This window comes from Neovison vison, chromosome 1 (genome assembly GCF_020171115.1).
Source record: "Neovison vison isolate M4711 chromosome 1, ASM_NN_V1, whole genome shotgun sequence".
In the NCBI taxonomy this organism is placed as follows: Eukaryota; Metazoa; Chordata; class Mammalia; order Carnivora; family Mustelidae; genus Neogale; species Neogale vison.
In genome coordinates, this window is record NC_058091.1 from 27,300,557 (window position 1) to 27,444,735 (window position 144,179).

The following is a 144,179-nucleotide window of genomic DNA, read 5'->3' on the forward strand; positions in this document are numbered from 1 at the left end:
TTAGGTGTGCCTTCCATTTCTTTTTTATATGGGGAAATTATATACATTTTTACTAAGTCATCCATTCCTGCTTGAAATTCTACCCTCAGTTTCATGCATGCATGGCTTTATAAAAGTGGGATGAGCTTTATATGCTTCAGGGACTGTGCAGTGAAAGCAGGATCCTGCAGAGATTTGGCCGTATCCAACAAGTGCCTGCTGTCAGATTTTCCCTTCTCCTCTGTTTGACATGATGGAATCCCTTACAAACATGCCGATTCAGACCAGCACACTGCATACTAAATTATGAAAGCAGTATTCACATATAGCATCAAAAAAAGTGGACTCATCATGTGGCATTGTTCTGAAGTGAAACCTTGGTGATAAGAGGAGGAAAGAAGACTACCCATCAATTATCTTAATATGAGGGCTGTAGCATAGGGTGGATGTTTGACTCTTGCTGGGGAATGGCAGGTTAGCTGTGATTTATGGGCATCTAGCTATATGATTTTGGTTTTAATGACAGATGGTTACAGGAAAAAAATTGAACTTTGTGATGTATTCTAATATCCTTGGGATAAAATGAATCTATATAGAATTGAAGGATATTGTAGTTATATTTTTTTAATTGAAGCTGCTATGCTTTGTACTTTGTTTCAGAGCATCATGCCTGAACAGACATAGAAGAATAGCAATTATTTTTAGCAAATGTGAGACTGGCTTGCAGTATTTCTAGCATGTGGTGAGCCTCTAGACATGCAGAGAAAGGAAAGCAGGAGGTCGCAGGCTCAGTTTTCATTTGTAGGGTACACTTGTCATTTCTGGAAATCAGTAATGTTGTACATGTGTTTTGTTCCAACCCTTTATGCATAATAAGATGGGTTTAAATATGATGGATTTAAGTAAAGTGGACATGTATGTGATAATTACAAGATCTACAGTCACTCTCTCATTTTGTATGATTCAATAATTCAGTTATTTTAAATTCTTATCATAAACAGAATTGAAGATTCTATTCTCCTGTTCTATATTCAGGCTGGAAATCATTAGAATAAAAAAACCTTTAATATATACCCAATGGAAGGGGTCACAGTGACACATAACAATACAGGGAGAGTCCATGGGGAGTGAATACTTGGGATTAAATGTCTGACTGAAACAACCACACCGCTCTCTTTTTAATCACCAGTAGGAATAATTAAACAAGCATTCTTATGTCCAGACCATCCTGCATACCACTTTAAGATTAACTCTTAAATAGATTTTAATCATGTCATTATATTGTTAAAATAACATAAATGGCCTTCCATTTCCTAAAGGACAATGGCCACGTGTCACGTTGATATTCAAGGTTTTTCTCAAATAAGCTGATGAGTCTAATTTTCTATAGGTAGACTCTCTTTGTCTTAGCTTTGGGTTTCTACTAAAAAGCATGTGCAATTATCACTTCTAGCCTATCGGAGAGATTCCTACCCACAGTTAATCATAATTGCTAACATTTTTTAACATTTATTATGTCCCAGCTATTGCACTGAGTGCTTTACATGTACGATCTCTTTTATCTCATTTATCTTTTATTGCAACAACACTGTGCAGTAGGTCATATAATTTTACCTAGGATGAGTTAAGACCTGCAGATGTATGGAACTTCTCCGAGGTTGTGGAGCTCAACTCTAAGGCACCCTATCTGACTCTAGAGCTGAGTGATTAAACCATTAAACTGTATTGCTTCCACTTTGCTTCCATTTTTCTATAAAATATGTCTTTCGATTCTGTGTTAGACTAACCTCTTGGGCTGCTGCCTTTGCTGATCTGTCTGTAAGGCTTTTTGTTTTTGCACCTGAGCCCTGTTTCACATGAAACTTGGCTTCACATTTTCTCACACTTAAACCACCCCACTTGCTCCAAATCCAGTCTGACCTTTGCTTCTTTCACTGCCAGAATCCCGAAGAGGCAATATATGCAGTCTCCTCTGACTCATTATATTCATCAACTTTTTCTTTCACTGGAGCAGAAGTCTTGGAGGTATCTCCTTAACTTTCAGTTAAATCAGTTTTCCTTTCTATGGCTTTCTGAAAGCAGAATCATCTTGGTTCTCCTTCCTTTCGAACTGCTCTCTTTACCTGTCTGCAGGCTCCTCCATTTTTGTCCCCTAAACTTGGGCACTGAAAGGTTCTGACTTTTCATTTTATCACTTTGCTTTCCATTCTCTCTCTAGAAATCGCTAGCTTGCTATAGTTGTAGGGGGATGATTCTGAAATGTGGGTCTTCTGTCAGACCTATCATGTAGAAGGTACCTTGCTTCTATTTGTCCACTATTTGTTTCTACCTTAACTGCCCCCCCTTCTGCAGCTAGTCTTATAGTCTGCACATCTGTATCCCTCCCCTTTGCCCTAAGCCTCCTCTTCCTTTTGACTTCTCCAAGTTTTTTAATGTGCTTACGAGTATGTCAGGTAACTGGTCTCTAATTTTACTGGGATTTGATTTCCCTAGCTTTCTTATATTGAATAACAACAATAATTAAAGCTTATTATACTATTTATTAAATACTAGACAGTATTCTAACTTTTTACATTGATTATCTCATTTAGATACTTAAACTGTAAAGTAGCTACTCATTGCTATTTCCACTTCATGGACAGAGAACTTATCGATCAGTCAGTCATACATATGTCCAGCTGATTTTTTGGTCACAAGCCCTCCTTTATCCTTCCCTTCTATCAGTGGTATTAACAGCAATAGTTTATATTGGTTTTGCCCCAATCTTGAACTGGTTTTTTCCCCCTCTGGATCATCTTCCTTTCAAGAGTGCACTCTGCATACTTGCTGAGGGTTATTCTTTCTAAAATACTGCCTTGATTGTGCCACTTACTGACCACAAGATCTTTCGTGACTTCTTTTCTTTCACATGTTACAGTCCAAAATTTCCCCCTCGTATTCAAAACTACCGTCCATATATTCAAACTTATCATCTACTGCCATACCACAAAAGCTATAGTCAAACTAATTTCTTCCAACATCCTTCCGGATTCTCAGAGTTATTTCTTTCCAGCCTCCCTGCTTTGATTATTTCATTCTTAGAGTGTGAATGCCCCTGCCTTCCCCCATCTCTGTCTTACCCTTCCTGTCTCTCTGTCTGTAGAAATCTTATGGTATGTTAAGGCCAAGTTTAAATGCCACTTGCATTTGAAATACCCAAACAAAGGGATGTCCTTTTTATGAAATTTCATGGGGCATTTCATCACTTATATAAAACCCATTTGTTGTCTTGTTTGTGATCATTTTTGTGGGTTCTTTTTCTTCCTACTAGAATGCAAACCTCTGGGGAAGTTGTAGCTGTCATATTCACCATGTAGTCCCCATGACAGAAAGGGACTTTTTAAAGAGATTTTATTTATTTAGTTGATAGAGTCAGAGAGAGAGCACAAGTGGCAAGGAGAAGCAGAGGGAGAGGGCGAAGAAGCTTCCTGAGGATCAGGGAGCCTGATGCAGGGCTCCATCCCAGGACTCTGGGGTCATGACCTAAGCTGGAGGCAGAAGCTTAATCAACTGAGCCACCGAGAAGCCCCATAAAAGATATTTTAATGGCAGGAATCCTTAGTAAACATTTGACTGTAGGAATGAGTGATGCACTCCTTTATGATATGCTTCTTCTCTTGGCTCTAAATTTTTTTTTTTCTGTAGTTCTTTTTCAGATCTGATAAAATTGAGAATTTTTTAGCTAGAAAAAAAGATTACACATGGGGGCAAGATTTTGTATAAACTTTAGTGCATTCCTGGATCTGCTGAAACAATCCACGTTAAGAAACTTTAAATTCCTTCCATCCATGTATTTTATGGTCTGCAATTGGGCAGTGTAACAATGGGGTCGCCAAGCTGGGAGGGGTTCTTTTACCTCTCTGTGCCAAAGTTTCCAAACTATAAACAATAGTTCTGTGTCTGCATCAGTAGAGTATGAGATAATAATAGATGAGTATGTCTGGGAGTGTTTATTGGCACAGGTATTCAGGGCTCAGGATATATAGCAGCGAGGGTACTGTATTAGGGATATGGGAAATTACAAAAGCCTCCCAAAATTAATTATACTTTATGACCCTATAACTTTTATATTCTGATCAGGTAGAAAATGAAGAACTTTAGCCATGTATGTAGGGCACATTTGTATACTTAATTATAAATAAAATTCAGTCAACAATCCTTTCTTCTAGGATCCTTTATGAAAAGAGGCAACAAAGCCACTAACCTTGTCAGTGGCTATATCAAAATCATATGTGCATGTTCCTTCCCCCTTTACCAGTATTCCTTACCTGTGTTCTCTAGAAAAAATCTGGAGTGATTTTGAAATATAGATGTAACCATCAGCTCCACTGTTCCATCAATGTTTGGGGATCAGATGATGGACCAAAGTTCAAGAAAAGGAAAACAGAAGGTAGAGGAATAATGTTCCTGACCATATATGTCTCTGTAGGTGCCATTAGTGGATGGCTGTAGAGCTTACATCTGATGGGTGGCTTTTCAAAAATCATGTGCTGGCTTCCTTGTTATAGTCACAGAGTAAGTACCTTGATGGTAATCCAAGGACTTTTCTCCTTCCATTGCTGCCTTTAACTACTCCTGACCTTGCAAGAGAACCATGTGTCAAGTTTTATTTCTAACACAGAGGATGATTCACAAAACTCAAGCATCTATGTGAACTCATCTTAACTTCTCTTATTAAAGGCCAAGGCTAGATGGGTATTATGGGAGGAACATCATGGGAGGGGCAGATGGCATCAACAACCAATTAAACCAACATACGTTAAGTACAAATAACGGACTACACACTAGGTGTTGAAGATCTTCAAATAAGTAAGACATAATTTGTGTCTTCAAGGTGGTCAAAATCCAGAAAGAGAGGCAGACACATCAGTAAATAAGACTTTTATAGGCGGACTGACTGATATTCACTGGGCATTGTGGGAGGACAGAGAAGGGACATCTCAACTAAACTGAGTTAAGAAAGGTTTTCTTTAAAAAGTCAACATCACTATCACCATCAAAATTCATTTGCTAAATACTTAAAATTTGTGATGTTATGTTGAAGCTTTATAAATAAGAATATATAGAAGAGATTCCAGTCCTCTAAGACTTTATAAATTAGCGTAAACATACTGACTTAAAATAAGATATAAGACAACAAAAGAGCAGGCATATTTATGGCAGTAGCACTTTGCTCAGGGAATTGTTTCAATAAAATGCAGATAATTGTGGATATGTGTGTGTGTTTATTCCATAGGTTCTTGGATCAGTCTACAAATAAAAGTCCTAATTAATGCAAATCTTTATGGTATGTTGGAAACCATTGGAAATGGGCTAACCTATTAATTCATTACACAAAGGTCTCTGCAGCTGTTTTTGGATAGGAATACCTTTTCTCTCCGATGAACTGATATGCATGTGAGAGACTTAATGTCACCTTCTAAGCCTCTGGAGTAATCTATTCCGCTGTCACCTTTCTTTTGAACCATGACATTCTAAAAAAGCGATTGTAATTCTTTCTTCTATCATTTCACAAAGGTTGTACTGTCAAGCACTCTCCAGGATGTATATTTTTAAGATTTGGCTTCCTCCTTGGAATCATGAACTCTTCAGATGCTATGATAATGGACTTGAAAGTCATCTATGAGCTGGTGATTCTATTAATATGAATAATGGGTGTTCTAATTTTTCATTATAATGTTTTAGTGATTGTATCTTTTCACACTTCTGGCAGAAGAAACATTCTAGTTAGGGAATGGACCTCTGGCTCATTCCCCAAGGAAATCACAAGTATCTTTAGAAACTTTTAATTACAGATAGAAAAGTTGGGATCATAGAGTGGGAACATATGTAATAACATCACTTAGTTTCAGTTAGACTTTAGAAAAAGCACACAAATCAGCGACGAATTTGATTTTGTTTTAGAAGAAAATGTGTAAACTTACGCATCTGCATAGATACTTGGCCTGCTGACTTGATCTCGGTTCCATCATATGCAGTTAAGTTACAGGCATTTTGCCTTGAAAAGCCTAGTTTGTCTGTTTCTCTCTCTCATCTATCTCATCTGTCTATCCTATATATTATAGGTAATTTCGAATATTTGCATGTATCTATGACATCTTATTATATTAAAATTAATACTAAAAGGACTTAGAAGGACACTATTCAAATGCATTTCTGTTAGAAAAAATTATTATAATTTTAACCATCTTACAGAAGGCAAAAAGTACATATGTTAGTTATTCCGGTTGCCCTGGCTTTCCTTATAATTCTGGGATTTCCATTTGTACTGAAGCTGCTTAGAAATGAATGAGTTTATTCATTCAATCCCCCAACTTGAAAGATATGATGGTAAAAGGTTTATTTCAAACAATATGTCCCTTGATATAAACATGTGCTAGGTCAGTTTCCTTGCTTTATTTTGAAATAGATCTAATTCAAAAGCTTTTTGGAGGAGAACATTGTGCATTTGACAGTAATTGTGACTGATTTTCATAATGCACTGATGTAGCATGTCAAATCTTAGGCAGTTAGTTAAATTCTGGGAAGGAAATTAAATTTGGCAATAGTTAGATTTTTTTTCTCCTCGCAATTAAAGAAAGCTCTTTTTCTTGTTATGCTTCATGTGCAATATACACATTGCTTTCTTTAGCATCACTTAAGGGGACTCTAATTTTTCTGTCAAATTTCAACCAACTTATTTTATCATTTTGTCAGTTTCCATTTTCAACCCTCATTCTGCCCTTGAAATACTTGTGCAAATTCAATTTGGAATTAAGCACAGGAAAGAAATTATCTCAACTTTCTGTCCTTTCTTTTTTTAAGGAAGTTTTTTCTCCATTCATGAGGATTGTCTCCTGCCAAAAGCCTATTTTATAGAGCAGTGAATGGCAGGAAATAGGCATTGCATCTCCCTTAGAGAAGGTAAATATTTGATATTTCCCAGAGGTTGTTTTTAAGTAAATCATAAAAGGAAGTACACAAATTTTCTTGGTCTTCTAAAAGCCAGTTATATAATGAATATGCTTAAATAAACTAAGGTGTTTAGAAGATTGGGGTATTAGTATTTAAACCAAACCTAGAAAACCAAATTTATATATGTGCATATTAACCAATAAAATATGATTCCTGAAAACATTCTCTTTTATACCTTTTCACCCCATCTTATGCATATTTGAGAGGTTATAAACGTGGTCACAGCTCAGGCAGCAGTAGGGCAGGGAGAGTTCGTGCAACAGAGCTACGTGACAGGACTCTATTACAGTAAGTAATACAATTCCAGAAATAACTTGTGGAGAACATATTGCCTCTGCTACACATGTCAAAAAATGGACTTTGATCGATGGTGTCACAACAGAAAACCACATACTAAAACTTTGTAATTACGATGACAGCATAAAAGTATACACACCATTGCCAGTAGTGTTAGTGACTTTTATAATTAACAAATGGGCAAAACACATATATTCTGTATGGTGCTCCTGCCTTAACAAATGTCTGTGGTTGTGTCCATCAGCATATATGTAAGCAGGAGGGCATGACAGGTCTGGCAATCATCACCTCTGAGGGGTAAAGCCATGCTCTGAGGGACTATTATCTACAGCTAACCATACCACCTGGAGTTGCCATATTGGTACTTTAAAAAGTCATTAATGTAGGAGAAAAACTTGTCATGTTATACTGAAAGAGAAAGTTAGGAGTTTAGGATACTAAATAGTGATCTCTCTGCTGTGGTTTATACACACTAAACCCTGTAGAGCACTCACCCATAAATTAAAATACTGTGTCATTTGAACAACTTCATAAACTTAAGAAAAAAAATAGGCCCAATAAACACTGACAATATTTCTGTAGAAACATTTGCTGACAGTGAAAGTGGCAAAATTTCTAAGTTTTAGATTATCTAGAGAAGTGGTTTGCTTTGAAAGATGAGTGATCTGATTTAGAAAAGTTGGCCATAAATTCTCTTTTTGTCAAAAAGTGAATTTGTAAATTGAAATTAAAACACATGAGGCATTTTTATTTGGTCACTTTATTTATTGCAAAGCTGCTGTGTAAAGGAAATTAAGGAAAAGAGGGAAAACCATATGGACCATCACCAGATCTGTACAGTTTCCATATTTCTTTGCTGCCTTAGCCTACATCGAGTTTTTAAAAAATTGAATATAATTTTGAAAAGAAAACAATTATGATGGCAAATATTTACAAGATTATTATTATGAAAAATATTTATTTATTTCAAATAAGGCTTTAAGGATCTATTTTGCCAGTGAATATACCAGAATTGCTAATCACTTCAACATCTTATAGAAACAAACCCAGTCAGAGTCCTCTATATATTCGTGTGTATGTGTGTGTGTGTTTGTGGCTAAAGTTTTCTGTTCATTACAAGAATTTTATACTTAAAAGTTTTTACAGGATTAAAAGGTTAGCAGTATTATTCTTTGCATATTAACCAATATGACTTTTGACGATTGACTTTTTCTCCCTGGATTAAATTCAGAGATTGTTAAAGGTTTGGATCATTTTTTTTAACTGGAAGTTAATTTAGAGATTAGAAAATGATACTGAATATTTTTCTTTTCTTTTTAATTAAATTTTAAGCCACCTGCTTCAGTTTTATTATTTTCTTTGTATTCCTTTTGGGTTTAAATATAAAGTAAATAATAATTCTACATTTGGTTTAACCTTGAATTTCCAAGTTAAAATAAATGGCACAAACACTTAAGGTTTTTGAGGCCTAAGACTGTGCCTATCTTGTTCACAACTGGTTTTTTATAATTATGGTTAATATTTATTGAGAGATTACTTTGGGCCAGATGTTGTTCATACCATACCATGTAATACCTTGTTTGGTTTTCTTGATCATTGTTTTTTTCTGCCTCAACACAGCAGGGTTAAATGCTTTAGAGACTCTCAGCACTGAGAAAGATGATTTTTCTTAAAAAATAAACCAAACACAGAGGCACAAAAAACTTTCACAAATACTTTCAAAATTAAATATTTCCTTTTTTTTCATTTATATTTATTCATTGTATTTTTAATTTTTTAATTTTTTTTCCAATTTATTTATTTTCAGAAAAACAGTATTCATTATTTTTTCACCACACCCAGTGCTCCATGCAAGCCGTGCCCTCTATAATACCCACCACCTGGTACCCTGACCTCCCACCCCTTCCCCTTCAAAACCCTCAGATTGTTTTTCAGAGTCCATAGTTTCTCATGGTTCACCTCCCCGTCCAATTTATTCCCTGCACATTCTCAGATCACAATGCTTTGAAACTGGAGCTCAATCACAAGGAAAAGTTCAGAAGGAACTCAAACACCTGGAAGCTAAAGACCACCTTGCTTAAGAATGTTTGGATCAACCAGGAGATCAAAGAAGAACTGAAACAATTCATGGAAACCAGTGAGAATGAAGACACTTCAGTCCAAAACCTATGGGATACAGCAAAGGCGGTCCTAAGGGGGAAATACATAGCCATCCAAGCATCCCTCAAAAAAATTGAAAAATCCAGAACACACCAGCTGTCTCTACACCTTAAAGAACTGGAGAATCAACAACAAATCAAACCAACTCCACACATAAGAAGGGAAATCATCAAGATTAGAGCTGAGATCAATGAGGTAGAAACCAGAGATACAGTAGAATGTATCAATGAAACTAGAAGCTGGTTTTTTGAAAGAATCAATAAGATCGATAAACCATTGGCCACACTAATCCAAAAGAAAAGAGAGAAAGCTCAAATTATTAAAATTATGAATGAAAAGGGAGAGATCACAACGAACACCAAGGAAGTAGAAACAATCATCAGAAGTTATTATCAGGGACGCCTGGGTGGCTCAGTGGATTAAGCCGCTGCCTTCGGCTCAGGTCATGATCTCAGGGTCCTGGGATCGAGTCCCGTGTCGGGCTCTCTGCTCAGCAGGAAGCCTGCTTCCCTCTTTCTCTCTGCCTGCCTCTCCATCTACTTGTGATTTCTCTCTGTCAAATAAATAAATAAAATCTTTAAAAAAAAAAAAAGTTATTATCAACAGTTATATGCCAATAAGCTAAACAACCTAGATGAAATGGATGCATTCCTGGAAAACTATAAACTCTCAAAATTGAACCAGGAAGAAATTGACAACCTGAATAGACCAATATCTAGTAATGAGATTGAAGTAGTGATCAAAAACCTCCCAAAAAATAAGAGCCCAGGACCTGATGGATTCCCTGGGGAATTCTACCAAACTTTCAAAGAAGAAATAACACCTATTCTCCTGAAGCTGTTTCAAAAAATTGAAGCAGAAGGAAAACTTCCAGACTCTTTCTGTGAAGCCAGCATTACCTTGATCCCCAAACCAGGCAAAGACCCTACCAAAAATTTCAGACCAATATCACTGATGAATATGGATGCTAAGATTCTCAACAAGATCCTAGCAAACAGGATCCAATAGCACATTAAAAAGATTATCCACCATGACCAGGTGGGATTCATTTCTGGGCCACAAGGATGGTTCAACATTTGCAAATCAATCAATGTGATAGAACAAATTAATAAGAGAAGAGAGAAAAACCACATGGTCCTCTCAATTGATGCAGAAAAAGCATTTGACAAAATCCAGCATCCATTCCTGATTAAAATGCTTCAAAGTATAGGGATAGAGGGAACATTCCTGAACTTCATAAAATCTATCTATGAAAGACCCACAGCAAATATCATCCTCAATGGGAAAAAGCTTGCAGCCTTCCCGTTGAGATCAGGAACACGACAAGGATGCCCACTCTCACCACTCTTGTTCAACATAGTATTAGAAGTCCTAGCAACAGCAATCAGACAACAAAGAGAAATAAAACGTATCCAAATTGGCACTAAATATTTTCATTTTTAAGATTTTTAGATTTTTCTGATGGCCAAATTGTAGGTAATTTCCTTAGAGTTGAGCTTTACTCATTTTTAATTCTTGCCCTAACTAATGTATTCAATATATGCTTAAATTGCCTGCTCTTACATTTTCATTTATGACCCTCAGTGCCTAAAACAGTCCTGGAGACATACTTCAGTGTTAGCTGATACCGTGATAGAAACAAGTATATGACATTGGTCTCATTTTCCACTACTTGGTGAGATAAGGCATACACATTCTTACAGAAAGCTTAAAAATCAAAGAATGTTTTAAAGGAATACCGAGAAGAACTTACAGGACAGCATTCATTTCCATGTCATTCATTTGTTCATTCTTTTCTTCTCTCTTTTAAAAAAAAATATTTCTAGTGTATGTATTTTCTATGTAAGGAGTTTGGGAAAAGGGCATATAGAACCCATACAAGGAATCAAATGTGGGTGGCAAGTAAAGACACAAAATAAACAAAAGAAAATACTCTGAGTCCTGATAAGATTTACATTTTCAACATCAGCAAAGTAGAGTGGAAAGTGCTCCAACATAACCATTAGCTCCTAGGTTTCAGCTCTGATGCTGCCATCAAGTGGCTTGGGACCAGCTACTTACTTAATCTGAACTTCAGTTGATTTCTATGTAACACAATATTGCTGGATCGCAGGTATTAATGATACCTGTAGCAGGTCCTTGCTCTAGTGTTTTCTTTAGTCTGTTCCTTTTTCTCTTTCAGGTTATTTACCTCTTCCAGAGACTGCTTTCAGAAGAATTGGGAATATTAACTTCGGGAAAATGGAAATTGAAGCAAATATAAATGAGTGAGGGCTATGGTTATTTGTTCAGTGATTTCATTCTGTCTGTATCTACTGAGTCTGCACCTATGGTGTATAAAATATTACAGTAACGCAAAGATGAGACAGGTAGAAACTTTGTCTAGGACAGAGTTCTAGAACATAACCAATGGGAGAAGCAAGGACTGTGCTATAGAATCTTTGAAGTGAGGAAGGTGGAACAAAGCAGGACTTCATGGCCAAATTGACCTCTGAACTGGACTTTTTAATCAATCTTCATTATATCTGCATGGAATATTTATTACATACAGCACATCATATGCTAGTCACTTTAGGAAACAGACAAGAAAATTAAAAACCCAGACTTCATTTGCACCACATGGATTTTCCAGAAAAGTGAAATTTATTTTTAAAATAAATTGCCTCTGATTTTCTTAGCATCTGATATTCATATAAAGACACTAATAACTTTGTGGAATTTTTAATAATTCATATTTTATTGGGAAAGTATAAAGTCATTTCTATTTTCTTTATTTAATAAAATTTTTTCCTTGGATTATTATTCAATAATATAGTCTATAATTTCATATCAGAAGAAACATTACTTCATTCAGTGGAGTGCAGTTACTATTCTCTGTCCTTTCCAAAATCATGTTCTGCTTGAAACTTTTGGTTTATGGGCTTTTCCCCTCATGAGGGTACTAACTTGAATGTGTTCTGTGAAATGTCACATTGTATAAAAACTGTTTTTTCCAGCTTTTGTGAGGAAGATTATATAGTCCATGGGTTCCAACTACTAAGTTTTCCCTCACTGTACATCTTTGCACATGGTGAGCATCACAGACTGTGAACAGCTCTGCCGTTAATGGATGTTACTACAATTCCTCAGTGACCGATTTTTATTAGTTTCAAAAGATAACAGCATATGCATGCACACACTCTAATGTTTCTGAAGGGCATTGTGAGGAAAGATTAGAATGCTTTTGCCTTCTTCCTGATCAAGCAGTGTGTCTTAGAGAGCATGGATGCATTTAGTTTTGTGTCACCAAAAAGAATAAATCTATTGAGATTGTTACTTATCACTCTGCCTCATTCATTCTTCATGCCAGAGTTTGCCTGTTTGGTCAGTAAGGGTTGAGATCATGGGGTTAGATATTACATAAAATTCAGAATATTCAGAATGCAATGCTAATCCAGAAATTATTTCAAAGAGAAGAGGCAAGAAGCTCATGATTTAAGCACAGGTGTTTAATGGTCAACCAAGGAATTAGGTTCACCTCATAACACTGAAAAATTCCACCTTGGGAATTGAAAATTAATGCAAAGCGTAGGTCTTCATTATAATGAATACCAATGAGAGAAAAGAACGAATCTGAGATTTTAACAAAATTAACTGAGCTACACCTGGCAAGCTGGGTATCATAGAATATGTTAGCACACATACTGGCAGCGATGTAATAGAGCAAAAGGAAATCACCAGGCCTGGCAAGGTTGGAAAATTGCAACTCCATTACATCCATCATGCATAGTAACACAATTTTTCGTAAAAAAATTTCCCCTTCTTTCCAAGCAAGATGCATTACAGTTTCAACTTAGACATTGAGATATGAGGGATGTTTTAAGTCCTTAATTCTAGATTCTATAATGGCTTATTTATGCAGTTATGTCAAACAATATAAGTGTAATGTATGAAAATGTTGGTATCAGTCACATCCATGTGAAGCATTAGGAGGTCTGTCTTGAAAAGTATCAGGGCTTTTCTTTGGAGCCTGGAAATTTTGTCTTAAAAGGATGATGTGTACAGCACATAAGGAACAACTTCTGACATCATCTTCCTTGTATAAACATTTGTGGTACTTCTTCAATGTGCTGAACAATGTCAATAATATACTCAGTCAGTACTAACATGAGTAAAATGCTTAAACTGTGGGCCCTTTTCTTGAACTGTTCATGGTCTGATAGCGTCTTCAACATTCTCTAGCTAGATGGGCCATGATCCTTGTAGGGAAAAAAAATGGTACCCAAGTAGTTCTCGCATAGACAGTTTAAGATGGCCTTACAGTGGTCAGAAAACCTGGAATCCACAACCTGAAAGGTCACTGAAGAGTTGCTTAGTAATGATAATGGAAATTTATCTGACAGAAATTCTTATCCTTCTCTTTTCATTGGTTTTATCATTTGACACTTTCAACATCTTGGTGAGAAAGTGTCAGGATCAATATATTAAAAAAAAAAAATCTCAATACAGTTTGCTTAGATAAAAACCCGGAAGTTAATGGTTTACATACTTGAAGGGTTAGGTCTGGATCTCTTCATATCCTTGGTCTGCTTTCCAGGCATTATTCTCAGGCCCAGATTCCACGTGGTGGCCTTTCATCCAAACAGTGGAAAAAAGCATCTCTTCCCAGCAGCTCTGACAAGCCCTGGAATTCCCTCAATTAAATTGGTCCCTGGCACATCCTACTACTCATTCTGTCTCCTCTCCTGTCCCTCCTCTCATCTCACTCTATAGCTGTCCCTTGGTGATTATATCTGCATCTATAGCTTCAACCACCACCTGCCTACTCATGACTCCCACATCTAGCTTTGGAGCTCATGTAGTGTTCCTGAACCACAGACCTATATGTCAAAAGGCCTACTAAAATATTTATGGCATTTTCCAAAGGTACCTAGATATGGTGAAGGGCTTGTTGTATAGACAGTCATTTGTTCCATTCCAAGAGTAGATGTGGAACTGCTCAGGGTTTGAGGGGAGGATTGTGTGTGTGTGCGTGTGTGCATGTGTGTGTGTAAACTATAGAGATTGCGACACTTGGGGTGATTATCTTGCTTCTATACTTACTACACTAATCATAAGTTTCCTCACTTATAAAATGAACACGAGAGTATTCATGAACTGTATTGCAAAGATTAATAAAGGTTATATACCTAAAGTTTTATTTGAGTGTTGGAAATATAATGGGACTAAGGCATGTTGAGTCTGGTTGATAGTGATTATTGGAGTTCCTGTCTAGGAAGGATTATTAAGCAATGTCCAAACTCATCAGGAAAGGGATTTGTGATTGGTCATTGGTGGCTAATCTGGGCATGAGAAGATAAAGAGGCAGTCCTCAGGCCTCATACTTGCTTCTGTAATCCTCAAAGAACAGAAGCCAATATTCATATGTTCAGTTATTTCTTACTGTGTAATACTGTAAACTGAGGCTTTTAGTAATAGCATTTTCTTTTATTTCCTAATTCTTTATAGTCAACTTGTGATAAAATGCTGTCATTTTGCCTTGTTTTGTCTCAAGACCCCTCCTCCTTTTTTCTATTCATACTGCTAATACTTTAAATCCTTCCCTATTTATTTCTTACCCAGTTCAACGCAGTTATTGGCTGTTCTTTCTCCAGTTTTATCTCTCATTTTAGACACTCCTGCCAAGAGAACTTTTCTAGATTGCAAAATTTGTAAAAATCTCAACTCCTTGTCATGACACATAAGATCTTTTCTTATTGAAACTTTGTCCTTTCAACTGCACTATTGCTGACTTTACCACACAGCCCATTCCTTATTCGCATAAATTGATTTCTCTGCAACCACCAATCAAGCCAAATCTCTCCCCAGATGGCTCCCTCTTCCTCAAAGTTGCCTGTTTGTCTTGTTGTCTAGTCAATGGTTACGTATCATTTACTTTGAGCCCAGAAACATCTCTCTAAAGCAGATTTCACTGTCCCACTGGGTATCTTTCCTATGAGATGACAGAAGCTCTATCATAATAACAACTCAGTTATTCATTCATTCATTCCATCTTGTGTCACCCTTGTGAGGTGGGGATCCTGGTGATTGGAGCCAAAATGATGGAGGGACTACCGACTGATGATCAGTAGATGATTTTTTTTTTTTTCTTACAATCACCTCTTTTATACTTTACACAAGATCTGGTTACAAACAGTGTATAGATTTATATGCAGGACATGAATTGCATGTGAGATGTGAGCTACGTGCAGGACATGGGCCACGCGCGGGTTGTGGGCTACATGCAGACAATCAAGTGTGACAAGTGAACAACAACTATTATCTCTTAGCTTTAAATGACAAGAGAAAGTTCAGGATTCTCCACACTTATCAGATCCATCTAAAGGAGGACATGAAAGTACTCCAGGGATCCTTCTATGTTTATTCTGGGCGTTGGTCCAGGAAGACTCTTTTTTTTTTTTTTTTTTCCAGGAAGACTCTTGATCTCCATATTCTGGAGTTTTCTCACAGGATCCAACATGTCCCCAGTCACATCGGCGAAGATCCGGGTTGTGTTCCAACAATCTTGGACACATAAATTCACTCATTTGTTCAAAAATTTATTTAGTATTAAGAACTTTTCTAGGCACTAGAAATATACCTGTGAATAAGATAGTGTCTCTTTTTATGAACTTTACATTGTACTGATGGTGGCGACGGGAGTTGCATACTTTAAATGATCGCTTTAGAAAAGTCATTGTTTCCATGGAAGGTTGGGTAAATTCCAGGAGATATGGAAATTAATAACTGGGGCTTAGGAGAGAAATGTTCAATTTACATTTTTATCTTATGCCTTTTAAATTCCTCTTTTGTATATATTTTATGACACAGTTCCCATATTATTAAAAATCTGTAAATAATTTAGTATTTATGTAATGTATTACTACTTCCTAATGCATATTCTTATTATCAGTTGAGTTTGGGCTAAAAATAGGATAGGTAACATTAAATGGGTTTCTGTTCTGGCAGAATTTTTTTATAACTTATGACTTTCCAAGAGATAACATAATACTCTATTTGCCCCAGCTACGGAATGCCACATTTTGAAGGGTGTCTTAGGATATTAGGGGTTGAGACATGCTCTTCTGAATTGCAGTTGTATCCAGAGTTCACTTAACTGTTTCCGTGTGGGATTGAATTGACTTTTCTCATTAAGTGCTTTCTTTTGCACTCTGGGAGCTGCATTTTCCAGAATCTTTTTTTAAGAACTACATTTCCCAGAATTTTTTTAAGAACTACATTTCCCTTAATTTGCAGGGATGTAGACTATATTCTGTCTTCATTGTGTTGTTTTGTACAGGGCATTCTCTGTACTAATTTGTTGTGAGTATAAAACAATTAGCAAAACCACTTACATTTGTACTTACTTGCTATTTTGTACTTCTCTGCTCCATGTTTTTTCTCCTCAAAATCCATTCCTTTCCAAACTAAAATAAATCTTTGGAGAAATGAAAAAAAAGAGGAAAAAACCGTAAGCCATTATTTCCTCCTTCCTTCTTTCCTTCCCTCCTCCCACCCTTTCTTTCTCCTTTCCTTTCCTTTCTTTCTTTTTTCCTAAGTAGGCTCCATGCTCAGTGTGGAGCCCAATGTGGGCTTGAACTTAAACAAGAGATCAAGAGTTGAAGGCTCAACTAACTGAGGCACCCAGGCACCCCTATAAACCACTGTTCTTGAATGTCAACCATAATGATAGAATCCTGTGTTATAAACGTTAATTACTAATAATTATAAATATATAATAAAATGTCAAGGTGTAAACAAAAAAATAAATGAGGTTATAAGCATTAACATTTGTGGGTCTCTTCATATTATTATCATGGTGATCTCCAAAATTAGAAGTCTAAATTTGCATTCCCTGTGGAAGTAAATTTTTAAAACTTCCTTATTTTAATTAATCCTATTCAGTAGTTTCAGGTCTTAAAATATCTGCAGTTTTGATATGTCAGGAAATGAAATATTTTAAAATATTTTTGTTGCATTACTTTACCATTCTTTGATATTGAAGGCTTTTCAAATGTTGATTAGTGTATTGGTAAAGAATGTCTTTGGTCAAAATAACAGAAAACTCAGTAATTGTGGGTTTAAACAAATGTGAATATTATTTTTCTCACATAATATGTATCACATAAAATGATTCAACTGCACGGAAATAACCTTAGAAACACAAGATCTTTTTATGTTTCGCTCTGCCTTGCTAAGCTTCCTTGCTTTTGCTCTCATTCTTGTTGCTTCATGATCACAAGGTGGCAACTGTGCTACCAACTCAGTTTTTCTTGTTCCAGTTAGAAAGAAGCCAGAAAGGTAGGAAAAAGAAGAAAAGAGACAAGTATATTCCTTATGAAAGTTGTGTCTTGTGGCCACCAGCATCTGCAGGATGGCTTAGGATAGTGTCCTAGGATTTGGAATGCAGAAGACAGATGAGTTGGAAAAGAGTATAGGTTAGCCACATTTGCTTAAGTGCATTTTCTCCTGCTTAAGTGCATTTCTCCACAAATTATTTATGAGTTTTAGCTGTCTATTGGATTTAAATGCTTTTCTTACTTTTATGTTAAGTCTGTAAATATTATTCTAACCATTCATCATGTTTGCTTGAAATATTTTTCTTTCAATTATATTTATGTAATTATTTTAAAGAGGCACTTTTTTATATTTATGTACTATGTCAGTCTTTTCCTTTATGACTTTATTCTGTTGGTTTTATACAGACTATAAAAAACTTAACGACATCATTTTGTAGTAGTAAAATTTACATACAGTAAAATGACAAACTTTTGGGTCTTTTTTTTTTTTTTGCTTAACATAATGTTTATGTTAGTTGTTACATTGTTGAATATGTTAAAAGTTAATTATTTTTTATTGACAAATAGGCTTCCACTATAAAAATACATAATGCTTTTATTAAATATAACCTGCTGATGAGCATTTGAATTGCTTCCAGGTTTTTATTATTGTGAGTTGCACTAATATAAACAACCTTGTACAAATCCGAGTGTGTGTGTATGTGTATTTTAATTTCTTTTGGATAAATAACTGATAGTGAAATTGTTGGGTCACAGTGCATACATAATGTAATAAGAAACTTCCAAGTCATTTTCCAGTGTGGTTGAACCATTTTATACTCTCATCAACAATGTATGAGAATTCCAGTTCTTCTTTATTTTCACACACATCTGTTTTCAGTTATGTCCCTCATTTAGCCAGCTCAGTGTAGGAAAATCATTTCCTACTATAGTTTTAATTTGCATTTTCATAATGCATAATAGCATTAAATACCTTTTCATGTGTTATTCACCATTTATCTTTTTTTCAATCAAGTGTATGTTTAAATATCCTGCACACTTCTAATTGGGTTATTACTAATTGTAGTAATCCTTAAAATATTCTGAACTCAAGTCATTTGTCAGATATATGTTTTATGAACATTTTCTCTTAGTCTCTGGTTTGCCTTTTCATTTTCCTAATTGTGACTTTTGATGAGTAATTTTTAAAATAAAGTTTAATTAATTATTTTTCCTTTATATATATATATATATATATATATATATATATATATATATATTTCTGTCTCTGTCTTTGTCTTCCATAAAGTAATTAAGAAGTTTTTCTTTTATTTCCTTCTATAAGAGTTTTTTGCCCTCCCTTTGACACTTAGATCTATGATCCATCTTGAATTAGTTTTGTGGAAGATATGAAGCAGAGGTGTTTCATTATCATTCATGGGTTTATCCAGGTGGCCCATCACCATTTGTTGGAAGCTTTTTTCCCTCCATTGAATTTCCATTGTGTCTTTGCCAAAAGTCAGTTTTTGGTGTATGTGTGAGTCTGTTTCTCTAATCTGCTCCATTGATATATTTTCTACTTTTATATAAATACCATACTATCTTGATTACTGTAGTTTCATAGTCCTGATATCAGGTAATATATCATCTAATTTCACTGTTTTTAAGCATGATTGGTTTTGGAGAATTGCATTTCTGAGAAAATGGTATATAGTTTGCCATAATCTTCCCATTAAATACAACTAACAACCCTGGGCATTTTATAAACAAACAAACAAATATAAGAAGTCTATGAAAGGAGGAGAGTAGAAGGTAGACTGACCAGGAAGCTCAAATCCAGGCAACAACATTGTGATGAGTTTCTTAGGGGTTTTATTCTTGCCTTCTTGGCTCCTATATCCAATGCTTGGAGCTAAAGAAGCCTACAACCCAAACAGTTGTATGGGCACAGACAATGGAAGCCTTAACAAAAGCTCACTGTCCAGCTAGAGGACTAGGAAAAGGGCAGCTTATCAAGATAGAAAAATTTTAAACAATAACAGCTCCAATACAGGAAAACACCACAAAAAAAATCTTTGGCCCTCACTCCTACCCATTCCAACAAAGGCTTAGTAAGGAGCCTTAATTCTGAATTCCAACTTCATCAGAGGGTGCAGTGTGGCGTTCTAATCTACCTTCTCTATCCCTACTGGGGTTGTGTCATAAAAGACTAGTAAGGGGGCAAAATTTTCACTCCCTACTGGTGGAAAGTAGTCATCCTCTTCCCACTTCCTTTGTTACATCAATGGAGACCACTTGGAGAACCCCACCTAGTGGAAATAAGGTATCCCTTCCCCGTAATTACTGGGTAGGTTGTCTGAGGAATCCGGCCAGAGAGTCAAGATTTACATCACTTCTCAGCATTAATGAGACTGTCTCCCTCCCTGTGTTGTCAGTGAAGGCCATATTGGGAGCCAGAAATCCCACCCTGCCCAGCAGGAATAAAGAAGACTTTGGATGTCAAGAGATGCCAGTCCGGTTCTCTAGACCTCTTACCTCACCTGGCAGTGATGAGGAGGCAAACCTCTTTCCCACCTCGGATGGTAAAAGAGGAAGCTATCTAAGATAAAGGATTTAGATAAAATCCAGAGTCTCATAATACCCACAATATCAAGATTTTAATAGAAAACCACTCATTATACTAAGAACCAGATCTCAAACAGAATGAGAAATGGTATCCAATAGATGCCAACACTGACAGTAGACATGCTAGAGTTGGCGTATAAGTAGTTTAAGCAGATATCACAAAAATGCTTCAATGAGCAACTGTGAAAAAGCTTTGCACAAATAAATAGAGATCCTCAATAAGGAAATAGGATACATAAAAAAGAGCCAAATAGAATTTTTAGAACTTAAAAGTACAATAAGATAAATTAAGAACCCTCAATATATGGGTTAAAGATCAGAATGGAAGAAACAGAGGAAAGAATTAGAAAGCTGGAAAATAGGAACAATAGAAATTACATAATCTGAAACACAGGGACTTGTTGAACTATTACAAAAGACTCAATATTCATGTTACTAGAGTCCTGGAAGAAAAGGTGAAAGAGAATAGGGTTGAAAAAGTATTCTAAATATTGTAAGAAATAAGAGCTGATGATTTTGCAAATGTGGTAAAAGGCATAGACCTGCATGTTCAAGAAGCTGAGTAAACCTCAAATAATAAATACAAAAACACATCATGAGCAAACTTCTTTCCAATTTTAGTATATGTGCTGCCGAAGCAAGCACATGAGCAAACCTCTGAAAACTAATGAAGGACAAAAAAATCTTGGAACCAGAAAGAGAAAACTGACACCTTACCTATTGGGGTAAATAATTGGAATGATGTTGGACATCTCATCAGAAAATACAGAGGCCATAAAGAAGTGGCATGACATATTTCAATTGATGAAAGAAAAAAAAGAACTATTAATGCACAGTTCTATACTTGATGAGAATATCCTTCAGAAATGAAGGGAAATAATCAAGATATTCTTGGGTAATGGAAAACTTAAAGGATTTGATGCCAGTAGACACATCCTAAAATAATGACTAAAGGAGGTTCTCTGAACATAAAGGAAACAATAATAGAGAATCTTGGAACATCAGAAAGGGAGAATAAACATGGTAAGCAAACATATGGATAAATGAAACAGATTCCCCCTTACTCTTGAATTCCCTAAATTATGTTAAATGTCTGAAGTACAAATAAAAACACTGTCTGATGTGATTTTAAGAGTAAGTAGATAAAATACTTAAGGCAATTTTATTATAAATGGAGGAGATAAGATTTCTGTACTTTACTCAAATGGTATAATGATGATACCTGATAAGTTATATATGTGTATGTCTATATATATTTATTTATTTTATCATACATATTTATGTATGATAAATATACATAAATATATACATATAAATTTATAAATATATAGTTATGTAAATATTTATAAATATAAATGTATTATAATATATTAATGTTATATTAAATATATAACATACTACATATTATATATAATAATATTTTTGTATATATATAAAATGGAACACCATAGCAACCACTAAAAAAGCTATACAAAGAGATGCACATACAAACACTATAGATAACATAAATTAAAATTTGAAAATGTTTAGGTAGTCTACAGGAAGGCAGGAGAAAGACAATAAGGGGTTAAGAAATAGAGCCGCAGAAATCTAAATATAAAATAGCAGATATAAGGTCTCACATATCGATTATTAGATTAGTTATAAATAGTGTAACTATATAAAGTAAGACACATGTGAGCATGTTGAATTAAAAATCCTAATCCAGGTATATGCTATTTCAAATATAATAATATAGGGAGGCTATAAGTAATAAGATAAAAAAGATATGTCATGCAAACATTAACCAAGGAAAGTTGTATTGATTATATTAATATCAGATAAAGTGCATTTCAGAATAAAAAGTAAAATTACTAGAGATGGGGAGATATTACACAATAATAGAAGGACCAATTCATCAAGAAAACAGCAATCCCAATGTTTATACACCAAATAGAGCCACATGATACATGAAGCAAAAAAGATGGAACTGAAAAATGAATAGATAAATTCACAATTACAGTTGGAGACTTCAGTATTCCTCTCTTAAAATAATAGAACTAGACAAAAATTCAGCAAAGATACAGAAAAATTCAATAAAAACATCAACCAACAAGACCTAATTATCCATCAACAACAAAATACACATTTTTTTCAAGTGCCCATGTTTAGAAAATATACATGATAGACAATATCTTAGGACACTAAGTAAACCTCAGCAAATGTGAAGGAATTGAAATCATAAAGTGTTTTCTCAATTCACAGTGGAATCAAACTAGAATTCAATAACAGAAAAATAATAGGGAAGTCTCCAAACGTGTAGAAACTAAAAAACACATAATACACATAATGTACCTACATGAATAATCCTTGGCTCAAGGAACAGCCTTAAGGACTTTAAGAAGAAAGTCTTAGGGAAATTAAAAATACATTGAACTGAGGAAAATGAAAATACAACATATTAAAAAATACAACATATCAAAATTTGAGAGGCATGACTTAAAGTTGTACTGAGAAGGAAATCTACAGCACTAGATGTATCTATTAGAAAGGAAAATTGTCTCAAATTAGTAATCTATACTTCATACCTAAACATCCTAGGAAAATAAGAGCAAAATAAACTGAAAGCAAGCAGAAAGAAGGAAATAATATATATAAGAGCAGAAATTAATAAAATTTTTATTAAGACAGGAAAAATAGAAAATGTCAGCAAGGGATGCCTGGGTGGCTCAGTGGGTTAAGCCTCTGCCTTCGGCTCAGGTCATGATCCCAGGGTTTTGGGATCAAGCCCCACATCAGACTCTCTGCTCAGTGGGGAGCCTGCTTCCTCCTCTGTCTCTTCCTGCCTCTCTGCCTACTTTTGATCTCTGTCTGTCAAATAAATAAATAAAATCTTTAAAAAAAAAAAAAAAGAAAATATCAACAAAATGAAGAGTTGGTCCTCTGAAAAAATGGCTAAAATTGATGAAACTCTATCAAGATTTTCAAAGGAGGGGAAGCAAGATGGCAGAGGAGTAGGAGACCTAAGTTTTGTCTGGTCCCAGGAATTCAGCTAGATAGTTTTCAAACTATTCTGAATACCTACAAACTCAATAGGAGATTGAAGAAAAGAATAGTTGCAATTCTATGAACAGAAAAGTGACTACTTTCTGGAAGGTAGGAAGTGCGGAGAAGTGAATCTGAGGCAATATTTGGGAATATAGAGCATGGGGGTGGGATGGGTGGGTAGAGTGCCTCAATGAGCTGGCAAGTGAGAGAGCAGCAAAGCACAAAATCAGAACTTTTAGTCTGATTCACTGAGGGAAATCTTTGCTCCAGTGACTAAGCAGGGGGTGGAACACCTGGTGGGATAGCATGGTTTCAAGACCCTTGGAGTCACAGAAAGACCGGTGGTGCCTGAGTGTGGCAGAGCTCCCAAGTATTGGAGCAGAGAAACTGGCTGCAAAGATGGAGCTGAAGAGTGGGCTCTCAGCTCAGAGTTGCGATAAACTGTGGTCCTCTGCAGAATCAGACCACTACTCTTCAAGCAGGGACCCCACAAGTGGTAGATCTGGGGAGACCCCCCCCTTTACTCCACCAGGAGGAGTAGAGTGGGAGTGTGCTGCAGGAATCTGCTGGGTTTGGAGACTCCAAACAGGTCCGTGTGCCAGAGATAGAAATGCTCAGTCACAGGCTGGGTGGCATGGCGCATAGCCAAAGACCAGGGAAAGAGGAGTGATTGCTTTCCTCTGAAGGCTCATTGAGGAGTGGGGCCCCGAGTTCTGGCTCCTCCAGGACCAGAGATTGGGAGGACACCATTTTCATTCTCATCCTCCAAAACTGTACAGAAAGCTTCCTGGGAAAATACTACAGAGAGCAAACCTATTATTAATTAGTCTGGCCCCTGGCAAAGGCTGTGCAATTCTGCTTTGGGCAAAGACATTTGAAAATCACTGAAAAAGGCCCCTCCCCCAGAAGATTAGCAAGAACATCCAGCCAACACCAAGTTTACCCATCAATGAGAACTGCAAAACTCCAGCACTAGGGTAATACAGCACATAGAATTCATGGCTTTTTACCCCATGATCCTTTAGTCTTTCAAAGTTATTTTTTCTGATTTTCTTTATTTTTTCTTTTTCTATTTTTTTGAACTTTTTTCCTTTCCTTTTTCAACAAATATCAATTCCATTTAAAAAATCTTTTGTAATTTTCATCTTTATAGTCATATTTCATCCTTTCATTGTATTTACCCTTATTTTTATATGTATATAAATTTTTTTTCTTTGAAATGTTGGGAGGCAGTTTCTTCTAACAGAGCAAAATCCACTCAAAATCTAGTGTATGGCTCTGTTCTATTCACCAGCCTGACCATATTCTTTCTTTTCTTTTCTTTCTTTATTCTTCCCTTTCCCTCCAGTTTCAGGTCTTTTCTGATGATTTGTTTAGTGTATATTTTGGGGGGTCGTTGTTACCCTATTAACATTTTGTTCTCTCATTCATCTATTCTTCTCTGGACAAAATGACAAAACAGAAAAACTTACCTAAAAACAAAAAACAAAAACAAACAAAAAAACAAGAGGCAGTACTGACCTCCAGGGACCTAATTAATATGGACATTAGTAAGATGTCAGAACTAAAGTTCTGAATAATGATTATAAAGATACTAGCTGGGCTTGAAAAAAGCATAGAGGATACTAGAGAATCCTTTTCTGGAGAAATAAAAGACCTAAAATCTAACCAAGTCAAAATCAAAAAAGCTACTAATGAGGTACAATAAGAAATGGAGTCTAGAATAACAAGAATAACAATAAGAAATGGAGGCTAGAATAATAGCTAGAATAAACAAGACAGAGAAGAGAGAATTAATGATATAGAAGAGCAAATGATGGAGAATGAGGAAGCTGAGCAGAAGAGAGACAAACTACTAGACCATGAGGGGAGAATTTGAGAGATAAGTGATACCATAAGATGAAACAATATTAGAATAATTGGGATCCCAGAAGAAGAAAGAGAGAGGGACAGAAGGTATATTGGAGCAAATTACAGTGGAGAGCTTTCCTAATTGGGGAAAGAAACAGGTAGCAAAATCCAGGAGGCACAGAGAACCCCACTCAAAATCAATAAAAATAGGTCAATACCCTGTCAGCTAACAATAAAACTTTCCAGTCTCAGAGACAAGGAGAAAATCCTGAGAGAAGCTTGGGACAAGAAGCCTGTAACCTACAACAGTAGAAACATTAGATTAGCAGCAGACCTATCCACAGAGACCTGGCAGGTCAAAAGGACTGGCATGATATATTTGGAGAAATAATGAGAAAAATATGCAGCCAAGAATACTATATCCAGCTAGGCTGTCAGTGAAAATTGAAAGAGCAATAAAAATCTTCCAGGAAAAACAAAAACTAAAAGAATTTGCAAACACCAAACCTGCTCTACAAGAATATTGAAAACGGTTCTTTAAGCAAAGAGAGAGCTGAAAAATAACATAGACTAGAAAGGAACAGAGACAATATACAGTAACAGTACAGGCATTACATTGACACTAAATTCATATCTTTCAACAGTTACCCTGAATGTAAAGGGGCTAAATGCCCCAATCAAAAGACACACGGTATCAGATTGGAAAAGCAAACAAACAAACAACATGAAAACAAAACCCAACCCATTGATGTGCTGTCTGCAAGAGACTTATTTTAGACCCAAAGCACTTCCACATTTAAAGTGAGGGGGTGGAAAACAATTTCTATGCTAATGGACATCAAAAGAAAGCTGGCATGGCAATCCTTATATTAGACAAATTATATTTTAAACCAAAGATGATAATAAGAGATGTGGAACGATGCTGTATCATACTTAAAGGGTCTATCCAACAAGAAGATCTAACAGTTTTATTTTATTTTATTTTATTTTTTAAAAGATTTTATTATTTATTTGACAGAGAGATCAGAATAGGCAGAGAGGCAGGCAGAAAGAGGAGGAAGCAGGCTCCCCAATGAGTAGAGATCCTGATGCAGGGCTCAATCCCAGGACCCTGGGATCATGACCTGAGCCAAAGGCAGAGGCCCTAACCTACTGAGCCACCCAGGCACCCCAACCTAACTAAGAGTTTTAAATATCTATGCCCCTAACATGGGAGCAGCCAATTATATAAGCCAATTAATAACAAAATCAAAGAAACACATCAACAATAATACAATGATAGTAGGGGACTTTAACACCCCTTCACTGAAATGGACAGATCATCTAAGCAAAAGATTAAATGACACACTGGACCAGATGGACTTCACAGATATATTTAGAACATTCCATTCCAAAGCAACAGAATACACATTCTTCTCAAATGCACGTGGAACATTCTTCAGAATAGATCAATTCCTGTGTCACAAATCAGGTCTCAACCAGTACCAAAAGACTGCGATCACTCCCTGCACAATGCATTGAAACTAGAACTCATTTGCAAGGGGAAAGGTGGGATGAACTCAAATACATGAAGGCTAAAGAGCATCCTACTAAAAAATGAATGGATCAGCCAGGAAACTAAAGAATTATTTTTAAAAACCATGGAAACAAATGAAAACGAAAACACAACTGTTCAAAATCTTTGGAATGCGGCAAAGGCAGTCCTGAAGGAAAGTATGTAGCAATACAAGTCTTTCTCAAGAAACAAGAAAGGTCTCAAATATACAACCCTACCCTACACCTGAAGGAGCTGGAGAAAGAACAGCAAAGAAAGTTTAAACTCAGCAGGAGAAGAGAAATCATAAAGATTAGAGCAGAAATCAATGAAATAGAAACGGAAAGAACAGTAGAACAGATCAACAAAAATAGGAGCTGGTTCTTTGAAAGAATTAATAAGATTGATAAACCACTGGCCAGACTTATCAAAAAGAAAAGAGAAATGACCCAAATTAAATTCATGAATGAAAGAGGAGAGATCACAACCAACACCAAATAAATACAAATAGTTATAAGAACATATTATGAGCAAGTATATGCCAGCAAATTTGACAATCTGGAAGAAACAGATGCATTTCTAGAGATGTATAAACTACCAAAACTGAATCAGGAACAAATAGAAAACTGGAACAGACCAATAACCAGTAAGGAGATTGAAGCAGTCATCAAAAATCTCCCAACAAACAAGAGCCCAGGGTCAGATGACTTTCCAGGGGAATTCTACCAAATATTTAAAGAAGAATTAATACCTATTCTCCTGAAACTGTTCCAAAAAATAGAAGTGGAACTCATTTTATGAGGCCAGGTTTACCTTGATCCCCAAACCAGACAAAGAACCCATCAAAAAGATTTACAGACCAATATCCCTGATGAACATGGATGCAAAAATTATCACCAAAATACTAGTCAATAGGATCCAACAGTACATTAATCCACTGAGCCACCCAGGTGGCCCAGGATCCAACAGTACATTAAAAGGATTATTCGTCATGACCAAGTGGATTTATTCCAGGGCTACAAAGTTGGTTCAACATCTGCAAACCAACCAGTGTGATACAATACATTAATAAAAAGAAGAAGAACAAGAACCATATGATACTCTCAATAGATGCAGAAAAGACATTTGATAAAGTAGAACCATTTTATCTTGGATCAAAACCCTTCACAGTGTAGGGATAGAGGGCACACACCTTAATATCATAAAAGCCATCTGTGAAAAACACACAGTGACTATCATTCTCAATGGGGAAAAACTGAGAGTTTTCCCCTTAGGGTCAGGGACACAGCAGGGATGTCCACTATCATCACTGCTATTCAACATAGTACTAGAAGGCCTAGCCTTAGCAATCAGACAACAAAAAAAATAAATAAAAGGCATTTGAATTGGCAAAGAAGTCAAACTCTCAGACTTTTCAGATGATATGATTCTTTATGTGGAAAATCAAGAAGAATCCACCCTATAACTGCTAGAACTCATCCAGGAATAAAGTGTCAGGATATAAAATTAATGCATAGAAATCTGTAGCATTTCTATACACCAACAAGACAGAAGAAAGAAAAATTACGGAATTGCTCCCATTTACAATTGCACCCTAAATCTTAAACTACCTAGGAATAAACCTAACCGAAGAGACAAAGAATCTGTACCCAGAAAACTATAAAGTACTCGTGAATGAAATTGAGGAAGACACAAAGAAATGGAAAAATGTTCCGTGCTCATGGATTGGAAGAACAAATAGTGTGAAAATGTCTATGCTACCTAGAGTAACCTACACATTTAATGCAATCCCTATCAAAATACCATCAACTTTTTTTTCAATGAAATGGAACAAATAATCCTAAAGTTTGTATGGAATGAGAAAAGACCCCAAATAGCCAGAGGAATGTTGAAAAAGAAAACCAAAGCTGGTGCATCACAATTCTGAACTTCAAGCTCTATTACAAAGTTGTTATCATCAAGACAGTATGGTACTGGCACAAAAACAGACAGATCAATGGAACCGAATAGAGAGCCCAGAAATGGACCCTCCCCTCTATGGTCAACTAATCTTTGACAAAGCAGGAAAGAATCTCGAATGGAAAAAAGACAGTTTCTTCAACAAATGGTATTGGGAAAATTGGACAGCCACATGCAGAAGAATGAAACCGGACCATTTCCTTACACCACACACAAAAGTTGATTCAAAATGGATGAAGGACCTCAATGTGAGAAAGGAATCCATCAAAATCCTTGAGGAGGACACAGGTAGCAACCCCTTTGACCTCAGCCATAGCAATTTTTTCCTAGAAGCATTGCCAGAAGCAAGGGAAGCAAAAAATGAAAAAATGAACTATTGGGACTTATCAAGATCAAAAGCTTTTGCAAAGCAAAGGAACAGTCAACAAAACCAAAAGAAAACCAACAGAATGGGATAAGATATTTGCAAATGACATATCAGATAAAGGGCTAGCATCAAAATCATAAAGGACTTACCAACTCAACACCCAAGAACAAATAATCCAGTTAAGAAATGGGTAGAAGACATGAACAGACACTTCTGCAAAGAAGACATGCAAATAGCCAACCGATACATGAAGAAGTGCTCAACATCTCTTGGCATCAGAGAAATACAAATGAGATACCACCTCACACAAGTCAGAATGGGTAAAATTAACAAGTCAGAAAATGACAGATGCTGGTGAGGATGCGGAGAAAGGGGAATCCTCCTACACTGTTGGTGGGAATGCAAGCTGGTGCAACCATTCTGGAAAACAGTATGGAGGTTCCTCAAAAAAGTTAAAAATAGAGCTACCCTATGACCCAGCAATTAGACTACTGGGCATTTACCCCAAAGATACAAATGTATTGCTCTGAAGTTGCATGTTTACCTGAATGTTTATAGCAGCAATGTCCACAATAGCCAAACTATGGAAAAAAACCTAGATGTTCATCAACAGCTGAATGGTTAAGAATATGTGAGATATATATATATATATATATATATATATATATATATATATAACATACATATAATACATATATAATTGTCTTTCTTGGGTTGATTTATTTCACTTACCATAATACCCTCTAGTTCCATCCATGTCATTGCAAATGGCAAGATTTCATTTTTTGAGGGCTGCATAATATTCAATTTTATACACACATACACATATATAACATATATACACACATACATACACATATATAACATATATATAAATGTTATATATATGATATATATGTTATATATCTACCGGTGATCTCTCTCTCTGTCAAATAAATAAATAAATACAATCTTTAAAAAAAGAGAAAATATTAGCAAGTAGAGTTCACCAATATATAAAGGAATTATACAGCAAGACCAAATGGAGTTATTCTAGGGCTACAAAACAGGATCAATTTGAAAATGAAATGATGTAATTTACCGCATGAACACATGGCTTGTATCATTGATTCTGGAAAAACAATCAATAAAATGAAACACCCATTCATGACTAAAAACTCTCAAAGAAAGAAAGAAAGAAAGAAAGAGAAGAGAAGAAAAAGAAAAGAAGAAAAGACCAGAGGTTTTTTCCTCAATAAAAAACATCTATATAGGACCTATAGCTAACATTATACTTACTGATGAAAGATTGAATGCTTCCTTCCTAAGGTCAAGAACAAGACCAGGACTTCCACTATCACCAGTTTTATTTACTGTATGGTAGAAATTCCAGCCAGTCTAATAAGACAAGAAAAGGAAATATAAGGCATACATATTGAAAAGAAGAAATAAAACTCTTCTTATTTGTAGATAATATGTATGTCTACACAGAGAATTCTGAGGAATTAAAAATGACTTAGTAAAGGCAAAGGATACAAAATAAATGTACACATTAATTGTATGTCTATATGCTAGCTATGAACATGTGTATCTCATAATTAAAAATACAATATCACTTACAAAAAATATAATACCACTTACAATTGCTCAAGGAAAATTAAATAGGTGCAAATGTAATAAAATGTGTACAGGACAGGGGCACCTGCGTGGCTCAGTGGGTTAAGCCTCTGCCTTTGGCTCAGGTCATGATCCCAGCCAGGGTCCTGGGATCGAGCCCCATATCAGGCTCTCTGTTCCTCAGAGAGCCTGCTTTCTCCTCTCTCTCTGCCTGCCTCTGCCTACTTGTGATCTCTGTCTGTCAAATAAATAAATAAAACCTTTAAAAAAATGTGTACAGGACATAGATGCTAAACTATAAACCCTGATAGAAGAAATCAAAGACCTAAATAAATGGAAAGAAAACTGCGTGTTCATGGATTTATTGGAAGACTCAGTATAGTTAAGCGGTCACCTCTTCCCAAATTGGCATACAGGTTCAATGCTTTTCTTGCCAGAATCCCAGCAATTTGTTTTGGTAGATACAGGCAAGATTATTCTAAAATTAATATGGAAAGGCAAAGGGACTAAAATAGCTAAAACAATTTTGAAAATGAATTAAGTTAAAGAAATCAGCAAGCTTGACTTTAACACTCATTATATTGCTGTAGTAATCAAGACTGTGTGATATTGGTGAGGGATAGGTCAAGAGAGGACTCAGAAATTGACCTTCAAGAAATACCCATTAGTATTTGGCAAATGTGTATAACCAAGACAAAGAAGGAAAGATAGCGTTTAAACAGTTGGTGCTGGGGTGATTGGAGATCTGTAGACCAAAAAGTGAAACTTTACTTAAGTCTCACATCTTATACAATTATTAACTCAAATGGATCATGAACTTAAATGTACAATGTAAAGTAATAAAACTTTTTGAGACAGAAAATCTTCAGTATTTAGGGGTAAGCAAAGAGTTCTTAAACTTGACATAAAAGCATAGTTTATGAAAGGAAAATTTGATAAATGGGGCTTTATCATAATCAAATATATTTTGCTCTGCAAAAAATCCTAGTAAAAGGATTTTAAAAAGTGCATAATATGAGAAAGTGTTTGCAAATCACATATCTATATCTATCGAGCATCTATATATAATATATCAAGAACTGTCAATAATCAACAGTAAAACACCAATCTAAATAGAAACCAGGGCAATGACATGAAGGGACATCTGTTGAAAGATGACATACAGATCACAAGCACATGAAAAGATTTCAACATCATCAGCCATTAGAGAAATGCAAATTAAAACCATGAAGGTCATCATATTCCTATCAAAATTGCATACATAAATTAAGATGCATAATCAATAAGTCGATTATGCTCTGTATTTCTTTTGCTATTTTTTTCTTCATTTTTAGATTGAATAATTTCTGTTGATCTTTCTTTGTGTTCACTAACCCTTTATTGTGTAGTCTACAATCTAATTTTTGGCTCATCCACTGCATTTTTCATTTCACACATTGCATTTTGTAGCTCTAGAATTTTCTTTTAGTTCTTTTTAAAATTTCTTTTTTAGACTATTTATTCAATCTTTATGTTTTTGAACATAATAATAGTTGTTTTAATATCTTTGTTGCTAATTCTAACATCTGAGTATTCTCGAATGTGGGTAATCTTGCCTATTTCCATTTCTATTGACTGTTTCTGTTTTCCTTGATTAGGGATCACATTTTCCTGCTTCTTTGCAGATCTAATCATTTTGGACAATTACCTCATATGTTTTGCCAAGTTTTAAGCTATTTATGGTAGAAGAGCATGTCTAAGACTAATTATGCTGTCATAGCCAGGAGTGGAAGTTGGCATAAAAAGCTTCACTTACATCTTCTTTTTAACTTTTTTTTACTAGCTTGATTTTATATGTTTAAACTTTAAAGTCATGTGAAATTTTTTTGGTGTCTGTGGTGAGGTGAATATGTAAACATTTTTTTCTTTAATTTATCAAAGTGAAAGAATCAATATTTTTCCTGATATTGCTGTTAAAATTACTGTTTACCTTTTTGTATATTACAATATGTTTTGAGGTTATATAATATGTTGTTTATAATATGTTACCTTTCCTTTGGTCTTATATCTCCTGGTTTTAATTACTGTGACTTTATAAGAGATTTAATATCTGTTAAGCAAAGTGTGCCACTAATACTTAAATTTATGTTTAAATTAGTTATATTTATGACCTATTTATTTTCCCAAATGAACTCTAGAATTATTTTTTAACATTAAAGAAAAATCCACCTGGATATTCAGAGAATATTCTTCAGTCTTTAATACAGGAAAAATTGTTTTCAATGTTTCGTGGACAGAATCAATTAGCGGGAAAGAAAAAAACTGTTGGCTTACTTCCAGATAGTTTTCTTCTAGCCTACAAAGAGAGTCTCTTTAACAGTTATTTCTGGGGGCGCCCGTGGGGCTCAGTGGGTTAAGCCTCTGCTTTCAGCTCAGGTCATGATCTCAGGTTCCTGGGATAGAGCCCCGCATCGGGCTCTCTGCTCAGCAGGGAGCCTGCTTCCCCCCCCCCCACCTCTCTGCCTACTTGTGATCTTTCTCTCTCTCTCTCTCTCTCTGTCTGTCAAATAAAATCTTTTAAAAAAAAAACAGTTATTTCTGGAGAGTGTTAGAGATATGTCTACTGTTTTCTTTGAGGAGATAGCAATGACAAAGAAAGAATGAACAAATAAAGGTGATGTAACTAACCAATCTATTTTCAAAATGTCTGAACATGGAGGTATTAAGTTTTATATAATGTTATTTTTTATTTGTTTTCTAAAGACTTTCTTATAATTAGAATAGAATGAGCTTCCTATGATTATAGTCCAGCAAAATTTACCAGGCAATGATGAAGGAATTCCTCAAATATATATTGTTACAGAGTTTGATTTTATTAGAGGTGTAATATGCATGTATTTAAAATAACTCTTTGAAGCCAACTCTCACAAAGTATTCATAGTAATTAGTGGAAACTGATGCCATGGGAATGTTCTTACACTGAGAACATAAATTTTTCCAATTTACTTAAAATTTTTGTACTTTAAGTGGAAAAATCAGCTTGGATGATGTGATCTCCAAATGAATGTGTATCATTGAAGACCAACATGAGTTTAAAGTGTTGAAATCCTAATAAAACCTTCAGCTTGAAATCAGATCTTTTTCAGAGTCAGGATTGATAGGATATTTATTTCCATGTGTGTGTTTTGAAGATTTAGTGTACTTTCTACAGAACTGTTAAATATACATATCCTTTAGTTCAATTCAATTCAGAGAAAACATGCTTTCCTTTTCTGTATGTTTGTATACGTGCTATAGCTCATACTGACCATATTGAGACTTGAAAATATTCATCATCCTTTCTACTTATCAGGAGGAAATGCAAAGCTGTGCTGCCTATAGCACTGGGTTAAAGATCAGTCTAGAAAATGCTTTAAATGTCAAGACCTTGGAGAAGTTGCACTGATGAGAAATGAGAGAGGAAACTTGGCTTTCTGAATTACTTTGCCTTTTTTATACTTGATGTCTGTATCTATTTTATGTATTTTTCTTTCTTCATTCAATATTTGTTGGGTGTTGGTGGTCTTAATGTAATGGAAAGCATCTGGTTAGCATGAGAGTGCACTGCCAAAATCTAACATTATAGGATATATGATTCGCTATTGTCTTACCTTTGAAGCAAACATGCTGCATTTCTTTACTGAAAGAAAAGGGCAATGCTATACTTTATTAAAGTTAGACATATGGAGAGTGGATTTGGGGGATTTAAATGAAGAAAGCAACCATATAGGGATAAGAAAAAATACATATGTAATTGATGAGAAACCAGATCAAATTAAATACTGTTATACCATAGGCACAGCAAGGATGAGAGTGAGAAGAATGAGGGGACTCAGAATAAAACAACATTAATAGTGATAATACTAATTTATTGAGTGCTTATATGCCGGATGTTGTGCTAAGCACTAAACATCTTTTCTCATATGTAATTCTCAGCTAAATGCTTTGATCCAGATTCTACTTTTACTAACATTTTTGAGTCTCAGAAAGTGACTTGCTCAAAGTTATAGTAACTTTATTTATTTATTTATCTATTTATTTATTTTAAAGATGCATTTATTTATTTTAGAGAGAGAGCACACATATATGCACATGTAAGTGGGGGAAGGGGCAGGCGGAGAAAGAGAATTTGAAGTAGACTCCCTGCTGAGTGCAGAGCCTGACACAGGGCTCAATGTTAGGACCCTGAGATCATGACCTGACCCGAAATCAAGAGTCAGATGCTTAACTGCGTGAGTTACCCTGGTGCCCCCTAAAGTAACTTTAATATTAATAGAAATCTGTAGACTATCAGAAGGGGAATAGACCTGGTAGACCATTTGGTGAAATAATACAAACAATATTGACAACAATATCATTAATTATAATTGCCAGTATTTAATATGTGTCAACTGTATGCCTTTTATTTACTCTAAAGGTATTATCTCATTTGTAGTTAGAGTAAGTCTATGAAATGAGTTTTGTTATTCTCATATTTGAGATAGGAAAAATAAGACACTGAAAGATTGTGTAACTATAGAGAATATCCTCTAAATTATCATTATTTCTTTTTTCAAATTTCTGAACCAGTTGGGAAGGAAGCCAAGATGTGAGCTAGTGGAACATCAGAATACCATGTTTATAGCAGACATATTAGAATGTGGCTCCTTTCTGTGGGCATTTGGACTTGCAAAGAAGAAACCTCAGGCAAAGTGTGGCTGGCTCAGGTCTGCTTCTCCAAATGGAGGTCATGTTTTCTAAGAGTTAGAGCATGACAGAGCAGAGAAGAAGATGGGCTTTCTGTTGGTGAGTTCATTCCTGAGAGCAAATAAGGGCAGGCATTTGGCCTTGAATTCTCATTTTTCCCAACTAAATTCACCATCCAGATATGCCATCCTTCCCCAGGGTTAAATGAGGCAATAGAGAAAGGCCTGGAGGACAAAGCTAATGAAATCCCTCCAGGTGGAAAGAAACAGCAAGAGTGCAGACAAATGTTTTCCCCAACAAGCTGCTAAGTGGTGAAGCAGCTCTACTCATTGGTATACACTGGCAGTGTTTCTAGTATGTCAGTAAGATAATGAATATAAAGCACTTAGTACAATGTCTGGAACTTGGAAGCACACAATAAATGGTAGCTATTAATATTATTACCAATAGAGAGCTGATGCCCAGTTTTAGAGTCAGATTTTTCTACCTCCTGAGCTCACACACTTACTTAATCCCAATTGCTTCCCAGGGCATGCTCATGAGAAAGGATTGCGTTTTCATTGTATTGGCTGCTGATCTTTCCACAAAGTAGCTTTGTCTTTACTCAACTGCATAGAACAGGACAAATGATGGGCAGAGATCTATAGTGTGCATCGATACCCTTCAGCAGCCGCATGGGGAGCCTTTGGCCGTCACTCAGTAGGGAGGAGTCTATCTTGCAGTGGCCCAACAGTGGTTTTGGAAACTCAGGCTTTGTTCTTTCCAAATCAGGCTTAACTAGGTCTCAAGTAAAACAAAAATCATGGTTTTTTAGCCAACTACTGCTTTCTCCGTGAACACCTTGTAACTTCAAAGTCTCACTTCTGTGGAAGCTAAACAGCTTGAGCAGAATGCTGCCAATTTACAGAAAGTTTGAAGATTCCTAGAGATTCTTTGATGACAGCAACTGCTTTTTCATTAGTGTGGAAGGCTATTTTATCAATAACCCACAGTTTGAGGGAAAAATAAAATAAAAGCAAAGCTACTTCAACAAATGTTTATTTTTTTCTTGTAAATTTTTGGGTAAAGGAGTGCGATACTAAAAATTTTTAGGCATGTGTGTGCCATATATATATATATATATGGGAAAGCATGACAGAGAAGGAGACGGGCATGGACCTCTCTACCATTCTGTCACTTATTGAGAACTTATTATGTGCTAGGTATTGTTCTGTTTGTCTGCATGATCTCATTTAAGACTATATCTTACTCACTTCCTTATCGCTAGTGTCTGGTTCAGTGCCTTACACATAGAAGGCACTTGTAAATATTTATTGATTGCTGAATCCTTGAAATACAAATCATGAAACAATTAGTATGAAGGAATGAAATGTGATGTACATATTTCTAATACTCATAGTTTTCAATTCCTGCTCCTGGTTAATTCAGCAATAAACAGTTATTGACCTATTATGTGACAGAAGGTGTACAAAACCATGAGAATATAAATAAACAGTCCACAAACCCTTGATTTAGTGAACTCAACATTGCCCAGTATATACCATTTTAACCAGTGAATCTTGAAGCTTATTAAATCTTAAAATTTATTTCAGTCTTTGTTAATTAAACAGATTTGGAGGGGTGGCACCTGTGTGTTTGAAGCTGATAAATGCTGATTTTTAATGGCTCTGAATTGATGATGTGGTGATGACAACGTTCCAAACATCACTTTGTTCTAAGAATTAATAAAAGCAACATCCGTCTGTCTAATTTTGCATTTAATCAACCAAATCAAGCAATTGGAATTTGGCTTTAACTTTTATACAGCACAATCTTAAAAGAAGATGATGATCAAAACTATTCTTTATTATCCTGTAAGAGTCTACCTTAGTGCCAGGCATTTTGTTGGCCACCTGGCATGTTATCTCTAAACATTAAAACATCCTACAAAATAGGAATTATTATTTCAGTTTTGTAGGAAAAACAGTCTCAGAAAAGAGCTCTGACTTGGTCATGCCACACATGACCAAGTAGTGGTGCACCGGGAACTCAAACCAGGTCTGACTTCAAAAGCTTTGCCTTTCATCAGGCAGTGCTGCCCTTCTTTATGATCTATAATCACATTGTCAAAGAATGTCTAACATAATTGAAACTCCTTTTTATTTCATTCATTTACTAGAAGTCCCAAGATTATTTATTAAAGTCTTAACCTTATTTACTTGAAATGTGATAGCTAGGCCAGAGAATCAGCAAAAATTTAGATTATATCAAAGAAGTATCTAATTTTCACTGATTCTAAGTAACTAAATGTGTGGAAATTAAATTCATATTTAAAAATGTATGGTGCAAAATAAAACACATGTGTATTTCAAGCAAAGAATAAATAGGTACCTTTCTCTCTTTTTTGATTCAGCTTATTCAACTCACATATTTTTAAATAATTTATCTCCAACTTCTAAAAATATGGCCTTTATTCTTTGATCTTAATCCTGTTTTTCATTCATAGGAAAGTGATATTTTTATGGGCCAGTGAAGCTTATATACCATTGAGTGACATTTAGATACTATAGTTATTTCCATGTGAGGAGAATTAATCTCTTCAAGGAGGGCACTCAGTCCTTCTTCCCACTGTTGGTTCCATCACTGACTATCTCCTGTTATATTTGCTGCCTGAAAGAGCACAGCCTTCAATGGTGTATTAGATCTTAAATACAGAACGGTTTTTATTAAGGCTCAATGTAACACTTTGTTTATTAAGTCACCATTGTGTCCTATTTTGTGATGATAATTAATAAATATATTTTTTATGTCTTGATTGTCCATTTTTGTTGGAAGTTAATCTTATTGCTTCCTAGGATTATGAAAAGTTGAATGTGATAGCAAGTGAAAAAGTGACCTAAAATTTTTGCAGTTGTAAACAAAAGAAAAACGTACTAGGATATATTTACAGAATTGGAATTGTACCTTTTCTATTGAATTCAAGTATTTTTAAAGAATCAAATAATTCAGGTTGATTCTCTTTAAATATTGATTTTTTTATGGTTTAGTTTTATTTTCAGTCTTGTCTCAGGGAATTTATTTTTTTAAAGTATATCTCACTGATTTCTTTCTTCAGGCAGCTGTTTAAAAGGGCAATTTTTTTCCCCTTTCACTGCCATTCTTCCTTCTTCCCTCTTCCCTTCTTGAAGCCTTATTTCTTGGTTCCCCTGCAACAGTACATCCATTACTGATGGCTAAACAGACCTGAATTTAAACATTGGGGATGTTGTCAGTTTTTTGGGGTCTTTTTTAGTCTGGCCTTTGGCAAAGGTCCATGACAGACAGTAAATTGCTCTACAAAAAAATGTTAGTTCAGTCACTAGTTGGTAATTGGGAGTGGATTTGACCCGGCGGACTTGTTTCAGTTTTCCATAGTGGGGCCACTGTTCCAACTGGAGTTAAATTAGCATCGATTTTAGGGGTCCTCTGACAGCCTCTTGGGAATGCTTTGTTTGCCTATTTATCTTTTGGTATCATTTTCTTAACTGTGATCACTAAGCTCTGCTGGAAAATATAATATAACTGAGGTGGTAAGATTAAAAAAAAGGGAGAGAGAAGGAGAGAGGAGAAAGATTCCGTTTAGGTGGTGAGAATCACAAAGGGAGCTCAAGTGCAGCAGGAACCACATTTTCTTGTTAGTGTTCAGCTTTTAGATAAATGACAGCAGTAGCATGTTTGAAGCAGAGTGAAAAGAGATGATGGAAAGAGTGCTAATCATTAAAGCAGGAGACAAAAACAGTGGAATAGGCGAGTGTTCCTCTGTGTCAGGAGCAGGTGAGGCTAACATATCTGTTCCTGACAGTCAGATACATCCAGTTGCACAAATTACAGGCTTTTACCAAAAGAATTTTGGAGGAAGATTAAGGTTCTAATATGAATTCCTTCTGGTGACAATTATCAGTTTGAAGAAACTGTATTATACCTTGCAGAAAGAGAACACCCATCTCTGGTCACTGAACACTCAGTCTTTTAGTTGTGCTTCTGCCATCCTGTGTAGCAAAATGCATGCCTGACTTAAGTGGCTACAGCGGAGGTAGGTGTTTTTGGAGAAGGAAGGTGGAGGTGTGCAGGAGCTCTTAAGACTTTAATTCTGCATATATATTGTGAGGAAAAAATAGCCTGAAGAAACAAACAACACATCCTATTACGTCTGTGTCCTTTAAAACATAATTGCTTTATCTTCCATTATTCTTGAAGGAGAATTTTCACATTGAGAAATCCTCTCACCTCCAAAAAAAGATGTCAGCCCTTTTCCTCAGTTTTAGTGATTAAGTATGTGGAAATCTTTGATGTATAAAATTTTAATTTCTTTGTTGTGATTATTTTATGGCTTTGAAGTTACTTTGAAACATTTTATATCTTATTTCCTAATAGTTTGGTAGGTGTCTGTAACTTAAAGGAGACTAATGAAGTGAAAGGTGTTATTTGAATGGGAAAAGAGAGAGGATGGAAAATAGAAAAAAAAATAGGAAAATAGGAAAAAGCCATAGCTGGTTATCATTGAAAATGATATCAAAAATACCAAGAAAAAAAGAAAGAAAAAAGAAAGAAATAGATACCAGGCATGCTTAGAAACAGTGTTGGATGAGGGGCGCCTGGGTGGCTCAGTGGGTTAAAGCCTCTGCCTTCGGCTCGGGTCATGATCCCGGGGTCCTGGAATCGAGCCCCGCATCAGGCTCTCTGCTCAGCGGGGAGCCTGCTTCCTCCTCTCTCTCTGCCTGCCTCTCTGCCTACTTGCGATCTCTGTCAAATAAATAAGTAAAATCTTAAAAAAAAAAAAATAGTGTTGGATGAATGTCACCAGATATGTGTGTGTGTGTGAAAGAGAGAGAGGAAGAGAGAGAAGAGAGGTAGAGGAAAGATTATGAGGATATTGTTGGTTTAAACACGCTTGTTTACAAGGAGCTCAGGATTCCATTGTTCCTGCACTGAGACTTTGTTCTTCACTTTTCCTTTGGTTTAGTGGGGTTTCTTCTTCTTCTTCCTCTTTCTCTTCTCCCTCTCTTCCTTCTTCTCTTCCCTTTCCTTCTTCATTTCTTATGAGTCCTTCAGTTTTTGTTAGTGTTTTTCTACACATGTACAGCAAAGGATATATTTCTAAAATTTAAAAATAGTGAATTTAAGGTAGAGCAGGGAGTATTTGCTTCAGGTCTTGTGGAAAAAGCCTAAGCTATGTTTCCCACAGGGTTTCAGACGTGGTGTTCTGGCCAGAAACCACTAGGAATGGACTTGCATTTATCCCATTGCAGATAAGGGAACTTCATGGGAAAAAATTGATTTCTCAATGGAGAATCAGTGTCTCAAAGTTTGCTCTAATAATAATGCTCAGGGCTTGGTGGTGAGATGTAATAAGATGTCAGTCAGTTATGTGCCTTCCCTACCACTTCTTGAAATAGGAAATGATTCCATTTTGGTGTAGACATAACAGTACCACATGTGAGGGAGAGGGGATCATTATACCTGTGGGCAAAACCCAGCATGGTTCTGTGTGTTCAGGCACTCCAGAGAACATAGCAAAGCTGCTGTGTAGTGTTGGTCTGTCCTCCCAGAAATGATATAGTCTTTATGTGGCAAGAACAGGCCATAGTAGCAGCCAGTTTCCACGCCCAGAAGAACAGGCATTGGAGGTACTTCCATCTGAGAGATGCTGCTGATGCCTTTGGAAATTGTACACAGTATCAATCTGCATAGAAGTCGGAGCTCATTTTACCTCAACAGAGGTTACACGATGCATCAGCAGTTGAGATGAAGCTTGGGCTAAAGCATTGCCTTGGAGATTCCACCCAATTGTTGGCTTAATACTTTCTGGGGCTTGGATGCGGTGGAGTGCCTTCTGTGTCAGAAATGTCAGGCACCAGACTAGACTACATGGGTCTTAAATATATTCTCAAGAGAGCGGGGACAGGGGATGAGGAAAAATCAGATGCCCCTTGATGGTCAAGACATCACGTGGGACCTTTCCTGCAGACTTCCAGTAATAATTGGGGGGTGGAGGTGGAGTGGAGTGGTGGGTAGGGAGGCTATATTTCAGGCACTAATGAGTGAGCTCTCCATCCAAACAACATTGTGGTTTTTTTAGTGTAATTTGATTTCATCCCTGCCTACCTCATTTTTGCCCCTCTTACCTCTCTATTTCTCATCAGACTAGAGAGGCTCAGCGAAATGGATCATGTGTGACATTGATCATACATTGAGTAGGAACAGACACACAATTCCTTGCAGTTGAGTTACACTATCAAGAAGACTTGGGCAAAAAACAGCTGCTTTGAAGTTTCTAGTTTCTTACTCAGACTCATTTTCTGCCATTAATACTATAGTTCAGCCTTTTTTTAAAAAAAAAAAAACAACTTTATTTATTTATTTACAGGCAGAGATCACGAGTAGGCAGAGAGACAGGCAGAGGGAGAGAGGGGGAATCAGACTCCCCACCGAGCAGAGAGCCCGATGTGGGGCTCAATCCCAGGGCCTTGGGATCATGACCTGAGCCAAAGGCAGAGGCTTTAACCCACTGAGCCACCCAGGAGCCCCTATACTTCAGTCTTAAATATTTCCTCAAATAACCAGTTGGATGATTTTGGGAAATATATGAAAACATATTGTTTTGTAGTTTTAGTCAAATTTAAGCATGACAGAGCAGGAAAAAAAATCTCATTCACTATTTTTTCTTCCAATGAATAGCCTAATCTCAATATTAGATCCCCAGAGAACTTCATCTTCAGGCAATATTTATTAATTTGATTCATATAAAGCATGAAGGCAGCTTCTTATCATTTCCTTCAGATGTCATAGTTTTTGCTAAACCTAAAAATATTACTGAAATATCCTCCTTTAATTCAAAGAAGTTCTATAGGATAAAATTATTAGAGAGAACTTTATAACTTTGCCATGGAGTGAGGGTAAGAATTAACTAATTATCTTTGCAGTCTTCTGGAAACTGTTTTTCATGGCAGGGAAGAACAAATATTAGATAGACAGTTGGACTGTTTGCCTTTTTGGCTCAAGAACAAGCGCTAATATCTCGCAGGAGGCTGAGCACTGTTCACAAGCCGTCCATGGTATGATTTATTTTAAGACTTACTGACATATGTTATGGGCAGTGGAATGGGATGTCTTCTTTTTTCCCTGTGGCTTGTTAAGTATTTAAATTAGCAGACAAAACCATGCATCTCCTTCCTCCAGGAGCCCTGTGGGTCATGCTTTTTCATCTCTCTCCTTATTGAAATAGACAAGAATGGAAATGTTTGCAAATGGGGCTTTCTTCCTAATTTAACAAGGTTCAAGAAAGTGCTAACTCCCTTCCAAGTATTATCTCCAAATGCTCTTCATGTGGATTCATTTTCTCACTTCAGACTTTACAGGGCCACGGTCTGTTGGAAGAAATCTGGAGATCTCCACTACTCTACTTACTGTTATTCACTTATTAGATCTATCCAACTTATAAGTTGCTGACTTTCTTGTTCTGGAACTTAAGAATTAGGAAGAAAAAATAAAACCACTCAGAAAAAAAATGTCCCCAACTGAGTCAGTGTCAATGAAAGGGACTACCTGATGCAAATATCACATCAGCATCAATTTTGTCACTTAAGAATTTTAAGATCAGAAGCAATTACCTTCAATAGCACCTTGTTTTTATATGTCTACCCTTCATAGCCTAGGCTAGTAAGTCCGCCTGTACCATAATTTACACTGACATCTAATTTCAGTGGATCTGCAAGCAATCTAACAGAAGATGGAGATACTAAGAGGAGAGGAGTCGAATTTTATCACTGCAGACATAAAGATTCATTATTTTTGCCAATTTCAAAAGTGAACCTTATAAATATCTACGCTTTCCCCCTTCTGTTTTGCATATCTCATTACTTGAATTAATTTAAATTTTGGGCAGATTATTTCTGCTTAAAACTAGATGATTAAACACTTTAGCTGGTTACAAAAAAAACCCCACCTAAGTATGGTAAGTACTCCAGTTACAGATTTTTCCATCCTAGAAAATTTGCCACAGGAAGAGTGAACACAAAGAACATCTTTAAAAAAGAAATTACAGTTACAACAAGAAAGTTCTACTTTGTGGTACACACTCTTTGGAATCTTTCCCCAGATCATTGCAATTTTCCTTTTCTGAGAATGGCATGTATACAGGGAAGGGGGCTTTGGGGCACCTGGGTGGTTTGGTCGGTTCGTAACGTGTCTGCCTTTGGCTCAGGTCATGATCCCAGGGTTCTGGGATCCAGTCCTGTGTCAGGCTCCCTGCTCAGCATGGTGCCTGCTTCTCCCTCTCCTCTCTGCTCATTCTCTCTCTCTTTCTCAAATAAATAAATAAAATATTAAAAAAAAAAAAAGGCAAGAAAAGGGGCTTTGAGAGGCCATTCTGGGCCCTATCTGCCTATGACCACTCCCGTCCTGACTCTGGTTGATTGATAATTCACTCAAAAATAAGTCTGATTAGAGTCCTTCCTAGATAGTTTTAAAAATTGAAACTAGGGAGAAATTTTAATCCTCTCATGGTGAGACCACCAGAGGAGTGGCTTAGAAATTGAGGATTTTGTGTTACTGAACATATGGAAGGAATAGATATGGAGTACATTGGGTTTTCTCAGCTTTGATGCTATTGATACTTGGTGTCAGAAAATTTTTGTTTTGAGGGCTGTCCTGTGTATTGTAGGATGTTTGATAGCTTCTTTGAGATCTATCCATTAGATTATAGTAGCAGTCCTGAGTTGTGAGAGCCCAAATTGTCTCCAGCCATGCTAGGTGTCCCCTGGGGGGGACACCCTGGGGAATGTCCCCCATCTATTGACATTCATTAGAGTGGGAGGAACAAAGTGGAAATGGCAGAGAGTGTCTTACATGGTCTTAAAGATATTTGAATTCTTCTTATATTTTAATTTTATTTTTTAAATTTATTATTTTTTAAAGATTTTATTTATTTGACAGACATCACAAGTAGACAGAGAGGCAGGCAGAGAGAGAGGAGGAAACAGGCTCCCCGCTGAGCAGAGAGTCTGATGTGGGGCTCGATCCCAGGACCCTGAGAGCATGACCTCAGCTGAAGGCAGAGGCTTTAACCCACTGAGCCACCCAGGTGCCCCATTTTCTTGTATTTTTAAACCCCACCTCTAATCCTATCTTTCCACAGGACACAAGCAGTTTGTATAGTTCCTCTCTCTATTTTTAATCTGTTCTCATTCCCTAAAAATTTGAGTTCAGGTTCTGTTGTTGGCAAATAAAATAGTCCTGACTGAAATGGTAATAGATTAAGGTTAATTTAAAAGGCCATTTCACTAGGGGGGCATCTGGTTGGCTCAGTGGGTTAAAGCCTCTGCCTTCGGCTCAGGTCATGATCCCAGGGTCCTGGGATTGAGCCCCGCATCGGGGGTCTCTGCTCAGCAGGGAGCCTGCTTCCTCCTCTCTCTCTGCCTGCTTCTCTGTCTACTTGTGATCTCTCTCTCTCTCTCTGTCAAATAAATAAATAACATCTTAAAAAGAAAAAAAAAAGGCCATTTTCAGTAGGAAAAGATATACTTACCAGGAGCACATTCTTATCCACCAACTCTCCACCAATTTTAGAAAAAAAGTTATAAATTAAGTTAGTTTAAGAAGGTGAGTGTGAGTAGGTAGGGTAGAATGAGGAACAATTATTTAATGGGTGCAGAATTTTGGTTTTGCAAAATGAAAAAAGTGTGGATGGATGATGGTAATGGTAGCAAAACGGTGCGAATGTGCTTAATGTCACAGAATTGTACACTTAAAAATGGTGAAAATGGTAAATTTTATATTCTGTATATCTTACCACAATTAGAAAGGGTCAGTGTGGAGAAAAGGAGAAGAACTGGCTGGGTTGAGGCAGGTTTGGATGTTGCATTTCTTTTCTTTTCTTTCAAAATTCAATTAGTGAACACATCATTGGTTTCAGATGTAGTGTTGAGTAATTTATTAGTTGTGTATGACACCCAGCACTCATCCCGTCACGTGCGCTCCCCTCCTTAATGTCCATCACGGCTGATGCATTCTTGAGGAGGTTATTGGTCAGCAGATCATCCTGGAGCAGGGACACCGCCCACAGTTTACAAGACTGAGAGCGTTTGCCTCTGCCTGTGATGTTGTTATTCCTTCAGCAGATGGCTTTTGAAGAAAATGTGTTGAGGTGTAGATGAAAACCTGAGTTACTCTCTCTCAGTTTCTTTGTGTTTTAAAGTTACTTCAGGTCACCTTTGGAGACCTCTAGCCCTGGTACTAACTACCACATAGCAGAGGATTGCAAAGGTGTCTTGGCCACATGTGGGCTTAATCCACTCAGAATTCTTTATATTGGGATTCACTGTAAAGTGTTTATTTTTGTTTTTTTTTTTTAACCTCTTTAAAAATGGTGTGTATTCTCAATCCCATGAGTTGGTTAGTTATAGGTAGAGGAGTTTAGGGCTGCATGCTTAAGGCACCGAAAATAGGCAACTACTCATTTGAGGTCTGTAATATGGAATGTGGATTTATTCTGACCAAGAAGGGGAAAAGGCTGTCTAGAGGCACAGATAGGTAAACTACAACCATATCAGAGGGGCAAGAGGACCAAGAAGAAAAGAGGGTTTAATAGGAATCATATGCTTGAAATGAGGGACATGTTTATTTCATTCAGAATTCTTCTTGAGGTAACTTGTTCTGTTAATGTAACTTGAAATAGAATTCATAATCTCAGCAGATGCGTTTTTTACAGCTAAAACATAACACAGATTCCTTGCATTGAGTGGCTGATTAGAAACAATTTGCATTTAACATAAGTTTGAAAAAAAAGTCTCTAAATGAAGCTTTTGGAGCAGGGTGGTGGAGGGAAGGCAGATTTATAAAGCTATACAAAGTCCCTTAACTCCTTAATCATTTAGACAGTCAATTTTCTCAACAGAGGGCATCGTTTGCCCTTAGATTTGCAGATGGAATTGGTGACCAGGCAGTAAGGCCACTATCAAATTTCTCTAAGAGAAAGTGAATGAACCCAAAATTTTTATGAAAGGAGCATGGCAAGAAAAACAAATAAAAAAACAAAAAACAAAAAACTCATTAGATTCCCTAACCAAGCTGATCTTCCCCAATATACTGTGCTAGAAATAAAGGAAAGCCTTTGGGACAACTGAAATGTTTTCCATGTGTCCAGCTTTCAAGTGTAATTATTAAATAGTCCATATTTCTTATGTCATATACAAGGCATGAATACACTTAAAATGGTTGAGGTCTTATCCTATATATCTTCTAGACCGAGAATTCTGTAGTACAAGTATTTCTAAGAAATGTTACAGTACAGAAAGTGTTCTATTATCCACTGAAGAGGTGGGACACAGTATCACATCCAAGGCAGTGTGGACAAATTCTTAGTGTCAAATATTTTTTTTAATACCCATTACCATTTCTCATATTTATAATCTGAGGTGATGTGGTATTTTGATGAGATAGGTAATTGGTGGGTTTTGTCAGGAACTACTTGTTGGCCCTCAATTATAAAAATCCTTCTGCTGTGTTTTCAGGGGAGTGGATGTATATATTATGAGGAAACCTAGACTTCTGCTAGTGCACGTTTAAATACAGTCCTACATAAAGGCTTAAAGAGATCAGAAGAGTTTAAACTTTTGCTAGACTATGAACATTTTTGAGAACCTAAGATAATCATGAAATTTATCATACAAACCTGGACACTTTGAGAGAGTAAGTGGAGTCCAATGAATAATTAATTATCCTAAGCGAAGAGGTACAAATGAAGATAAATCCAGGCAAATTGGGAGGTATGACCATTTTAAGGATTTGATGAAAGTTATGGATCCAACCTCTATGAAAAAAAAGTACACATGCATGCATGGTACATATTTTTTACATATCACTTTGTGGAGTTCACATATTCACATTAAGAACTCTTGGATGCTGAGTAATATATAAAATTGCTGCATCACTATATTGTATACCTGAAATTAATTTAATACTGTATGTTAACTATACTGGAATCAAGAAAAAACTCTTAATCTACATGCATTCATCCAAGATTTATTTGTTGTTTGTCTACTTTGTCTCAGGCCCCGCTTTTAGATGCTAGACATACCGTGCTGCATTGAACTAGAACAGATCTTGCCTTCCTGGGATTTATATTGTGTCAGGATAGTCTGGTAATACGGTAGGCAGGCTTCTAAAGGCCGTAGCCCAAGATGCTCATCACATGATTATTTAATCAAACTTGAATCTGGATCCTGCTGTGGAGGGACTTTGCTGATGTAGTTACGATTAAGGGTTTTCAAATAGGGAGACCGGCTGGCGTATCCGGGTGGGCCCAGGCTAATCTCGTGAACCCTGAGATGCAGAGAACTTTCTTCAACTGGAGTCAGCAATGTGGCAGAAGAAGAAAGCAGGAGTGATGAGGCTTGAAGAGGGTAGGTAAAGAGATTAGATGCCTGAGAAGAGCTAGACCTTCCACTTAGCTTTGAATATGAAGGGAGGGGAGCATGAGCCAAGGAGTTGAGGCAGCCCTTAGAGGATAAGGAAGGTTGACAACAGAGAAGGAAATGGGGTTTCAGCTAAATAACCCCATGGAACTGAATTCTGCCAACAGCTTGAATAAATCTGGAAGAAGATTCTTCCTAGAGGCTCCTGCTAAGAGCCTAACCTGCCAACACTTTGATTTCAGGCCCGTGAGACCTGGAGCAGAGAAGCCCACTGGATTTGTGATCTACAGAACCGTGAGATGATAAATTTATGTTGTCTTAAACTGCTAAATTTGTGGTAATTTATTATGATAGCAATAGGAGACTAGTACAGATGATAAACAAGAAAAATATTTGCCAGTAGGTTATGAATGCTAAGGAGTACAAATAAAACAAAGGAAGATATTAAATGGGAGAAGGGATGGCATTTTATCTAGAATTTCCAGGGAATGCCTTGCTGAGAAGGTGACTTTTGAGAAAAGACCTGAAGGTCATGAGAGAGTCAGCCCTGAGTGTACTGTGGGGGAGAACATTCTATAGAGAAGGCACTGTAAGAGCAAAGGCCCGGAGGCAGGAGGGGGTTTGATTGTGTGAGGTGTAGCAGGAAGGCCCATGTGGCTGGGGCAGAGTGGACTCAGGAAGGAGTGTAGGGGATGAGGTAGAGAGAATGGGGTCATGCAGGTTCTAGCAAAGATTTTGATATTCTGAGTTTGTTCTAGAAGTCACGAGAGACTTTGGAGCAAGGCAGGGATGGCCACAATCTAACTTGTGCCTTAGCTGGGTCATTCTGGTTTCTGTGTTGAGTAGACTGCAGGGAGGCTTGAGTAGAACAAGGAATATTAGCTAAAAGGCTACTGTAAACATTTAAGCAAGGGATGCTGTTCGCTTGGACTTCATTCTGGGCAGTGGGAGTAAAAGAGAAATGGTAGTAGGAGTCAAAAAAATTGATTTATTTTTGAAAGTAGAGCTGTCAGGACTTGCTGGCTCTCCATTTACGGAGGATGTGTATACGGCAAGAAGAGTATTTTTCACGATACTTGTGATAAAACAAAGATTGTAGAAGGTGGCGATCAAGCAAAGGGGAGATTGTCCAGTATTTGGAGGTTTCAAAATTATTTTTAGCATACATGTATAGTGGACTAATTGGGATATTTAACTTCATGCTTGAGAGAGAATCGGGAACATCTGTAGTACGATTTGGTTCCCTTGGCAACTGGCTGGAGGTGTTGGAGTAGAAGGGCTTTTCCCACACTCTGAGCGTTCCTTCAGGAGAGCTGGAAGCGGTAGAACCCTCAGATCCAGTACTGGCCTCTGCAGAAATTCTCAGGGGTGTTCCCCAAGGAGGACAGAGATGGGCCATTCAGATGCCTTAAAAACTGCATGAAGTGAGTAAACAAGCACAGAAATGACACAAACCACAAAACATAGACCAAGTTTTAGGAAGTTTGGCAATTTCAAGTGCTGGTACACAGGAATTTGATGGAAATGTCAGATAGTGTGGAACTTTTTAACCTGGAAGAGTAAAGTCACAGGAGTGATTGAATAAGTTGGCCGGGCATGTAAAGCATTACAGCTCAAGAAGTGGCGGCAGTTCCTTCCCGTATCTCCGGGAGATAACCCGGGGGATTTGGGTCAGTTATGAGGTAGAGCTTATTTGCAGCAAGGATTATTAAATAATGGAAAGAGTGCCTGAGGAAATCTCCGGAGGCATTTTTATTCTAACACCTGAGGGACAAAAATTCTGGCAAGATAGTGCTGGATCTTTCCACAAGGTGGCAATCATGGGTTGACTCCAATTTTTGTTTTCTCTTGATAAAAATATCTATAAGGTTTACACTTTGGCAGGAAAAAATAAAAAACCGTGACTTATGTTTCGCTGTCATGTTTTGTATTGTATTATCTATGGATGAGTTATATTTCCCCAAACCTCCATCTCTACTTAGGTGTTTTTTTTTTAAACATATTCTCTTGTAAGGCCGAGGGAGGCAAGTTGTAATATTAGAGTGGCAAGTGTCCCTCCTTGCTTTCACGTGCCAATACTAGAACACTGATCTTCTTCACAGAAAGCTTAAAGAACAGATGAGTTTCACATGCCTTAGAAATCTTAACTGAGGTTCTGTGTAAAACTTGGTATATAGAAGAAAGTCAGTTTAGAAACCTGGATATTTCCTAAAACAGCAAGAAATTAGGATTGAAGCCAAGGGATGTGGATATTGTATGTTTTACAAAATGCTCTCAAAGAGTTATCATTCCTTTAAGAATTAAGGATTTTAGGGGCGCCTGGGTGGCTCAGTGGGTTAATGCCTCTGCCTTCGGCTTGGGTCATGATCCCAGGGTTCTGGGATCGAGGCCCGCATCAGGCTCTCTGCTCAGCCGGGAGCTTGCTTCCTCCTCTCTCTCTGCCTGCCTCTCTGCCTACTTGTGATCTCTGTCTGCCAAAAAAAAAAAGAATTAAGGATTTTAATTCTCCACATTTGAGATGGAATGGCTCTGATGTAAAATTCTGAGGAGAAAATGCCCATTTCTTTTTTTTTTTTTTTTTGGAATTAATACTTTTTCCATTGTATAGGGATTTGTTACATGGTTTCAAGTATTTAGGGGTTCTTGCAACCTTATTCATGTATAACAACTTTATTCTCTATTTGTACCTCTATTTTGCCTGACGGCAGAAAACAAAACAAAATGTCAGTTACTGGTGTATTCTCCTCCTTCCTGGAATTAGTTCTGAGGTGCAGAAACCACATCTGGTTCCTGGAACTCATGCATGCTGTTTCTCTAACATGGACGTTGATGTATTTGGTCCTGGGGTATGGGCGGCCCTCCATGCTGGCGTCCAAAAAAAAGTCATGGTTCCTGCTGTCTCTCTAGTCACACAGACTACTATCTGTCTCCTGCAGGGCATCTCCTCATTGCAACCACAAGACTCATTGGGTCTGGAAGCCTGTTTATAAGCTTCTCTTTCTTTGCTAACTTCCACGATCTTCCGTTGGCATAGAAAATCTGGATTCTCTTCCACACTCTTGAGGGGCACTGGATGGGGTCAGGTGTCTGCTCGAACAGAGCCCACTGCAGGGGCTATTCTAGAACAGCTATTTCCAGTCAATACAGTTGGAGATAGGGATGAGTGGGAGTGGGGGACTGCTGTGTGTGTTGCAGCTGACAGGGATTAGGGTCCTGCCTTTATAACCTCCACCTGAGGACTGGAAAGCTCTGACCTTAAGAATGCCAGTCTCTGTGATGCTTTCTCTTTTTCCTCCATCTTGTTAGCTGTGCCCTTCACTGCATGACGGAGACGACTCCACTGCAATGTCTTCACATCAGTTACAGCTAGTAGCTCATTTATTAAAAAAAATCTGGAAAATGTGTGTGTGTGTAGAAGGTGTTTAAATTGGCTTGCCTTTTCTTTAAACTTTTTTTTTTTTTTTTACTTTTCTTTCTGTCTGTCTCTCTCTTTTTTTTTTTCGTTAAAGATTTTATTTATTTGACAGAGAGAGCACAAGCAGGGGGAATGGTAGAGGGAGAGGGAGAAGCATGCTCTTTGCTGAGCAGGGAGCCTGACATAGGACGGGATCCCAGGACCCTAAGATCATGACCTGAGTCAAAAACAGATGCTTCACCCACTGAGCCACCTAGTGCTCTTGACTTTCTTAATGTTACCTGAAAAACGGTGAATCACTGCTAATGCAGGACACTTGGGGTGGCAGGGGAATGCTACTGACCATAGCTAGGAGACTGTGACAAGTCCAAGATCCTTCAGTTACTAGCTGTGTGACCTTGGACAACTAAAAGATAGACTTGTTATCAATTTGTGAAGCATCAATGTATGACATAAACTCTTTCTCCTGTTTAATTTAAAACAATTATGTGTAGGTAAAACCTAAACTAAGAGACAAACATTTAAAACCTGGGTTTCTTTAGTTCCTCAAGTTAGTTTACACACAGAGAAACTCCAGTTTGAAGGAGGTATGTAAAATTTGCTCATTTTTAATGACCAAAGCACAAAAATTGTGTGTATAAATTAATTCAAGCCTTCCCTGTATTCTTCCTCTGAAATTGTCATAAAATTATGTTAAACAATATTCTTTTTAATACATGTGAGCATATGATTAAATTGTACTTCTTTAATAAGATTTTTAAAAAGAGAATAAAGAAGAAGGAAATAGTGATTGATTCAGTCAGAACAAGGGGAAAAATGTTTTTGGAAACCATAAATAAAATTGTTACAGATGGCACTTAGATGTTGTAAGGGTTCTCAATATAAATATTTAAGCTCATGGCTAATAATACATTGCAATAGTTAAAATTATATATTGCAAACAGCATGTCTGTGCATAACAGCGCAGTGCTCTTTTAACACAGTGTTCAGTACAAAAACTTTCTTTAGCTGTAAAATGTCAACTTAGGTTTCATGAAGTATGCCAAAGAGGAATTGCACGTGTGTTTTGTAATACGTGAGTTTCCACTGTGGCTACCTCCCTGCCGCGCTTCCACATTGCCTGCGTACTTGCCTCTGTGTGAACGAAATGACACCGCAGCAGTTAGGGGGACAGTCACCTGCCCAGCTTGATACAAACGCCAGCTACACAGGGCTTCCCTGGAACATTTACAAAGTTTTAGATAGTGGCCACTGCCAGCTCCGAAGATAATTATAATAAGTGAATTTTGTCTGGAAGCCAAGCGAAGAATATATCTGGCATTGAGATAAAAGACGACGACTTTATTGTTTTACCAGCCCTTGTACTTGCAGTTGGAATCTGTGCAGCAGTAGGGGATGGAAATTGTGCTCTCCACACCCCCCCACCCCCAACATGCCTTTCTGAACCCAGAACAAAGCAATTACATTTTTAGAGGAAACCATTTAGAGGACAACCAATTTCACTGCAAGCATCCTGGAATCCAACAGCTTAACATGGCTCTGGTTGGAATGACATCTCTAAAATTGTACTTCTGCTGCTGTGTGACTCCTAGTGTTTACTCTAATTTGGTGGCAGGAACCATATGACTTCATGCCTACTGTGTGCAGTCCCCTGTGGCGGGCTGCTGCCGTCGTGGTATGTGGCTGCACCGTGGCAGTATGCTAGCCTTGAAGTGGGCTCCTCCAAGAGGCAGGAGAAGTGTGTGTGGGGGAAAATGTCTTCACAACAGCTGAGTAGAGAAGGGGCTAAGTTCGATATATGACTCTGATCGTTCAGTGTAGCTCTTCAGAAACAAGATTTATCATTCTTTTAGCCAAAGAATAATTTTACTAGTAAATGTGATTTTTTTCCTCTGCAAAGCTGATCAAGAAATGGCATATAAGTAGTCCTGAAGTAAATTCTGATTGCTTTATTAAAGCTAATGCAATAGGGGCATCTGCGAGGCTTAGTTAAGTGCATGCCGTCACATCAGGTCATGATCTCAGAGTCCTGGGATTGAGCCCCACGTTGGGCTCCGCCCACTGAGCGGGGAGTCTCCTTCTCTCTCTCTGCCTGCAGCTCCCCCTGCTGGTTCTCTCTCTCCCTCTCTCTCTCTCACAAATCTTTAAAAAAAAAATAAAATGCTAATGCAATATGCAATTGTAGTGCATTGTCAGTTCTAGGGGGTAGAACTGTTGCTTTGTTCTAACTGGCAATGCAAATGACTCGTTGAGGTGGAGGCATGAGTGTGGTATAAAGGAGTTCCTGTAATAGTTGCTTTTTATTGATTTGGATGCAAGTATTGGGTTTGATTTGTTTTTCTTTTTTGGGGGGAGGGCACTCTGTATAAGTCCATATTTCAAGGGCAATGGGAATCATTTCGATATTACTACAGCAAAAGACAGGCATCAGGTGTTGATGTGTCTGAAAGTAGGCTGTTGCTTTCAATTCATATAAATTAAATCGTTTCCACATTGATTTGTTTTATGATCTTGGGTTATTGTTTGGGTACTCAGTCTTAAAGTAGTATCGTTAGCTTCAGAATTTAATAAAATACACAATAAAAAAAAGCAACAATATATTCTGGAGTTTGATTATCTTTTTGATAGTCTTTTTGACAAATCTAAATGGCAGTCCAGTTGAAATCTCTTCATGGGTGACCATTGATGTACTGATCTTGCCCTGGTGCCCATTTACGTCTATGCAGATTGGTTGTCTGCCGCTAATGTGAGATGCCACTCGATTGTGAGACCATAATCTGGCCTTGGAATTGGCAGGGAAGGGCATGTTAGTTCTCATGCTTGCAAGCAGATAATGTGGAGTTTTGTGTGTTTGGTATATTCACTAGCCTCCTTCAAGACTTACAGATGGGTTTAGTAAGTATGTCTGAGCATTAAAATATTTCCATTGAGCAGTTCAGGAAATCTCTGGTAACATGTTGAAAACATGTTATGTTATGAAACCATAACATAACCAAACCATAACATAAATCTCTGGTAACATGTTAAAAACATGTTATGTTCTGAAAACACAACATGGAAACATGTTTTGACTTAGAGTCATAAAAAAAAAAAAATCTTCTCAACATTTGATGTGGCACACTGGGAGTTAAGTAAGTGGAATCCTTACAGCCTGCTTTCCTGGGTGTTGGAAAGAGCCTAGGAATCAAACAGCACTCTTCTTCCTTTTCACAAAAAATTTTCCTCTTATTTGGGAAGGCACATTTGTTAAAACACTTAGAGACAAAGCTTTCTCTCTTCTCCCTCTCTCTTTCTCGCTCTCTCTCTCTCTCTCTCTCTTTTTTTTTTAAGGGAAGAAGCAAGCCACAGCACTGAGTATGTTTGCTCTGAGAGCAGATTTTGGTGGTAAGAAAGACTTATGTAGTCAGGGGTAATGGAGGACCAAGGAATAGAAGAAATCATGAGGAACAAAGAGCATGCTGGTTAACTTCTGGGGCTGTATGTAATAGTTTCCAACTTCCAAAGAGGCTGTGTACCAAAGCAGAGGAAGTGAGTTGTTTGGAACTCAATTTACAATGAAACAGTATTATATATTATCAGGGATGAACTGTCTGAAGAAATGACATTTCCATTTGGCCCAGAAGAAAGAGAAAGATGAAGTCATTCAAAGAGTAGTAGGGAAAGCACATCTCAGGCAGAGACAATAGCTTGTGTGAAGGCCGAAGTATGAAAACTCCATATGCCCACAGGAACTCACTGTGTTTGGGGAATGGTGATAGGGAGGAATAAAAGATAAATTGGAACAGGAGGCAGATACTGGGTCCTACAGGAGGTTTGGATTTTATTCCATGTTCAGTGGGTGGTTTTGAGTAGAACCATTTGGTTTAAATGTGATTTAATAGATAACTCGTACATTCCAGGGGGTGGAGGGGATACGTTAAGGCTGTATTTTAGATACAATTTTGCATTGTGTAGGCTATTGTGTTTGTGACCTAGATGTGGGAATCTGCACCTTGCATCCATTCCCATGGCATTAAATTCCATCTATAAGTAGACAGTCACTTAGGGTCAGAGGGTAAGGAGTAGAGAAGATGGATGACATCAGGAGAATATGGTCACAGAAGCACAGAGTTTCAAGAAAGAAATGCCTAATGGAATCCAAGTGTGAGAGGTCAAATGACAGGCTGCCACTTAACAACAGGGAGGCTGTAAGCAACCTTGTGCAGAGCAGTTTCAGTGATGTGGGAAGAGGTCAGTGAGGTTGGAATGGGTTGAAAATATATGCAGAAGTAAGGGTAATTCTTTAAAGAATTACACTTTAGGGGAACAGTGAAGGGATGTTAGCTGTGAGAAGTTTGAAGTCAAGAGAAAGTTTCTCTTCATTCTTTTTGTAGTACAGAAGATATAGCAAATGTGTATACCATTGGGAATGATTGGAGAAGTAGTTTTTTAAGAAGCAGGGGAGAGTGGGGATGCAAAGAAACAAAAAGTCAAGAAGATAAGTATATCACACAAGTGCCTCTGGTTCAGGAGAACCCACTCCTGCTGGAGCAGGCAGAAAAGGACTTTCTTAGTAGGCATTAAGGTTTTCCCAGTATCAGGGTTGGAGTCTATCCCTTGAAGGAATGACCTTCCAACTACTTTGAGGAGCTTCTATAGTAAAGTCCCTCTCCTCCCCTTGCTGTCTGCTGTGGGGCCTGGGCCCACACACTGAATTACTGACTCTGATGCCCCTGAAAGCCAGATGCTTCTGCTATCATCCTCAACAAAAATGTAACATGCAGGATTCCTGCTTCCTGTCTGCTGTCTTACAAATTGAAGTGAGCCTTGATGGTTAACTTGGAGGCAACAGAAGGCCCATGCCTAACAGAAACCTGGGGGGTGCCACCACATGCACATGCCTTCTTTGACTTTTCCTGCAACTGCACAGTCTACTTTCAACTGCACAGCACAAATACAGCATGGGCTTTTGCCAAGGTGACAGGCATTTCTTCAACTAGCAGCATGAGAGAAGACAGGACTCAAATAGCTAAAGTCCATAGGTACCCTTCAAGTGGTGAGTGCTTTTGCAGGAATGATGTGTTTTCTAGATTGTGTATGGAGAACTTTTGGGGATGACTTTTGTTCTTTTGTCACTGGTAGACCAAAGTGGGGGAAATTCTCATGTTACTTATCTTTAGTTGGTAGATTATTCATGCATTAAGTGTGAATGAGATCCAATTAAAGGACCCAAATTAATTGGTTTTTATATGTGGATATTGTCATTGGAATATCTGTTTAACACTGACAAAATGAGCTATTTCTTTCTTTAAGCAAATTTAAGTTTTTCTTTCCCTTTTTGGGTTTGAACTCTTTAGTATTCAACAGTGTGTTAACAGTCCTGCCACATAATATTAGAAAGTTCAATTTCATGTAGATATGCATGCTTTTTTGAAAGTCTTCCTATGTGTTATTAAAAGCAAACTTTTAAGTTTGCAAACACTTAAGTTTTGGAAAACTTAAGTGGTTTAAAAACACCCCACTTTGTAAATGTTTAATATAACTATAGATAATTTTGAATATAATGAAGATCTGTTTTATAGTCGCTAATTGTGGTATTAAATCAGCATAAGTTCTCTAAGTTTATGTTTATATTAAAATGTCACTCTGAATATCAAAACCAATTTGCTAAGGCATACTTTCATAATTATATGAGATTTGGTGACATTCAGTGTGAAATGTTCAAATTAGAGCCCCTGTTTTTGTCAGTGAGTTTGGAGGGTGATCAATTTCAAGGAAATGCCATGGCTGGAAGAGATGAGGTTGTTGAAAAACTCTACATAATCTTCTTCCAAGAAGCACAGAAAGTACATGGCAGAAAATGGTATCTTCAGTAGGAAAGTTGAGGGCTCTCAACAGCATGGGTGCAGGAGGATTAAGCAGAGGTATAAGCTGCTCGGGGCTAGCCAACACAGCAGGCAACCAGAATGTTTCAAAACATATTGATAAGGGGTATAGCTCAGTGGTAGAGCATTTGACTGCAAAACATATCGATGTGTTTGTAGAATTCATTATTTCTGTATTTAAATATTTATAGATACAAAAATTAATGACTTTGTAGGAAAAGGACCCTAAGTGGACAAAGCAATATTTTAGTAGAGAAGAATAGGAGGTAAGAATATTGTGGGGTTTTGAATTTTAAGTAAGAGAAATCTAGACTAGCGAAGCAGAGAATAGATCAAAATAAAAAAAATATTTTGCCAGTTTCTAAAAAGGAGGAACTAGAAGTTCATCTTAGATGCCACAGAACAGTATTCTTCAAGGCTTCTATTTATTTGACAATAGTTACTAAGCAAATCTTTGCAAGGTGAAAAAAATAGATCATGTCCTTGCTCTAACGGAGCTTACATTCTAGTAGGAGAGGACAGTTATTAAATATATCCCCTGTGATAAGAATTTTGAGAGAGTAAGCTAGCTAATATGGCTAAAAATGGATATGTACCAAGGACCAGTACGTATTTTGTTTGACTCCTGATTGGCCTGTTTAATTAAGGATGGCTGGTGGCCATGCTGCCCAGGAAAGAATAGGGATTAGCAGAAAGAGTGCTTCTCTTTCCAGTGTTGACCTATGTGCTAAGGGGATATTCCTACTCCTTCCAAAGGAGCTAATTTTTTTATTCTCACTCTCCACTGCCACCTTGCCTCAACCACGATACATTTGAAGAAGCAGAAATGGCAGGAAAAAACAGTAAAGAGCAAAGCCAGTACTGGGAATTATGAGAAGTCTAGTGTGACCAAAGATGAATTCAGTTTTGTTTCTCATCATTTTTCTCTTTTTATTATAAAATAGGTTTTAAGTTTTAATTCAGATGTTGAGATTTTCCTGGATCTCTCATCTTTGTATGACCTTACCTTACTCATCATTTCTACACTAAATGTCCCTAGAAGTGCTAGAAGAGCTATAAGAAAATCTCCTGAATTTACTCATAGTGACTTTAACAAGAGTTACAGTAGCTTAACTCTTTAAGTTCACTCATTCGTCAGACATGCTACATGGCTGGTGCTGAGCTAGACCCTCAGTGTACAAAGGTGAGAAAGACAAAGATGATTTTTGCCAATTCATTTAAGCTGAGTTCACTGAGAAAAAACAATTCAAGTAGCATAATGAGATAATGGATGTGATAGTACACTCTTTTTGTGACAGATATTAACCCAGAAATACAAACTTTTTTTGGTCAATGAGAAGTAAATGAGAGAGAGAGGAGAAAACATCTGGCACAGAAAATTTCAGTTTGGTATCCATGCTGGTCAGTGCTCAAACTATCCCTCAGTTTCATCTCGTAGGCTCTGTGTTACAGTGGGAGGATTAGGCGGGCTGTGTCCCATCTCCTGGGTCTCCGGGTTCCTGGCTGGCTTTGGCAGATGGGAGATACTGGGGAGGGGATGGGAGAGGGGAGTGGAGGGAGAACTCAGGTTCTTTCTTTTTCTCCAGCTCTACCTCAGGCAGTGTCTCTGGCAGCAGCTGCCTCTCCTCTGTGGCTCCAGCTCTGACACGTCTACCCCATCTTCCATGGTCTCAGATTCTGGGAGGACTGCATTGTGGCCCCAGCCCTTGCGGGCAGGATTTTGCTTCTGCTCTCTGGTCTCCTGCTCTCCTGCTGTGTCTGTAGCTGCAGGGTAATAGGCTTTCTGCACGTACTATTTGTTGGGTTGCCTCTTCATCCCATTTGGCTTCTTAACTTTTATTACTGGGTAACCAATTACCTCTATTAGATTTCCTCTGTTGAAAGGCCTAGAGTAGTGACTAATAGAGTATCAAACGCTATGTTCAAAGCATGGGGCCTTTCTGATGAGTACAGACAATATTCTAGGTCTGAAAGAATGAACCTTCTAAAGAGGCTCTGCCTCTGGCAGAACATTTTAAGCAATTTTATTTCTGCGTTTTCAGAACAGCCGTCCTAATTTTTCCTACAGCATCTTCCCCCATTCCTGCTGCCTTGTCTCAAAATGTACTTAGACTATCCTGCTTTTGCTTACCTTTTCTGAAATATTACTTTCTGATGGCATTCTCTGCTGGACACTGGCCCCTTATTTATTTCACTGGCTGGGACTTTGGTAACCTGTCCCCTCCCTTGCTGGTCTCTGACTATCGTTTTTCCTCTTTGGTATTCTCAGTGATTATATTAATATTTGGCTGAAAGCTTTCCTGCCTCTCCACTGGTCACAAGTTTTGACGCAGTATAAGCAGAGTACCACTTCGTGACCTCGCGAGTCACTCCATGAAAACCTGCCTACTGGGTCTTCTTATATGCCAATCCATTTTGCAGCCATTCTAATGAACTAGCATAAGGTTAGAGCAGAAAGAACCCAGAGTAAGCTGTGGGGCAACTTGAGTTGCTCTCTCTCTGAACTGATATAGGACATGCACAGGAAAAACTAAAATCGTAACACCTGACTTTCCATCTCACTGAATTGTTCAGAAGGCCAATACATAGATGAATAGTATAATATTAAGATTCAGGCACTTGACTTCAGTCCTATTAAATATCACAGTGATTCTGTGAGGTAGTTGTAATTCCAGGTGAGAGAACTGAAGCTGAGAAAGGCCAGCTGACTTCTCCAAGGTCATATATGCAATAAATAGAAATGAAATATCTGGAATTTCAGATACTGAAATTCCATTTGCCTGCCTTCAATGCTCATGTTCTTTCTACTCTACCTGGATGCCTTTGGAATGGGAAAAGGCCATTAATCAAAATATTTTAGGGAAAAAGATATGTTTTGTACTACACAAATTCTGAAGCATGGCAGTAGACATTATCATCCTTCTTTGAATTAAGGCTGTCACATACCGTAGAAAATAACCAACAGATTAATTGTTCTCCCTAAACAACTGACATACTTAACTATCTGAACTATTTCCTGAGTGAAAGCATTTTATTCTTTAATAATCTATTTTCACATCACTGTCTTTGGCTCTACAGCCTTCTTCTTGCATCTTTAGCTATATAGACCCTAGTGGAAGCAGAAGCCCATTTGATCTCTTGAGCTTGCACACAGATCCACAACGCTGTGAACAAAGAGCAAGGCATGCAATAAACTGTGTTAGGTGACAGTTCCCTGCAAATCAAGGTAATCTAGCTGTCGGCTGTTTGCTTCAAGAGTTCAATGAAATGCATTGGCTCTAAGTTTTGCTTTTGTTGTATCACAGAAAGGACACTATGAACTTTCAAAGACACACTAAAACATTCATTCAAATCTTTTTTCTGTATTTTTACTGCAATTTGAGTGTTCTGGAATTGTGTTATGTTGCATTTCGACTGTCATTCCGCCGGCTCCGTGTTACGTTTATGGAGGTTCATTGAGATTACAGTTTCAGGCTGAAATGCACCACACCGGGAGTGTGTGGGCTTTAAACAAGGACTGTTTCTCTTCACCGGCTTTCCGACATTGTGGAGAAATTCTCGTGTCATCTATCTTCCTCGAATGTGCGGAGAAATGGATAAAGATAATTTAGCACAAAATTATGAAGAATATTATGAGTTTATCAGTGACTGTGCATTGTCAAAAACCACTCGTCTGTTCCAGGGCCCTGAGAACAGCCTGGTTGTCGGCTGGGGCTCGATGAGAGAGCACTCTGCTTACGTCTTCATTTTGCAGGGAGGAAAACAGCTGTAGCTTCCAGGGCTCCATAATAAAACATTGATTTCATTTGGACATTTCTTAGGTACCGATGACAAAATTGCAAGTCTCTTGGCTACATATTTCTTTCTCTTTTGTCTTTTTTGTAATAAGATGAGAAGGGTAGAAATATAATTACCATTTTCCACTCCTATTCATCTTTAGGAATTTCATCAAAGACTTTGCTATGAAATTTTTATGCAGTGAAGTTCTTCTGGGGCAGTGGGAAGTGGGCAGTGGAAGGGAGCTATGTGGAAAGGGGGCATAGACTATCAATGTTCTAATTCCATTGAATTGTCCTGGATGTTTCACCTAGACCTACCTTGCACATTTTGATTTATGTTCACAGGTAACCACAGTAATCATTGAAGCTGCAGTGTTCACTGGCCAATCCTAGCCAACTCGATGGCAGGTGTTCTCTGGAATGGTATGTTTCCAGCTGCTGTACTGGAAATAGAGAAATGACAAAAGGCAGTGCTAATCGAGAGAGGGAGGAGGAAACTAGCAGGAAACTGCATTTCTAGAGTGGGTGTTCAGAGATTAACAAAGAAGACCCCCACCAGGAACAGACAGTAGTCTAGCACAGGGGTCAGCAAACTATTTCTGTAGGGGCCAAATTGTTAAAAAAACAAAAAAAAAAGAAAAAGAAAAAAAGAAAAAAAATGGGGGGGGGCTTTATGGGCCAGTCTCTGTTGCAACTATTCAGCTTTATTGTTGTAACATGAAAACAGCTGTAGAAAATACGTAAGTGAAACAGTTGCATCTTTAACAAATTAGCAGATTTTGGTTTTATGGGGTTTGTTAAGCATTTCTATAAACTTAAGAATATTTCTAAGGTGGTGTGGGTGGAGAGGAGAGTGTTTGACTACTGTATTATAGCTCCCCCAAGTATCTTGAGTGTAGATTTGGCAATAATCACACTATATCCTAAAGCATGAGTGACCTGGGTCATTAGAACAATATGAAAGTTATAGGCATTTATTATAGAGCTTCATATTTATAGCACATTCATTAATATGCAGTTACTTCCAAAATGATTTTCCTACCTTTAGTCTCTGTCTTCCTGATGTCTCTTCTTTTGTTTCTAGAGTTTGAGAATTGTTCCTATTATATCACTGCCCTACTTTAACCTTTAAGATCTCCTCATTGCTTACAGAATAAAATACAATTTTTTTGGTCTGTCATTCAAATACTTCTGCAACTTGAACTCAGACTGTCTTCCCAGTTTTATCTTTAGCTTTCCCCTGTATCTTAAGTTCTTGCCATAAAGTGATTTTTGCTACCCTCGAGCATATCCTGACCTTTGTACCTCCAGGCAGTTATCAAGCTGGTATCTCACTTTTCCTTCTGTTTGATCTAACTCCGAAAAGTCTACCTGTATCCCTTAGTCTCCAAAGAAGGTAATGATAACACAGTGCCACAAGTAATTATAACTAATTACTAAAAAAAAATTAGGAAAGTTATCTTTTCTTTGCAAATACATAAAATTTTAGGCTCTTATTTAATAATAAAAATGGAGAGCTCCAAATTATAGCAATTTAGAATGTCAAATTTGGCCCCATTGAGCTGAGAAGGTATAATAAAGATATCATACTGATTTCAGAAAATTGCAGTTTTTATCTATTAACGCTTTTCCAGTGTGAAACCATTGCCTTGTGAAGACTATTAGCTCTCCTCCATAACTTATGCAGACTGTGGAATGATGCACTATTATTGGTTTTTTCAGCTTAATAGTAACAATTATTATTTCTAAGACATAGCTCTATCAGATAGCAATAACATAAAGAGCTAGTAACACGCAGTCATGCCACCAAATGACACTTATTTCTCCAAAATAAATCTGGATTGATGATGGAGTCCTTCCTCCTTTCCCGTTCCTAAGTTGCCAAAAGTTGCAAATTAAATAATCCCAAAGAACAAAATGTTAGCATCGAACTTCATTGTCTCTTGTAACTCATGACATCCCTTCCTACCTAACTAGTGTAATCTTTTTTTAAATTTTGGGTTTTTGATCCATATATTACTGAAGTCACTACTAAAATTCATTTTATACTCATGATCTATTTCTGTGTGAGACATTACTTCCCATTAAAGTTAACATGCAGTCCATGGGATAGCTAGCAGAAAGCAGGGTCTGTGCTCTGTTTCCTCCTCTTTCCAGATGTTCCTGGGAAGAACAATATCTATTTCTCAGTTGTTTTAAGTATGAAATGAGATCACTTATGTACAGGGATTAGAATAATAGATGAATATCATCTAGGATAGACTCAAGATAATGTACCTAGATATATTTCAAAAAACATAGTAGCTGTAATAAAGCTATGAGACAGACTTCCTCTTTCGACATCAGCTCCAATCAATGCAATAGCGCTCATAAACAAAGTTGACTTTAGCATTTTAAGGTGTAGAGCCTTAGCCTATACACTGTCATTCCTAGCTTTGGTCAAAGGAAGCATTCTGCTTTGACTCCCAGAGAGTTGGAAATGTTTTTTAAGATCCACTGCCATTCCTCTGCAGCTCACAAGTACAGATGAAAGGCCAGAAAGGCTGCAACTCTGCATTTTGTAATTGATTATTACCAGCCTATTCATTTCATTGGCAGGACTTGATTTAGAGGTGATAAACTTTGTTTAAAATAACTTTTTTTATTATTCACAGAAATCAAGGGTGTATTATATAATCCTGTTTTCTAAACTGCCACACAGGGAAAATGGAAGGCAATAATTTGAAAGGAGATAGTGAAATAAAGAGGTAGCTCAACTGTTAAGCATAACAAGTTAATAAGCATCTGTCACTGGGAAGAACAGAGAGAACTGAACTTGGTGAACTGGAACTGGGTGGGGACAGAAGGTAGATGGTAGGATGCCCAGTGAAGTTTAAATATCTGTGTTCTATCTTACTACATACAGGTCTTTTCTGATTCTCCATGTACAGAATTGTGGACTCTCAGTGCCTTGGGCTATTATTCCATAACACAATTCACGTGGTCTAATTCCAGTCTGTGTTCACTTCTGCAACCATAGCTAGGATGGAGGATGAAATGATATTAAAAAGATTGTCACAGATCCACTCTGTGTGGGGGTGACAATTTTGGCAATGGGTTCATTTTGATATAAGTATATGCCTCAAAATATTTCATTTCATTTCATTCATTTTGATATAAGTATATGCCTCAAAATATTTCTACCATAACTCTGCACTTAGAATGATGACCTATTAAGAATGTATGACATGTAAGGTATTCTTCGAAGCTCTCTGGGTCTAAAAGATAAAGCTAGATGCTTCCTCCAAGGAGTAGTATGAAACAAATTCACAAATGACTATGAACGAGTGATATAATGTTGAGACCCTAAGGGAAGATGGATATGTTATAGAAGTTTAGCAGAGGAAAAAAATTACATCTATTTGGTATCAATCAGAAAGCCTTCATGAATGTGGTGCCATTTAACTATACCATGAGACACAGCTTGCACAGGGACAAAAAATAAAACCAAAAATTAGGAGGGAGAAAACATTATGGGTGGAAGGAACTGCATGAAAAGAACGTGGATATGGAAAGCCCTGGGACGTGAGTATAATTTAGTAGATGACAAAGATTTACTACATGAGAAAACGTTACATGAGAAAACGTTAAGGCAGGATATTGGTACGAGGTTTGGTAACTAACTTGTCCAAAGCCTTGGATAACATATTTTAAAATCTAAGTATCTTAAATTCCATATGTGTCTGCTTGCCTTTAATTTGACCTGAAAATGTTGAAAAGATGACACCTCCTAGACGGAGGAGTTGCAGAGGATGTCAGGGAGGACCTGCTCCTGCTAGGCTTTTTCAACCGCAGCTGGCTGCTAAAGCAGTAAACAAGGATAGAAGACAATTAATGTCAGCAGCACTTGACAGACACAGCATATGATATTGATAAATAGTAACCATTGATACCAGATGGCAGGGTTCCCATGGAATGTTATCTTCAAGAAACTTGAAATAGCTTATTTCTACCTAGGCTTCTTGGAAGAATATTTTGTCATGTTCTGTTGGAATATCATTTTTATACCAATTAAACAGAATATAGAAAAAAGATTCCTCAAAGTGCTATTTAAGAGAAGTATAAAGGAAAAACTGGACCAAGCATTCGAGTGCCAGAACATCAGCGGGTGAACTTCCCAGGAGGAGTTGAAGGCTGCCCTCAACCTGTCACAGAAGACCCGCTGAGTTGACATGCTAGAGGGATGAGAGAGTGTGTCACTCAGGTCTAGGAAGATAAAACCTGTTTGATGAAAAGGACATTTCAAGACCTCATAATATCACTCAGATTGTTCTTTGTTTTAATGTATAGTGAAGCTCTCAAACTTACTGAAGGAAGATGGTATAAAATAAAACATAAGGGGCTGTGTAAACAGAAAATAGAGCAAGACTATTCTGAGCGTCAGTTGTGATACCAGTGGAGAAAGATCCTTTGACATGCTCAAAAAGAATGGACAGAATTGGTACTTCTGATTTGAAATCGGAAGTGTGAAGATAGTGGGTTTTCTTTCTTTCTTTCTTTTTCTTTTGAAATTGCACAATAGCATGATAGAAAACCAGAAATAGAAATGTGATCTCTGTTTCCTGTGAAACAAGATATAGTTGAGACTCTGGGCTCCCATGTTGCTTGAAGTTGGGGTATCAAATGAGGTAGAGTGGAGACCAAGAGGGGAGCACTACCCTACCAAGAGGGGAGCACAGAGCCCTAAGTAGCATGCCATGACTACAAAACCACCATCTCTTGTGGATGAAAAGCGTCTAGAGAGACTAGTAGCTCCCTTCTTTATAAACCTCATGAAAAAAATATGGTCTAGGAAAAAAAAAACTGTTTTAAAATATGAGTAATAACCAAAGAATAGTTTATGCCATATCCAATCAATAATAAAAAGTAAAAGATCAGAGGAATAGCAAACAAACAACAAAGATCATCATAAGAATACTGTTGCCATTAAATGACAGTTGTTAATTTTGAGTGAACATATTGTGATGAATTTAAAAAAATAATCTTGAAACAATTATCAATGCAGAATATGAATACAAAGAACAAACAAAAGCTCAGGGAAGACAGAGTAAAACAATAGAAGATAAAATATGGAGCTCTTTCAAAAAAAAAAAAGATTGACTTCTCAAAATCAAGTGAGAATTAGGAGCACAATAAAGAAAAGTCACTGTTAAAAACATTGGTGGGCCATAGTCATAGGTTTCCATTTAAAATTAAAATATATGTAGATTTGAATTTTAGATTTTAAGTCACATTAGCCACATGTGTTCAATAACCACCTGTGGGTAGTGCCTTATCATATTAGAGTACAGATCGAGAATATATCCATAATCAAAGAGTCACAAAATCCTGTGTGCTGTAACATGGATGAATTGTGAGGGTGTTATACTAAGTGAAATAAAGCAGTTCCAAAAGGACAAATACTATATGATTCCACTTATGAGACACCTAGTGTAGACACATTCATGGAGACATAAAATAGAAGGGTGGTTCCTAAGGGCTGGGGCAGGGGGAGAAGGGAATGAGGAGTTAATTGTTTCTTGGATATAAAGTTTCATTTTGCAAAATGGAAGGTGTTCTGGAGATGGATGGTGGTGATGGATGTGAAGGTACTTAATGGCATTGAACTCTACATTTAAAAATGGGCAAGATGTGTATTTTAGCAAAATATATGTATTTTAATGTAAAAAGTAAAAAAAAAACCACAAAAGCTATAGAAAATTTAAAAAGTAATCTACAAGTTGAGATTTCTTAGTCTGTTTAGGAAAAATCAGCAGAGAACATCAGTAAGCTATAAATATCTTTATAAAGTTAGTGGAGTTCAAATAATTTGGGGGGTATCAGGCAAAAAGAAAGTTTCCTAATAAGGGAAATGTATCAGGCTGGCTTCAGACTTCTCATCTGCAATGTTCAATTTTCCGAATACAGATTAGAAATGTCTACAAAGTGCTAGAAAAAGAGAATATGTGTGATCCAGGAATTTTAATAAGCTAAATGGTCATTCAAATATAAAGTTAATCAATAAACTTCTAAGCTGAGAGAGTTGGAGAATGCTGTTCCAATTAGTCTTAAAATCTAGTTGACTATATATGAATGTGCTCCCTTTCTGCTCCCTCAGTCCCTCAGTGGCTGGGGATTGGTCTTGTTCTTTTATATAGATTTTCTCTTTGTTCCTCTATTCACTCTGCTTTCAGCCTCTAAATCCTGTTTTCTCTAAAACTGGGTCCCTAAATATATTTGCTGTGCTCTTAGAAGCAAGAGTTTCTGCATAGCCTTCCCTCTGATGGTTTCAGTCATTCTTGACCCTTATTAACTCACATTTGGCTTTCATACCTAATTTCAGATTTTAATCCCTACCTGTCTGTTCCTAGACTAAGTATCCTTTAGCCCTGCTTCTATCTTTTTCTTAACTTTAGCTATTAGTCCCAGGCTCTTAAGCATTAGTTCTTCCTAGAATGGCCCTGCCACGTCTGTTAATATCTCCATGTTGAAAACTTGTTTCCTCTGGCTCCCAGCACAGCCTCAGCAGCATTATAAATGTTGGATAAAGATGATTACAATTGCTATGAAGATCTGTATCTGTAAGTGTAGAGTTTATATTTTTTCGTAAGGAAAATGTCAACATTAGCATTATTACAGCAGGTCAGTGCCTATAATAGAGACCACTTTCCATCGATGAACAACACAACCTGAAATCATTGCTTACAGGTTTCAGCACCACTAAAAAATAAGTTATGTGAGTTTGTGAATATACATTTTTTTAAAATGTTTAAATCTTTGTGGGTATATTTCAAAGGTTGTTGAGCCCATAGATTTATCTGTCAGGGGGCCATGGCATTGATGACATTGCTTTATTTGACCTATAATTAGAATATAAGGGATGGCATGACTTGGGACATAAAGTTGAGGCTAAATGAAGAAGGGCAGAGATATAACCTGAAGCAAGGGAGACAGATATGGGTGATGCAGCGCTGAATCCAGAAAAGGGAGGAGAAGATTGAGACAGGAATAGGTATAGACACTGTTATAAATGTCTATAAAGTACATTCTTAAAAATCTATTGATAACTAGCTTGTAGAATAAAGTAAAAAAAAAAAGTTTAAGATAAGGGGTCTGATTCTTGAATCTACAAATGAGAGAAGGGAGACCTTTCTGAGACTTAATTTATAAAACAGTATTTAACTTATCTGTAGGAATAGAGCAGGGTTGGTACTCTGGCTTCACTCCCACTTTCATGAGGAATGTCATAATAGTTTTGAAGTTGTGAAGTCAGCTCAAGTGCTGATGGGATCATGCAAATCCCATACCCCATTCCCAGTGATTAATCATGGCTGAGCTCATCTGCATTTCAGGGTCTGGGTTGAATACTGTCAGGAACAAGGCCTCAAGGTAATATTATCAGAAGTATGGTTCTCAGATTGAGGTTTAATTCTCATAGCGAGGTTTCCTGTTGTTCCCTTGTCTACATCTCCACCTAGGCTCTGTTCTGATAACTGGAGTCCTATAATGATCCCTATTTGCCTGAATATCTAATTCTATAATAGCCCAACCTTTCATTGTTTTTTTGTTTTCAGCAATTGAACACTATTTCTAACCTGCAAGAATTTTTAACAACCACTAGGTTATGTAGCTAAACTTTAGATTCAGAAACCTAGAATCAGGAGGGTACATTAGCACTAAGGAAAGACAGTAGATAAGCATTGCAAAATCCGAAAGCATTTTCTGTGCTGAGCATGCTCAGTCAGTATCCTATGTACTGATGCAGGTATGACTGAGATTCTAGGCTTGTCTGATGGTCCCTTGGCATGGGTCCTTGGCTGGGACCTCCCCAGAGTCCTCTGACCGTGTAGGCTTTAATGGTACTAGAAGCGACAGAGCTGATTATTCTGCATTCCTAGTTTAGGTTCTCTGAAAGCAAAGACTAAAACAAGGACTTGGTCACATGTAATTCATTTAGGGGGTGACCATAGCTAGGAGAAATGAGGGTATGGGAAGAACATGACAGGGAATACATTAGTGATGTCCCTGCTATAGGCAAAGTGGATTTTATTTCACAAAAACTCTTAAAAAGCAGAGGATACCTCTAAGAAATATCTGTGTGGGAAATGGGAGTGTTGAGTATTTACCTGCAGCTTCCATCCCCATTAGATGAAATACTCCCACTCCCCATAGAATCTTCTGCCTTTCCAGGCTGCCCTTGTTCAGTTTGGAAGAGTTTGTTCTCTACCTGTTATTTTGATTGGTGCATCCTCTCCAGTCCATTCACAAGGGAGTCCATTCAGCAGACCAGTGGCCATATTCTAAGTACCTAAACCTCTAATGATATCTTCTACTAGTTTTTACATTCATCCTGATCTGTCTGTTATTATTTATGTTCAGTGTCATTTAGTGAAGAGAGATATAATAGGATCTCTCAAGTCTTTGTATCCTTGCAGGTCTTTCTTTACGACTTCCAAGGCAACAAAAGCCAGCCAACTCCACAATCCTTATGAATATACTATTGCCCTAAGCTGCTCAAGTGCTAGAACTACTATCCAAATGCTTCCAACTCTACTGAGATCAGAGTATTAGTCCTGAGATGCTTCTGCCCACTAGCTTTTTAAAAAAGATTGTTATTTAAGAGAGAATGGGGGAGGGGCTGAGGGAGAGAATCTTCAAGCAGACTCTCTGCTGAGTGTGGAGCCCCATGTAGTGCACACAACCCACGGGATCATGACCTGAGTCAAAATCATGATTTGGATGCTTAGCCTACTCAACCCCTTAGACACTTCCCATCCACTAGCATTTAATAGATCTTCCCATTTGCCTGGTGATGACTTGGGTCCAGGATCCCTTCCTAAAAGCTTGGTTTCCCTGGACATTCCAGGAACCAACTGTGTTGATTTAAGTTCCCCAGAAAGTACAGCCTGGAACAAGGAATTACTAGAAGTAGTTACTGCATCTACAGCAGGCGTGCATTGCTTACGTTGTAACTCTTTAAGAAGTTCACTTACCTATTCCTAGAATTTCGTTCATTAGAGTAAGAAGCAATTTAAGAAATGTACTAGTTGCAGGTTCACAGTGGCAGAAGTGTCCCGAATACTATTAAAGCCCCAAATACATGAGGAATCCATTTATGGCATTGTTGTTGATTTGAGAAATCAACATTCTTACTGTCATGACCAGAGTTGAGCTTTAGAAGAAAGAATTCTTTAAACCATGTACTTTAAGTTTTTTGTAGGTTTTGTAAATCTTTGAAAGATTTAAGAATACATGAATGGTTTAGGTTTTGATGGCTTATTAGGCATTAATTAAATGCATTTCAAATAAAACGGTCTCTGACTGTAAATAGTGGCATATTTCACATGCTGTTAACTTTTTATAATGTTTTAGAACAGTCTTTTCATCACATATTATTCTCTATGAGTATTAATCAAAGATATCTGCCTATCCAGGGTCCATCTTTAAAATAAAAGTACAGCTAGTACTGTTTTTAAATTTGGACTTGACTTAATTTGCATTGATTGAAAATAAAAGGATAATACATTTTAAATTAACCTTTGTTTGCTTTTAAACAAAAAATAAGTCCTGATGATGAATTTTTTAGTTGATCTCAAGTTGGAGCAAACAGGAACAATTATGTGAATGACAATATAAAAAAATCATTTGGACTGCTTTTACCTGCTAGCCACCAAAGACTGTCGAAGCATCTTTCTTCCCTTCTGTATATTTATTGTAGTGGAAGAGTCCGGGTGGTATTCACATCCAGAATATTTTGCAACTCTGTTGCAGAGTAGCCTCTGCGGAAGCCACAGATAATATAACATTGAGACCATCTGGAGGTGCATTCCCAAGATCATCTTGTGTTATTGTATCTACTTCTCCTTCTTCCCTCTTTGGGGCTAGAGCCCAGGTCTCTGTTCCACTCAAAAGGAAATCTTGCATTCAAGTAACAGACATCCATGATTCTACTCTTGGGGGAAATTCTCCTTATCAAGTGGTATGTGTTTGGGGGTGAAAGGAAAAGATGGGGGATGTCTTGGTCCTGGAACAAATGGATTTTTGAATTGCTTAAAAGATGAAATACTTCCACTTGTTCTTTAAGGAAGTAAAATCATGAAATCAATTAGAAAGGATACAGTAAATACTTTATCCTATATAGTAAATTTGAGTATAGGTGCAATTAAATCCAAACTGTTGGAAGGGTAATAAAAATTCCTATTCCACCTGCAACATCAACGCTTTCATGTCTGGCCCCATCATTTTTGTGGCAACAAAGGAAGTGAGTAGAATTTCATATTGCTTTGTGACAACACATAAAATAGTGGCAATTTTTGAGAGCAAGTAATTTGGGTCCTTCCCCCGCCCCATGTGTGGTTCAACAAATATGCAAGGGAAACACTAAACATGTTGAACAAAGTTTATGAGAAGAAACAAGGTTAATCGTTTTTCATTTTGAAGGGGGAAAAGCATGCCTGAAAATATTGGGATCTCCTTGTTCCTTTATACTGTAAGTAACAGAATTATTGAAAAGGTCATATATTTAGTGTCTTCAAATAAACAATTAACTATGAGAATGGCAGCTAAAGATCATACTTTAGACAAAGACGTACGAATGTTCTTAAAAACTCAAATCAAGTTCTGAAAAGTTGTTCATGCACTTTGTACTGAAGAAGAGGCACAAGAAACCTTCACAGTAGACATTAGGGTTCATTCCCCCATCTTGCACCAGCCTAAATGTGGGAATGTAATATATGAAAACAGAGAAATCAGTGGTGAAACGTGTCATACCTAGGATGACGTGGAGAAAAGCTATAAAAATTGGAGCGGAACACAGCACCATCCCTGCCCTGGGAAACAAGGTGACACCAAAAAATTCTGTGGATACAGTGTGTATTTGTTTAATATCCATGGCATTGCTCATGAAAAATTCAATGCGCGAGATTAGACTTTGCATAGAGAAGTTTTGTGGCATCTGAGTGCCTCTGTGTGTGACGGACTGTACACACCGTGGAGCTTGGGCTCACTGCCACTCCTTTTCTGAGAACAGGACCTAACTTCGCCATGGGTCGGTATCTCAGGACTCTGAATAGCCCCACCCTTCAAGGACATAGGCTTGCTCTGAGAGGGAGCTATGGCTCGGAAAGTAAACATGTAGAGGAGTTTCAGAAAATTTTTCAGCAGTTGCAGTATCATTAGAATAAATCTATTTTCTCCCACAGTTGTTATTTTGAAGGGGCCAACTCTCATTTAAAGGGATAGTTTCTGATCTATTTGCTGAAAGAAAACCCTCCAAAGTCCTATTCAAATGCACTCATAAAAATGAAATAAATATATAAATCAGACAGGCTTAAGTATGGCTTGAGTGAAGTGAATCTGCCTTTATTTAACTTCTGTATTTCTAACTTTTGTGAAGTATATCTCGTGTTGCCTGTTACTTTCTCATCTGAATTCCCTGGTCAGGCTCCAGTCATCACTTGAGCGACAAATGTAGCAGTCCTATAATGGCTTTTTAAAGACTGTTATTATGTTGTCTTTGAACTGCAGCCACATATGTCTTTCCTGTGATTATTTCTTTTTCTGTATAATTTGGAAATGCTTCAGAGATGAGGTTGCTGTTTTTTTCCCCCCCTGAGAGCATGGTGTTTTCTCAGTTCTCATTCTATCTGAACTCTGTACAATGTCAAGGGCTTGTCCCAAATTTGTCTTCCTCATTCTTCACATCGGCAAGCTCTGCTGTGTCTACCTTCCAAACATCTCCTCCAAATCCACTGCTCCCTGCCTCTGTTTCGACCACCTTTGTCCAAACCACTGTCATCTTTCAACTGGTGTGGGTTCATACAATAGCCTCCTTAGTCCTCTTCCTGCTCTCCCCCTACAAACCCTTCCCCACACAAGCCACAGTCTATCTTATGCTCTCAACATGTTGTAGGCAGAGCCACGTTACTCTCCTGCGTAAACACTCTAGTGCCTTCTCATTACACTTGGAAATTTCCAACTCAGGATCTTTCTCTCTGGTTCTCCCTCTAACCTCCTCTCAAACCATTTTCCACTGAGTTGCCTACAGTGATTTTAGAAACACTCTTCTTCTGTCTCTGGGCTTGATCTGGTTTGCTCTAGCTGGAATACTCTTCCCACTGAACCTCCCATGGCTGGCTACTTCTTGTCCTTCCAATATGAGTTCAAATGCCATAGCTTCAGAGAGCTCAGTCCAGGCTCTCATTAATCTAAATTAGTCATCTTGTCACACTGTATCATATCACCAGACTTTAATTCTCTATAATACTTACTACTCACTGACATTTTTCTTCTGCATTAATGAATTTCTTGTTTAGCGGACATCTCCCCCTACTAGAATAGAATATCTCTGGGATATCTACTCCCCTGTGTGACCTTGGAAAGAAAATGAATATTTCTGAGCGGTCTTTTCTAATCTATGGAACAAGCTACTAAGAGTGCTTATTTCCAGTGTTAAATGAGATAATGATTGTAAAATACTCGAATTGTGCATGGATAAAATAAGAAGAAAGTATATGCTGCCTATATATTTTTTACTAAAACTTTATTTTTTAGCATGATTTTAAGTTCACAGCAAAACCAAGGAGAAGATATAGAGATTTCTCCTATACTTCTGCCCCCCGCATGCATGACCTGCCCATTATCAACATCCCATGCTAGAATGGTACATTTGATGTCAATGAACCTGCATGAACATACCATAATCACCTCAAGTCTATAGTTATGGTTCATTCTTGGTGTTGTATGCCCTATGGGTTTGGACAAGTGTATAATGTTGTAAAATAAAATAATGATTTATCCATCATTATAGCATCATACAAAGTGTTTCCTCTGCCCTGTAAAATTTTGGGGCTCTACCTATTCCTCCCCTCCACTCCCCTGCACCAACCCTGGCAATCACTGATCTCTTTATTGTCTCCAAATGCTTTTCAAGAATATCAGATAGTTGAAATCATATAGTATATAGCTTTTTCAGATTGGTTTCTTTCATTCAGTGATATGCATCTAAGCCTCCTCCATATCTTTTCACGGCTTGATAGCTCAGTATTTTTAGTGCCAAATATTTCATTATCTGAATGTACCATAGTTTATTGATCCATTCACCTACTGAAGAATATTTGGGTTCTTTCCAAGTTTTGGCAATTATGAATAAAGCTGCTATAAATACTATTTGCAGATTTTTGTGTAGACATAGGTTTTCATCTCTTTGGGGCAAATACCAAAAAGTTCCCTATATGTTTTTTTATCTTCAATTTTTTTGTTCTAGTAATTCTCTGTAATCTCTGTCTCCAGTGCATGCTATGGATTCTAGCACATTGATTATTGATAACAACACCATCAACTAGAAGTGTGGCAGATTCGGCAGCCTGGAAACTTTTAACATTAATTGAGAGACCTTGAGAAATCACTTTATCTCTGAGATTAAGTATTCTGTAAAACAAGTGTGGTGAAATCATTCTCATTATGAAATTATAAAAACCTTTATAAAAACTAGAAGGAAGGGCACCTGGGTGGCTCAGTGGGTTAAAGCCTCTGCCTTTGGCTCAGGTCATAATTTTAGGGTCCTTGGATCAAGTCCGCATCAGGCTCTGTGCTCAGCAGGGAGCCTGTTTTTTTCTCTCTCTCTCTCTCTGCCTGCCTTCTCTGTCTACTTGTGATCTCTCTCTCTCTCTGTCAAATAAATAAATAAAATATTTTTTTTTAATTTTTTTTTTTAAAGATTTTATTTATTCACTTGACAGAGAGATCACAAGTAGGCAGAGAGGCAGGCAGAGAGAGCGAGAGGAGGAAGCAGGCTCCCCACTGTGCACAGAGCCTGATGCGGGGCTCGATCCCGGGACCCTGGGATCATGACCTGAGCTGAATGCAGAGGCTTTAACCCACTGAGCCACTCAGGCGCCCCTAAATAAATAAAATATTTTAAAAAATTAAAAAAATAAAATAAAAATTAGCAGGAAAACCATTTTCCTCACTTATACTGAACTCCAATTTGACTAACATGCTAGAAACTCTCTAATGAAAGGGCTCGGCCACAAGCCAGGGACTGCCTGGTCTCCTCCTTCCCCTGTCCTATTTGTGTCATGGCAGTGCCTGAGCAAAACCCTAGCAGTTGGACTTTTTTTCTTTATTTTGTGAACATTTTCAGTGCATATTACTTTAATATTTAATCAGTAGCTACAGACAATTTAATTTTTAATTAATTTCTGTTGTTTCTTTTTTTTTTTTTTTAAAGATTTTATTTATTTATTTGACAGAGAGAGATCACAAGTAGGCAGAGAGGCAGGCAGAGAGAGTGAGAGGAGGAAGCAGGCTCCCCGCTGAGCAGAGAGCCCGACGTGGGACTCGATCCCAGGACCCTGAGATCATGACCTGAGCCGAAGGCAGCGGCTTAACCCACTGAGCCACCCAGGCGCCCCAATTTCTGTTGTTTCTAAACAATAGAAACATCTCCTATAGTTCATGACTAGGTGTTTCAGAGCTGTTATAACTCTCTATTCTGTACGCGTGTGAAGTTGATTTGTAATCATTACATCACTTAATTCTGTTTGGTTGACTTTGCTTTGTTCCTGTTGGTTGGAATATCAGATGATAATGGCTGATCCCAAGAGTGTAGTTTCCTGTAACTGCTCTTACAATGGAGAAATGTTGTGCACATTTTACATGGTATATATTTATTAAAATATATGTTTGAGAACATTCACTTCACTTCACTTCACTATATCCTGTGCATATCTACAATCTCTACATCCTGTAGAAATTGAGAGAATATGTTTCTGTGTATAATATCCTTACACGAGACCAAGTTGTGTGGTGAATGATTCTAGAATGTGTTCCTGTTCATTGCTTTCCGAAATCATATTAAATGTCTCATACCAAGAAGGATTCCTTTTTATTTGAGAAAGGTACTTGGCTTGGCAAGTTTTTATACATTTGGGTTAGACACCCACTGAAAGTACCGTGCTTAAACTAATCATAAAGTTACACTTGTAGATCAATAAATTATTTTCAACATTAAAAAAAATCACTTCCTAAGTTACGTGATTTGTTGGATTAAGTTTTCATATATTCAGTTTTCTTAAAGCAAAGTGTACATGAATATTAAGTATTCTTTCTTCTGCTTCTGACCTTAGTTCTTTTCTTAGGATGGGTAGAAACCGTGACTAATGTGTTGCCATCACTGCACTATTATTTTTAATGTAGTTCTGAATTCTAATTATATTTTCCTTTGAAAATTTTTACCCTGCAGTTCTATATAGTTTTTAGCTTTCTTTCATGTGAATGAGCAAAAGTAGAAGGTAAACATTTCAGGTAGAAGATTTAGTGCTCTCAGCTTCTCTTCAGTTTTCCTGCTTGCAAATCTGTCTTCCATATATGGACCTATTTCCCCCTTTATTATTAAAGGTATACACATCCTTACAGAACATTAGATTGTGGAATAAGCCAAATGAAAAGATAAATATTGAAATCTCTGGGTGGTCTTCAAGAATTCTAATCTTCTCCATGGCACTCCCATGTCACAACTACCCTTGCCCTACACCATCAGGATTATCCCAGTTACACCTTTTTGCTTGTGTAATGCAGTGGCCCTGTGTGTTCCTTGGACTCTGCACTAGATGTGATTCTATCAGAAATGCTAAGTGTGTTTATTATTGTTCTAGGAACTAGAAACAAAGTAGTGAACAAACAGGTAGTACATTCACCTACATGGAGCTTCCATTCTAATGGAGAGAAGGAGGACAGACACAGAAATATGTAATTAAGTGTTTAGTATCTTAGGAAGTATGTAATGAAATAAATAAATAAATATATATATATATATATATATAAAGCCCTGTGGGAGAGAGTAGTAGGTAGCAATAGATACACAATCATTCTGTAAGATTTCCATAAGAAGTTAGCATTCATGGTCAAGTGGCAGTTCTCCAAGCAATGATTTGGAAATCCAGGCCTCTTGTGCCATTTCGCTCTGCCCTCTTTAACTTAGGCTTCTACAGTTATTATGCTTCTCCAAGTCAAGAAGCCATGTGCCATGTGCCATGACTCATGGTCTTTCCCCCTCTGTTGGGGGGGGGATATTTGGCAACATCTAGTGACTTTTTAGTGACAACAAAAGTCACTAGATGTTGCCAAATATCCTCCCCCCGCCAACAGAGGGGGAAAGACCATGAGTCATGGCATATAGCATCCTTTGTCTTAGCTCACATTCCATTGGCTAAACCTGTGATTGTCTTAGACATGGAGGCTGAGAAATGTAGACCTTAGCTCCCAGAAGAAGAGGAAGTAGATTTGGCAATTAGCCAATCTCTGTCACAAATGGACACATCTTATTTATGGAGTTCTGCAGATTAAGTAAGACCTGTCTAACTCAGTCCTACTCCAACAAGGTCCCACTGCAAAGAAATCAGTGTAAGTGATGTCAAGAGGCCAGCCTCGCTCATGAGTGAACAAACGCCTGCTTGTGGAAGGGTCTTCAGCAATGCTTTAATAAATTCTCCTTTCTTCCCTCTCCCCATTTTTGGCACTTTTTTTTTTTTAAAAGATTTTATTTATTTATTTGACAGAGAGAGAGATCACAAGCAGGCAGAGAGGCAGGCAGAGAGACAGAGGAGGAAGCAGGCTCCCTGCCGAGCAGAGAGCCCGACGTGGGACTCGATCCCAGGACCCTGAGACCATGACCTGAGCCAAAGGCAGTGGCTTAACCCACTGAGCCACCCAGGCGCCCCTTTAGGCACGTTTTTAAACAGTTTTTAATTCCATGGCATCACAATCTTAAAATCCAACCTACAGAATTTTCTTGTCTTGGACATAGGTCCATTACCCAGAACCACTTTTAGATTTTTTTAATTTTAGTTAATATGTGGCTAAGCAGTGCCAAGCACTTAATTATAAATTTTGGGAGGCAAGAGAACGCTGTACTAAATTAAACTCTTGAGTTCCAATCGAGTGAATTCTGCTCAGTAACAAACAGCAAGGTTTGGGAATAGAGGCTGGGATTTTAAGTTGTCATCCAATATCATGCCAAAACAGAGTCTAGATAATTACTACTTATTTCAAACGTTAAGTGGGTAGGCCAGATGTTTGCACACAGGAGGAAGTATTTTTAAATGACAGTTTTTCGATGACTATTAAACTATGTGGGAGTTAAATGTTAGGAGGCTATTTATTCAAATAGTGAAAAAATTTTAGGTACCAGTGAAAACAGAGAAAAGACTTCAAGTGAAAAACTTGCAAGTCAAGTATTAGGTAAACATATTCAGTGATCACCTCAAACGACACTGGGCAATCATATAAAAAGGCCAGGCTTTCCTGGAGAGGGAGAGTTGGTCATTCATAGAGACACCTCATTGAGCTTCAATTTACATGAAAAGAATCACAATGCTATTTTTGTCTTTTTGTTAGGGATACATGGTATCCCTATGTATAGGGATACCTTTATGGCAGAATCTGAGATGGGTGAGGATAGATACCTACAACCCCTTTTTTATGCTCCTTCATGAATCCTTCAGGGCTTAAGCATAACATACCTCACTAACTTTACAACACAGTGGCTAGAGAGGAGTGCTCCTTAATTCGCCCCCTCCCCCATGCTTCATTCAGCAACATTTATGGACCCTGAGGATCCAGAGGTGATTGAGAGGAGATCTCCCCCGCAGAAGCCCGTAGCCTAATGGGAAACACACACATCACTGAGCAGCTGTGACCTACAACAGAGGTACTGACAGATACGAGGCATACAGGAGATGCTGCCTGGATGCCAGGAAGCCTGTTTCTCCTGGACTCTGGGCTTCTGGAAGGCAGGACAGAGTCCTTTTTATCACTGTGTCCCTAATGCTATGGAGAGCTTATCAGAATGAAGATGAGTTGCCTGCTGCAGGGGCTGAAGAAATGCTTTGATTTCTCCTGATAATTTCAAGTAAGAGAGGCTACTGGAAAGGGGCAGCAACAGAGAGTAGCTGGCATCCCACGTTTGCTGGGGTTGGTAGGAAATTTCAGGCTAAAACAGGGTTTCTAAATGCCAGAACTGCTAACATTTGGGGCTCAAGAATTCTTTGTTGTGAGAGGCTGTCCCAGGCATAGTAGGATGTAAAGCAGTATTCATAGCCTCTACCCACTGGATGCCGGTGGAAATTTCCTGCCCCCTCGTTGTGACAACAAAAGTCACTAGATGTTGCCAAATATCCCTTGGACAGAATCACCTGTGCTGGACAGGCCCTCCAACCTGTCCAGGTTGGAGGATATATTTTTTCTCCAGGCTCTGCCTCCTACTTTCTTCATATTGATGATATTTGCTTGTTGTAGGATACTTTCACTTTATAACTTTATCTTAAATATTAAGGTTTTTTGTCTTAACTATTCCCTCAGAGGATATAGAACATAAAAACAGGGAGCATATCTGCTTTGAAAAAAAAAAAGTGTGATTTTAAGTCCTATATTCCCGTGCCTCATACCTTTTTTATTTTTAAAAGATTTTATTTCTTTGACAGAGAGAGAGCACAAGTAGGCAGAGCGGCAGGCAGAGGGAGAAGCAGGCTCTCCGCTGAGCGAGAAACCTAATGTGGGGCTCAATCCCAGGGATCACAACCTGAGCTAAAAGCAGATGCTTAATTGACTGAGCCACCCAGGCACCTTCTCTAGGGTTTATAATAAGAATTTGTGGTCACAATAAGAATGTGGTGATTGTAAACATTGTTGCATGCTCTTTTCCTCCCTGTTTCCATACCCTTGCAATACTACCACTGTGTATTCCTCCCATGAAGATGTGGTCTATTTCCCTACCCCTTGAACCTGGCTTGGCCTCATGACTTGCTTTGACTAATGGGATTATAGCAAATGGGATGTAAGAAGAAACTTGAGATGTTTCCTCACATTGGAACTTAACTTACTTGCTTCTTGGAACTCCTGGGCTAGCCTCCTGGAAGATGAGATATCATATGGAGAGAGGTCCATCATTCTCAAATGCCCCATCCAAGGTCATTATAGCTTAGCCGGTACCAGGTGGCCTTTGATGCATGAGTAGGCCCCACTGAAATCCACTGAACTGGGCCTAGACCAGAACAACCTACCCCAATTTGCCAATCTGCAGAATCATGAGCTAAAGAAATGGTGGTGGTTTTCATCAGTTTTGGGGGTGGTTTCTTAGGTATCAAATGCTAATTAATGAATATTTCATCATATCTTCATTCATTGACACTCAGGACATTTTTGTGGAGAGTAGGAAGTGATGCAATAGTTTGCCATAATGAAATAACACACACTGAGTGGCTTAACCTAAAGGAATTTGGCTTACAACTCCTAAGACTTCGAAGTCTGAAATTAAGGTGTTGGCAAGGTTTGTTCCTCCTGGGGGATGGCAGGGAGAGATCTGTTCCAGGCCTCTCTTCTCATCATGTAGCTGACCATCTTCATTGTCACACAGCACTCTCCCTATATGCGTCTCTGTCCAAATTTCCCTTCTAGCAGAACACTGGTCATTTTGGGTTAGAGTCTATTATAATGACCTTAATCTTAACTCACTATAGGTATAATGACCTTATTTCTAAATAAGGTCATATTCTGAGGTACTGGAGGTTAGAACTTCAACGTAGGAATTTTAGGAGGGATGCAATACAACCCATAACAAGTGGGGAGGAAGTTGACAAAAGTAAGCAGAAAATATTGGGGTGCATGGGTGGCTCAGTGGGTTGAAGCCTCTGCCTTCGGCTCAGGTCACGATCCCAGGGCCCTGGGATTGAGCCCCGCATTGGGCTCTCTGCTTGGCGGGGAGCATGCTTCCCCCTCTCTCTCTGCCTGCCTCTCTGCATACTTGTGATCTCTGTCAAATAAATAAATAAATAAATAAATAAATCTTAAAAAAAAAAAAAAAAAAGTAAGCTGAAAATATTTGACTCTCATGTCCTTGTAAGAAATTGAGATTTTTTTTAATGTTCATGCTGAAAATAGAGGTCCTACTATCATCTATCACAAATTTATTATTAAAGAAGTAGGAAAAGTAGGAAAATATGAGGGTTGGAGTGGTAAATGGTCCAATAAGGAGGCTGTCAAAGTAATTTTTCTCCAGTGGGGACACCTGGGGATACAGAAGAGATGAGAGACGTGAGATGTTCCTAGGTTGTTGGTGCTATAAATATGCTGTGGCTGTCAGTGGGCACCTGAAAGTTTTATTCAGTTTTGGCATCATCCTTTAACAATGTGATAGACAAGGTGGGGCACACAGAGGTGGAGTGATCAGGAGGGAAAGAGGCTTGGTAATGTGTCATATGGCTTAGAGAGAAGGAAAATGCAGTGAGACAGATCGCCGCTTTCAGCCATTTGAAGGGTTGTCATGTGGGAGAGAGATTAAACCTGGTCTTGTGTGGCCCAGTGAGTTACAACGTCCAGCAGACAGCTTTCAGCTATAATATAAGGGTTGAAATTTTTTGGTCAGGACAATCCCGAGTCAACAGTTAAGATGTTTCTTAGGGTCCTAAGATTTCAAGTTCTGCTATAACTAGAGAGAAGAGGAACTACTTTGTGTCAAGGTCTTTGCAGGGTCTGGGATGTTATATGACACTTGTGTAAGCAAACAGCTTTCTGTCACTCTTTTGGTGAGTGAATTGGACCCAGACTGCAAGCTCCTTAAATGGTAAGACATTACAGTTGTCAGGCCATCAAAGGACATCAACATCTTTTTTGTGAATTAACTGAAACAAAAGGAAATTAACACTCCCCCTATCCACAAGGTATCTAAATATGGTTTCTTGTTTAAGAAAGAAGAAATCAAAGTTTTGTTTTGCCTTTGTAGTTTGTCCCACATAATTAGCTCCTTAACATGTGTTGCTTTATTTTCTAGTTATTTCAGTGCCAGATTCATAAATTTAGTCTATAATTATATAATGTCAAAACATATAAAGCTTTTTCTCCCCCTCTAATTCTTATCTATTGTTTCTTCCCAACTAGAGTTTAAGTTGCTTTTTTTTTTTTTTTAAAGATTTTATTTATTTATTTGACAGAGAGAGATTACAAGTAGGCAGAGAGTCAGGCAGAGAGAGAGAGGAGGAAGCAGGCTCCCTGCTGAGCAGAGAGCCCGATGCGGGACTCGATCCCAGGACCCTGAGATCATGACCCGAGCCGAAGGCAGCGGCTTAACCCACTGAGCCACCCAGGCGCCCTAAGTTGCTTTTGATTAAGGATCAAACACTATGCCTTTTATTGAAATGGCTTAAGTGCTCTCAAGCTAATTTCCCTGGTCTAATAAGCATAACAAATAAAACACCACTTGAATATCTGTTGTTCCTTCACCCCCCCAAAGTATCTCATAAACAGAGGCAAACAATACACATAGTTATATTTATTACACTAACAAAGTACTAAACCCATCAATAATATTTATTAAGTGTCCTCTCTCTGCCTGGAGGAGTACTGGTACCATGGGAAATGGAAAGTGTCCTAAGATTCACTCGTTCTTTAATAGCTGAGTCTAGCGTGGCAGATAGTACTGATACCAGAAGCATTATGTTCTCAACTGCATGGCAATAAAAAGAAGGAAGATTGCAGTAGCAGTTGAAGATACTATAAAAACTAAGCCGGTTTTGAAGGGTGGGAAGAACAGGTACAGATTGTTAAAAAAGAGGTCAAAGAACTCATTCTTTAATCCTAAAGAATGAGAACCTATTTGAACAAAAACTTAGTGTTATGTGTTGAATTGTGTCCCCTAACAAGATCCATTGATGTCCTACTCACTCATTTTGAATGTGTACTTATTTTGATATAAGGTCTTTACAAATGTAATAAGCTAAGATGAGGTCGTACCGGATTAAGGTGGGTCCTGATCCAGTGATCGGCATCCTTTTACGAAGAGGGAAGTTTGGATACGGACATGCAGGGAGAAAGCCACGTGATGGTGGAGGCCGAGATTGGGGTGATGCACCCACAAGCCAAGGAGGACCAAGGATTACAGCACTGTCCGGAGTGAAGAGAGAGGCAGGTCCTCCAGAAGAAAGCAACCCTGTTTATACTCTGATTTCAGACTTCTAGTCTCCAGGAGTCTGAGACAACAAATTTATTGTTGGAGGCCACCCAGTTCATGCTACTTTGTCATGAAAACCCAAGGAAATGAATCCATTCAGAGACAAAAAGTAAGGTGCAATTGAGGCAGAGAGAAGACGTAGTTGAAAGAAATATGAGTGGATGATGGGGAGGAAGGAGCAAAATATGAATTGAATTATGTAAGAGCTTCCCAGAAAGTATACTAACACTAAATGGAGCTAATGTTTTTCTATAGCACTTATTATACACTTACAAAGCCTTAAAAATGCTTTACAGAGGTTATCTTATTTAACTCTCCAGCAACTTTTAAGGGTTTAGGTATGAATGTTCTTCTCATTTTACAGGTGAGAATACTGAATGAAGAAAGCTCATTAATTTTCTTAAAGGTACATAGCTAGTAAGTGATGGAATCAGGATTAGAACCCAGAATGCTTAAAAAAAAAAAAAAAAAAAGAACCCAGAATGCTTGCCCTTTTGACCTCATCTGCATTTGAAGAGGGCTAACATGCAGGAAATATGCCTTTGGGGGTAGACACTGTAAGCCCCTTATTTCCCCTTCCTCAATAGCCTGCTGTTATTTATTTATTTTATTTTATTTTTTAAAGATTTTATTTATTTATTTAACAGAGAGAGATCACAAGTAGGCAGAGAGGCAGGAGAGAGAGGGAGAAGCAGGTTCCCTGCTGAGCACAGAGCCCGATGTGGGGCTCGATCCCAGGACCCTGGGATCATGACCTGAGCTAAAGGCAGAGGCTTAACCCACTGAGCCACCCACGCATCCCAGCTTGCTGTTATTTAAAAGGCTTTTTTTTTTTTTTCCTGTTAGAATATATAAAACCCTTTTTCGTGATCGTACAACTGCGTGTTCGGTAACTGTCTATAAATCAGAACTACATCCTTTTACCTCATGATATTTCATTTTCAGAACAATGTCTAATAAGTTAGTTCTTGTCTATGTTAGGTCCTCTAGTCACTGTTATTTTGATTTCTTCACTCTTCTTGTCCAAAGCATATGTTAATTGCTTCAGGAGTCAGACTTTCCCCAGCTCAGTTATAATTAATTGAGAAGACGAGGCCTGGATAACCAAAGCAGCATCTTTTCTTTTCATCCATAGCGATTGTCCTCCAAGGATTTTCCCAGAATGTTTCTAATTAGAGGAAAATGAGCCGACACATTAGGTACACCCAAACCTGACTACCAAAACTTTCTTTAAAGTGACATAGTTTACTTCAAGTTTTATATATGTGTGTAAGTGTATATATACTTATATGTGTGTGTAAGTTTATATATACTTATATATGTGTATACATATTTATAGTGTATAGTTTCATATGGCAATAGTTTTTTCCACTTTGTTATGAATTTAGAGAGAAACAACATGAATATGTCGTGGTTAATTTAAACTGAAATGAACAGGCATCAATTGATTTACCATGTCTACTGAAAATATAACACAAAATCAATGATTAAAAAGTAGAGTTGAGGGGCGCCTGGGTGGCTCAGTGGGTTAAGCCTCTGCCTTCAGCTCAGGTCATGATCCGAGGGTCCTGGGATTGAGCCCCGCATCGGGCTCTCTGCTCAGCGGAGAGCCTGCCTCCCCGTCCCCCCCCCGCCTGCCTCTCTGCCTACTTGTGATCTCTGTCTGTCAAATAAATAAATAAAATCTTAAAAAAAAAAAAAAAAAAGTAGAGTTGAGAGGGTAGTTCACCTAATGCTGGGGAAGGAAAATCCATAAAACTTAAGGACAATAGGGCAAAGAATGCACAATGAAAAGGGAGACAATGGTTTTTTGTTAAGAAAAACAGAATGCTGTTTATTTAAAATTAAATCGTTTTCGATTTAAAATTCATCCATATGCTGGATATTGGCAGATGATGTAAGTATAGAATACGTTTACCTGTGTGATATTGAGGAACATGTATGTTAGTGTAACTTTAGCAATTTCATTTTGATGGCTTATTGCTAAGACTGGGGTAGTAATATCAAGTTCCTGATACAAAAGTTTGTTTGTTTCTTGGTCAGTTGGTTTTCCCAGGAAAACCCTAGAGGCATACCCAAAGACAAATTTTTGTATTAACTGGCCCAGGAGAGTTTTAGTTGTCGAGCTACCTATGGGTGAATTTCCTCACAGGTGCGCAGAGGCCGGCTCCTCTGCTAGGAGTTGTTGCAGTTTGTCCCGTGGATGGATCAAATACACATGACCCCAAGGCAACAATTTTCTTGCATCTATTTCAGAAAATGAAAAACAAGGACAATAGTAACTTAGTTTTTCAGAAGCGTCAAATAAAGGGTTCTGAGCTATCCTTTGGCAACATTTGCATTTCCGGAAGAAAATAATCTGTTCCTCATTGATCATTTTCAAAGCCTATCAGTATGTATTACTTGCTCCTGGTTTAGTATTGGCTGTCAGCTAACTGTAGTAACAACAAGGATGGCCACTTTAAACTGGCAGAGACATTCCTTAATTTTTAAGAGATATGTAACTAACGCATCCCTGAGGCCGAGGGAAATTACCTTTGCCTAAGTCCTACATTTAATTAATGGCACACTTGAGAATGGAATCATGCCCGTGACACAGGATTTGGTGGAAGCAAGCACAGATAGAAAAAGCATTGTGTGACAGAAAAAATATTGAAAAAGTATTGAAAAGGGATCTGGGGGCAAATGGGTGGCTCAGTGGGTTAAGCCTCTGCCTTCGGCTCAGGTGATGATCCCAGGGTCCTGGGCTTGAGCCCTGCACTGGGCTCGCTGCTCAGCAGTGAGTCTGCTTTTCCCTCTCTGTCTGCAGCTCCTACTACTTGTGCTCGTTCCTGCTCTCTCTGTCAAGAAAATAAATTTAAAAAATTAAAAGAAGAAAAAAGAAGGGATCTGGGTTTTATTTCTAACTCTGCCATAAACTAACATGCAAGCAAATCATTTTTTAATCACACATCTATTCTTTATTGTATGAGGTGCTTTTTTTTTTTTTAGCACCCCAGTTGTTTAGAAGAGAATCAGAAGATTAAGCTTCCTCACCTCTAAAGAGCTGAGAACTAAGAGTTCTTGATTCTATGAATATCTAGTTCACACTTGTGCCTATATGACTTTCTACATTTGTGAATGTGCTTTCTTCTAATCCTTTCTTTATATATTTTAATAAAATGCCACCTCTTTTATATGGTTGGATTCACAGAATTGCCTTTCATCCCAGGCTCTTGAACTTAAAGCTAGTCTCAATGCTAAGACAGGAGGGTATTTGTAGGGCTCAGTGATTAAACCTTTCACAGCTCAGGAAAGAGGACACTAGGACAAGCTGTAGTCAGAGAAGGACTGTGCAAGCCATATTCTCTGTTGTTTCAAAATTGTCCATTTCCTGCATCAATCCTTACGGTTTCATTTGCTGCAGTGAAAGGCACAAGTGCCATCAGGCCAGTGTAAACACCTTCAACTTTGCAAGTTCTGTGTCTTTCATTTCCTCTCCGTTTCTTAGACCCCCTTCACCAGAACACTGAAGTGAAGTGTGTGTTCATCTATCTACTCCCCTCTTTGTCTTCTTTATCTAGTTAGCAACCTGTACTTTATATTACTCAAATCTTTTGTTAGTAAGAGAAGAATTTGCATCTCTGAAGAAGGTATAGTTGAATGTATACTTGCATTATGTGGCCTCATTCTTATGAATAGATTATTCTGAGAGCACGTTTCACACCACACTTCCTAGCTCTGTGGTCTTCTGAAACACATGAACAATATTCCCAAGTAATCATTATGGATAACGAGTGATCTAGAGCAAATGGTATATGGAGTTTTCTTCTTCTCACTCTCAATCACAGGAGAAGGTTATTTTAACCACAAAAGAACGCTCCATACCCAACCATGACTTCCTTAGCACCAGAACCCTCAAGAACTGCCCAAACATTAGAATCACAGCCAAGCGATGGGAGGTAATCCATGCTTCTGGCGCAATTGCAAATTGGATCTGCCTTTTGCCCCCAGAAGAATTCGTTTTTCATTTTATGCCATTCACAGTTGGAAAATGTTTCTTCTTTTTTAAAATTATTTTTTATCTAAATTTTTATCTAAATTCATTTATCTAAATATCTAAAATCTAAATATGTTAATTAACATATATTGTATTAGTAGTTCAGAGGTAGAGGTCAGTGATTCACCAGTCATCTATAATGCTCAGTGCTCATTATATCACATGCCCTCCTCAATGTCCATCACCCAGTCACTCTGTCCCCACACCCTCCTCCCCTGAGCAACCCTCAGTTTGTTTCTTCTTAACATTTTTGCTTTAAAATTTAACACTCCATCTATGTCATATATTGGTTTTTCATTTTTCCTCTTAAAAAGACTAGGTTGTATAAGCTATGATTAAATTATTTAAGTTATACTTATGTTTAACTAATATTTTCAGAGAAAATATTCTGTAACAATAAAACACATATAATGATGAGAGGATACAATGGAATATATTTTCCCAACAACATTAGCACTTCTGTTTTCTCGGACTGTCGGTAACAAGTCAGCGGACATTCAGTGATGTTTATGTTCCAAGCTAGGTTTCCAGTTAGCTTTCTGTGTTTCCTGCCCCTCCTTACACAAAGTCTTTGAATGATGGTCTCCTTTCTTTAACCCCAGGCTGCTCTTAAGTAGAAAGAAACATACAAGTATCATCACAAACAATAATTCAACCTACCACTTTCCTGGAAAATGCTATTTTAAAATGTGTCTCTTCTTCAGACTACCCTCTTTGATTTATCCTCCTTTTCACCTTCAAAGCTTCTGTGTCTTTCTCCTCATCTGCTTCTGTGTCAGCACAGAGCTGTCATCAGAATCTGTATTGTCATTCTTTTTCCCAGCCCATGTGTCTGGGTTTGACCTCTGCTTCCCTCCTGTCCTGGTCTTAAGCATTTGGGGAGCAAATTAATTTCATGACAGCAGCCCTCTGGTATTGAAAGAAAAAAAAAAAAAAAGAAGAAGCGCACCTGGTTAGAAGTATATAGTTTTGTGAACAACATTTCAGCTTGACAGCAATTCACAGGACTTATGTATCATGTTATTTCCCTGGGAAGAAAATAAAATCTCTTTATAATCATTAAATACTTTGCCCCTACAAGACACTCTCAGAGATAATAGAATCCTCTGTTGAGAGGGTTCACCAAAGTCCATCTACTTCGGTTTTATTTTTGGGGACCCCTGTCCTTTGAAAGGAATTCCATTCTTAAACAATTCTGGGGAAGGGAGATACAGAATCCTGGCCTGTCCTCACGTTTCGGGGCATCGTGGTAGGTTGGCCCTCAGCAAAGGAGGGCACATTTTGTGTGCACTTTTGTACCATACATGAGTTTTAGAAGTGAGGAATAAAAAAGGCACACAAATGGAGCCTAGTACTGTGAGATTTGAGTAGTTGCTGGAATAACCGTAACCATGAGACAGACCTTCCCCATAATTAACTGAGTTCCTATTATCACACAGTTCTCAAGAAAGAACAAGGAGGAAGATATATGTGCAAGGTTGCTGTGTTAGGTAAAGCAGGAAGACAACAAAAATACCTTGGGGGACTGACAGAGGCTCAATACCAGAAAAACAACTGTTGTTTTCCATTGTGACCACCATTGTTATTATTATATACCCCTCCCCTATTGCTTCTCCTAAGTCATTACCTTGCCCTTTCTTCCTCACATTTCTCCAGCCAAATTCCAAACAGATGCTCTTGAAATTCACTGGGGAATATTCTTTACATTTGTTTCTCTGTGTGGAATGTACCTCACTAAGATGCTTCTACAGTTGGCTCTCACCTCTTTCAGACATTAGTCTGTTTTCACTTTCTCGGGGAGGCCTCCCAAGTTACATTTGCCCCTGCCAAGCATACACATACTCTCTACCCAGCTGCTGGCTTAATTATTCTTCTTAGTACTTATCATGGTTTAACAAACTGTGCAATATACTCATTTATTCTTATGGTCTCTTTATTCCCTCTACCATGTAAGCTCCACCAGAGAAGGGATTTCTATCTACCAGTCGTTTTCTCCTTCATGTTGATAATCCATTCCAGAAAATCACAGGTTCTATGTGAAAATGTTAACTGGAAACGTGTTTCCTGCTATCATAAGTGGGGAGAAAGTGTGATACATTATATGTCAACCCAAAACAACCTTTCCCAACATACAACTAAAAAATATATATTTTTTACTTATATATAAATGTTTTACTATCATGTAAGAATGTAAAATGCTTTTCTAATCCAGATAATCTGGTTGTTAGCGAACGATTGCCTTATATTCTGGAGTATGTCATTTAGAGCCAGAGGTACCCCAGACATCTATCCCCTGCATTCGTACTATGATTTTCAAAGTATTGACATGTGATTATGATGTTTTACAATTATTTTCACAATGTAACTTGAGACTGTTCATGCACAATGTTTTGTTAAAGACTTGCATTTGAGTTTTAGAAAAATAAGTGTTTGGAACCATGCTTGGCACACAGTTAAGTGCACCATAGATATTTAATGAGTGAAGTAGGAAAATACAGTGTTTCCTAGGCTCTGGTTTCTAAAACAGATGGCCATGATGCAAACCCCCAACTGTGGATGTCACAGGGTCAACTCTGCAGAACCTTGGGAGACTAAATTGTACCAGGGAGCAAGTGGGCCCTACAGACTTGGCTTTGTTGACCACAGCCTTGTTGATGAGATATAATCCATGGTAACTGACAACCTTCTGGAATCCAGTTTCTCCCTCTGTATAAGAACAGAGTAGGACTTCAAAATCTTTTAAGTTCCATTGCAAGTTAAACATGTTACCATCTGTAAAACAGACCACAAGATATTACTTCCTTGATAGGGTTTTTGAGTGAATTAAATGAAAATTGCATTTAAATCACATAGCACAGTGCATGGCATATCGTTAGTGCCCAATAAGTGGTAACTATTATTATTATTTTCATTATGTATAATCTGTGCATAATGATGCATCTGTTCACTTAATTTCCAGTTTTGTTTTAGTTACTGTTGTTGGAATGCAGTTGTGCGGTTGTATCATCAAGAGTTCTAGAGACGATTTCTGCCAGTTGTTTACAAACTGAATGTATAAACATGCATTTTGTTGTGGTGAGATCATTAAATTATTTTAAAGAGGACAATAAATCCTCACACTTTGGAAACTTGTATGGGATATAATGGAATTATAAGTGGTTTGGGTTTTTTCAGTTTTGTATGTCTCCTACTTTTCATTAGTATGAATAATTAAGCATGAACCATACAGAATTTTCAAACAAGGAAGTTCTTCTATCTTGGAACACTTCTCATTTCAATTCTATTTTACTTTGCAACTTTTTGCAGAGGGTTACTTTTTTTTTTCTCCTACCTCTCATTTTCCAAATTTAAATTTTAATTCTCTTAACTTAGAAAAAGGATATTTCCAGGTAGGGCTGATATGTATGCTTTAAACTTTTCATGCTATATCATATCATAGTGGGTGGTGTGACAGTGCAAAGAATAATTACATGAAGCAGAATTCCAAAGCTTCTTTCAAGCATTATCTTGGAAGTATCCAAAAGATATGAGGATGGAGGGGAGAGATTTAAAATGATAAATACCAGTAAGCATGTGTTACTATAATACATAGGAAGAAAGTTTTTAAAATGCAAAAAGAAAAACTAAGAAAACTTTAAAAAAGAAACACGGGGGCAATTTCCAAAGTTCCGTTGTTAAGAGTTTCTTTGTCTCCATTGGCTTTCATCACTGGACCTTGTCAGCTTATAAAGTGATTTCAGACTGAAGTGATTTCCTTTGAATGCTGGGCTCATTGCACCAACAACAGATGAGCATGTGTAAAGGGAAAATCCTCCCTTATTTCTTAGAAAATATGACTAGATTCATACTGCGATGGGATTATTGAAGATCATTCCAAGGGGAAGAGGAGGAGAGAGCAAGCTTAATAAATCATAGAAAAACTTGGAAGTTGGAAAGAGCTTGTAACCTAAAGATAATTGATGGAATAAATGTTGATTCTGCCATTCGGTATGTGACTGTGCAGCACTTCAAAATTAAGGTAAAAAATTCCTGCAAAAACAGCATATACATTACTTTTCTGATGCTGCCCCTCCCATTAATAAAAACATGAGGGGGACATATATATGTAAATTGAGGAGAGCTTCATGTGTCAAGGGTGTGGCCATTCACTCAGCTGAGGAATTATTGCTCCTTCTACTTTTGCAAATGATGGGAAGCTAGAAGAGTCCTTTGCACAGGAAACTATAAGGCACTATGTTATTGAATGAAGAGGTTGGTGACGTTTGGGCTGTGGGCCAAATCTGGATGGTCACCTGTTTTGGTATGGTAAGTAAGCTGAGGATGATTTTTACCTTTTTAAATGACTCGGGGGGTGGGGAATCACAAAAAGAACAACATTCTATGACACATGAAAATTATATGAAAGTCAAATTTCAACATCTATAAATAGTTTTATGGGAGGACAGTATTGCTCATTTGTTTACGTATTTGTTGACATATTATTTGAGGTTGCTCTCACAGTACAATGGCAGAGTTGAGTAATTGTCACAAGGAATAGAGTATACTGTCCTGAAACCCAAAATATTTACTCTTCGGTACTTCATGGACAAAATTTGCTGATACCTAGTTAAAGGCATACACAGCCTTTGAAATAAAGCCTGGGAGGTTAGGACTTTGCTTTACCTAAAACTTCTTCCCGTTTAGAATTCCCCAAGCCCTGGGATTAGTTCTATTCTTTGTCAGGAAGAATTTAAGGATCTGTAACACAGCAAGAAATCAACCTTGCTATTAGTATTACAAATCTTCTACCATGATTATAGTAAAAGGGCTTCTACCTGCCTTGGTTTTTGTGAAAAAGTCTCCACCTTTATGGCAGTTTAAGTACCTAGAATTCTGGTTTTATTGCTATAGACTTAAGACTTTGTCATGGGACTTTGCTATCACCCCTGTTACCTACCACCCTCCCTGCTCCGCCCCGAGTCTGTGGATATGTCTTGCTCTTATAAGCCCTTCTTAAAACTTTAATACATTTCCTATATCTTCATTCTGGTGATTGGCTCTATGCCACCTGCTGTCGGACTGCCCTAAGATAGCCTGCTTTCCACCTTGAGTTGTGGATGATTGGCCTGAAGCCAATTTCCTTTGTCTTTAACTTCCTGACTTTTCTCTATGCTCACTGCAGGGACTTTTTCAGATGACTGTTCCTAGTGCTATGAATATAGTTCTTCAACATAGATATCCAAGACTTGGTTCTGATGATTTTTGGCCATTATAGATGGTAGCATACAGTGAGCCTTTTGGGAGAGATGGCCTTTGTTGACCTTATCAAGGCCATGTGGGCTATGAGTGAGTCCAACTCCCCAAGCTGATCCTCAGCAGCAGGTATAGATGCAGAAGGGAAGGTCATGTGAGGTCTGTAGTCAGTGAAAGGACTGAGAGATTAAGATTCTTCCAGACTTGGCTGTGGGCCAGTCAAAATCTTCCTGAGACCAGAAGTTTGAGTAATTTTGACAAGTCTCCATTTGCCAGTACCCACACAGATGAAATTAAATGTTGAAAAAGAATCAGGGCAGCTTGTGTCTTAGAGTGTGTCAGCCGAGTCAGTTCATGATTTTAAATAATTATTTTTAATTTATGATGATAAATAACATGCTCTGTAAACCTGACCTCTTGACCACTTCTAAATTTTTATGTTTGTGGTCTCACCCTACAGTGTGTAGTAGAGAAATTTGAGACATACTCAGATTTGTATTCAGGCTCTGCCAGTGTGAGCTTGAAAAATTTACTAGAACTTTCCAATCATCTGTTTTCTTATCTGCAAAATAGAGTAGTTTCCTGCTCCACTATAAACATTAATGGGAATATCATATGTAAAGTGACTAACACATAACAGGCACTAAAAAATGTTAATTATGGTTAGTAAAATTAAAATTGTCTCTTAATGGAACCAAGAAGAATACAGGTTTTTTTCCCACCTTGGTCAGAATAATAAAGCAAGCAGCCTTCCCTTAGAGACTTTGTAAGGCTATGGCATTCAGAAATTTGCATCACAGCACTGAGAAGAGCTGGGGAAGTAGAATATATGGCAAGAACCAAGATGCCCTTCAACGGACGAATGGATAAGGAAGATGTGGTCCATATACACTATGGAGTATTATGCCTCCATCAGAAAGGATGAATACCCAACTTTTGTAGCAACATGGATGGGACTGGAAGAGATTATGCTGAGTGAAATAAGTCAAGCAGAGAGAGTCAATTATCATATGGTTTCACTTATTTGTGGAGCATAACAAATAGCATGGAGGACAAGGGGCGTTAGAGAGGAGTAGGGAATTTGGGTAAATTGGAAGGGGAGGTGAACCATGAGAGACTATGGACTCTGAAAAACAGTCTGAGGGGTTTGAAGTGGCGGGGGGGTGGGAGGTTGGGGAAACCAGGTGGTGGGTATTATAGAGGGCACGAATTGCATGGAGCAATGGTTGTGGTGAAAAAATAATGAATACTGTTTTTCTAAAAATAAATAAATTGGAAAAAAAAAAGAATGTATGGCAAAAGTAGAAAAGAGGAGAATCAGGGACTGCTGCGTCAGTGGGGAGTTTCTGTTATTTGGATTTATTTATGAACCTCTTAAATAAAGATGACTCAATGAAGTAAAATTGAAAGGAAGAAGAGATCAGAGAAGGAGAGATCTATAAGGAAAATGAATTCTGACTTTAAAAAGACCTTAAAGCTCTAACTAATGGTCAAATTCATTTGGTTAACAGATGGGCTGATAACCTTGTGAAGAAATCAAGGTAGGGTCACAGAACTACAACTACCAAAATCAGTCAATGAGCCAGAGAAACCTTTGTTCTTTAGGGTTTAAACTGAACCAGAACACTTACACATCAACCCTGTCTGAATGGCATGGTACCTGAGTTGCTGTCATACTACTCTAAAAGGCTCACCCTGTTTATCTGCAACCGAATACGATTGCACTGGACATATGCAACCTCAAAGTACATCTCCCTGGTCATAAATCTGGCCAATAGCACTGTGTATTGTGGTCATAAATTTTTCATCCAGTATCCTCAGATGGCTTAAGAAGGTAACATCAGTTCAGTTGGAATGATAACTGTGCTTTCCTTAGTTAAGAGCCTTTCAAACCCTCTGGGTTTCCACTTTATGTTTACTTGAAACTTATAAGAGGTGTTTAAAAGAACTAATCTATTTGCATATTAAATTAGTTACAAAGTGTTTTGAGTTATTTAAAAATAGGAAAAATATAAGGGCATATTAATGATATTTAAAAATGTAGAGAAACTTACTCAAATAAATTTATGAAAGCTTTCATTATCAAAATGGAATTTAAACCATTGCTTCATCCTCCCAGCAAATTATTTAATCAATATGTACCATGAATTGGGAAAATCTTCTAAGATCTGGATATACGAAAAAGAACAGCACAAGCTACTATTTAAAGGAGCTTAACTTCTAGGTACTGGAAATAAAACAAGAAACAAATACATTACTGAGGATGTAATGGGTCTGGTCAACCTGTGTGCTTTGAAGGCAAAAGCAGAAGCTAAAGGTGAGGGGTATTTTATAGGAGGTGGTCAGCGAAGTCTCCACTGATAAAATGTTTGATTAGAGAAGTGATAAAATGAATGGATGAGCAATGGATATTTTGGGGGAAGAGCATTCTAGAAGAGTGATAGCAAAACACAAAAATGTGTGTTTGAAAAACAAGGGAAGGATGATCCTCTGGAGAAAAGCGCAGGTTAGAGGATATCAGGATATCAAAGCATAGAGGCGCACCCAGATCACTTAACCCCTGTAGTAGATTGTAAGGAACTTGGATTTTTTAGTGAGTGAAATGGGGAGCATTGGGGGATTTTGAATAATGGAGTGACACGATTTGACTGATGTTAAGATGGTTCTGACTGCAGTGTCTCCACACTATAGGGAACAAAACTAGGAGGAAGGCCAATTAGGAGCTTATGGCAAGAATCCAGGGGGAAGGGGTTGGTGACTTCAAACCCCTTATGGTCCTGGATATAGTTTTAAGATACAAGCAGCAGGATTTATGAAAGGATTAAATGTGAGATTTGAGGGAAAGAGGGTGTCACAAATGATCCAAGTTCATCTGCTTCCATGTATGTCAGGGTAAGACCCTATCAAATGGTCTGACTGCCAAAAAAAAACCCCAAAAACAAAAACCCAGAAAACAAACAAACAAACAAACAAAAAAACCCCACAAAAAACCACAGCTATGAAACCTGGAAATCATGCAAAAAGCAACTCTGAAGCTATTGAAGAGTGAACAGAAATAGACTTTACTGAGGAGTGCATGTTTTTTAAGAGGGGAGATGACCAGCTGTACCACTAAGTTTTCTTTCTGAGGCTTAAAGTCTAGGGCTCGATGTCCTCTGAGTGACGCAGTGAGCACTTATACAGAGACACAGTGTGCCATTAACAGTGGCAGCTGGGGCTCGGTTAGAATAATCCCATCTTTCTGACTTGGGGAACTACAAAAGTGAAGCTGGGAAACCGTGAATGCTGAAGAGTGTGGAGAATTCCAGAAGGTGAAGAGCTAAAGAAACAATCTACAAACTCTGTCCACCTACACTTGTCACTTTCCCATGAGTGATACATATGCAGCACAGACTCAGAGCAGTTCAGATTTAAAGAAAAAAAAAAAATTGAGGTTTACCTGTGTAGCTCATTTGGTTAGGCATCTGGCTCAGGTTGTGAGCTCAGGGTAGTGAGATTGAGCCCTGCCTTGGGCTCCATGCTGGGCATGGAGACTGTTGGGGATTCTCTCTCTCCCTCTTCCTTCCACCCCCCACCAACATAATATACATAAAATGACTAGAGTTGTTGCCCAACAAACAGTGTTGAAAGTTCAAGTTAAAACAATGGACATCGGGACGCCTGGGTGGCTCAGTTGGTTAAGCAGCTGCCTTCGGCTCAGGTCATGATCCCAGCGTCCTGGGATCGAGTCCCACATCGGGCTCTTTGCTCGGCAGGGAGCCTGCTTCTCCCTCTGCCTCTGTCTGCCATTCTGTCTGAATCTCCCCCTCTCTCTCTCTGATAAATTTAAAAAAAAAAAAAAAGGACATCATATTCATTAGAGAAAAACAGCACTTAGATTCTCCACAAATTAACATAATATTGAAGACACAATCCCAAAGTATTCAACATGCACAGTACCAGGAAAATGGGGCACCTTCTCAAAAGAAAGCAAAATTAACCAAAGCTGACTCCAGTGTCTACCAGGGTTGGAGCTAACAGGCAGGGATCATGGAGGGACTAAGATACCTATTCTCGTGAAGTAAAATAAATCATGTTTTCAATTGATAAAATTTCAAAGAAGTAGACACAAGAAGAAAATAATCAGTGTAAATTTTAGAACTTAATATAAATTTTAAAATAAAACTATTAACTGGATGGACTTACTGCTGAATGAATATGGCAGGAAAGTAAGTGAACTTGAAGACAAATAGAAATTATTCAAGCTGAGGAACAAAGAGAAAACAGATTGAAAAAAAAAATGAACAGAAACTTAGTGAGCTGTGATATAATATCAAGCAGTCCAACATACCGGAAACTGGAAAGTCAGGAAGAGGAAAGATAGTGGAGCCAAAAAAATTTTTTAGAGATAAATTAAAAATCTTCCCAGGTTTTGTAAAAGATAGAAATTTTGCAAATAAAAGATATTAACCACCAAGCTGGATGAAGCTGGCCCATGTTGAGGCACATTATAGTGGAACTGTTGAAAGTCATAAAGAGCAAATCTTGAAAGATGAGAAAAATGACCCATTACATACAGGGAATAACAATCTAACAATTGCCTTCTCATAAGAAACCATGGAGGCTGGGAGAGAATAAAACATTTTTAAAGAACTGAAAAGAAAAAAACAAAGACAAAAAAACTGTCAATCCAGGGTCTGTTTCAATAAAAACACCTTTAAGAATGAAAGTAAAATACATTTTTAAGATATACTAAGAAAATTTGTCATCAACAGACCAGCATTACAAGATATGCTTGTAATATCTTGTGAAAGATATTAAATTAATACATATTAATTTATATATATGAATATAAATTAAAAGATACAAAAAATAAAAAACATTTATTTACTTATTTAAAATTTATTTTACTTCATATTTTATGTGCTGACAATACTTAACATGAGATTTACCCTCTTAACAAAATTTTAAATACAAAATACATCATTATTGTCTGGGGAACTATAGCATTATTTTCCAGTTTCACTTTTGAAGAATGTGGACAATTCTAGATGATGAAGAGCTAGGAAGAGTATCTACAAACTTAGTGCAATGTTCAATAGCAGATCTTAGTCCTCTTAGATGAAATTTTATACCTATTGATCAGTAATTTTCTGTAGATGTCTTTGGAATGAAGAAAAATAATAGAAATTAAATTCTCAGGAAAGAATGAAAAGCATCAGAAATGAATGGTAAATATCTGGATAAATATAAATGGAAATTTTTGTTTTGTGTTTCCCTCACATCTTTATAAATTGTGTGAGCATTTAAAGCACAAAGTTTTACATTCTATTGAGAGGTTTAAAAATGTGTGATGCAACCATCATAACATAAAGGATGGAAGATATAACTTATAAGTGTAGATTTCTATATTTTATATGAGGTAGTAATATTAACTCTGTGGGTGTGAAGAGTCAAGGGCATATATTGTAGTCCATAGGCCAATGTGTTAAAAAGAAGCAAAGAACATTAACTAAAATGGCAACAGAAATAATTGAAAAGGAATTATAAAAATAATCAAATAAAAAAAACTAAACACTACAAATAAAGATTATTGTTAGAACCAATTCAAATAAAAAAATACGAACTATACCCAACTCATGAAAGTGATAAATATAAATACATAGGCTGAAATAAGTGGATATAAAAAATATACTATGCAAACTAGCATAAGAAAGATGAGTTTTCCATATTTTAGCCAGATAAAACAGATCTGAAAAGAGAGTGTAAGACCAGAGATCAGGAGGCATCATTCATAATGATAAAAAGCATTATTCTTCAGGAAGTCATAGCATTCACAAATGTGCCTGGGCCCAATAGCAAAGTTTCAAGAAACATGAGGCAAAAATTGATGGAATTAGGGGCCCCTGGGTGGCTCAGTGGGTTAAGCCTCTGCCTTCAGCTCAGGTCATGATCTCGGGGTCCTGGGATCGAGCCCCGCATCGGGCTCTCTGCTCAGCAGAGAGCCTGCTTCCTCCTCTCTCTCTGCCTGCCTCTCTGCCTACTTGTGATCTCTCTTTCTGTCAAATAAATAAATAAAAATAAAAATATTAAAAAAAAATTGATGGAATTAAAGGGAGAAAGAGTCAAGTACCCAATCATAGTTCTGTCAGTTCCTGAAATAAAATCTACAATTAAGCCAAAAAAACCCACATAGCAAAATAAAACAAAATGAACCTGGGTTTGATCTGCACAATAGTACCAAACACTTTGACTTGATCCTCATAGGACAATATAGGCAAAAATAACAGAAAACACATTCGTTTGAAGTGTACAATGTATTTTAACAGAATAGACCATATTCTGGCAATAAAACAGGTCTCAGTAAATTTAGAAATATTGAAATCATATTGTTCACTGACAACAATGGAATTAAATGAGAAATCTATAATGATAACATAAGCAGAAACTCCCAAACGTGGATATTAAAACTTACACGTAGTCATTAGATCCAAGAAAAAATAAGAGAAACTAGAGTCTGTTTGAATAAAATGATAAACATACTACATATCAAAGCTTATGGGTTGCAGCTTGTTGTTCAGGTGACCCTATAGGTCTCCAAGGGTATTGAATAATAGATTATCCACAGATGAGGTGGGATACTCACACGGATATGTGGGTTTACTCACATGGATATTTCATTTTCAAAGTCCCTTACACTGTGTACTTTCATCCTCTTCACAAAAGATTTTCCTTCTGCCTTATGCTTTGGGTTTCCTCTATGGTTTTGAGTTACTGTTCCACCTTTTCTATTTCCTTATCTTAGCCCATATGAACCTAATTTTCACAGTGGAAATGCCAGTCTGGCAAGTTAGCCTCAGAGAAGAGAATTAGTGCTTTCTAATTAGGTCAGCAATTCCTTTGAATCATTTTCAAGCTCTAGTGTGGGTTAGGGAAGGAAAAATGACCCTTGGAGCAAAAGAGAAAGGGAGAAATGATGGCACAGGAAATTAAGGGAAACAAATCTTGAAAAGGAGGAGGCAGCTAGGTTTAAGAGCATAGTTGGAGGGGCGCCTGGGTGGCTCAGTGGGTTAAGGCCTCTCCCTTCAGCTCAGGTCATGATCCCAGGGTCCTGGGATCGAGCCCTGCATGAGGCTCTCTGCTCTGCGGGGAGCCTGCTTCCTCCTCTCTCTGCCTGCCTCTCTGCCTACTTGTGATCTCTCTGTCAAATAAATAAATAAAATCTTTAAAAAAAAAAAAAAGAGCATAGTTGGAGAGAGTCACCATTTGAATGTTTTTATCTTGTTTTATTTTTAGAGAGAGAGAGAGAACCAGCAGGGGAGGGGCACTGGGAAGGGAGAGAGTCCCTCCGCAGGCTCCATGTTTGATCTTATGACCCTGAAGATCAGGACCTGAGCTGAAATCAAGAGTCAGACCCTTAACCTACTAAGCCACCAGGTGCCTCATGGAGGAATTTATGAGACTTACCTTCCTTATGCCCCGGAGAGAAGGAAGAGGCTAGGAGGAATCTTCAGTTCAGTGGGAGATCTCAAATGATTCTGTCTGGTCTCTCTGACAGGTACAGAGACTATGCCTTTGTCATTCTATCTACCACCATCACCTTAGGTGTTTAAGATCAAATCTATGCATCATTCTAGAGCCTGCTATGAGTTCTGACCAACTGAATTGAGGTTGTCTATGTAGTGTGCTTTAGATGGCTGGTGGTGGGTTGGGGGATGTTGAGCAAAGTCTAGGGAGTGTAAAGGTGCAGGATTTCTCTTGGATAATCAGGAGTTGACTTTCTGGTGTGGTTGTTTAAAGGTCTTTACTGAGTGGCTGGGGAGGGAGGAGTCTGGTTTGTTTTTGTGATACTCGTAACCTTCTATCTAACATGCTCTTGTTGCTGTTGTCTCTGGGATCCTCTTCACTCTAAACAGTGAAGTCTTTTATCTTCTTTTGGAGCTCTATAAAAATGCACTTGATTCTAATTCTTGTGTTGAGTGTGTTGTTTGCCGCTATATTGGCCCAACCCTGAAAATTTCTAACTATAAGTCAGTTTCTAACTAAGTAAGTGAGTCTGAACTTGTATCTAAGCCCTTGAATACTTGAAAACTTGCATATAAGTAAAGCAGTTGAACATGATGGGGATGGGGAAATACATCACCTAATACTTCAAAATATTATCCAGCTATAACAACAAAGACTAAAAACACAGACATTGAGCTAAAGAAAAAGCAAGTTGTGTGTATTTAGGTGAGGTGATTGTTTTTATCATAAACCAAAGTATCATTTGAAAATGGAGAGAATAAAGGAGTTAAAATATTTCTCATTTTGCAATATTATATATACTACAGACTCTCAGATGGTATATTTTTGTGAACATGTCTAGTGAAAGACTAAAATGAACACTTTCTTTCCAAGAGGGGATATATCCATTATCTAGGACATCTGCAAAATAAAGAACACCAACAAGGAATTACAATAGAAAAAGAAAAAGGATAAGCCTACCTTCAGAGTTCAATACTTTTCCAAGTTGCAGAAGTGCTTTTTTGAATTTCAGATGCCTTAGAGAAAAAAAAAAATAATAGCTTGGACTCAGGCAATTTACTTTAAATTCAGAGATTGTAAGTATATGTATGGTATTTGGCCATTGGGCTCTGTTAAAGAAACTCTGATTTGAGGTTGTTCCTTGGGTTGTGACCAACGATACCTCTCCCTTCCTTTTCTCAATTATGTCATGCTGCTCATTTGTGCCTTTAGGATGCCAGGATCAGCTGTAAGTATTATTTAATGTTAGAAGAAAAATTCCTTTCCTCTATAGCTTTATAAAGACCATGTGTTAGGATGTTGTTCATTACCCATGAAAAGAGGGGAACTAGGATTTTTTTTAAAGATTTTATTTATTTATTTGATAGATCACAAGTAGGCAGAGAGACTGGCAGAGGGGCTGGGGGATGCAGGCTCCCTGCTGAGCAGAGAGCCTGATGTGGGGCTTGATACCAGGACCCTAAGCTCATGACCTGAGCTGAAGGCAGAGGCTTAACCCACTGAGCCACCCAGGTGCCCTAGGAACTAGTTTTATAGGCAAAAAATGACCACAGGGAATAAAGAATCATTACATAGAGCATTTGAAGAACTTTAACAAAATAACATTTTATTTTTTAAAAAGATTTTTATTTATTTGAGAGAGAGAAAGTGCACAAGAGAGAGCATGAACAGAAAAGAAGGGCATAGAGAGAGAGAGAGAGAGAGAGAGAAGCAGAATCCTGCTGAGTAGGGAGCCCAATAGCGGGCTCCATCCCAGGACCCTGGGATCAGAACCTGAGCCAAAGGCAGACACTTAACAGACTGAGCCACATAGGCTGCCCCCCAAATAACATTATTTTATACTGTAAAATATATATCCTTCCTAAAACTTGCCAAGAAAGTCACAACCCAGTGATCCCTATAAATATCAAAGTTAGAGAGTATCCTTGGCTAATAACCCAATTGCTTCATGGCTGATCCTGTCCCCTTTACTCTGCATAGTAGAGAAGGGATTTCATGGAAAACAGGTTTCAAGAGAAGGAACAACGAATCCTGTCCTTTTCTGATTCTTGTCTGAATTTTGTTTTTAATACAGACTATTTTATCTGATACTTGGATTATCTGATAAGCTTTTACATTCTGGATATATTTGTAGCTTCAGAAAATACATTCTCAATCAGCCCTCTTCAAAAGGTAATATAATGCAAAAGAATTTCCAAGATTTCTTTGAATTCTAAGATGTTTGATGTGGAACATCCACCAAACAAGTTTGCTTTTGTGTGGCTACTTGCCAAATTTCTGAAAGAGGGGCGAATTGCAGTAGAATTCTTCAAAATGAAGTTGGCTCTTATTTGTCATAATGTTTTGTAGATCAGTCATATTTTGGGACTTGATGAACACTGATTGTGGTTGCCTGGTGCAGAGGTACTAGGAGTGACAGATGTGTAAAGAAGCACTGATAAAAATAGTTTCATGTCTTATCTTATTGAGTTGACTGTCAAGACAAGTTGGCCATTTTCAATTACAGTCATCTCCATATGTTAAAGCCACTTAACACTGCTAATCATTTATATGTAATTCAGTTAGTCATTAAGTTTACAAATAATTGGACATTTGTTCGCCTACAAATAGAATGGTAATTAAAATGTTTAGTTTATCAGTGTATTATACATCATGGGCACATAATCATAAACCAGGGTCAGCAGTCTTTGCAATGGCAAAAATAGAGCAATTTTATTTTTATGTCTTTTATTTTTTGCCCAAGACATTAAAGCAGAAATAAGTGAATAAAGCTATGTTACTTTATATAACCCCAAGTTTTTTCTACTTTTGTTGAATTTGCCTTCTGAAAACACTAGTGTTTGAGTAGTATAAACTTTATTGCATATTTCACTCAAAGTTATTATTTTAAAGTTTATTATTTAAGAATTAATATAATTCCTACAAATTAATATAGTTATAGTATTTAGTATTTTGTTTCAAACTTTATAATGCTCTGATAATACTTCATATTACATTTTACATTATTAAAATATAATTTCTTTAATATTTTACATGTATTATCCAAGTATTATATCTACAATAAGTGTAAATTGGTTCTTCTTCCCAAATATTATAATTAGAAACACTTGTGACAATGTATCTTTTAAAAATGCATTACATTTGCTTTAAAACAGTCCATAATTATCTTAAAGCAATATTTCAGAAAAATTCTCCAGTTTATATGAAATATGTATTTTATTCTACTATGACTTACTACTAAATTCTCCTATGGAGAACTAATGGTTTGAAATAAATAAGTGCAAATTGATATGTGATGTGATTTTCTCTAAAACATTACTTCAAAATAAGCTAAGACTTCAAAGTTTTTTTCAAAATAAAAGTGTCAAAATTCTTATTTGGAAAAGATTTTTAGAATTTTCAGATTAGAAAAATGATTCTTTTTTTGGCATTTAACTATGTATTTTTTGAAAAGTGCATTTAGGGAGCTGGTAGTATTTAGAAAGCATATTTATTCTCTATATGTTACCTTTTGTGAGGAATAAAAACCTCAGCAACTTTTATTGAAATGCTTTCATAATTTAAATCTGGGCAAAGGCCACGGGATAATTCTGTGACTATTTCACTATTTCATAAAGACCTCATTAGAACTTTAATCCTAAATTGTGATTCATTTGTACATCCATTGTGAACTTTATATTAATTAAGAGTGAATTGTCCCCTTATGGGAAAATTTGAGAAAAGACCTTAACTTCCGAAGTGAAAGAGGCTAGTGTCAGTATTGTTTTTTAAATGGGACTACCACTAATTTTGGTAACACAAAGACTACTTTTTAAATGTAATAGATATTTTTTAGAATCACTTATCAAGCTTACATTTCTTTATTTTTCTTAAAGATTTTATTTATTCATTTTTTCTTTTTTTTTAAATTGTGTAATGTTAGTCACCATAAAATACATCATTAGTTTTTGATGCAGTGTTCCAAGATTTATTGTTTATTCATCTGAGAGAGAGAGAGAAAGAGAGAGAGAGAGTGACTTGAGGGGAGGGGCGGAGGGAGAAGCAGACTTCGGCTGAGTGGGGAGCCCCACAGTGACTTGATCCTGGACCCTGGACGGTGAGATCAGGACCTGAGCTGAAGACAGATGTTTAACCGACTGAGCCACCCAGGCTCCACTAGGCTTACATTTCTTTTAAACCTATAAATCTCGTGTTATGTGAACACTCTTTGAAGAAATAAGAATGTTCAGGGCCATTAGCCTTAACTTTGCCTAGGTTTTTCTCTGTGGTTCTCTGGACATCATCTCTAGAGCATGAACAGTAAATAATCTGCCAGAGGTATTGTTTGGGATGATCACTAAATGAGGTTATATCACTATTTGCTTATGGAATAAATATTCTCAGATTTTTAAAAATCTTTTTTTTTTTTTTTTCCCCCAATTTATTTATTTTCAGAAAAACAGTATTCATTATTTTTTTTTTTTTATGTTTGACTTCTTTAAATAAATTTCACCTATGAATTCCATTTGAGTTTATTAGTTGACTCATAATTTCATAGATTGTTCATAGGTGTTCATATCGTTTTAGCTTAGCTCTTTGATCATAATACATATGTTTTTGCTTTAATATCCCTTCCGAGAAACTAGCATGGAGTAAAACCTATATAAATATTGTTGACTGAACATGTATATATGGTTCTATATATAATATATATATGGATCATTGTTTTTATGAGGTATGTTCAATGTCAACCAAATTATACTAAATATGCTTCAAGACTCTTAGCATTTCTGACTCTGATACTTTGATATCTGGAAAAAAATGACAAGTGCCATGAGGCAAACTGGTTAGTTTTTCAAAGGTAGTCAGTAGTACTCTAGTGGGATGTAATAGATCTGTTAACCTGTTAATAAAATGAAATCCAACAGGATTTTTAAATGACTCAAAGACAAGAGGGAAAGTTATAGTCTAGTAGTGACAGCTGGCAAACTTGCCTTAAATGCTTTTAAGGACAAAATTGATAACATCCACGATTGGCTACAGTTCAGGGTACCCAATTCCAGTGTGCTGTCAACCGTATATATTTACTATTGATTAACACTCTAGCTACATTCTTTTCAGACATTTTGATGTGGGAAGGTTATTATTTTAGGGGCAGTACCTACATAGTTTTTTTCCGCTCAAGGACTGTGATAAAATAATACAAAAAAGGAATTGGTTAATATGTTGCCATTGGTAAAGTTAATGTTTTCATTAATCGTTTAAGTCTAAGGAAGTTGCTTTTTAGTAAAAAACTGATCAATTTTAGCAAAAATGGAGGAAACTATTTTAAAAGAATGCATATATACACAGATACTGTGTGGTTTTCCAAGTCATGTCTGCACACATGAGTCATACATACAGATTTAAATGAACTTAGCATAAATGTTGGTGTCCATTGCAGAGAACCATCTGATGCTGGGCATTAGAACATAATTTTGAGCATTAGCTACTCAATTTTATTAAATACAAAAAAGCCTAACTAAAACAACCTTGTACTTCAACATGCATAGACATTTGCTGCGTTTATAAGAGAGATTATACAATTTTTACACTAGACAGATATTAACTGGATGCCTTGTATATACCTTATATTATTTTAGGGATACTGTAGAATATGGAACAGGAAAAAATATTCCTGCTTTATGAGCTTGCTTTTTATGAAGGGTGGAAAAAACATATAGTTAAATTGCATTAAGCACTTTGGAAAAAAATAAAGCAGGAAAGGAGGATAGGAAGGGTAAATGGTTAGGTGGCCAGGGAAAGCCTTTCTGAGGAGGTATCTGAGTAACAGCCTAAAGAAAGTGAAGGAGTGAGCCACTGGGGTCAAGGGGAAGAGCATTTTAGCAGAAGGAATATCTTCCTGAGAAGAGCACCTGAGAGAAATTTCGAGGGCCAGTGAAGATGCCAGAGTGGTTTGGCAAACTGAGCCAAGGGAGCTGAGTTGCACAGAATGTCAGAGGGGTCATGGAGTTGAAGGGAATATTGTTAAGGGACTGGTAGGTTGCTGTCAAGATAGTTGGCTTTTACTGTGTGTGAGAATGGGAAACACCTGGAAGGTTTGTGCAGAGGAGTGATTTTTCTGGTTTGGAATTGAAAGAATCATTCTGTGTGCTGTGTTGAGATCCAGCTGTAGGAGGCAGGGATAGAAAGAGGGTCACAACTGGTGGGATAATGAAATAGCGTTCAAACTAGAATGTGTGACCTCCAAGTACCTGACAACCTTACAGAGACACAAGTCTTTAAAAGACTAAAATTCCAGATCAACTAACTGCCTAGAATTTAGCTGCCTGCTGATGAATCTGAGATCAAGGCATGTTGCTTGCTCACCATTCCCATCTTCCATTGACATCTCTTTTCCCTTCAGAAGAAACACTTGTTTCGCGTCCATTCCAGATTTTACTATGTGGCATTTCCCCCAGGTATAAAAACTTGTCGAGTAAAAAATGAAGGGACATTTTCAAACAGTTTGGTTTGACATCCTCACCTCTTCCACCCCTCCCCCATTGCTAGAAAAAACACCATTGCTGTGGAGATCCCTTTGAGAACAAAAACTGAGATTGAGCAAAGCACCTTTTTTACATCACGTGCCAGATTTATGGCAAGTCTCTGTTTTATCCATTCATCTGTTCATCTATTTGTCTCTATCTATCTTGGAATTTAGATTAAGAAAAGATTATTTTTACTAGGATTGTTATTAAAATATTTATTTAAATTGAAAAATCAACTCGGACTTTTCTGGCAGAAAATAAGTTTAATTGTGGTGTGTATGAGCATTTGTTTGAACACTACTAGGATATTTCTGGTATACTGGTAAGAGATAAAGGTAACTTGGGATAGGTTTCAGAATGGAGTAGAATGCTGGACACATTTTTTAAGGTGTGGTTCACTGCCCACATTTTTTAAGACCAAAAATATGGAAATGGTTGCTTTTCAACTTTTAAATATGCTGGCGAAGTGATCCTTTTTGGGTTCTCATTAGGAATATATAATGTTGAGATCCTACAGACCATTATACAGATATATATATATAAAAAAATAGAACCTTGTGCTGTCCTACATTACCCTGGGTAGACGTCCCAAAATTGTTCTATCACAGTGCCATTGGGACCTCTGTGTCTGAGCAGCAATAGCAAGTTGTCTGATGTTTTGGCGGGACTTCAGCCTATAATTGTGAGCATTTTCTCAATATCTTTTAGGATTGTCTCCATTATATTTGGGTCTCTTTCTAAATTACAGTTTGGTGTTCAGCCTTTATGGTATATATTTTTAAACACTCAGCTCCTACCACAGTAAACTGGAGATGACACATCTCAGACCGTTCTCTATCCAATTTAGTTTTGGCTTTCTATGGGTAGATGACAGTATAAATGATTTGAAATTGAGTTGCCATCCAATTTTTTCAGGCTGAGTGCTTGTGAATCTGAGCTCCTTTTCACTGAAGCCTCTGAGGAAAGATTAGAGCAATTCCTTTTTCGTGATTTCTGTATCTCCCTATGGAATTTGTAGTCTTGGAAGAAACCTATCTCAAGGTGATGGAAGTCTTACTTATCTTGGGGTAACTGAACTCATAGAATTTTTTTTTCTCACCACCCTTATATGACACTTCCTTTGAAGGAGTATCAAGTTCCAGTGTGTCCATGATCCTCTTCTCTTGCTTTGGCATTCTAACAAGACTTGTATTGTATTAAAGAAGTTTTTGGTCTTTTTGTGATCATGAATTATAGCCACTGCTAATTTTCCTTTAGAATTCACATTTCTACTAGAGCAGGCCTTTTGCTTTGAATGAACAAACTCTTGGAGTAAATTTCTTATTGCTGCTATTAGCATCTTTTAAAATATAGATCAAATTGTGTTTATGTTCCTCGAATCATTTTTTGTAAAGTTTGCTAGACTATATATAAAGCAGAAGATTTCACACATCTTTTTTGTTGTTTGTTTGAGCCACTTTTTCCAAATAAAATGAATCAAATTTGATATTTTTTGTTTTGGGGAGGGGAATTTTATTGATGTTAGGTATATTAACATATACCTAAAACTACTTGGTTAAAACTACTTGGATGTTTCCTGCTGTATGCAAATAAAGCCTGGAATGAAGCATGAAGCTTGACAAGAGATTTTTAGGCCCTACATATTTACAGATTTTAAACTTTTTTTTTTTTAAGATTTTAAACTTTTTATAAGACTTCTGATATTTTCTTCTCCCCCTCAATGTATAACATTTCCAGTAGGAGCAAAATCTGATTTGGGGGGGTAACACATTCTTATGAATTTAACTTTTAATTTGTTCTGGAGACATGTTCTCTACCCACTTATCTAAAGATATAATTTGCTTACTTATACCATACATATATCTACTCTAAACATATAAATTATATACATATTGTTCAATATATATTTCTGCATGTAAGTGATATGCCTTCTGTAAAACTAAAAAGATACAGAAAATTTTAATTAATGGATAGTTTTTGAAACTTATTGGCTGCAGTCAAAGATTCACATATACCATGTGGAAAAATGGTAACATTGCGCAAGAACCCAGAATGTGTGTGGAGGGGTGTGGGTTTGGTGTGGGAGTGGATAGTGGAAGTGAAGTGTCTCTGTCCTCCTAACCTTGTAAAGATTGAGGACTCTGGGGGTGCCTAGGTGGCTCAGTGGATTAAGCCTCTACCTTTGGCTTAGATCATGATTTCAGGGTCCTGGGATCAAGCCCTGCATTGGGCCTGCTTCCCTCCCCGCTCTCTCTGCCTATTTGTGATCTCTCTCTGTCAAATAAATAAATAAAATCTTAAAAAAAAAAAACAAAAAAAAAGATTGAGGACTCTGGCCAAGGTATCTATTCTTAGTTTGATGTTATAATTTTTCTGTATGAGGGATGTAATCGATATTTTAGATGCATATTTTTCATCTTTTTTTTAGAATATTCTGCTAGAATGATTTCTAGACAAGAAGTTTTTGTCACTTGTTGTCTTTCAGTTATATTTTTTGGATAGGTAGAGGACTTTTTTGATCAGACTAGTATAGAAGTTTGATTCATTCATACATGATGTAGTCTATTTATATATGGATTCTACCAAGTTATTCATTTTGCTTAGATACTCTTTTCACATTTATTGAATGCCAGCTCTGTGCCAGGAACTTAAGAACTAGAAATACGAATTTAAGTTATACTTTCAGGGACGAATTTAAGTTATAATTCTTACAATTAACTCTATTTAGAGGAAAATGCCATCATATAATCCAGTTGCTGTGTTTGATATCAGACTATTTACATAACATAAAGTAGAAAGGATAAACAATGTCTTCATATGCATAATAACTCATAGTAACAGTTCTTTAGAACAAAATTATTAGTGATGGCCTTTGGAGCCTATGTTTATTCCAATATTACTATCTTTTTTTTTTTTAAATTGAGGATGGCCTTGAAATTGTTTTGTAAGCATTATAAGAATATCAGTGTCATGTAATCATGTTTTTTTCCATGGCCTGATTTTGTGTTAAAAAAAAAAAAATCTCTCTCATGATTATATATGTAAGTCACCAGATTTGGATCTGAATGGCTCTTGGCTATTTTAAAAATCAAATTTACCCAGAGAGAAGAAAATGATTTGCTTCATTTAAGATGATTAAGAGGTTAGCTTAGGAAAGAATCTTCCAAAGTATTTCAAGCACTGTGATAAATAAAAATCTCAGTACTATTTCTAAAAATGGAGTCTAAGAGTCTCCAGATACCCGTACACATGTGCATGTGTGTGCAGTCACATCTGCAATAATAGTCCACCATCATCTGAATCCCAACAGAGTGGCCCAAAGTGAATGTCCTAAAGCTAGAGGTGCCTTCAGGAGTACTTTCAATGAAATATCATTGGAAGTTTCAACTTCAGAATTCTTTTAGGAATGCTAAGAAGCATGCTGAAGTCTCTACCTACTTATCCACCTAATAGAATTTGTTATGTAAAACCAACATGTGACTCTTCCAGGACATGTTCCTACTTGGGAAGATTTCAATCCATCTTATCAACTGATGTAAAAGTATCTGTGATCTCAGATGAGATTGGGGCTGAGAGCTGTACTAATCTAGTGATGGTAATGTTCATTCTTGCTATGTTTTAGGTAAAACCGGCTTTTCAAAATGTTATATATCATTTTCTTCTTTCGATTACTTACATGATTCATTATAACTGATTTAATTACCCTTTTCTACATGGTCATTATTATCAAATGTTGTGCTTTGCAATTAAAAATTTTATTTATAAGACTTTCATTTGTAAGTGGCCTTAACAGTCAATCACAAATATATCATAAACTTAAAATTTAAATAAGTACTTTAGAATTCACAGATTGAAGAAGTGTAAACCACTCAAGGTGATATTTTGCTAGGACAGCTTTTATTTGGAGTTCTATGTTTTAGTCTGTTTACAATATATTCAGCTGTAGGTGTTCCTAATAACAATTAATTACCGTGTGGCTGCTTTTTACAGCTCCTGATAATGGGATGCTTTCAAAAGCATGCACTGGGACAGTTGTAAGCAAGATTTAAATAATTATGACATACAAAGGCTAATGGAACTTAATGAAATACATATTATAATGAAATCAAAGTCAAAGATCATGTTTTATGCAGGTTCTTTGTTATATTTAGTCTCTTATGTTCTCTTGTGCCCGCCAAACATCTCAGTTTCATCATTGGTTTGTATGCTATCTCCACTGGCCATGTATATCTTAATCACTGTATTTCCAGCACTTAGCACTTGTATACAACCTAGAGTATGGTAGATAATCAATTTGTTGATTGAACGAGTAGCTGAAATGCATTTCAAGTCTTTTTATTTAACTACCTTTGTCAAAAGTTGGAAAAGAGAATTCAGAACAACAATGAAAAATGCCTAGAATAGGTCAAGAATGATTAGGGATCTCCTCAACTGAGATTCAATTTGCAGTTGGAAGTTTTCATGAATTTAGCATCTGAGTGAAAGTATTGATATTGATTTCCCTTTTCTGAGGATACTTGTATACAATTCAGTGAGAAAAACAAACGGTATATTCCTAGGAGTGGTAAAAATAACTTGCTGGTATTTACAAGGCAGAAGAATATCCCAGGTGTTTTATCACTCTACCTCCCCATTCTTTGTAAGGATATTAGATGTTTTCTCAATGTTAGAGAATATGCCTGCTTCCAGAGAAATTCTTTACACTCTCCTCCTGTTCAGAAATCCTGGAAGCACCACTGAGAGGATAAAAGGGCAGTAATTTTTTAACTCCATATGCTGAAGAAAAAAAAAAAATCTCCGTACCACCCTGGGATTTCTCTATTCCCTTTCACAAAGAGGTAGTTCATCTGAGGTAATCATTGTGATGCATCATTGCCCTGAATTAAGAAAAAAATGTTGTTCAGAATTTTCAGTTATCACTTAAAATAGTGCTTTTCAAACTTTATCGTGTGTTCAGATCACCTAGGGATCTTCTTGAAATGCAGATTATGATTCAGTGGGCCTGAAATGTGATCTGATCTTCTGCATTTCTAACAAGCTCCCAGGTGTGACCACAGTTTGAGTGGATGCTAAAGCTACTCAAGATATTTGTGGAGTAGCAGACGTGGCAGATGTGTAGGGACTGATACTAATATATCTGGTGTGCTAATTATCCTGGATCCCAAGATAATTCCCTGGCAAGATGGTTTGCTGCTTCAGTTCTGATGCCTCTCTCCTGTTTCTTCAATGCCATTTGCTTGTGGAATCATTTTTAGTAGCAGAATTCATAGTCTTAATTCAGCCTGCCCCATCAATTACAGAGAAGCAATAAGCAACATGATGTCAGGTTGGAAGTTCAGACCCTTGGAACATTCTAAAACATTTAAATTTAATGGCCAATATGTATATATTATAAATAACTACAAATAAATTAGCTCCTTTTGTTTTTAAAATGGATGTTTTCCTTATTGATATGGTCTTGGTTTACTTGCATGTTCAAGCTAGCAGTCATGGAAGTTGTTGAATTGTGTGTGTGTGTGTGTGTGTGTGTGTGTGGTTTTTCTTTCTTTCTTTCTTTTTTTTTTTTTTTGTAAATATGGCCTAAACTTGCTCCTTTGCTATTTTGAAAATGTGACATTTTTAAAATTGAAAATTCCTTGATTCTTGTGAGAACTGTCTAGAAAATTCTTCACATACATTTGTTGGTCCATATGGACATATGGTCCATAAAGAATACATCTGATAGGCTATATGTGGAGTTCAGTAAAGATATGAAGATGGCCCCCCAAATTGTCAAAGAACTTCTTAGTCAAAGAACATTTCAACAGTAAGCTCTATTAACAAGGTATCAGTGTGATAGAAAATGGCTATATGAAAACTTGATTCACTTATACCTCTAATGAACTCAAAGCTTTCAAACTCCTTTGTTCCCCTGCAGTGGGTATTGTTATTTGCCACTCTCACACCTATGCCGCCTTACTCCAACAGTTCTGATTTTTGCATGGCGTTAAGCTAATCTCCATTGCTTCTCTAGATCCACTCTTCCTCCTTCCCACTCTGCTGTGCACTCCTACAGTGACTAATAGGAACTCCACCACAAGCTCTCCCTCCCTAACTTTTAGAGCACAGCAGATGGGAGGGAAGAGGGAGATACATCAGGATTCACATTTCTCCAGCTCCCTCCCTACAGGGCTATCATGGGCTGGCTCTGTCTCCCCACTAAAGGAATCAGCATCTGTCAGGTGGCCCTCTCTACCCGGCCGCTGTGTCTTCAGGTACTTCTTTCCATCATATTTGAAAATACAACTTTTTAAAAATACAAATTTAATGGCTATTTTAAATATTGTTATAAGGATGAGGTTTGAATTACAGTCAAAGACTTGTCTTGTAGGCCCCGGAGTTCTCTCTCATTGAAAACATATTTGCATTCTAGAATTCAGTTGAAATAAAAATGATATAAAAATATCCTTTGGGCCAAGAATTTTAAAGATGTCAGATGCCAGTGTAAGGTCCTTGTAGCCCAGTGGACATAAATATGTGTTATTAGACTAGTTTTCTCCTTTGTTTTCTAGTTTTCTCCTTTGTTTTCAGAGTCTATTTTCTCTCTGAGTTAATTTGGAGTTAGAGTTGTTTTATTTAGCAATAAAGAGATGTGATTTGTGGAGACGATATTTTGCAAGGTGAAGGAGAGGGTGTGAGTTATATGGAATGGTGTAATCACACATATAGTGTAAAGTAGGTTAAGAAAGACTGAGAAAAAGATTTTCTTCCCAGTGAAGACTTCGGTTCTCAGATCTATGTTTATGCGAGGCAGGCATGTGCAGCCGGCTTGTGACTACATATCTTTTATCAAATACAACTCATTTCTGACATAAACTGTCAAAGAGTAAGAGGTGTGACCATATTTGTAAGCTGAAGACATTTTTGAATTTTGGTAGTCTTGAGAATTCTGTGAAGTAAATATGAAACCCTTTCAAATGTGAGACTATTTGAGAGTTTTTTGTTTTGTTTTGTTTTTGTTTTTTTGTCTTGTCTCTAGAGATCAGGTAACTTAGTAATAATGATAGTAGTTCAGTCTTCTGGAGGATCTTTCTAGGAGATACCTGATAAGTATTCATGAATCAAAAAGACAAGGGGATGAACGTTTTCTAATTCATGTTTATCAGGAACAATAATTAGTATATTTTACATATCCATTTTGGGATAATATATGCATGCATAAAAATAAACACAGTTCCAGTTCAATGAATTCTGTCAGAAGAATGATTTTAAGACTATAAGCCAAGCTTTTGCCTGTTATTAACTGAACTCCTTCATTAAGTAACAAGGGAATAAAGTATTCAAAGCATATTTTGTAAAGAGAAATGATTTCATTTCAATAAATAGTTTTTCCACAGTTATTCAGCCAGATCAGGAAAAAAGCTTTGCATTTTACCTGCAAGTATCTGTTTAGAAAAGCACAGAAAAAGCTTACATTTGCAGAAGTTTCTAAGAACTGAAGTGATTGAAACTTGATGCTTTGTATGGCACCACAAATATCATTTCATTCTCAGTAAAATGGTAAACTTTGTAAGAGTAAGCTTTTTATTTTTCTTATAACAATCTTAAAACTGAAATCATATCTCTAACTTGAACTTCACATGCAAATCAAAGTTTCTCTTTGAAACAGTTACTGAGGCTTTTTCCTCTATTCTTGAAAGGTGATTAATATGGTTCGACTCTCCTCCTCCAAATTTGCTCCAGTGTTTTTATATGGTAAAATAGAAAATTTACAATAAGAGGGAATAAGAAATCTGAACCACACTTTTAGTGATGATTAACTTGTGAAAAATATTTTCTTTTGCCATACACATTGGAGAAAACATTCTACTAAAGCAGTAAAACTTACTTGCCCTTACCTAAAGTGAGATACTGGTATTTGTTTGTGATGATAGGATTGTGCTTGAGTCTCTCTTCCGGTGCATGTGTGTGTGCATACAGATCCCCAAATGACAGAGTATTTTCTCAGATTTATTTTATTTGATGTTTTCCTTTAACTCTTGTTTTTAAGCATATACAATATATCTAAATGAACCTGTTCTATTTCCTCAGAAGTTCTTTTGCGTTATAAATCTGTAGATAATTTACAATAGAACTCTAATTTATGTAGCAGGACACCTTTATTTTCATAATCTGCATGGCACCTTCAGACATGCTCGTGAAAAACAGGTTGGTGATTTGCCATCAGCATCTCTGTCTCTTCAGCTGCCTTCTTATTCAGTCTGCTTCATTGGTATCTGATCCATTCCCTATCCCTGCTCCTGTGTGGCCTGCTCCAAATCTCCTATGACTTTGGGGATATTGACAGAAGATGAAAGAGCATATTGGGAGGTTACAGGTATTAGCTATAAATGGAGATGACCAAGAGGAAGAAGGGCTGGAGGTGGGTGAGGGGTGATTAAACAGAATTGCATCAATCCTGAAGTATAGAGAGGAGCCAGGGTAGCATGGATCTGAGTTGTACAGACCACGTTAACCGGCTTCATAAGTACTAAAAACCAGTTAGTCAGTAAATGATGATCAGTTCTGGCAGAAAACCATGCTTTCCAAGTGCAACCTTTACAAAACCTTTCATCAGGTCTGATAGAGTTCTATGAACAAAAACGGAGGAGCAGTTCAGTGGCAGAAATGACAGACATAAAGGCTAGCCTAAAAACCCTTTGAAATACTTCTGTTCATGGTGTTGCAGAAGCAGGTGAAGGCAAGAAATCAGCAGCTGAAGTCGGGAGTTTTAAAGTAGAAGGTGTGATAGGGTGGATGTATTGTTAGGGGGATTTGAAATACATGTGCTTGGTAGCATGCTAGGAGGGAAGGGGCTGAGTTTGAGGGTAAGGGGGCTTGCATAGGAAAGAGGGCAGTGATGGGAACAGGAATCTCAATTCAAGGAATGGAGCAAAAGTTATTGTCAAGTTCTGCAGGAACATGGCACATTCAGACCAGTCCCAGACTGAGGTAGATACCCAAGGCTGCAGGTCATATCTGAGTGGAGGGGTTCTGGGTAAAGTGTTAGGGGGTGCAGGAAAGAAACAGTGAGAAAATGAGGCAGAGAAAAGTGAAAAAGTGTCTGTTCCCTCTGAAACAAAGTTAATGGGAATAATGGGGAAGTTGGTCCTCATCAGCAGACTGGAATATAGGGCAAGTCATTAGTAACTTGAGTAATCTCTTTGTGGCTAAGAGGTTAAGGGGTGAGTGGTAAGTCTTACAACCTTTTTAAATGGGTGGTGAACGTTCTGTGTTTCTAAGTGTCTCTGAAGCACTTGGCAGTTCATGTCTTATGTCTGGACCTGCCACAACTTCCCAAGACCTAGCCCAACTGCAATATTACTCATTAGTTCCAGGGTAAGGTGAAGACTATACAGGTGCCTAATTTCCTAGGCCAAGTAACTGGGGTCAGTGTGGCTTGGATTGAAAGACTATATTCTGCACAAGCAAAGTTATAGTTTATAAGTGAATAGATAGGAATAACTCAGTAACAATTTTCAAGTTGAAAATTTTAGAGTCGACCCTGCTGGTTTCCTTCGATAACCTTTGTATGGCACTTGCATTAAACCATAAAAATACAAAATTAAAGTAGATAATGAGACGATCTAGTACAATGTGATAATTTGTCAATAAGCAGTGGACAGTTTGGGTTTTGTCTTTATTTGATTCAACCACTGCTATCCAAGACTTTGCTGTGCTTAGGCAAGTATTCAGATCAGTGGTACCACAATCCTTATTTCCTCTGGGATGTCAAGACTTACAAGTGAAAAAGTTATTATTATGGGGAAACATCAAACCAAAATGACACAAAATTTTTATAATTTTTGACAGCCTTTTAAATTCTTAATTGCTATGGATAAGCAAATCTCTCTGAAATCCAGTTCTCATAGTATGTAAATATTTAAATAGGTAAAACTGGAGAAAAGCATCAAGGGAATTAATCTTCCTCAGATTTCCTTATGTTTGTGAATGGAGTTGTCCTCTGTGTCAGAGGAAAACAGGATTCCCTGTTGAGGTATTCTGAAGAGTAGAGAGAGGGTCAGTGATGGGAACTGAAATGCCAGTACAAAGAAATGCATCTCTCTACAAAATGATTTAGGCAGACCTTTCCTTTTTCTCTATGGTTGATTTTTTTTTTTTTTCTTTTTTTGGATGCTCTTGAGCTAACTTTGAAGTTCAACAGGTACTAGGAAGTTGCCTTAGATATGTCAATCACTGCATTGTTCTCTTAAGAGAAGATATAGACTCTCATTTTCTAGAAGAGTGGACTTACTCCCATTGGATGTAATTTATAGCTAGAGGACAATTTGGCCACTGGTACAATCATTCACCAAGCATTCTCTTGTCTGCAAGAATCTGGTAGGAGCTGTTAGTCTGGATGGAGCAAACATTTCCCACTTAAATAGATGGACAGATCTCAGCATATTAGAGGACAGCTGAAGGAAGGGGAAATTTCCAAATAGGCCCTCTTCATTGATCCACCTTGGTTAATACATCTTTTTTCATTTTCTTTTTCATTTTTCTATTTATTTCCTTTGGTATTCCAGGTGCTACCTGTTTTTTTCTTACTTGTTCTTCATGTGCAGCAAATACATTCTTTGCTGATTGCTTTCCTTAAGCCCTCAAATTCTTCCAAGGCTTAGCTTGTCAGGAACTCTACCTTCATGACTCTGTTCCATTCTCTGGCAAAGTCATGTTCTCCTCAGTGGTAAAGTCATTTCCCACATGTTCGTAACATTTTTAATCAGCGAAATGTTAAATCTGTCAGAATTTTGGAGATTTACTTGCCATGGATATTTTAGCTGGGCTGTGTAAACTCTATCAGTAATATTGGAATTATATATAATGTGGAGGTGTCAAAGAGTACAAAAACCAAAGTAACTATACATTTTTAATTTAGCAAAATAAGAATTATTTGTGAACCAAGGAGGGCAGAGTATAATTTGCACGTAGTCACCCCTAAGTCAGGAAGAGGAATTGTGTAGGCTGATTTCAATGGACTCTGTGTGTTAAGTGATGTTGGAAGATTACTAGATTCTAGATTACTAGAATCACTGCAGTGATTCTGGAAGTTCAGTTGTTGAAAGGGACTCCCCAAACTCAACAGAACATACTTACTTACTTAGGATTTTTATGTATAAGTAAATAATAGGATGTAGCAAGAGAAAGAGAAAGGCAAGTATGGGGGTTGGGGGAGGGGGAATCTGATAGACATCCAAATGCAAGCTTTGCAGGGCTTTTATTCACCCAAGGATACACTTTGCTCTGAATTATACCACCAAGGTCTGTGTGATATTTATACCCCTCCAGTCACACAGCCATGTAATCAAACCAGGCTGGCTTACAGGTTATACCAGAAAAACCATCAGTAAACAAAGTGGAGGGCTTTTTAGGAGAGTTTTGAACTTTGAACTGCGCATCATAAATCCCATTGTATCTGTCTTGGCTTAAGGGGAAAACAGGCATCTGGAATCCCCAGAGATAAGGATAGATCTTTTTCCAGTTCAATTGTAAATTAACTCTGCCCTATAGGTATAATTACTCCTGGGGAAGTGTCAGGGAAGAGGTATTTGAATATATATTTAATACTATTAGAGCTAAATTCTCCCAGGGAAGGAAAGAAGGAAGAATCTAGAGCTGGGAACTAGAACGTGGGTCGGCTGTTATTTAATGTCTGTTTTTACCCCACTAACCTCTACTCCTTTAATATAAATGTGCTTTCTTTATAAGCATAAAACTGGTGGTGTCAGACAGGCCCATGATGGAAACCCAGAAAGAAACTTTCAACACTACTATACTAAAAAGGTGTAAAAAGCCATTTGTAGAACAAAACATGTATCACTTTTACAAGTAGTACCATGGTGTATTAATAAAAATGCATTATTTTGTTAGTAAAATTTCTTTATCATTAAGGTAATTCAAATGAAAACTTGAGAGGTTATAATATATGTTTAGGAAGACTTTGCACTGTTGCAAGGATGGGGAAAATGTGAAATATGTCAAGTTTGCAGTCATCTCCAAACCCCCTCCTCTCTGTAAACCCATTACCTTTTCAGGAGCGGCTCACGGCTCAAGTCTCTCTCAGAGAAGAGCAATCTGATGGGACAGCCCCATTTAGATAATGGTGTGAGGCACTTGGTCTCTTACTCTTGCAGGCGGGTATTTGTGTTTCAAAGTAGGACACAGAATGGGGCGGGGGGAACGCACAATAAGGTCAAGGATCACCATTGTGTAGAATTTCTTGCAAAAACAATAGGGGCACTGTGTCATAGAACCAATCTCTGGATAGGGTTTTTCTGCTGCCCCTAACTTAGACCATTACCTTCTGTGATGAATGACAATGCCTTGAATATCCTGAAATAAAACCGTGGCTTCCTAAGGCCAAGTTAACTTGACCGAGCTCAAAGACCTCATTCTTATGTCCAAATGAATTGATCTCCTACTCAAAAAGAAAACAACAACCCCCACTAAAAAGGAAGATGCTGAACTATTTTTCTGAAGAAATAATGGTCAAATGTATCTTTAATTTTTATTTTCTAAAAATTCATTCTTAGCCCTATCAATATTACGAAAAAAAGGAAGTGTTTTAGAAGAAAATAAAACTTAGATGATAGATTTAAAATTAGCACAACTTGTAATAAAGCAAATATCCTCTATTCATGAATTAAGATCTATATAATAAGTAGTATACTGAATGTGTGTATATACAGACCTATGCACAAGATGGAGTTGTTTGAGCATTTTAGTTTCCGCTAGAACTTCTGAAGAAGTCAACTCTTAGAGATTTTGCACCATGAGATATATGGCCTCTCACAAATCTGGGACATCTTCAGTGAATTTCTGGAAGACAAATGGTTTATTTTTAGTAAGAAGTCTGTCATTGAGTTACAACCTTGAAAACAAGGAGGGAGAGCAAAATAAACTGCCTAGAATAGTTATCATCAACATGTGTATTTGGGATAATGACATGAGCATTTTTACTTCTGATTATGTTGCTTTTCTAACTCCTCAGCTTTTTCTGGACAAGCAGATAAATGGTCCATTTAGAATCACATCACATTAAAGATGGACAAGATTATAAGATCACGCTTTGACCAGCAGTCCAGTTTAGGGTATTCAAACTTCCACTAGGAGCCTACTGAAAAGATAATAAACTTTCTGCAAAAATATATTTTTCTTGGATTGATTTGGAAAGCAAATCAATAACCTACACAGAAGGCAAATGGTAAGAGAAGGGGGCAAAATGGTTGTCTTAAATCTATCGTTAAAACACCTGACAACCTTAGAATGGTTGAGTGCATTATCACCAGTCTGGTGAGACCAGATCTTTAGCTGTGTGGTAACTGTAATGCTGTTCCTCTTGGGGATAAGGGTTGGTTGGTTTAAGGATGACAGGTCAGCTCTTCTGCTGAGGACCTAACTACTTGTGTATTTGTGCCTTGGGCTAACGCAATATAGACAGTACTATTTGGCATCTGCATGAAACTGAAGGTTGCCATTCTAGGAGATAAAATAATAAACATTCTGGTCCTGTTAATTGATTCAGATTACTCAAATGATTTTAGCTTTGATGCTCTTTACTGTTTTTCATGAGACTTTTCTAATTGTATTATCTGCAAGCAAATCACTGCTAAGCAAGAGCTATGGTTATTTTGTCTAATGATCCCAGATTTCTGTAGTACTTCTGTGTTGAAGTTAGGCTTATATTTTTGTTGGAGACTTGGGTTATGAATTAAATACATACATTCATAAATTTTCATATCAGACATGAGAGATTCGGAACTGGTGGATTACATAGGATATGTTTGGTTTGGCCACTTTAAAAATTGTTTTAGTTGGGGTGCCTGGGTGGCTCAGCGGGTTAAAGCCTCTGCCTTCAGCTCAGGTCATGATCTCGGGGTCCTGGGATCGGGCCCCGCATCGAGCTCTCTGCTCCGCAGGGAGCCTGCTTCCTCCTCTCTCTCTGCCTGCTTCTCTGCCTACTTGTGACCTCTGTCTGTTAAATAAATAAATAAATAAATAAATCTTTAAAAAAAAATTGTTTTACTTGGTTGCCAAGGCTTATTAAATATTTGAAGACTTTACTTAAAAATGCTTTTCTGACTTAGAAATTCAAATACCTGGCTGCATTGGGCTCCAATCCCTGCATAGTCATAGTTAGATATCTCTGGACAGCTGCTATCTCCTATGGTCTGGACAGTGTACTCCACTTTGCCTCAGATTCTTCCAGACCTGGCGGTCATGGCGTATTTCTAGTCTGTGTGAGCACCTTGTACAGATGATCAGAAGCAGCTCAGATATTATCTATTTGTCTGCATGAAAATATATATATTTTTAAATTTCTATAGGTATTTGGGACCAGGACATTCAAACTGAGTTTACATTCTTTGTATTCTCAATGGCCAAGTTCTGACCTAGTAACTACAGCATTTTCCTAATGAATAAGTCTGTGTGTCACAGTATCTGCATTCCTTTACAACCTAGACATTTTGTTTTCTGAGCCACTGTATAAAATGAGAACGTAGAAAAGAAAAATTTCTACTACCTTATTTGTGTATGATTAGTGTGTCAAGGGTTCCCATAAACCTCCTCAGGTTTGGTGAAATACAAGGAAGATTTATAGAACTCAGCATATAGTTTGCTCATGGCTAAAATTTTCAGCAAAAGGACACAAGAAAAAGTTAGCAAAGGCAAAAAGGCATGTGGGACAAACTTTGAGCTACAAACTTTGAGGAGTCCTGTCTCCATGAAGTCATAATAAGACATGCTTAATTTCTCCAGCATTTTCATCACATTGTGATGGCACTTATAAAATGTTGTCTGTCGGGAAAGTAGAGACGTTAGGCCCAGGATTTTTGCTGGGGATTGGTTGTAGGTACCCTGTCTAGCATATACCAAAATTTCAGACTCTCAGAAGGTAGGTGAGCATTTTGCATAAACCACATTGTTTACACAGTCTACAAGACAAACCACGATTATGGTTAGGGAGCACTGGGGACATTCCTCAAGTTGAAGTTCCCAGATACCAGCCAAGAGCCAACCTTGTACGTAGGCCTTTCTAAGGATGGTTATCAGGCCTGCTATTTAACTCTTGAGAAATAATAACTTATTCTCTTCTTACAAACATATACCTAATTGTTGGTCAGGCTATTTGTTATTCAATGATAGAAACTACCCAGACAATAATTCTGGTCCTTTTCCTTTGGTAAACAGCTAGCTATGGACAGTGTTTTGAGGTAAACCCTATCATTTATCTCTGAGAACTCCACTAATCATTAAACAGAGAAATATATTTCAGATTGAACTGTTTGATTAATTCAATTACTTAACCCATTCAACTCATATTAGGTGCAAGGTCCTTGGGATATAAAATCTCTGCTTTCATGGAAGTGATAGTTTATAGTGAGTAGGGAGACATTAAATAAAAGACCTAAGTAAAATACCTAATAGGAAAAGACCTAAGTAAAATACCTAATAGGTTAGAAGATAATGCTATAGGGGAAAAAAAAAAAAAAGAGCAGTGTAGGGAACATCAGGACAATCGGAATTTGTGCTTGTGTTGGGGGCAGAATTAGGTTGGGACTTGCCAAAGGAGTGATTTTTGAGCAAGGATTTAAATGAGGTTAGTGGAATAGGAAAATTAACATATGGGCAGAGCATTTCAAGGAGACCAAAAAGATATCATCAGGGCCCTCAGGTAGGAGACAGACTGGTATCAGAAACAACTAAGAGGTGAGTACGGTTGGAGCAGAGTGAACAAGGGGAATGGTGAGGGAGAAGAGCAGAAATGTAATGGAGGTCTGGAGTATGGAAAGCATGAATCCATTTGGGTTTTACTATGAAGAAAATGGGGGACCATTGCAGGATTTTAAACAAAGAAGTGATATAATTATTTTTTGATGTGTAGGACATACAGAAAATCATTGAAGTAAACTCACCACGGTAGTCAGCATTCAGATAAAAAAAACAAAAAAAAAAAACAAAAAAAAATAAAACTCTTCCTAGGACCTGTCATCATTCCCTTCTGCCACCTCCCAGTCACTGTTTCCCACCAAGGAAAATCTCTATTTTTTTTTTTTTTTAAAGATTTTATTTATTTATTTGACAGAGAGAGAGAGATCACAAGCAGGCTGAGAGTCAGGCAGGGAGAGAGAGAGAGAAGCAGGCTCCCGCCAAGCAAAGAGCCCAATGCGGGGCTCTATCCCAGGACACTGAGATCATGACCTGAGCCGAAGGCAGCGGCTTAATCCACTGAGCCACCCAGGCGCCCCGGAAAATCTCTATTTTGACTTCTAACACCAAAAACTAGTTTTATGGTTAAAAAACAAAACAAAACAAAACAAACAACAACACCCCCCCCCACACACAGCATTAATTATCTATCTTGTATCCATATCTGGCATATTTTGTTTAATGTTCTATCTGTGAGTTGTATTTGCAGATCCTACATTCTTTTTTTTTTTTTTTCTTTCAAGATTTTATTTATTTAAGAGAGAGAGCAGCACAAGCAGGGGGAGGGAGGAACAGCAGAGGACAAGGGAGAAGCAGGCAACCTGATGAGCAAGAAGCCTGACATGAGGCTCTATCCCAGGATCCTGGGATCATGACCTAAGCCAAAGGAAGACACATAACTGACTGAGCCACCCAGGTGCCTCTAGATCCTACACTGGCTAATATTCTATTGTATGATGATGACATACTTTAATCATTCTCCTATTCATAAACATTTTATCTGTTGCAATTTCTTGATATAATAGCTCTTATGAACGTTTCTGTACATCTTGCAATGTATCTGTATAGGAGTTTTTTTTGTTTCATATATACTTGAGTAGAATTACTGGGTTACAGAGTATGCTTATGTTCAAATTTAGTGGATACTGCTAAAGAGTTTGCCAAAGTGATTATACCAATTTACATTCTATCAGCAAGATCTGAATTCTAATTATTTGATGTTTTGGCCAATACTTGGAACTATCTTTATTTTACATTTTAGTCATTCTGGTGCATGAGGAGTATAATTGCATTGTGGTTTTAATTGTCTTTTATTTTTGGCTAGAAATTTGAGAACCTTTTATGAGGTTAATAGCCATTTAGATGTCCTCTTTGTACCTGTTCAAATCTTTCTGTCCATTTTTTTACTGTTTTTTTCTCATATTGATTTATAGAAATAATTTTAATATTCTAGATATGGATGGATCTGTGGTAGATAGTTTAATGGCTTCAAAAAATGTCCACATTTGAATCCCTGGCACAAGTGATTATTTTACTTCTCATGACAGAAGGGACTTTGGAAATAATCTTAAGGTTAAAGAGCTTGAGATGGAGAGATGCTGGATTATTAAGGTGAACCTAATCTAATCATGAGTTTTTCAAAGTGTAAGAGGAAGGCAGAAGAAAGAATCAGAGAGGTAACATTAAAAAAAAAAACAAAAACAAAAAACACAGAAAGAATAAAGAACTCACCATTGCTGGCTTTAAACATGGAATAAGAAGTCCATGTGCCAAGCAGTGTGTCAGCCTTAAGAAGCTACTCTCATGGCTCTCAACTGATGGTCAGCAAGGAAATGTGAATGTTTATCCTACACACACAAACAACTGAATTTTGCCCACAACCCCGATGACTAAGAAAATGCATCCTTAGATCCTCTAGAATGAATCACAGCCTCACTGATAACTGATTTTAGCCCAGTGGGAGCCATGTCCAAATCCTGACCTACAGAACTGTAAGAAATTGGTTTGTGTTGGTTAAGCTACTAGGTTTTTGGTAATTCATGTTGGTAGCCACAGAAAACTACTGCAAACTATTGTAGTGTATATTTATTGCAAATATCTCCTACTTTATGGCATGATTTATCACTAGTTATGTAGCTGTGATTTTTAAGAGACGTTTTCAACAATTTTTTAATCTAGTATTTGTCTAATGCCAGGATCTATGCTAGATTCCTTTTTTTCCTCCAGCTTTATTAAGATAAAATGGATATATAATATTATATTACTTGAAGGCATAAAACATAATGATGTGTTATACATATATATTGTGAAATGATTACCACAGTAAGGTTAATTAACAAATGCATCACCTCACATTGTTGGCCTTTATTGTGGGTGCGGTGAGAACTTCTAATATCTACTCTTAGCAACTTTTAAGTATATACTGTAGTGTTGTTAACTATAGTCACCATGCTGTATGTTGGATCCCTAGACTTTCTCATTGTATAACTGAACAATGAGGAAAATGTTTTTGCATTCAAGTTAGAAAGTATGTAAAGAAGGAGGGAGAGATTAAATTTGTCAAATGCTAAGGCTATGCTGAGTAAGATGAGGACTGAGATTAAATTAACTATGGGAGTTAGCAGTATGGAAATCCTTGATCAACTTTACACTGAGTAGTTTTAGTGGAGAGTTAGAAGACAAAAGCCAGATTGAAGAATGGAAGAGTGGGATGGAAGAATTGCCAACATTGAGTACAGACAATTTTGGAGGCATTTTGCTCCAAAGAGACTAAGGAAAGGGAGAACAGTGATGGGGATGGTGGGATTAAATATTTTTAACATGGGAGAATAACAGGATGTTTGTATTGCAAGGACATGATAAAGAAGAAGGAAGAAATTAATGCAGTAAGAAAGAGGGGGAACTTGATGGAGTATGTTCTTGTTTTGGTGGTAAGATGGCCGAGGATCGAGTAATTGTCTCCTTTCTCTCCTCCACTGTCATTGTATGCAGTGAAATTCCTTAAAGCTCTAATATAGCTTTGCTTTCAAATACGATTATAAAATGATTAACAATGGTGAATGTTAGAGATACTATAATACACATTTGTCAGAGGAAATTGAAGAACACTCTAAAGTCTCACTTTCTTTGGCCAGTAACATCAGAATTTAGAATATAGAGTAAAACAAAGGATAAGTGAAAAAAATACCTGAGCAACAAATAAATATCAGTTAGCTTAGGTATTTTAACTCAGAGAAACTTAGTGTCATTACTCAAGTTATTTTATATAAACTTAAGAAGAAGCTTTACCAGAAATCACAATAGGAAAGAGTGACAGAAATCAACAGAGAACTAGATGAAAAAACTGAGAAAATCAAAGTTCTTCTAAATAGATTTAGCATACATATAACTTAGCTAAGAGGTCTTATTGGAGTCAGATAGTACAGAGGTAAATAGCTCTACAAACCCCCAGAACTACTAAAGTTGCTATACTTCTCCACAGTTCAGTGAGTGTGCCTAATGAGATTATGTTCTTTTGTCAATATATGGCAATATACAATAGACAATTTTCAACAGAAAATTTGTAACAAAACTCTACATATTTGTGCATAAAGGGATTAAAAGTAGTGACCTGAAAATGTTGCTTAATGATTTAGCTCACAAAATTTATTTCCTGTCATTCCTGATAAATGAAGCATTAATGCCTGATACAGATAAATATATCAAGATCTGACCATCCCTAACATAACTAGACAAGCATATCCCAGGATGTGTGTTTTAAAATCATTGAAATACAGCATATTGATTATAGAATAGTAGACTGTTAGTCAGAAAGGACCCCAGAGTTTATCTAATCTATGTTGTATCTGGTTAATGTGCGAAGTTCACAATATGTAGGTAATGGACATACATTTCTTTTTATCCTTCTAAACATCCACCTGCATTTCTCTTTGCTTACCAAGAAAAGCTCTATATTTATCTATATATTTATTTTTATCATGATAAAGTATTTTTATACTGATCAATTGTAGATAATTAATAAGGAATTGAATTTTAAAGTAAGTTATTATCCTATAATTATTATTTTATAATAACTAGAAAGAGAAATGCAAAGAGCCTGGCTTCAGTCTGAAACATAGTGTCATAAAAATGAAGGCACTGGAAATTTGTCCTATTCCATCCACTTTGAATAAGAATTTTTGTTTGGGATAAATATGTCAAAAGACAAAAGGAAGAAAGCTAAATACATTTTACAGATAAATAAAGTTTAGTGGGAGCTACACAGAAAAAAGGATTAGAAGAAGCTGTTTTTATGTGGATTAAGTAGCAGAAAACCACTTGAAGAAAAATTCTTCAAAATATATATTTTTATTTTATATATAATAAAATATTATATAAAATATAATAAAATATATATTATATATAATAAATATGAAATATAAGTATAAAAAGAGTAATCGAGAATGAGATTAAGATGGTACAGGTGGAAATATTGGGAATCTCTCTCCTCACCTAGATAACAATTGCACTGCCTGAATCTGTCTGATGTAACTATCTTGGAACTCTGGGATCTATTGAAAGTTTACAGCTTCCAGGGGTGGGGTTGAGCATTAAATTGCAGTTAATTTTCATCAGTTTCATCAGTTTCAGCTCCCACTCCATGGCAGGCAATGGTGTACATATTCTGGGAGCAACATATGTACAGTTTGTAGGAGCCAGGGTGAGGAAAAAAGCACATTATTCTCCATATATCAGAGATTTGTGTGATTGCTGCTTCTAATCACAGAGATGCAGACAAAGAAGCAAGCAGCCATTGTTGTATCTCCCCACATGACTGCAAGCCCCTCCCCACTATGGCTCATGGGACTTCCAAAAGATATAAAGGAAGATTTAAATCTCCTTTTCCTCCTTTTAACCCTTTAAGGAGCCAAACATAAAGATTAGGACATTCAAACACAACTACATATACAAGGAAGAAAGTGCACATGCCCAAGGAAAGATTCAGGCTCAGAAAAGACCTGAGAAGAGCTTAAGTTTACACTTTAGGTTGAACTTTGGCACAGAGAGACAACCTACAACAATCACAGAAACTCAAAACAATAAAAACAATCACAAAAACAGCAGATCCTGATGAAGCATCTGATCTTTAGACTTATCACATTATAAGAATTCAAATGTCTAGTTTTCAATGAAAATAAATCACAAGGCATGCAAAGAAATGGAGAAGTAGGGCTTATTCAAATGAAAAAAAAAATAGAAACTCTCACTGAAGAAGACCTGATCACAGATGTACTTAACAGAGACTCTAACACAACTGATTTAAAGATGCTCAGAGAACAAAAGATGTGGAGAAAGTCAAGAAAACAATGTGAGAACAAAATAAATACATTGATAAAGGGATTAAAAAAAAAAAGGAGGGGTGGCAGGAAAAAATTCCAGAGTTGGAAATTAGAATAACTGAAATGAAAAATTTCATTTCAATTCAAAGGATCCAGGGATTCAAAGGCAGATTTGAGCAGGCAGAAGAAATAAGCAGCAAACTAGCCCTGAGGACAATGGGAATTGAGGAACTGAAAGAAAGACTGAAGAAAACTGAAGAGAACCCAGGGGAGCTGTGAGGCACCATCAGGTGGATCAACAGCACATGTTATGGGGGTATCAGAAGGAAAAATGAGAAAGGGGCAGGGCATATTTGAAGAAAGAATGCCTGGCAATTTCCCAAATTTGATGAAGGATATGAATATAGACACCCAAGAAATTCAACAAACTCCAAGATGAACTCAAAGAGATCTACATAAGACATTTTATAATTAAACTCCTGAAAGGCAAAGATGAGAAGATTTTGAAAGCAGCAAGAGTGAAGTGACTCATCACATGAGTCATCTCCTCAGTAAGATTGTCAGATTTCTCATCAGCAACATTGGAGGCCAGAAGGCAATGGAATCAATCTTTTCAGAGTGCAAAGGAAAACACCAAATCCTAGATCTGGCAAAATTGTCCTACAAAAGTGAGGGCAAAATTAGGATGTTCTCAGATAAAGAGAGTTCATTGCCATTAGATCTGCCCTGCAAAAAATGCTCAAGGGAGTCATGCCAGAGTGAAACAAAAGGACAATAGACAGTAATTGGAAGCCAAATGAAGAAATAAAGATCTAAATAAGATAGATATGTGGGCAATTATAAAAAATCTAGCATTCTAACAATGGTTTCTAACTGTATTTTTTGTTTTCTTCATGATTTAAGATACTGATATATTTAAAGAATTCATGGTTTTAGGGGTGCCTGGGTGGCTCAGTGGGTTAAGCCTCTGCCTTTGGCTTAGGTCATGATCTCAGGGTCCTGGGATCAAGGCCCAAATTGGGCTCTCTGCTCAGTGGGGAGTCTGCTTCCCCCCCATCTCTGCCTGCCTTTCTGCCTATTTGTGATCTCTCCCTGTCAAATAAATAAATAAAATCTTAAAAAAAAAAAAAAGAATTCATGGTTTTAGACATACAAAAGATGAAACATATAGAACATAGAAAAATCAGCTGATTTTCTGTATACTAACAATGAACAATATGAAAAGAAAATTATACAAATGATTTCATTTATAAACACTAGCATAAAAATAAAATACTTAGGCTTAAACCAATGAGGTTTAAGACCTGTATGATGAAAATTACAAAACATTGCTGAAAGAAATTAAGGAACATGTAGGTACACAACCCATGTTAATGGAATGGAAGACTTATTATTAGGATGTCAATACTACATCCAAAGGAATTACAGAGTCAGTGCAATTCCTATCAAAATTGCAATGACATTTCTTATAAAAATACAGAAAACCCTCCGAAAATTTGTGTGGAGTATCAGGGACCCCAGATAGCCAAAACAATCTTGGAAAAGAAAAACAGTGCTATAGGTCTCTTTCTGATTTCAAAACTTACTGCAAAAACACAATAATTAGGGGTACCTGGGTAGCTCAGTTGGTTAAGCATCTGCCTTCAGCTCAGGTCATGATCTCAGGGTCCTAGGATCAAACCCCACTTCAGTTTGGTTAGGTTTATTCCTAGGTATTTTATTATTTGAGGTGCAATTATAAATGGGACCAATTCCTTAATTTCTCTTTCTCCTGTCTTGTTATTGGTGTATAGAAGTGCAGTGGATTTCTGTGCATTGATTTTATATCCTGACACTTTACTGTATTCCTGTATGAGTTCTGGCAGTTTTGGGGTAGAGTCCTCTGGATTTTCCACATAAAGTATTATATCATCAGCAACGATTGAGAGTTTGACTTCTTCTTTGGTGATTCAAATGGCTTTTATTTCTTTTTGTTGTCTGATTGCTGAGGCTAGGACTTCTAGTACTGTGTTGAATAACAGTGTTGATTGTGGGCATGCATCCCTGCCATGTTTTCTGACCTTATGGAAAAAGCTCTCAGTTTTTCCCCATTGAGAAGGATATTCATTGTGGGTTTTTCATAGATGGCTTTGATGACATTGAGGTATGTACCCTCTATCTCTACACTTTGAAGAGCTTTGATAAAGAAAGGATCCTGTACTTTCAAATGCTTTTTCAGCATCTATTCAATATGGTTCTTGTTCCTTCTTTTATTAATGTATTGTATCACATTGATTGATTTGCAGTTGTTGAACCAAACTTGCAGCCCAGGAATAAATCCCATTTGGTCATGATGAATAATCCTTTTAATGTACTGTTGAATCTTACTGGCTAGTATTTTGGCGAGAATTTTTTATCCAAGTTCATCAGGGCTATTAGTGTATAATTCTCCTTTTTGATGGCTCTTTGTCTGGTTTTGGGATTAAGGTAATGCTGGCCTCATAAAATGAATTTAGAAGTCTTCCTTCCATTCTATTTTTTGGAATTTTCAAGAGAATAGGCATTAGTTCTTCTTTAAATGTTTTGTAGAATTCCCTTGGGGTGCCATGCAGCCCTGGGTTCTCGTTTGTTGGGAGATTTTTGATGACTGCTTCAATTTCCTTCCTGGTTATAGGTCCAGTTTTCTATTTGTTCCTGATTCAGTTTTGATAGTTTATACACCTCTAGGAATGTGTCCGTTTCTTCCAGATTGTCTAACTTGCTGGCATATAGTTGCTTATATATTCTTTTAATTGTTTGTATTTCTTTGGTGTTGGTTGTGATCTCTCATCTTTTATTCTATGATTTTATTAATTTGGGTCCTTTCTTTTTTCTTTTTGATAAGTCTGGCCAGGGGTTTATCAATCTTACTAATCCTTTCAAGGAACAAGCTCCTAGTTCTGTTGATCTGTTCTACTGTTCTTTTGGTTTCTATTTAATTGATTTCTGCCCTGATCTTTATTATTCTCTTCCTCTGCTGGGTTTAAACTTTTCTTTGCTCTTCTTTCTCCAGCTCCTTTAGGTGTAGGGTTAGGTTGTGTATTTGATACCTTTTTTGTTTCTTGTGTCCCAAAGATTTTGAAAAATTGTATTTTCATTTTCATTTGTTTCCATGAATTTTTAAAAATTCTTTAATTTCCTGGTTGACCTATTTGTTCTTTAGTAGGATGCTCTTCAGCCTCCATGTATTTGAGTTCTTTGCAACTTTCCTCTTGTGGTTGAGTTCTAATTTCAGAGCATTGTGCTCTGGGAATGCAGGGAATGATCCCAATCTTTTGGTACCAGTTGAGACCTGATTTGCGGCCCAGGATGTGATCTCCTCTGGAGAATGTTCTCTGTGCATTTGAGAAGAATGTGTATTCTATTGCTTTGGGATGGAATATTCTGAATATATCTGTGAAGTCTATCTGGTCCAGTGTGTCATTTAAAGTGTTTATTTCCTTGGTGATCTTTTGCTTGGATGATCTGTCCATTTCAGTGAGAGGGGTGTTAAAGTCCCCTACTATCATTTTACTATTGTTGATGTGTTTTTTTGATTTTGTTATTAATTGGCTTATAATTGGCTGCTCCCATGTTAGGGGCTTAGATATTTAAAATTATTAGATCTTCTTGTTGGATAGAGCATTTTAGCATGATATAGTGTCCTCTCTCATCTATTATTATCATCTTTGGTTTAAAATATAATTTGTCTGATATAAGGATTGCCACCCCAGCTTTCTTTTGATGTCCATTATCATGGTAGATTGTTTTATACTCCCTCACTTTAAATCTGGAAGTGCTTTGGGTCTAAAATAAGTCTATTGCAAGTTTGCAGGAAATCATCCATTTCATCTAGGTTGCTTAACTTATTGGCAAATAACTGTTGATAATAATTTCTGATGATTGTTTCTATTTCCTTGGTGTTATTCATGATCTCTCCCTTTTCATTCATGATTTTATTAATTTGGGTCCTCTTTCTTTTCTTTTGGATTAATTTGGCCAGTGGTTTATTGATCTTATTGATTCTTTCAAAAAACCAGCTTCTAGTTTCATTGATGTGTTCTACTGTATCTCTAGTTTCTCAGAGATCTCACTGATCTCTGCTCTAATCTTGATTATTTCCCTTCTTGTGTATGGGGTTGGCTTAATTTGTTGTTGATTCTCCAGTTCTTTAAGGTGTAAAGAGAGCTGGTGTATTCTGGATTTTTTAGTTTTTTTTGAGGGAGGCTTGGATGGCTGTGTATTTCTCCCTTAGGATCGCCTTTGCTGTATCCCATAGATTTGGACTGAGGTGTATTCATTCTTATTGGTTTCCATGAAGTGTTTAAGTTTTTCTTTGATTTTCTGGTTGCTCCAAACATTCTTAAGCAAGATGGTCTTTAGCTTCCAAGTATTTGAATTCCTTCCAAACTTTTTCTTGTAGTTGAGTTCCAGTTTCAAAACATTGTGGTCTGAGAATGTGCAAGGAATAATCTCAAACGTTTGGTATCATTTGAGTCCTGATTTGTGACCCAGTATATGTGGTCTATTCTGGAGAAGGTTCCATGTGCGCTTGAGAAGAGTGAGTATTCTGTTGTTTTAGGGTAGAATATTCTGTATATATTTATGAGGTCCATCTGATCCAATGTGTCATTTAATGCTCTTGTTTCTTTATTGATTTTCTGCTTGGATGATCTGTCTGTTACTGAGAGTGCTGTGTTAAGATCCCCTACTATTAATGTATTTATAGCAATATGACTCTATCTTGATTAGCAGTTGTCTTATGTAGTTAGCTTCTCCTGTATTAGGGGCACAAATATTTACAATTGTTAGATCTTCTTGGTGGATAGACCCTTTAAGAATTATGTATTATCCTTCTTTATCTCTGAGTACAGTCCTTAGTTTAAAATCTAATTTATCTGATATGAGAATCGCTACCACAGCTTTCTTTTGAGGCCCATTGTCATGAAAGATGCTTCTCCACCCCTTCACTTTCAGTCTGGATGTATCTTTAGTTTCAAAGCTGAATCAGGAAGAAACCGACAACCTGAATAGACCAATATCTAGTAACGATTGAAGCAGTGATTAAAACTCCCAAAAAACAAAAGCCCAGGACCTGACGGATTCCCTGGAGAATTCTACCAAACATTCAAAGAAGAAATAATACCTATTGTCTGGAAGCTGTTTCAAAAAATAGAAACAGAAGGAAAACTTCCAGACTCTTAATGAAGCCAGGATTAACCTGATCCCCAAACCAGGCAAAGAACCCACCAAAAAGGAGAATTTCAGACCAATATCCCTGATGAATAAGGATGCTAAGATTCTCAACAAGATCCTAGCTAATAGGATCTAGCAGTATATTAAAAAGATTATCCACCATAACCAGGTGGGATTTATCTCTAGAATGCAAGGGTGGTTCAACATTTACAAATCAATCAATGTCATTGAGCAAATCAGCAAGAGAAGAGAGAAGAACCACATAGTCCTCACAGTTGATGCAGAAAAAGCATTTGACAAGATATAGCATCTGTTCCAGATTAAAATACTTCAAAGTACAGGGATATAGGCAACATTCCTCAACATCATAAAACCTATCTATCAAAAACCCACAGCAAATATCATCCTCAATGGGGAAAAGCTGACAGCCTTCCCTACTAACAGTGGCCCACTCACCACTGTTGTTCAATATAGTATTAGAAGTCCTAGCAACAGCAATCATACAACAAAAAGAAATAAAAGGTATTCAAATTGGCAATGAAGAAGTCAAACTCTCTCTCTCTTAACAGATGATATGATACTTTATATGGAAAACCCAAAAGACTCCACCCCCAAACTACTAGAACTCATACAGCAATTCAGTAATGTGACTGGATACAAAATCAATGTACAGAAATCAGTTGCTTTCTTATACACTAACAATGAAAATATAGAAAGGGAAATGAGAGAATCGATTCCATTTATTATAGCACCAAGAACCATAAGATACCTGGGAATAAACCTAACCAAAGAGGTAAGGGATCTGTATTCGAGGAACTACAGAACACTCATGAAAGAAATTGAAGAAGACACAAATAGATGGAAGACCATTCCATGCTCTTGGATCAGAAGAATAAACATTGTTAAAATGTCTATACTGCCTAGAGCAATCTATACTTTCAATGCCATGCTGATCAAAATTCCACCGGTACTTTTCAATGAGCTGGAACAAACAATCCCAAAATTTGTATGGAAGCAGAAGAGACCTCTAATTGTTAAGGAAATGTTGAAAAAGAAAAACAAAACTGGGAGCATCATGTTGCTTGATTTCAAACTTTACTACAAAGCTGTGATCACCAAGACAGCATGGTCCTGGGACAAAATAGACACATAGACCAGTGGAACAGAGTAGAGAGCCCAGAAAAGGACCCTCAGCTCTATGGTCAAATAATCTTTGACATAGCGGAAAAAATATGCAGTGGAAAAAAGACAGTCTCTTCAGTAATAAATGGTGCTGGGAAAATTGCACAGCTATGTGCAGAAGAATTAAACTCGACATTCTCTTACACCATACACAAAGATAAACTCGAAACAGATAAAAGACCTCAACGTGAGGCAGGAATCCATCAAAATCCTAGAGGAGAACATAGGCAGTAACCTCTTTGACATCGGCCACAGGAACTTCTTTCAAGATATGTCTCCAAAGGCAAAGGAAGCAAAAGTGAAAATGACCTTTTGGGACTTCATCAAGATCCAAAGCTTCTGTGCAGCAAAGGAAACAGTCCACAAAACAAAGACACAACCCACGGAATGGGAGAAGATATTCGCAAATGACACTATAGACAAAGGGCTGATATCCAGGATCTATAAAGAACTCCTCAAACTCAACACACACAAAACAGATTATCATGTCAAAAAATGTGCAGAAGACATGAACAGACACTTCTCCAAAGAAGACATACAAATGGCTAACAGACACATGAAAAAAATGTTCATCATCATTAGCCATCAGGGAGATTCAAATCAAAACCACATTGAGATACTACCTCACACCAGTTAAAATGGCCAAAATTAGTAAGACAGTAAACAACAAGTGTTGGAGAGGATGTGGAGAAAGGGGAACTCTCTTTACTGTTGGTGGGAATGCAAGCTGGTGTAGCCACTATGGAAAACAGTTTGGAGATTCCCTAAGAAATTAAGAATAGAACTACCCTATGACCCTGCAATTGCACTACTGGGTATTTGCCTCAAAGATACAGATGTAGTAAAAAAAAGGGCCACCTGTACCCAGTGTTATAGCAGCAATGGCCACAGTTGCCAAACTGTGGAAAGAGCCAAGATGCCCTTCAACAGACAAATGGATAAAGAAGATATGGTCCATATATACAGTGGAGTATTATGCCTCCATCAGAAAGGATGAATACCCAACTTTTATATCAGCATGGACAGGAGTGGAAGAATTTATGCTGAGTGAAATAAGTCAAGCAGAGAGAGTCAATTATCATACAGTTTCACTTACTTGTGGAGCATAAGGAATAACACAGAAGACATTAGGAGATGGAGAGGAGAAGTGAGATGGGGGAAATTGGAGTGGGAGACAAATCGTGAAAGACTGTGGACTCTGAGAAACAAATTGAAGATTTTGGAGGGGAGGTGGGTGAGGGGTTGGGTGAGTCTGGTATTAGGTATTATGGAGGACATGTATTGCATGGAGCACTGGGTGTGGTGCACAAACAATGAATTTTGGAACACTGAAAAGAAATAAAATAAAATTGAAAAAAGAAATAAAGAAAATAAGTCTCTTGCAGATAGCGTACAAATGTCTTTTTTTTTTTTTTTTTTAAATTCCAATCTAGATTGGGGCATTTAGCCCCTTTAGATTCAGGGTAACTATTGAAAGATATGAATTTAGTGCCATTGTATTGCCAGTAAGGTGACTGTTACTGTATGTCATCTCATTCCCTTCTGGTCTATGTTACTTTTAGGTTCTCTCTTTGCTTAGATATTTCCTGTAGGGCTGGTTTGGTGTTTGCATATTCTTTTAGTTTTTGTTTTTCCTGGAAGCTTTTTATCTCTTATTTTCTATTTTCAGTGACAGCCTAGCTGTATAGAGTATTTGTGGCTGCATAGTTTTCTCATTTATTCTCTGAATATATCAGGCCAGTCTTTTCTGACCTGCCAGGTCTCTGTGGGTAGGTCTGTTGCCAGTCTAGTGTTTCTACCATTGTAGGTTACAGACCTTTTGTCCTGAGCTGCTTTTCTCTTTGTCTCTGCATCTTGGACATTTTACTAATAGATGACAGGTTATTGACCTATTTTTCTTGATTTTGAGAGGAGGTTCTCTGTTCCTCCTGGATTTTGATGCCTGTTTCCTTCCCCAATTAGGAAGGTTCTCCACTGTAATTTACTGCAATATACCTTCTGCCACCCTGTCTCTTTCTTTTTCTTCTGCGGTCCCTATTATTCTAATATTGTTTCATCTTATGGTATCACTTATCTCTCCAATTCTCCCTCATTATTCAGTAGTGTTTATCTCTCTTTGTCTCAGCTTCTTTATTCTCCATCATTTGGTCTTCTATATCACTAATTCTCTCCTCTGCCTCATTTATCCTAGCCATTAGAGCCTCCATTTTTTATTGCATCTCATTAATAGCCTTTTGATTTTGACTTGGCTAGATTTTAGTTCTTTTATTAATCCAGAAAGGGATTCTCTAGTATCCTCTTTGCTTTTTTCAAGCCCAGCTAGCATCTTTATAATCGTCATTCTGAACTCTAGTTCCAACATCTTACTAATGTCTATATCGATTAGGTCTCTGGCAGTCAGTACTGCCTCTTGTTGTTGTTGTTGTTTTTGAGGTAAGTTTTTTCCATTTTGTCCTTTTTTCCAGAGAGGAATAGATGAGAGAACAGAATGCTAAAAGGATAACAATGACCTCAGATAAATATATACTAAACAAATTAGAAAAGACTCAAAACCTGGGTGGGGGAGGAAAATGATCAGGCTGGTGAACAGAACAGAGCCACCAGTAGCTTTAGGGTATATTTTTGGTCTGTTAGAAGAAACTGCCTCCCAAACTTTTAAAGAAATTAAAACATACATTATATACAAAAAATAATTTAAATACAATGAAGGGATAGACTATGCCTGTAAAAATGAATATTAAAAAAGATTTTAAAAAAGGAATTGATAAGATCAGATGTTGGTGGGGAAAGGAAACAAGAAAATTTTGAAAAAAATAACTTTGAAAGACTAAAGAATCATAGGGAAAAAAACCCATTAATTCTAGTTGCTATATTCCCCTAGCACTGGAGTTTTGCTGTTCTCATTGATGAATAATCTTGTTCTTGGCTGGATATTCTTGCTGATCTTCTGAGGGAGGGACCTGTTGCAGTGATTCTCAAATGTCTTTGCCCGAGGTGGAATTGTACTACCCTTGCCAGGGGCCAGGCTAAGTAACCTGCTCGGGTTTGCTCTCAGTAGCTTTTGTTCTCTGAAAGCTTTCTGTACAGCTTTGGAGGATGGGAATGAAAATGGCATCCTTCCAATCTCTGGTTCTGGAGGTGCCAAGCACTCGGAGCTGCATTTCTCAGTGAGTTTTCAGAGAAAAGTGGTCAGTCACTTGTTTCTCCCTGGTCTCCAGCTGCATGCTGTGCTCACTCGGCCTGTGACCAAGCATTTCTATCTCTGGCACACACCCCCACTTGGAGTCTCCAAACCCAGCAGATTCCTGCAGTATTATCCCATGCTTCTCCTCCTGGGGGAGGAAGGGGAGTCTCTCTGGACTCTGCTCAAAGAGCAGTGGCCCGACTGTGCTGTGGGGAATGGCAGCTATGAGCTCAGAGCTCACTCCTGCACTCAATTCTTTGCAGCCAGCTTCCCTGTGCTGATACTTGGGAGCTCTGCCATGCTCAGGCATCCCTGATCTTTCTATGACCCTGAGGGTCCTGAGACTATACTGTCCCAGTGTGGGTTCCACCCCCCGCTTAGCCACTGGAGTGATGTCCCTCAGCAGAGCAGACTTCTAAAAGTTCTGATTTTGTGTTCTCCTGCTCTGTCACTTGCCAGGAGCCTGTTGACTGAGGCTGCTTCCCCTCTACGGTCCGTCTTCCTGTATATCACCTCTGCTTCACTTCTCCACATGTCCTAACTTCCAGAAAGTGGTCACTTTTCTGTTCACAGAATTGCTGCTATTCTTTTCTTTGATCTTCTGTTGAGTTTGTAAATATTCAGAATGGCTTGATAACTATCTAACTTAATTCCTGGGAACAGATGTAATTTAGGTCTCCTATTCCTCTGACATCTTGCTCCTCCCCCTAAACCCCAAAATAATTAAAACAGTGTAGTACTGGCATAAAAACAGATATATAGACCAATCAAATGGAATTTCAAGGTCCAAAATAAATCCTTACATATATGGGAAAATGATTTTTGACAAGGGTGCCAAGACAATTCAATGGGTTTGGGATGTTCTTTTCAGCAAATGGTGCTGGTGAAAATGTAGTATATGCATACAATAAAATATTATTCTATATAAAAAAGAAGGAAATTCTCACTCATGCTATATATGAATGACCTTGAGGACATTATGTTAAATAACCCAGTCACAAAAAAAACTCAAATACTGTATGATTCCGTTTATATGAGATGCTTAGAGTTGTCAAATTAATAGAAACAAAGTGCTGATTCCTGGGGATTGGAGAAATGTAGAGTTGTTTAATGGATAGAGCATTTCAATTTTATGGGATAGATCCCTGGAAATGGATAGTGGTAATGGTTGTATATCAATATGAATATATTTACTACCACTGAACTATACATTTAATGATGGTTAGTTAAGATGGCACTTATGGGGCGCCTGGGTGGCTCAGTGAGTTAAGCTGCTGCCTTCGGCTCAGGTCATGATCTCAGGGTCCTGGGATCGAGCCCCGCATCGGGCTCTCCGCTTAGCGGGGAGCCTGCTTCCTCCTCTCTCTCTGCCTGCCTCTCTGCCTGCTTGTCACCTCTCTCTGTCAAATAAATAAATAAAATCTTAAAAAAAAAAAAAGATGGCACTTATATGTTCTGTGTGTTCTACCACAATAAAAAAAGTAGGGGAGAAGATTAATCCAGTAGCAAAATAACTGGACAAAACCAGTGTGAAATTGTATTTAAAATAACACATTGTACTACATGTAGTTCTTAAAAAAATTTTTTTGGGGTGCCTGGGTGGCTCAGTGGGTTAAGTCTCTGCCTTCAGCTTAGGTCATGATCTCAGGGTCCTGGGATCAAGCCCCACATCATGCTCTCTGCTCAGTGGGGAGCCTGCTTCCCCCTCTTTCTCTGCCTCCCTCTCTGTCTACTTGTGATCTCTATGTCAAATAAATAAAATCTTAAAAAAAATTTTTTTTTAAATCTCTCTTTAGAGAAGAAGAAGCACTAGCACCCTTTTGCTAGAGTCAAAGGATTCAAAGGCTTTTTTTTCATGAAGACACTCTGGGTTACTTAAGACAACCGGGTAAGTTTTCAAGAAAATGTGTCCAGAGGTGACTGTTTTTGTTGCCCTCTTTCCCTTACAAAATTTCATGAGGTGATCAGAGGCATTCAACATCAAATTGTTCCAACCACTACCTTCAAAAGAGTCTCTCTTGAGCTCTATCTTCATAGCACCATGGCAGTGAGGTGCATGGAAATTCTACCTTTAAAATGCAAGAAAGTTGTTTGCACTGTATTTTCTACCCTTGATCCTTACCAGGAGGTTGCTTCACAGTGTCAAACTGCAAAGCTCTGGCTTGAATGATGGCCAAATTGAAAAGCACACATATTTAGTCTGATCCCGAGGGCATAATATCAGGTCTTTCTAACTCAGGTACAAGTTGCCCTTTGCCTTGAATTTACTATTAGCTATTTCCAATTTAGCACTGCATTTTTTTCCTTTTGTTAGTCATTTCTAAGGATTGAGTGCAAGGTTTAACTATAAAATAGTAAGACTGACTTTTCAGCAATATATCAGAACTTTTTTGCCCTACTGAGTGTTTATACCTTCAGTGGTTCCCTCAGAAAAATATTGATTTTTTTTCTAAAAAAGATGCCATTGCTTAGTGTTCTTCAGAACCGATTTCCTATCTACACAAGAAAATCTCTTTTATTACTTTATTGATAGACTTATTCCCTTTAAAAAAATATTTTATTTATTTGAGAGACAACACATGTGTGCATGCATGAGTGGGGGGAAGGAAGGAGGGAGAAGCAGACTCCCTGCTTAGCAGGGCTCATCCCAGGACTCTGGGATCATGACCTGAGCCAAAGACGGATGTTGAACAGACTGAGTCACCCAGGTGCCCTAACTTCTTCCTCAATCGCTCTTTCTTAATTTCTCTCCTTCTTCCATTTAATTATTTAATTGGCCCATGCACTCATCCATTCAGTGATTAATTGTTTTAAAGTGAGCACCATTTTTGCTTGCTCAACTTAATTTTGTGCTCTTCTTTACTAAAGGCAACAAAATGGAGTGGTGTTAATGGTGCTACCCAAGAAATTTCTAGAAATAAGATTATACAGGATTTGGGGAGAAATTATACAGCCAGCCATATAATGGAAGCTATAAGCTCTCCCAGAAATTAATATCTCTGATGTACATGCTTTAAACTGCTCATAATGTCTATGTTAACCAGATATTCATTTGGAAAAATATCAAAATTAATATGACTAAAAATCTAGGACTACCTGTAAAATATTCCAGATCATTAAATATCATTTTAGCATGGTGTATAGGATCCTGCCACACAGTCTGATCCCTATCTCCCTTAGTCACCATTAGCCTGTCTCTGTCCATTTTGATGCTTTTATCAGTTCTTATATTCCCCCTCAGCCAGGGGAAATTTTGTCTTTCACCCAGGGAATATTTAGGAATGTCTGGAGGTTTTTTGTTGTTGTTTTTTGTTTGTTTGTTTTGGTTTGGTTGCCACACCTGGGTAATGGGGATTGCTACTGGGATGTAGTGAGTAGAGCCCATGATGGATGGTGCTAAACATGGTACAATGTATGGAATAGTCTCCCACAACAAAGAATTATCCAGCCCAAAAAGCGAGTAGTACTGAAGTTGGAAAGCCCTGTCATGGGCCCTTTCATAGGTCATGTCTACTCACCTCCTGAGACATCCTTTCCTGGTTTAAGTACCAAAGTTCTAATTGCCTATCTTAAAATTCAGCTCAGGGGATGGTTTCTTTTTAAAATGTTACTCCAAATTGACTCCTTTGCCCTGTTAACCTACTACAAGAGTACTTTGCTACAGTTTTTGGGTTTTGTTTTGTTTTGTTTTTCCCCCTCATCCATATTAAGCCATAACTTAATTATTTACATTTTTGTCTCCTATACTGGACTCTAAGCTGCCAGGACAAGAAAGTTGTGTCTTGTTAACCTTTGCACCTCCAGTGTTTATTGCATGGTACATGCTTAATATATGTTTATAGAGAGAATGGGAAAAACAAAAAGATGATTGATCAAAATACCAAGAGTGAGTCCCTGTCAAAGTTCAGCTACCCTTACTTTAGTAAATAACTCCTGGTACTGCTTTGCTAGCAATCTGGAACATTATCTCCATAAATTTCTGAAAAGAGAATTCGAAATAGAGTTTCCAGAGAAACTGCTTATCTATTAAACTGCCAATATATCACTATTTTAACATTTTTTATAGATTCTAGCAGGTCAAAGTTATGTTGATGAGAAAGCAAATGTTTTGTCCAGTTGTGGCAGGGTGATTTTTAGTAAAGCTGCACTTGACCATGATAAGCCAGAATGGCAAGCTGTGAGGCCACGGTTCAATTAGAGATGTCACAGGGATCACTTTGTCCAAGCAAATCTTGTCTCTTTCAAGAGCTAGGAATACAAGTTAACTGTAAAGCTCCTAATAAAAGGCAGCACTTCCAAGTATATGAGCTTCTATTCTGCTACCCAGGCTATGCTGAAAACTTACTGAATGACTTGTATTTCAACAGTAAGCTGGCATAGGGTTGGGGTGAAGGAGTTTAAGTGGAGTCAGTATTTCAGAGGAGAGTCAAAGATATGCCTCTCTGTGGAGTAAAACATGGGCAAGTATTCTTTACTTGACACTTGAAAGCTGCTTAAAACAGCATCGCTTTTCATTTTGTACTTTCTTGGTATGTTTTAAAATTTCTAACAGTATGAGAATTAAAAAAAAAATCTATCTTTACTTTTGGAAGGAAGCTTGAAGACTTATAGCCTCAGGGGGCAGTAATTACAACAGAGCATGAGAAAATATGGGGAAAAGGAAGGATTTCTACCCAGGACTACCACACCAGAAAAATAACTTCAAACTTGGTGAGGAAGCCTTGAGAAAATTTCTGCATTTTTATATTAACTAAACCACACAGCTTTGCCATTTAAAAATTATTTTATTTGAGGTATAGATATGAGCATGAAGAATTTTTTAACTTAATTTTTTTGCCACAACAATTAAATAAGATCTGAAGAACAGCTTTAAAATGCACATGAAATCACAAGGAGGAAAAGATTTAAAATAAGTGAGAGGTCATAAGCAAAAATAACATGTGTGGGGCGCCTGGGTGGCTCAGTGGGTTAAAGCCTCTGCCTTTGGCTTGGGTCATGATCCCAGGGTCCTGGGATTGAGCCCCGCATCCGGCTCTTTGCTCAGCAGGGAGCCTGCTTCCTCCTCTCTCTCCCTGCCTGCCTCTCTGCCTACTTGTGATCTCTGTCTGTCAAATAAAATAAATAAAATCTTAAAAAAAAATAGGATGAGTCAATGTAGGAAGATAATGTACAACAAACATCTAAAAACCTGCTTAGCACTTCTGGATTCCCAATAGCAAATGTGAAGAGAGTAGTATGATTTCTTACACATACCTCAAGGTTTATAAAACAAAAACATGTATGTCCTAATACTGAGATGCTGTTGATGGTTCTTACATGTCCCCTGAGATAGTAAGCAAGGTCCTCAACGTCTCTGTTAACCTTGTACATCCTCAGAGTGAGTCCTTATAAAGGTGTTCTTCACCTTTCATGGTAGGCTAAAAGCATGGTAGGCTAAAAGCATCACCCATGACTCATTGCTCAAGGTGGTCACTGCTGATGTTTGCAAGTAAGCTGCCTTTTGCTTAAACATGGCATTTTAGAGTTTCTTTAGAAATGGAAGCCCTGAATATCTACCATGGACCATAATGTGTTTCCTTTCCATTTCACATACCTCCACATATGTTTTGGTTGTTCTCTTTTCTTCATGATTCACATTAATAGTAAGCCCATAGCAGTGATCTGGCAAAACATAGTCCTGAGCTGTTGGTTGGATCAGGGGTAGGAATTTGATTGAAAGTGGACCAAGCTGTTCTTTATCCTAGATCCTATTCCTTTTCTATAACGTATTAGTTGGGCATGAACCAGGCTGCATCTTGAGCAAGCATAATCCTTTCTCCTGGGATTTGGAATTGGGATGGAAAGAGAGAGGGGAGATAGCCTCTTTTCTGGAGGTGGAATCTATAAAATAAGCTTATATATTGTCAAGATTAGCTATCTTTAACCAGCCCTATGAAACCAAGTAGCAGGAGTTGATCTGTAGGTCCAGTGAGTGATGAATCATGCATGCAGACAAAACCACATGAAACACACAACTAAATCCATTTGTGAGGTCTGATTGCATCCCTGTGCTTTGACTTCCATGAAATACCTGTTTCCTTTAAGAAATGGAAAGAACAGGGTTTTATAACTTAAAATCAAATGAGTTGGAACTAATGCGAGTTCCCTTAGGCACTTACTCTTTTGATTTCTCTTTACCAAGTTTTGCTGCAGTGGTCCAGGGTTACATTCCTATACAAGTGCTTGGAGTGCAGCTATTCTGCATCAGTGAATCAGTGCCAAAAGTGTGCTTTAACAACCAGCTAAGCTGGGGAGACCACCAACATCTTTTATGAAGTTTAAGGTCTCTAACAAGGACACGTAGATGAGTAGAATGCAGCTTCAGATTTGTCCTAGACACATGGGACTTATTTGGAATATTATTTTGTTTTATCTTAATTTGGAATCCTATTTTAATATTCCTGCTGGAGAGTTATAGGATCAGAAGATAAAAGACTCTTGGGTGAAGTTCAAATAGTCTATCAACTTCAATGAAAAGCTATCTTTACTTCTCCTCTGACCATTTTCTTATAGCTATTTGTGAAATGTGTTATTTGGTTATGATCTTGAAAACTCAAATGATATGTTATTTTTCTTTGCATCTTCCAGAGGTGTTTGTAGAACAGCTGTAACAAAAGGGATGCCCAGTAAGAAAATTTTTTTAAAAGAAATTTCTATAAGGTTTTGGATGGACAGTAGTTGCTCTGTGGAAAGCAACACAGGCTTTGTTCTGTCTTGTGTAAAATCATCAGATATCTTCCTTGGCCGAAATAGCTCGATTTTCCATTCAGTCACATCAAAACCGCTATTACATAGGCAGCACTAGTACATCTTAGGCTTTCCTGCAGGGAGTAGTACGTAGGCAAGACCATAGTGGGTGGGTTGGTACCCTTCACCCTAAGTTCATTTTTTAATGGATAGTCAAGGAATAACCTCGTCTTTTCCCTTCAATCTGTGTATTTTGTGTACTTGAGGCAAAATGAGTATTTGTCCCTCGAAAGGCACATATCTTAGCCTGGAAAATACTTATTTCTTTGAGTGTATAAAATTGCCTAAAATCAAGGCAAGGACTTGTCTACTGAAATCAGTGCTCTTCTGCACTTGTATAAATTGAGAATCTACAACCTTTCAAATTTAGCTCCTGTCCTGGGCTCTGGACAGGTTGGCTGTCCAGCCTTCAAACAGGCAAAAAATGGTCATAGACAGTACATCTCCTTGACCTGCTCTCTTTGATTCGGATGTTGAAGGTCATTTAATAATGAGTGTATTTTCTATAATAAACTCTACCTGTAGGATTTCCAATTTCCAATGGCATTCTAACAAAAGTCTGACTCTATTCTGAAATACTGGGGACATACATTTAGATA